This window comes from Thamnophis elegans, chromosome Z (assembly GCF_009769535.1).
Source record: "Thamnophis elegans isolate rThaEle1 chromosome Z, rThaEle1.pri, whole genome shotgun sequence".
In the NCBI taxonomy this organism is placed as follows: domain Eukaryota; kingdom Metazoa; phylum Chordata; class Lepidosauria; order Squamata; family Colubridae; genus Thamnophis; species Thamnophis elegans.
The window spans coordinates 52290699-52434877 of NC_045558.1; the positions used below are offsets into that span (position 1 = coordinate 52290699).

At 39.7% G+C, this 144179-nt stretch overlaps 1 protein-coding gene across 6 annotated transcripts; it reads right to left on the minus strand.

The window, feature by feature from the left end:
• Positions 1 to 1728: 1728 nt before the first annotated feature.
• On the minus strand, positions 1729 to 65103 carry TOPAZ1 (testis and ovary specific PAZ domain containing 1). 6 transcript variants are annotated; one of them, XM_032235238.1, is made up of 21 exons: positions 64142 to 65103; positions 59018 to 61313; positions 56541 to 56608; positions 52956 to 53038; positions 52223 to 52290; positions 51128 to 51246; positions 50508 to 50593; positions 46096 to 46212; positions 43649 to 43712; positions 42013 to 42164; positions 41455 to 41547; positions 40382 to 40488; positions 38432 to 38498; positions 30097 to 30271; positions 26771 to 26962; positions 22794 to 22894; positions 16787 to 16952; positions 14550 to 14714; positions 13445 to 13648; positions 2594 to 2777; positions 1729 to 2354 (listed from the first exon to the last, which is right to left on the minus strand). In XM_032235238.1, the coding sequence occupies exons 1-21, from the start codon at positions 64254 to 64256 to the stop codon at positions 2147 to 2149; spliced, it is 4830 nt and encodes a 1609-aa protein (XP_032091129.1). In that variant the 5' UTR covers positions 64257 to 65103; the 3' UTR covers positions 1729 to 2146. The 6 variants fall into 6 exon arrangements, 5 of the variants coding, with proteins under 5 accessions (XP_032091129.1, XP_032091126.1, XP_032091127.1 ...); XM_032235235.1 differs by having other exon boundaries at positions 62747 to 65103; XM_032235236.1 differs by lacking the exon at positions 26771 to 26962 and having other exon boundaries at positions 62747 to 65103.
• Between the last annotated feature and the right edge of the window lie 79076 nt (positions 65104 to 144179).

Here is a 144179-nt window from a genome sequence, read left to right on the forward strand (position 1 = left end):
AAGTGGCAGTGTAACTGCTTTTCCTCCTGTTGTTACAATCCTCTTTATAATCCTTATCTTCTTTATATTCCAAGCGTGAAAGAAAAAAAACCTCTTAAATGGAGATCAAAAACAACCCAATCAATCCAATCAAGCATTATAAAAAAGAAAGAAAAATTTATTTAATCCATAGGTGTAAGCAAAAGTGAAAAAAGAAGAAATATTAATCCATCCAGTTTAAAAAATAGGGAGTCTTTGCACAAATTCCATCCATGAAAAAAAACCAGGATAACACACTAAGTTTAATGTAGATTAATTTTGCCGCTTACAGTCTTCTATCTTCAATTTTAATTTAACTTAATTTTTTGGGGGTAGTCTCTTTTTCTAATAATAAAATTTTCTCACCAATTCGACACACTTTCTCTTTGCTTTCTTCCCGTTCTGGAGCTGTCCCAACCTCAGCAGCTTCATTAGCTGCATTTCTGTCGCCAGAAAAAAAGCTGTTCCTGGATCTTTCAGGGACTTTGCGGTGTCCCTGAGATCAGCAGGAGGTGCCCTCCCTCAATCACCATCTCTGCAGGATGATTTAGATCCAAATGGACCGTCCAGCGGCAGAAATATCGACTGCAATTTCGGAGTACCAAGATCGCACGTTGTGCCGTTGCAACATCAGCCCCTATCCCATGTCAATTATTTTTTTATGTACAAGTACTAAATAGATTTATAATTGATAAAATGATTTTCGGTTTTGAACATTGTAATACAGAATTTGAAACAGAATTATGTAGGGATTAGGAACATGTTACTGCTAACATCTATAATTATTTACTAAAATTTGAAATGGAAGAGCAAGTGAAAAAGTATATGATAAAATGGGCTTGACATTAACTACAATAGAATAGATAGTGAAGATGGAAGTGGCCAAGACTGCAAAAATAATAGCTTTGATTGGAGAAGACATTGAGTAAATTTTAATACTTACTGAAAGACATTTATGGACTTTTTGTGGGAAACAGAAAAAAAAATGAAATTATAATATATGGGTTTCATTATTAGGAACAATAATTCAGTAGTAATATAAAAATGCACGTTATGTTGTAACCTTACACTGGCAAATTTATATTAATATGTTGTAAAATAAAATCAGAAATCATTTCTTTGTATTTCACTTTTTTCCAGCATTTGGGCTTTGGTTTTTTTTTTTACTCTTTTCTCTCAAATATTAGCATACTTTTCAGACTATAATACACACTTTTTTTCCTCAATAAAGAGGCTGAAATCTGGATTCATCTTATACACTGAATACAGCATTTTGCCTCCCGAAACTGTGTCCCCTTCACCAAAATGGCTGTGCATAGGCTTTAAGAGTGCTCCCGGGTGCTGAGGAGAGTAGAAATGAGCAAAAAACAGGCTATTTCTTGCTCAATTCCCCCCCTCCCCAAGTCCCTAGGACAACTCTTTAAGCCTCCTAAAGGCTATTCATGCCCTTTTTGGGGACAAAAATGGGCCCATTTTTGTGAAAAACAGGGCATTTTTTGGAAGTCTGCAGAATGCATTTTTTTTAAATTTGCCTATTCAAAATCTTGGGTATGTCTTATACTCCAAAAAATACAGTAATTTGTTTTTTTAGTTTAAAAGTTCCTTTTAAAAAAAGATTGGTCTTTCTGTATGATCACATTAGAAAGCAAATTTTTGTATTATTTTCTTTTATTAGAAACTAACATTGAACAAAGTAAATAGGAGTCTGAATACAACAGAAACAAACTTTATTGATTCATTTTAAACAATGATTACTGTAACGAAAGTCTTCATTGACTAAAAAAGCCAACTGTTTTAGTACGCAAGTATTTCCCAAACTATAAAATTTTATTATATACTGTCTTCAGAACTATAAACTTATTTGCATGGCAACAACCTTGTTTTTGAAAGACGGTAAAGATTATGAAACCTCTAATTCTAACCCTGAACTGTGAGCATATTTAGACACAGAAAAAAAAGGTAAATGATCAAGAACAGGCCCTTCTGAATAACCATGCCTAGGAAAATATATTCTGAATGGTTTTTTTAATGTTAAAAACCAAAATATCAAATTATTAAGAGTCTAAAAACAACATAAACAATCTTCATTTATTTATTTTAAGCAATGATTACTGTAACCAAATCTTGACTAAAAAAGCCAGGCTTTTCCTGCCCATTTCATATTCTCTTTCAACCATTTAAGTACGGAAGTATGCTCCAAACTATAAATTTGGTCCTTATTAACATTGACTGTCAAATGGTTTATGAAAAGCTTTGGATTAGATATCTGAGCAGCCTGAAATAGTCTCTCTGTAGCATTCTGATATTCTTCACAGTTTTGAATATTACCTTCACATCTGGAAAAAAAAATGCAAAATCACAAGAGTTATGATTAACATTCTTTTGTTCCGGAAGATTTTCAGTAGCAACATTTCTATGACTGGAAATGACAGCAAGAGTTTATGTCAATTTTATTAGTCTATTGTTTGTCAAAAAATATCTAAATAATAAAATAATACATATTTTGCAGGAGATAAATCAATACATGAGCAAATTTTTTCAGCTGATTAGATATGCATCTGGAATACATACTAACCTTTTTAATACTATTTGAAGCATTTGACTGGAAGCTCCAGGACTCTGAATACTACTGGCATTTGAAACCAAAAAAATTTCAATTGCTAATAGCATTTCAACTTCACTCATATAAGAAGGAATTAATAAAAGTTTACGATAAAGATTTCCCTCTAGTGGTGGATAGCAACCCAATGCTAAAGCACCTAAAATGACAAAAAAAGAAACAAAGAAGGATTAATATTAGCTAAACATGTATATCTTGTTTCGGTAATTTATTATAAATTTTAAGGTTACTTTACTACATAGACAATTCTGAACTTTCTCCATTTTCATACTGTTGATTCCTCAGGATATTTTGATAAGTGAAAAGAGAAGAAAAGAAGAATTAGCAATTCTCATGACTTATTTAGAATGCTCAAAGATTTTAGATATGCCAGTACAACTAGGAAGCTGTAAAATATTTTTAACATTCTTCCAGAGATTATTAAATAATCTAGGACTTGGCTAGGGTTATTTTCCTTTCTTAGAAAAAAAGCGAAGTTATATTGCTGCAGTATTTTTTTTCTGCCATAAACTATTCTAAACCCAATTTGTGAATTAAAAAAAAAATGGGTCTACCTGAAAATATATGTATCACATCTTAAAGCATAACAAATAGACAATATCTAAATGTTAATAATTATTGGTAGAATGACTGTTGACTTATCTGAACGGTCCTTCTATGTGTGCAGCGAGGGGAATCCAATCATGGGTTAACTTTGTCCATTAGCCTAGAGACTGAGTATGCAAATCTTGACCACGCCTCCTCTGACTGGACCGGATCAGTTTTGCGTGAAGTCAGCCGTTGAAAGATACATGCCAATGTCACTCATGGCCATAGCCAAACAGGTATCAAGTCACGTCCAGAGAAAGTCCAGTCAGGGAAAAGATGCAAGGTTAGTCATAAGTCATAATCAAGGTGAAGCCCTGGCCAGCCGAAACTGCGGGCGGGTTTGGATTCCCCTCGCAGCACACATAGAAGGACCGTTCAGGTAAGTCAATGGTCGTTCTCCTGTGTGCTGCTTGGGGAATCCAATCATGGGACATGCCAAAGCAATTAAGTGCCAGGGCGGGAGCTAGGCTGGTCAGGGTCCTCCGCAGAAGAAAGAACCCTTTGCACCACTCTCCACCCAAAGGACACCTTAGCCGAGGCGTATACGTCAACCTTGTAGTGTCTAATAAATGGCGAGGGCGACGACCAAGTAGCCGCCCTGCAGATCTCTTCCACCAAGGCTTGTGTAGCCTAGGCTGCCGTGGTAACCGCACTTCTGGTAGAATGAGGAGTAATATGTCTGGGAACTGGCCGGGAATGACTGTCGTACACCAAAGCGATGCACGCCTTCAACCATTGGTCGATGGTGTGGGAGGACACTTTCTGTCCCATGGACGACGGCTGGAAGGAAACAAATAGAGCCTCCGATCTTCTGAACGAGGCCGTGCACTTCACATAACGTCGGAGGGTCCTGCAAACATCCAAATGATGCCACTGGAGGATGGGAAGGATGCGGACAAAAGTCTGGAAGGATGAGCTCCTGAGCCCTGTGGAACAACGTGTTGACCTTCGGGAGGAAGGGTCCAAACGGAGGACTACTCTGTTAGGATGGAATATGCAGAGATCCGCACGAACCGATAGCACTGCCAACTCCGAAACCCTCCTGGCCGATGTAATGGCCACCAGGAACACTGTCTTAAGCATCAGTAGCCGAAGGCTGATGGAGTGGATGGGCTCAAATGGAGCAGACGTGAGTGCCCTGAGCACCAAGGTCAAGTCCCAGGTAGGATAACGGTGGACTGTCGGAGGCCTCAAATTTGTCGCACCTTTCAGGAAGGCCTCGACCCGTGAGTGCTGGGACAAGGAACGGCTCTGACTGCCTTCAACTACCATGGATAATGCTGTGACTTGCCGACGGAGCATGTTGGGCGCGAGGCCTTTATTAAATCCCGATTGTAAAAAGTCCAAGACTTGAGGCACCGAAGCCGTGATGGGATCAGCCCTGGCTCAACGGCACCACCTACAGAAGGTCTGCCAGGTGGCCTCGTATATACGTATAATGGATGGATGTCGGGCCGCCTGGATAGTGTCGATCACTTGACTCGAATAGTGAAGGGAGGTCAGAATAGTCCGCTCACATGCCACACGGCTAACTGCAGGAGCTGGGGGTTCGGATGGATGAGAGCCCCCTGGTTGAGTTGGATCTGGTCGTCCGGAATCCTCCACAGCCGTGATACCGACAGGTAGACGAGGTCTGTGTACCAGGGACATCTGGACGACATTGGGGCAACCAACAGCACCTCTGCCTGTTCCATTAGGATCTTCTGGATGACCGACAGAAGAATTGGGAGAGGGGGAAAGGCATAAAGAAGGCCGTCCGGCCAGGGACTGCGTAGAGCATCCACCCTCTCCGCTCTGGGGGCCTGGCGTAGAACCTCGGAAGTTGCGTGTTGTGCGGTTGCGCAAACAGATCCACCTCGGGACAGCCGAACCGGCGAGAGAGTTCCTGGAAGAGGTCGGGGTGGAGTTGCCACTCCGCTTGATCCACAGTGGCCCTGCTCAGCCAGTCTGCTTGTGTATTGGCCACACCCGAGATGTGCTCCGCCCGGATTGACAAAAGCTTGGTCTCCGCCCAGCAATGTAACTTCTCCGCCTTCAGCATCAGGGCCCTGGAGTGGGTGCCCCCTTGGTGGTTGACATGGGCCTTGGAGGAAACGTTGTCGGTCAAGACCAACACGTGATTGTGTGACACAATGTCCTGAAACTCCAGAAGGGCTAGACGAATGGCGCGGAGTTCCAGCCAGTTTATGCTGTTTGACAGTTCCTGACTCGACCAGTGTCCTTGAGTCACCTGGTCCAAGGCATGAGCCCCCCATCCAAATAGGCTGGCATCCGTCGTAATTTGGATGCGGTCTGGCTCGTTGAAGGGGCACCCCTGGAGGAGCTTGGAGGACGTCCACCAATGAAGGAATCTGAGAGGCTTGTGTGGGAGCCGAACCCTGGTCTGGGAGTGGCTGGTGTGTGCCCTCTGGAAGGGAAGCAGGAACCACTGAAGTGGGCGTGCATGGAACCTGGCCCAGGGAACCACGTTGATACAAGAAATCATCTTTCCCAGCAATTTGGACAGTGTTGCCAACGCAAGAGTCTCTGGGACAGAACTTGATTGGCCAGGTGCTGGATGCTTTGTCGCCTCTCTGGAGAGAGAGAGACTTCGCAAGACACTGAATCGATGATTGTCCCCAGGTGGAGCAGCAACGTGGTTGGCTGCAAGTGGCCCTTGGGGAGGTTGATAATGAACCCGTGACTGCGCAGCGAGTCCATCGTGACCTGCAGATCTTGTAGGGCCTGGTTCCGAGATGAGGAGAGGACCAAGATGTCGTCCAAATAACAATTCACTCGTATTGGAACCGAGCGAAGTGATGCCGCCACGACTGCCAGGAGTTTTGTGAATGTGCACGGGGCCGATGAGAGGCCAAAGGGTAAGGCCCGGTATTGAAAGTGACGGCCATTGAACTGGAAGCGTAGGAAACGCCGATGTGCTGGATGTATGGGCACGTGGAGGTACGCCTTCTTGATGTCTACCGATGTCATCATGTCGCCTTGGCGGATGGAGGCCAATAGGCTTTTGAGCGATTGCATTTTGAATTTTTGGTATTTGATGTAACGATTGAGCCTTTTCAAAGCTAGGATGGCCCGCCATCCCCCTGAGTTCTTGGGCACCAGAAACAAAATGGAGTAGAACCCTAGCCCTTCCTGGCCTCTCGGCACCTGTTCTACCGCCCTGATGGTGAGAAGGTGATGTATCTTGGCGTTCATGAGGTGCCTTTTTGTCGGGCACCTGGGAACGGGACACTGGATGAACCGCCTCGGGGGAATGGAGAGAAATTCTAGAGTGAGGCCCAGCCTCACGACCTGAAGGGCCCAGGCGTCGGACGTGATCTCCGCCAACTGATGAGCGAAGGCCAGGAGATGCCCTCCCATAGGTCCGTCCCCTTGTGAGTCACCGGTACCTCCGAAAGGACCGGTTTCCAGCTCCACGAAAGGACCTCCTCGCCTGGGGCTGCGCCTGGTTCTGCTGGCGACCCCTATCCCTGGTGCCTGCACGGTCCTGGCCACGATCCTGTGACTGGGAGAAACCCCTGTTGTAATGGGGAACATAGGGAGCAGGGGCGAATCCAGAGTCCCCGGCCCGAAAGGGCTGCCATCTCTGATAAGGTTTGGTTTATGGTTTATTAAACTTGTATGCCGCCCTATTCCCCGGGGGGACTCAAGGCGGTTAACGAACTCATAGGGGAGGGGGTAATACAAAAAACAAACAAGAGAAAACAATTACAGAAAAACAGATTAAAACTCCTCAACAGCCACGACAATTCGAGTGGGACTGGGAACTCATCAGCCCCAGGCCTGCCGGAACAGCCAGGTCTTAACGGCTTTGCGGAAAGCTTGAAGGGTGGTGAGGGTCCGAATCTCCGCGGGGAGATCGTTCCAGAGGGCCGGAGCAGCCACAGAGAAGGCCCTCCCCCGGGGGGTCGACAGTCAACACTGGCTACCTGAAGGAATCCGGAGGAGGCCTAATCTGTGGGATCTAATTGGTCGCAGGGAGGTAATTGGCAGGAGGCGGTCTCTCAAGTACCCAGGTCCGATACCATGTAGGGCTTTAAAAGTAACGACTAGCACCTTGAAATGTATCCAGAGTCTAATAGGCAGCCAGTGCAGCTCGGGGAGGATAGGTGTAACGTGGGTATACTGAGGTGCACCCACAATCGCTCGCGCGGCCGCATTCTGGACAAGCTGAAGTCTCCGAATGCTTCAAGGGCTGCCCCATGTAGGGCTGCCCCATGGCGGACCTGGGCAAATGTCCCCCTGGTCACAGCTGACAAATGATGTTCTAAGGTCAGCTGTGGGTCCAGGAGGACCCCCAAATTGCGAACCCTGTCTGAGGGGCGTATAATTTCACCCCCCAGCCTGAGAGATGGAATACAAGGCCAATTATTGGGAGGGAAAAACACAAGCCACTCGGTCTTGTCGGGATTGAGTTGCAAGCTTGTTCACACCCATCCAGACCCTAACAGCCTCCAGGCACTGACACATCACGTCAACCGCTTCACTGAGTTGGCACGGGGCAAACAGATACAGCTGTGTATCGTCCGCATATTGGTGGTATTTTATCCCGTGCCGCCGAATAATCTCACCCAGTGGCTTCATGTAGATGTTAAACAGGAGGGGAGACAGGACCGAACCCTGCGGCACCCCATACTTGAGGGGCCTAGGGGTCGACCTCTGCCCTCCAACTAACACCGACTGTGACCTGTGCAAGAGGTAGGAGGAGAACCGAAGAACAGTGCCTCCCACTCCCACCTCCCGCAACCGCCGCAGAAGGATACCATGGTCGATGGTATCGAAGGCCACTGAGAGGTCAAGGAGCACTAGGACGGAGGCATGACCCCCGCCCCTGGCTCTCCAGAGATCATCAATCAGTGTGACCAAAGCAGTTTCCGTGCTGTAGCCAGGCCTGAATCCCGACTGAAAGGAGTCTAGATAATCGGTTTCATCCAAGGACTGCCAGAGCTGAGAGGCCGCCACTTTCTCAACAACCTTCCCAACGAAGGGGAGGTTGGAGATTGGACAGTAGTTACTTAGAATGGCCGGATCCAAAGACGGCTTCTTCAGGAGGGGTCTCACCACCGCCACCTTTAGGAGGGGTGGGAAGGACCCCTCCCGAAGAGAGGCGGTAACTATCGTCTGGATCCAGCTCCGTGTCACCTCCCTGCTGCTTGCGACCAGCCAGGAGGGACACAGGTCCAGTACGCAAGTGGAGGTCTGTCCGAAGCCGAACAACTTTATCCGCGAGAAATTGGACAATTTCCTCAGCTCTACCTTGTAGAGGATTATCCGCATCCCTCCCTTTCAAGAGGGAGCGGGCTATTCTGAACAAGGCGGCTGGGCGGGACTCAGTGGACACAATCAGAGCGGCAAAATATGTATTTTTTGAGGGCTGAATTGCCAGGAGATAGGCTCTGATGCAGGCTTTCAACAGTGCTCGGTCTGACTCGGACTTACTGGACCTCCAGCGGTGCTCTAGGCGACTCTTTTGGCGTTTCATCTCCCGGAGTTCCTCAGTGAACCAAGGAGCCCTCCTGGATCCACTACCTCGGAGAGGCCGTAAAGGTGCAATCCGGTTTAGGGCCTCCACCGCCACTAAGTTCCAAGCAGCGACCAAGGCCTCCACCAGACTGTGGTCGAGAGTATCAGGTATAGCACCAAGCGCCGTCTGAAAGCCCGGAGGGTCCATAAGGCGCCTGGGGTGGAACCACCTAATCGGTTCCTCCTCCCAACAGTGGGGGATTGGCCTCCGAAAATCAAGTCTCAGTAGGAAGTGGTCCAACCATGACAAGGGCAAGGTCTCAATACCTCTCAAACCAAGATCACAACTCCACTGCTCCGAGAGAAATACGAGGTCGAGTGTGTGACCCGTTGAGTGGGTCAGACCCCGGATTACTTGGGTCAAGCCCATGGCTGTCATGGAAGCCATGAACTCCTGCGCTCCATCAGAGTGCTCGCTGAGCGAAGACAGATTGAAATCCCCCAGCACCATAAGTCTGGGGAACTCAACTGCCAGCTCGGCTACTGACTCGAGGAGCGAGGGGAGGGCTGTTGTAACACTGTTGGGAGGCAGGTACGTTAACAACAAGCCCACTTGACCTCTAAGGTCCAACTTCACCAGCAAGGACTCACACCCAACAAGCTCCGGAGCAGGGATCCTACGAGGAACTAGAGTCCCTCGGATAACGATAGCCACTCCCCCACCCCTTCTCTGGGGTCGCGGCTGATGAAGCACCTGAAAACCCTCTGGGCACATCTCAGTGAGGGGCACACCTCCCTCCGGGCCCAGCCAGGTTTCAGTAATACATGCCAGGTCTAAAATTAGGTCCCGGACGAGGGGAGCCTTGTGTACCACAGACCTGGCATTTAGCAACAGCAGCCTGAGACCAGGGCCCTGATTACTCACGCCATCTGGCCTTGGAGTGGAACTAGTAGGGCCGGAAGGAGGGATTCTCTGAGACGTAGCGATCCCTCCTTCCCCGGTAATGGCTAGCCCTAAAGTTCCCGCCATATCTGCCCCTCCCTGTTATGACCATAATGTTCCGGCCCACTCCCCGGTCCGTGGTCCCCCCATCGTTCCATCTGGCTACCGCATTCTTCGGCAGGCCCTTTGAATCAAACATCCTAGGCTGGGAGGGGGAAGGGGAAGTAGGGGTAGAGGGGAATGTTGGAGGGAAGATGGAAAGTTGGAGGGGGGGCGAAAGAAAGGATGTATGGAGGGTCGAAGAGGTACATTGGGTTTCTATTTTTGGGGGTATTGTTGACAAGAGGAATGGCTGTGTTTATTGTTTTAATGTTATATGGCCCCGGTTATGCACAGTATATATGTGACTGTACAAAATGAAAATGGAAAATAAAAACACATTTACATTGAAAAAAAAACATTCTAGGCTGGGATTAGGTCTGGCCCCTGACACTTCTGCAGTGTACTCAGTGCAGAGGGTACCCGGTTGTGGTCCCAGCCTACTCAGACATACAACACATCCATTCACCCAAGCAATCCCCATGTAGCAGTTAAAAACACAAAAATACAACAATAATGGATTAATAAAAAAGTGGGCTCATTCATGCAATCATACAATCACACCCATATCACATGCACTCCCTGTACAAGTTAAAATTGCGCAGCGGTGCAAGAAGTTCATATAAAGCTTATGTTAATATGGAAGAGGGAGTCCTAATATGAGTGTGGCTAGGTTGCTGTCTCCTATTGGCCCGGCCACTGGTAGAAGGGAGAACCTTACGCTTATCTCTGGTCTCCATGAGGATGGGATCTAGAACCGATCCAAACAAGGACGTGGATGCAAGACGCCATTTGGACTTGACATCAGCTTGCCAATGGCGGAGCCACAGTAGGCGTCGGGGTGCTATGTTAGAGACTACTGCCCGAGAAGCGAATTTTGCTGCACTAAGAGTGGCATCCACAGAAAATTCCAAGGCTGCCATCAACTTGGTAATGTCCTGGTGAAGGCGCATTTCTCTGGGGCAAGCCTACTCTGCAATTGCTTAAGTCAGACCAAGGAAGTCCTATTAAAGAAGGACGCTGCTATAGCCGAGCGTAAGGCCCAGGCCGCAGTCTGATGGGTCTTGCGGATGACTGTCTCGGCCTTACGATCCTCTGCCTTCAAACCTTCTGAAATTTCTGATGGAATTAATGCCGGAGAGGCGAGGGCAGCAATGGGAGCATCTACAGTGGGAAACTGGAGAAGACTTTCCAACTCCGGGGTAGAAGTGTACACTTTCCTATCCCCATTGCTGGGGGGTTAACCGCGGTCGGTTGATCCCACTGCTTCTGAATCAGATCCAGAAAGAGCTTGGGCGAGGGAATAACATCCTGCAAGGCCACTTGCTCAGCAAAGAGGCACTCAGTCGCATCTAATCCCACAGCTGTGCTATCCTTAGAGGCCGCCTCCCCCATGTGGGTGGTGGTCTTAGCCTTATACAGCAATGATTTAAAGAGAGAGTGGCGGAACAGACCCGGTGTAGTAGGTTGATCCAGTGGAAGCCCTTCATCATCGGAAAATTCCCTATCTATGACCTCACCTTCCTCCACCAAGGCCGATCCTCACTGTAGACTGAAGGTTGAGACGAGGGAGGCTCTGTTAGAGGAATAGAAGAATCCCCTTGCACTGTCTGGAAATCAAGACCCGTCCGGGTCACAGTGGCCCTGGGAGCCTGGGCCCTACGGAGTAGTTCCGCATCCACCACTTTAGAAATAGCAGTAGAAATCATTTGGTACCAATCAGGGGGAAGGCCCAAATCCTGGCCCTCCAGTGGCCTGAGGCCTGCAGCAGTAGGAGTGAAAGTTGCAGAAGGCCCCGCATGTGGGGGCGAGCGGGCCGAAGCCACACTCATTTCAGAAATGGGAGGGGGGAGTGGGGCCCCAACCCCCCCTCTGCTGCCATAGGAGCCTGGGGCAGCTGAATATCAGGGGACCAACCCTGCTCCGTAGGGTGCGCTGGGGAAGCCCGTTGCGGAATCAGAACCGAGGGTGAGCTGCTGGGAGCCCCAGAGGCCTTAGCAGCTTTGGATTTATCCTTATGTTTATGGGACTTGTCCTTAACGGCGGATGAGGCCTGGGGCCTATGACTAGTGGGCCTTGGGCTAGCCCCCCTCCTCGCCAGGGGAGCGGGGCTCACAAGAGGGCTCCACAGCACCTTTGGGCACAGACGGATCAGCCATTGCAAAGATAGAAAAATATTTGGAAAGGCTCAACCTCGTTTATGAGTGAATTGCCATGAATTTCTCCTCCGCACAAAGCGCCACGTGAAAGCAGCAGCCGATTGGAAAAACAACCTCCTCAGTGACTCAGCTCTCCGCAAGTGAGGGAAAAAAGAGGGCCGTCTGGGCGGCGCCGATGCCTGGCGTGAAATTACGTGCCCCGCCACCTTCGGCCGATTCCAGCGCATGCGCAGGGCTGGATCCAAAATGGTGGCCACCTTGGAGGGCGCGAAGATTCAAACCGCTGCAGAACGCTGGCTCCCCGGCGAAAACGCCACCGCTGCGACTAAGGAAACGCCACGAGGCAATGGAAACGCCTAGGTTGAACCACGCCGCGCAGGCGGGAAGTTCCCGGCTTGAAATGGCACAGGGCAGCGCACCAGCCCAGGACGCGCCAAACACAAGGCGAAGAGAGCAACGCCAATCTCCGCTTGAAAATACCGCTGCCGTCTGGCACTGCGAGCCGATGGACTTCGCAGCCTCCGATCTCAGGCAAGAGAGAGAGAGCGAGAGAGTGGTGGTGAGGGTCTGGGCTGGCAGCGAACTGTCGCCTCCACCTCTAAACACATATAGCAAGTTAAAGTCGCAATCTGAGCTGCTGAATCCAAGGAAAAAGGTGAAATTTGTCGATTAGTCTAGAGAAAATTGAGATGCGTCTCGTTAGGCTGGACTGAGTAAAAAAACTGATCCGGTCCAGTCAGAGGAGGCGTGGTCAAGATTTGCATACTCAGTCTCTAAGCTAATGGACTAAGTTAACTCATGATTGGATTCCCCAAGCAGCACACAGGAGAAAGTATGTTTTGTTATGAGCCCAAGTTACCATTATGTTCTAGAAGTTTTGTTGAACTGTTTCAGATTGGCTGGGAGTTCAATATAAATACAATCTGGAATGTAACAGTTGTTCTGGGGGTTTATCAACAAAAAATCTAGAAGAATCTCCAAGTAATTTTATAGGAAAGCTAGATTTATTACTAATGTATGTGACCTCATTCTTTGTAGGGCTCGCATGCTGGCTTGCTTGCTACCAGATCTTCCCTATGCCCTGCTCTACCATCAACATTATCTATACATGTGCTCCCCAAGAAAGTTCCAGCCTTGCTTTTCCTGCTCTTTACCCTATTCAAACCATTCCAGTCCAGAACAAATGTTTTAGTTTGTATCTAGAATATGAGATCCATTCTTCCCAGAAACAGACCAAAACATTCAAAATGTATTTTAATTTGGGTATGATGCACCCCACCCCCAAAAAACCCCTATTCCATTCACAGAATGGTTAATTTAGACATGTCTTATACAATGCTTTTAATAATCTCAAATCATTTTACAGTTTGCTTCTCATGCTACAACAGATTTTGCATAGTTGTTTCATAAATTGAAAATGACATACAAGTACAAGTTCCCCAAATTATTCTGGAGAGTGTTCAATATTAATGTAACCATAATAATTTTTAGAGCAAACATTTCAATAAGAAGTTGGTCTAATATAAAAAATGATGTGTCTTTAAGAAAGCTTACTTTTATAATGTTTCCTGGCCTTAAGCCACAAACAGCTTCTTCCTAGTGCTGTGATTAATGCTCGAAGTAAATTAAATTCAACATGGATATTTCTTGCAAGCATGAATGCCACTACAGTAGATGATGTTTCAATGTTCCTGTTTTCTGAACAAACTCTTAGCAGATTATTAAACAAAAGGCCATACTGGGATACATCCAGAGAGTCTGTAAGAGAAAATTTGGGAATATTTTTCAGCTATGGAGCATACTACTTTTTCCATCAGTGAAATGATGCACTGTACTATATAAACTATATAAAACATTTTTCTTATTTTTAGTTTTTATATTGATGCCAAGAACAATTGAGAAACTTATTTTCTCCCCTTCAATTTCATACAGAAACTTCTTAAATAAGAACCAGGCACGCTGCAAAATTGTTACATATATATTATATTAAGAAGCCAAATAAAAGGGCTATAATCAATCAATCAATCAATCAAACATACATACATACATCGGTACTAAATCTCCCCTGTCAGTTTTTACAATCAGCCAAAATAGTGCAAAACAGGGCAACAATTTTTGAATCAAGATATCTCAAATAGCCTATTTTAAGAATGCATTAAAAATCTGGGACCAATTACTCAAATACAATTGAAATTTCAAGGATATTCAGACCAATTGTATTGGAAAAGTTGTGGTCACTGCAGCACCACTGCCAAGTCATCATGAATTCTGATGCCCTCTGCCAGATTCTCACAAAGTCAAACCGTAAGCCAGCAAGAAATTGGAAATCACTCCCACTCCTACTGTTTTTTGTGTAATGGCCATTTTTAAAATCATTTTTGATAAGTAAATATTGACAAAGGATGATCATCTGGATCTCAGGCCTTTTCTAAGGATAGATCCTGTGGCAGAGAAGGAACAGAATCTCTGTGAATAAGTAGAACTATCTATATTAGGAAACCTGATTTATTAAGTGACTGAAAGCAGAAATATTTGCTTAAGATTTTATTTATACATTCCCAAATCACAGCACCTCTAGGTAATGAAAATTCTAATGATGCAGATTCAAACTAAAATTCTGTTGTTTTAAGTAATAAGTAACAAGTAACTAACAACTTACCACAAGTATTCTGAAAACCTGGAAGATTTTTTAAGACTTCAAATGTTTCATCATACCGGTTTTTTGTCATTAATTCAGATGCTACAGCACACAGCAGATTATGTCGATTTAGGACATCCATTTTTTCACAAGGCCATGCTGCTGTATTTATTATCCATTCTGACCCTATGGGAAGTTTAATATTAATGTTTTAAAATTGTTAGAACATACAGCAAAATACAAAATTATAGGACAAATCTCAAATAATACTAGGCTTTCTAAGTGATCTTTAGCAGAAATTTAGATTCCTAATATTCTTTGAGCTACATTACAATATTATTATATTCTTTGAGGGACTGTAATAGTATTCTTACAAAGACAGCAAGTCCTAATATTCGATCGTAGGAACAATTGCTAAAAAATTTCCGTAAGCATTACTAAAAGCAACACATCACAGGGCAAGGATACAAAACAAAGGGCATGCCTGAGTATAAATTGTTATGTAATATTTTTGAGGAGCAAGTCCATTATACAGGATGTGTTAGAAACTATGAAAAGCTATTCAATTAAAATAGAACTAAAATAACAGTTATCTATGAAGTAACAAAGTTAGGTGCCAAATTTTAGATGTCTGAAGTTGTACACAAAAGTTCAGGAAAGATGTAATATTCAATTTTACACAGGTAAAGGTTTTCTTAACTTTTGTTCACTTGAGGATTCATGGAAATATACAATGTCATGAGAGAGGATGGTGTCTCAATGTTTGCATGCACTATATTTCTTCTTTATTTTGAGACTCTTTCAATAATGAAAAACATAATTGAAAAATAAGTCTTATCTCTTAATAATCCTTCTGAAATTTGTCTTTTAGATTTTAAGTTTCTATTCTAAATATATTCAAAAACTAGGAACTAAACATATCCTTTCGTGCCCTTGTGACCTCTAGGCTGGAATACTGCAACGTGCTCTACATGGGGCTGCCCTTGAAGAGCATCCGGCGACTTCAGCTAGTTCAGAATGCGGCCGCGCGAGTGATCGTGGGCGCACCTCGGTTCGCCCACATAACACCTATCCTCCGCGAGCTGCACTGGCTACCTGTTGATCTCCGGGTGCGCTTCAAGGTGCTTCTTACTACCTATAAAGCCCTTCATGGTAGTGGATCTGCGTACTTGAGAGACCGCCTCCTGCCAATTACCTCCTCTCGACCCATCAGATCTCACAGATTAGGCCTCCTCCGAGTGCCATCTGCCAGCCAGTGCCGGCTGGCAACTACGCAGAGGAGAGCCTTTTCTGTAGCAGCTCCGACCCTCTGGAATGATGTCCCCATGGAGATTCGTACCCTCACCACCCTTCAGACCTTCCGCACAGCGCTCAAGATCTGGCTATCCCGTCAGGCCTGGGGGTAAAAAGTATAATCCGCCCCCACCCGAATGTTGAATGAATGTTGCTCGATTTTAATTATACATTGTGTTATATGTCATTGTATGTTCCCCCTCCCATATAAGTTGTTAGCCGCCCTGAGTCCCCTCAGGGAAAAGGGCGGCCTATAAATAAACTTATTCTATTCTATTCTATTCTTTCAAATATGAATTTTATTTATTTATTTTTATTTATTTATTAAGTTTGTTTCATTCGAAGGTGACTCTGGGCGGCTTATCATAAAATAAAACCATAAATATTTATATAAGGAAACCCTAAATATATATTTTCTACACATATATAAATATAGAAAGCCACAATAAAAATGCAGGTTTGTTTGTTTATTTATTACATGTATATGGACACATATCTCACAAGAAGTGACTTTGGACGGTGCATAGCAACAAAAATATAAAAACAATAATCGTGTCAATAAATATGGCACACACATGAGATTCAATCAGCAACAAAGCCACCTCAAGAACTCACTGGACCCTTAAGAACCTCAGGCCTGATGACAAAGCCAGATTTTGAAGGACTTTCAGAAAATAAGGAGGGATAGAGGGGGAGAATATTCCATAAGGTGGTGCCATGGTAGAGAAAGCCCATTTTCTCAGACTCATTAAGCGTAGCTCCCTGAAAGACAGGACCCACATTATGCCTTTCTTGCTGGATCTGATGGATGAACAGATGGAATCATGGAGCAGCAGTCTTTCAAACAACTTGCCCCATACCATGAGGGGCTTTAAAAATCAAAATCAGCACCCTGATCCAGAAGCAAACTATGAATATTTATATAAGTTTTATCAATAAATCCAATGTTGTTAATTTAAATTTACCTCTCAATACCCATAATGCTCCATCAATGTTCCTACATTTGAGAAAGATTTCTACAGCAACATTAACAACCTGACATCTTGATACCGATTGCTGTGATTCCAGAAGTCCTTTAAGAAGAGTGAAGTGTATCCTTAAAGCATGAAACATATCCAGAACTTTCTTGGCCTAATGTAAAAATGGAGAAAGCAAGAATAAAAATTTTCAAACAATTTCATGCTTTTTAACATTTGGTTACACATAATTTGGTTAGCACCTTTATTAATGCTGCTGGCATGTGAAAATAATAGTTTTGAAGTTATCAATGATTCAAATGCCAACTCAATTCTACCACTGGAAATTATTTTTGGTCTATAAATTTATTCAAGATTACAATTGGATATGCCAGAATTGCACCAACATGTTCTGCCCTCCAAAGTGGGTATGTAGAAATAAAAATGCTATACTAGTGCTTCAGCAATGTTTAATAATTACTGAAACTAACATGGATTTAAAAAAATGGATTCAATAATAATTTGGCTAAGAAGGCTCCTTTATTTCGGCAATTGATTTTGCTGGGATATTTTCAAGTTAGAAAAAGTAATGAGAATATAGCACATCATGTCGATATTTTAAAAATCTATCTTATAGAAAAATGTATGCCTAGCCTTATTGCACAATCAATATAAAACTGAAACCAATTTAAGTTTGGAATACCTTCAACTAATCTCCAGTGCATACAACAAACAACATCAAAGACAGCATGTAATTTCCTAATTTACCAAGAAAGATTCTTGAAAGAAATTGTGCACTATAATTATGGATATATGTTGCTCTTTTCTCAATTATAGATTCTGCATATAATAGGTCAATAAATTCCATTGAGAGTAGGATTTTTTTTTACTTTGGCAATATTGCTCCTTTAAGCATTTTATTACATTATTCTAAAATTCTGACATTTCTGACACTTTTATTTCAGAATAAAATGGAATTTTGAAATACTGTAAGTTCAAAGTTTGAATTGTTAATTAAGTACATACATTGATAAAATTTTTCATCTTTTAATATTATTAAGGAAATTCAAAGCACAGACCAAACTACAATTCAGCAATGTGGGAGTTATTAATTTAAATTTTTAGGTATTTTCATCGGGGCAAGGTTGGTAAAACATGTAATTGATTTAACAGAATAACAGAGTTGGAAGGGACCTTGTTGGTAATCTAATCCAACCCCTGCCCAAGCAGGAGACCCTATACTATTTCTGACAGATGGCAGTCCATTCTCTTCTTGAAAGCTTCCAGTGATGAAGCTCCCACTTCCGAAGATAAGCTGTGCCATTGGTTGATTGTTCTCACTGTCAGAAAATTTCTCCTTATTTCTAGGTAAGAGAACAGAGAAGATACCAGGAGATGTAGAATCTTTAAAATCTTTTTTGGACGAATACATAGCCAAAACTCATGAAGTCATCCAGATATTGGGAACTAACCTTGAATTAAAAACTGACACATTGGCAAAGGAAGTTCGTGAGGAGATACAAAATTTGACAGGAGATATTAAACAGATGAAGTAGATCTTACGGTGGATAAATTGGAGAAGCAAGACAAGCTAAATTTGATCAGAGAGTTCTCTTTGAACTCTCTCATTAAGCAAAGGAACTGCAATTAAGATTTAGAGCAATCTCCCGAGCAAGGCTCAGGAGAGGATATTAGGCTAAGAATGATTAAAACCTTGGCACAGTTGACTAATTGTGAGGAAAAGTTTCTCGATCTTGAAATTGACAAGGTTTATAGTGTAAACTCAAGATCTGCATGAAAACTATTAACAGATGTCTTAGTCCAATTTGTAAGAAAAATAAGGAGAGACCATGTTCCATGTTCTGGATTGCCTCTAAACTACATCTGCACTAATGGAAAATGTGGACATAATTCTTTTGAAGGAAATTCTTGTAAGAATTCTGAGAAAAAGGAAAGCTTACTCATTTCTTACTGATATTTTGAAGAAGAGAATAATTCCCTTTCGTTGGAACAAGCTTGAGGGAGTGATACATATTGTGACCACATATTTTGTTTGAATTCTATAAAGCCAAGGATTTCCTATCTAGACATAAATTAATTTCAGAGCCAGTTGAAGCGTTGGAGATAGACAAGACTTTGGAGGTAGACCAATCCCAAAAAGTTTACACTGTAGAAGAGACAGCTGAGGTTTCTATACTGGAATTTGCTATTTCACCCAAAGATAGAAAGTAAATTTATTACATGTAATATTAATGGGGCTAACGCCCTATCCAAATGTAAAAAAATATTTCACTATTTGAGAAAACTTAATGTTGACATAATTTGCCTCCAAGAAACACATATTAGGAAAAAAGATGATGATAAATATTTAATAAATAGAAATTAGAGGAGGAATTTATTTCTATTGGGTCAAAAAAGATTAATGGAGTGGTTTTATATATAAAATGCCAATTTAAACCTAAGTCACTTATACTAGATGATCATGACAGATTTATAATAGTGGAAATTGAATTTAATGGAATAAATGCAATAGTAATTGGTCTCTATGTGGGAAATGATGGAAAAATAATTTTTTGGCGTATCTTATGGACTAACTTCTGCCTTTTTTGTTTGAAAATTGGTTTATGTTGGAGGATTGGAATGGAGGGAACTCACCACTTTGGGACAGAACATCTACTAAGGGGATCACACTCTCCCAGGATAAACTACCAAAGACATTTTTTGTGATGATAGAGAACTTAGTGCTAATAGACTCATGGAGGCAAAAACAAAAACCCAGCACTGCAAGAGAATATACATTCTTTTCAGAAAGACATAAATCCTTTTCAAGGATTGTTATGATATGGACCTCTAAAAATTTAGCAGCTAGAATTTTGAAAGCTGATATCTTACCTAAATTTTTCTCTGATCATAATCTGATTGCTCTGGTATTTAGAAAAAAGAGTGAGTTATCTATGGTATAATAAAGTTAAGTAAATGTTGATTTCAACAATCATTTTGTCAGACATGCTACTTTTAGAGTTTTAAATAAATATAAAAGTTTTCCACAAAGGTGCCTCTTTGGGTTTTTCCACAGGCAGCTTTTTAAAGAAAAGAAATGGTGACAAGGCCAAACTGGTAGACCTTCTTCTAACTTAGGAGACCTACCCTAAAATGTAAGGAGGAGTTAGAATCAGAAGGTGATGTTTACATGTTTACAATTAAAAGAAAGATTTAAACTAGTTTAAAAGAATTTGTTAAAAATAAATTGGATAATTTATTATATGGTAGTGATGAACATATTATTGCTAAAATCTATAAAGTGTTATTGAATTTAAATCTGGAAAATGAACAGCATTGTATGATTCAAGGGATTTTGCATATAATGTAATGCTTGAAGAGTGGGAGAAGATGTGGAATAAAGGTTTAAAGTTTACATTAAACTATAATTTAAAAGAAAAAATATAAGATGATGAATTGTTGGTATTTTACTCCAGATAAATTGTCAAGAATAAAGGTACCTCAAACGAATGTTGGAAATGAAAAGGACTTTTTATCATTTACGGCGGACGTGTGATAAAGCAAAGAAATATTGGAGGATTCCTATCCTAATAAAGCAAATTCTTAAAGTGAATATAGAAAAAAACCCAGAAACTTTTCTTTTGGGTTTAATGGAACAAGACTTGAAAAAATTTGGAACACTGATGTTATATATGCCGACTACTCTACGCACAGAAATGGAAGGTCACCTTGACCCCCACAATGGATGAATGGCTGCAAAAACTGATGGACATAGCAGAGATGGCTAGATTGACTGTTCCGATTAAAGAAAAAAACACAAACACCTTTACTTTGGGTAGTAGGTAAAATGGGTAGTTTTTATTATTATGAATAAGTAAAAAGTTGAGGGTCTTAATGCCTTATTTTACTGCACCAAAGGAGTTGGAAGTCAATACCTTTTTTTCTTTTTCCCTTTCTTTCCCCCACTATTCCTTTCCCTTTTTCCCTTTCTAATTTCTTTAATATTTACTTTTGTATTCTCTTTGTATATTATATTATAAACTAATAAAAACTATATAACAAAAAAGGAGTACTAAATGAGTATGGTTTGCCAGCCTGTTACAAATCCATCTGATGGTGATGCTATCTATCCCACTTTTTTCTAGCTTATCAAGAAGTAGTACCTTGTTGAATGCCTTGCTGAAGTCTAAGTATACTATATCCACAGTATTTTGCTGGTCTACTAATTTAGTCACTATGTTGAAGAATGAAATAAGATTAGTTTGGCATAATCTGTTTTTATCAAACCTGTGCTGACCTAGTTATTACTTTACTCATTTCTACATGTTTAAAGATCTATTTTTTTACTAGCTTTTCCAGTATCTTTCCGGGTATTGAAGTTAGGCTGATTTGTCTGTATAGTTTCCTGGATCTGTGTTTTTCTCCATTTTTTTTTAAAGATGGGTACCATATCAGTTCTTTTCTAGTCCGCTGGTAGTTCCCCAGTGCGCCAGGATTTTCAAAAGATATGCTACAGTGTTTCTGAGATGGCATCTGCCAGCTCCTTTAGAATGCTGGGATGTAATCCATCAGATCCCGGTGATTTATATTCATCAAGATCAGACATGTTTTCTTTTTTTTGGGGGGGGGGGTATTTTAACTTTTATTTTTAGTCTGTCTTTTACAGTTATGGTTTTGGTAGGTTGGGCTGTAGTTTCTTTTTCATGCTTTGCTTTTTCTCTGCTCCCTGTTAGTTCCTTGCAATTTTCTCTTTTTAGTGGACTATTTCCTTGATTTTTTTTTTTGTTATTTATATGTTGAAAGACTTTTTTTATTATCTTTGACTTTTGTTGCAAGTTTTTGTTCATTCTGAGCCTTTGCAGATTCTGGCTATCTGCTGATATTCTGCCTTAGTTATGTTTCTTTCTCTCCATTTTTTTGTCCTTTTTATCTTTCAGCTTATCAGAGATATTTTTGTGCAGTCATACTTGTTTCTTCTTGGATTTCTTGTTTTTCTTTTTCAATGGTATTGTGCTGGATTGGGCTTTTATGATAATATTTTTCAGTGTTTCCCACGGTTCTTGGGTTGTTTTCTCCTTTAGGATTTTCATCTAAGAAATCTCTCCCAATTTCTCTCTGAGTTTGTTAAAATCAACTTTTAAAATTTAAGACTCTTGTAGCATTGTATTCTATTGCTTGTGTTTGCATTAAGTTGAATTCCAGTATGACGCAGTCACTCTCACCCAAGGTTCCTGAAGTTTCAATACCCTCTATCATTTCTTGTTAAGTCCAGTATGGCTTTCCCACTATGTTTTGGACAATAAAAATGTCAGCTAGGTTGGTCAGGAACCTATTCGATTTCTCACTTGGTACAGAATTAGTCTTCCCATTGATGTCAGGATAATTGAAGACCCCCATTATTATTGTAGTGTTTCCTACATACATGTTAATTGATTAGCAAAAAGTACATTTATTTTTTCTGCTTGGTTGGGTGGCCTGTAGTATACACCGATGGTCATTCTTTTTTCTTTTATATTGACCCATATGAATTCTAGGAAGTTTTTATTTTTTGTTTTGTGCATTTCTGTAGCAATATAGTGGTCTTTTACATATAGTGCAATACCACCTTCTCTTTTATGGGGTCTGTTTTTTTTTAACAGTTAGAATCCTTCTTTCAGTATAAATTTCTTTATTCCTACATTCAAAATATAAATCTGTAAGAAATTATCCAACATTTTCACACCTATTGGTACCAAAGGAGAGAAATATTTAAAGTATCTTAACTTTAAACTTTATTTTATACAAATATCTCAATCTCCCTTGCACAAAGAAAAATGCCTTAATTCATCCCACCATATACTTGAAAATATGAAGAGTAATTTATTTTCTGTTCAACTACTGATATTGTGGTTGATGGGTATTCAATTGGAAAACATGTATGGGCTTGCAAACATGTAGCAATATATAAGATGTATCTATTGTACACCCCTCAAATTAAAAAAAATCACATAATAACCATTATGACTTTATAAGTTACCTTTGACCACTGTTGCACTTTGTAATATGAAAACATGACACTAATCCCAATCCGTCCTAATGAAGAAATGTTTCTTTCATCACGATCAGCACCAACATTAACTAAAAAAATAATGATAGTTAACTTAGATAATTAGCATTGTTTTTACATGGTGCAAAGGAAATACAATTTTTGAAACAAGTATAGATAAGTATGATGTTGGAAGCAATGTACAAAAGTTGTATTTCCTCAAGAAGAAAATTATTTATTCCATTTTTTTCTTACCAAAAAAATCAAAGTAGAATATATTGAAATTTCCCTTAATTTCATCCATGCAATCCTGTAAAATTGGCTGGTGTACCAAGAAATTAAAATTCATTATTTTGTTAAGGGGGCTGAATGAAAGTGCATTCTGGAAGTTCTGCCAACTATTTATAGTTCTGAAAACATAAAACCCTGAACATATTGATTTTTTCAAAGTTTCAACTAAAACATCATCTGCAGGAATTCTGAAATTAGTTTGTGGGATAAGATGGCAAGACTAGTGTATGTTGCACCTCTCTTGTTCACCCTTCACATTGCTGTCTCCTTCCCAAAGTTTTCCCTTCTCATCTTGCTCTCAGCTACTCCTTCTGCCAATGGTGTATCTCATTGGTTTGCCTGCTCCTAGTGCTTTTCCCCCCCTCTCCTGCCTAACCAAATATATTATTGTTAGAGAAAGCCCTCAACTTTGCATTTTTCTCCCACTTTTTTCTCCCTAACCAGCCCGGAACCATGTTTTCCATTCAATGTAGAGTTCAGAACTTCTCAAACATGCATTTTCAATTGAAGAGCAGACTATTTAATCCATGTTCAGAATGTTTACATATCCTAATTATCAGATGCATGAACATTTATGTTCTGACCAGGCAGATTTTAAAAGCTTATAAATGGTTTTATTTATTTGCATATTGCTCATTTCCTAAAATTTCAGGCAATTCTTAAAGATTCAATGCAAAACACATCCCATAAAATACAGAACATAAATTGTACCCAGAAAGCCAATAGAAATCATGCTGTTGCTCTAAATTTATTTATCAAGAAGTATGGTAGCATAAACTATGATGAGAGGAACATATTATCTTTGTCACGACTTTCCTGATCCACAAAGAGTAACAAATGGCATACTAATCTAAGCTGTGTCTCCACCTGCTATTCCAGCAGGAACCACAAGTCCTTTGGAACCCCAGGTCATTGAACCATTCCTATAGAAAAAGTGTGACTCCATCCAAGCCAATCATCAAAGATGAATAAAGTTGGTATATTTCTGGACAAACAGTATCTATTTTGCTAGGACTCAATTTAAGCTTATTTCAACCCATCCAATTTATTATAACCTTCCACCACTGGATTAAGACTTCCACAGTTTATCTGCATGACCTCTCTCCATAGTTTCATAGAGATATTAAATGGTGAGAAAAGTCCTGTGGCAATCCACATTAGAACAAACATGTGTTTGATGGGTTCCTCCCCACAATTAATTGAAATAGTGTACTTAGAAAGAAACAGAATCCTCTTAGAATGGAACCTTACTCTAATGCAGTTGGTTGAAAAGGATTATGTACAGTATTTGTTGATATAAAATTAGACACTGAGACATCTGAAATACTAGGACGACACTTTCTCTCTAACCAGTTCCCAAAGAAATTTACACCATTGACCAATGCTTATATATTATACCCAAGTCTAAACCTTGACTTGAAATGATTTACACAATCATCTGACTTACAGTATCTTCTTCAAAGCTACTTTCATTTGGATCACCAACAGCAAGTCCATTAGATTAATTTATAGAGCTGGGTAGTAATGGATCTACTAGACAAGGCACTAGGAAGTTGAGAACACAAACTCATCACATTACACTTCATAGAGTTGTAGCTGCTCAGTTTTCAAGCAAAAGGTTGGAACTGGAGCCACTCAAACCACCTGGATCCAGATTCAGGAATGATCTTTATAGTATGTTTGTGAAAAATGGAAAAGTTAATGGAGTACCGATGGGTTACTGCTTCAGAGCTGAAAATACAGGTTCTTCTGGGCCAACAGAGAACCAACAAGGTTACTACTACAAGTTCTCAAAGCAACAACAAGAAGAAACCTTGTTTGTATATAACTCTAGCAATAAGATTGCTATAAGAATTAAAATCAATTAATAAAGAAAGCAGCTACTGAGTTTTCTCTCAACAATGGAAATCAAGAAATAAAAAACAAATACACCTTCAGACTGATAGAAAAGAGGGTGTTTAATCTGCTGAAAAGTTCCTCGTATTTGTGTACCTTCAAAATGTACTGTAAAATGAAAGAAGGTACTTTTGTACTATCTGGTGACCTCTCTCATGAAAAAACAAAACTTCACAACCTCCCAGCAGATGATTTGCTTAAGTTGCTTGGTTGATTATAACAATTTATCTACTGTAATTCTAGATCAGAGCTTAAAATGGTGGCTTCATCATTTTAACTCCATGAAGCTGATTGGTGCTTTATTTCTGATTCTCATTTGTTGTCACACCCATAATGCAGTATTGCAGGTCACTATGTCCACAGCCTGCAGTTCAATCCTGATGGGTTAAAGATTGATTCATCCTTTCAACTTTCCAAGATCAGTAAAATGAGGATCCAGATTGTTGGGGACAATATGCTGATGTTATAAACTGCCCAGAGTGCTGTAAAAGAATATGGGGCAGTATATAAATCTAAGTGCTATTGCTAAAAGAGTTTCACATAGATTTTCCCTTCTCGGTGTTGATGACAATATCAGTGTTACTGCAAGGGAACTGACCCTAAATTGTGGCATTTTAAAGCAATCTAATATTTATAAAACCAATGGTTACCAAATTGATACTAATTAGTACTTATAGTTTAACTAGTTCCATCACCGTCTTAATAAGATTCTGTAGTGGATCCTTCTAATGTTTGTATGAAAATTTTATTTTTCTGGGAACAGAACCTACCCCTATTTTGTTTTTAGAGATAACAAAATATGTTTCTAGCTTTTGTCTCAGGTTGACCTGCAATCTGCACACTGATTAATATTATAGTTCATTAAATACTGCTTGAGCCATAAACAAAATAATATAAATTGGGATGTTTGTCAGGCCATGTTTTCATGTACTAATATCACTGTCATCTTGATAAGATACATTATGTCTTATCCTGCCCTCTGGTGCTGTGGAGCATAAGTCCATGTGCTCTTTTCAGTGACAGGCCCTCAGGTACAGGAAGACAGTTATGTCCCTCCAAATCCTTCTCTTTGACAGGCTACTTAGCTCCTTCAACTATTCATTGTATGCTTTAGCTTCTAGAACAGGGGTTTCCCAACTGGAGGTGCAAGACAATAATTCCAAAGGGTGCGAAAACATGGGTTTGGAAGTTTCAAAATTATAATATATATATACATAATTGTATGCATATAATTATTTACTTTTTATGGAGTGCAAGAATATATCAGAAGTGTTCTAGGGGTGCATTGTATAGAAAAGATTGGGAACCCCTGCTCTAGACCCTTTATCATCTTTGTTGAACTTCTCTGCACACTTTCTATGGTTCAGAGTCTTTTTTTGTGTCATGGTGACCAGAACTGTATGCAGTGTTCTATGTGAAGCCTCACTAGTGGTATATAAAACAGCATTATCATTTCTTGTGATCTTGAGGTTATTCTTTTATTGATGCAGTCCAGGACTGCATTGGATTTTTTGGCAACTGCAGCACATTACTGGTTCATACTTAAATTATCACTGGAGAGCCAGGTACCATTTATTTTTGTACCTATGCATTCTGTTTTTCCTACCTAATTGCAGGATCTTACTTTTCTCACCACTAAACATCAAATTTCCTAGATATAGACCGGGAAGATAACACCATGAATAGAAAGGATAAACACATAGATTCCCATATATCAAAATTATGTTTAGGGTTATTTGCTCCTTAGAATGAGGAAAAAACTCAGGTAACTGTCCACTGACATTTTGTAATCCAAGTTCCTGTTTTGGATTGCGGAGCAGATGCCCTTGGTGTGAGGGGCATCTGAGATGTGATCACTGCCTCTTTAACAGCAGTAATGTTGTTGAATGATTTGACAAGGATGATGGTGATCCATCTCCAATCGGAAAAGGTCCTCCATTGTAGCAGCATTGAACTGGAGATACAGCTGGAGGCTGTGAGATTTGAAAGGGAGAAACAAACTGAACCCAAGCAAGCCCAAGCAAGCCCAGAAACATCTAACCCGCTACACTGGAAGGAACTTTTAAGCAGGATGTTTTATCAGATAAAAAATATGTAGGGAATCTCCTATACTCACAACTATTACAAGAGAGACATAGGGGAGGCACAGTTAGAGGAACCTTCACCAGTGGTGGGATTCAAATAATTTAACAACCAGTTCTCTGCCCTAATGACCAGCTGGGTGGTCATGTGACTGGATGGGCATGGCCAACTTGATCTCACTCTTAGGAAATTTCTCCTTAGTCCAACTCATAATAAAATAGTTCAATAAAATAGCATTGTTCCAATATTTAGAATAGAATAACAAAGTGGGAGGTCTTCTAATGCAACCCCCTGCTTAGCAGAAAACCCTACAACACTTCAGACAAATGATTATCTAACATCTTCTTAAATGCACTGTTGGAGCATTTACAACTTCTGGAGACAAGTTGTTTCACTGATTGTTCTGTCAAGAAATTTGAAGGGCTCCTACAAAAATGAGAGGGGTCAATCTATTTTCCAAAGCACCAAAAGGCAAGACAAGAAACAATGGATGGAAACTAAGCAAAGAGAGAAGCAACTTAGAACTAAGAAGAAATTTCCTAAGGGTGAGACCAATCAACCAATAGCTTGCCTTTAGAAGTTGTGGGTGCTCCATCACACACAAGCAACACAGTTACAAGATAATTTAAAATCTTTACAATCTAATACTGTAAACTAATTCTTAAATGCTGAAAATGTAGGATCAAAATACATAAACATAGAGACATCATTGCAAACCTATTCCAAATTAATAATATCAATTCTGCTAATTAGAACATGTATTTAAAAAGACATAAGAACTCTGGCAGGAAACTCCTGCTCTGTATTAACATTTAAAAACACCTTCCCTTGTCTAATCCTATCAAGAACAAGGAAAGATTCAACCTAGAAATCAGGAGGAATTTTCTGACAGTGGGAACAAGCAGCCAATGGAACAGCTTGCCTTCTGAAGTTATAGGAGCTTCATCACTGGAGGCTTCCACAAAGAGATTGGACTGCCATTTGTCAGAAATGGTATACTCTCCTGCTTGGGCAGGGGGTTGGACTAGATGGACTACAAGGCAGTGGTGCGATTCAATTTTTTTTACTACCGGTTCTGTGGACGTGGCTTGGTGGCCATGGTGTGGCTTGATGACCGTGGCAGGGAAAGGATACTATAAAATCTCCATTCCCTTCCCACTCCAGAGGAATGTTACTGCAAAATCCCCAATCCCTCCTGATCAGCTGGGACTCGGGAGGCAGAGAATAGATGGGGGCAGGCCAGTCAGAGGTGGTATTTACCAGTTCTCAAAACTACTCAAAATTTTCGTTACCAGTTCTCCAGAACTGGTCAAAATCTGATGAATACCACCTCTGCTACAAGGTCCTTTCCAACTCTGTTAATCTGTAAGTTTCTAATGTTTCTGTGCTGACTGCATTCCTGCGGTTTTGTTATTGCAACTAACTATTCTCCTGTTAAATGGTTCTTGGCTGTCTGCCCAGAACTATTAACTGAAGGGAGAAAAAAGAAAAAAAAACACCTCTCTTTCACTTTACCCATCCCCAGCCCCCCAGGTTTTAAAGGGGTTAGAATTTTTATGCTGAGGAAATGGCTATGTGGTTATTTCTTCTCCCCTCCTCTCGGTTAATTACAAATGAGCAGGAACATCTGAGGTATGTGTGAGCTATTGGAATTGTTAGGCAGGTAGGCAGGCCATGTGGTTACTTCTTTTTCTTTTCCCTTCCTTTGGTTAATTACAAACAAGTAGGAAAGTCTGAGTCATGTGTGACCTACTGGATTTGTTAGGCAGGCAGGCAGCCTTAACTATTCAGCTAGTTAGCAGAACTCCAAAGAGTTAATAAACAGTTCTCCTGAACTGGTGCAAAACGGCTGAATCCCATCACTGCCTTTATTTAACTTCCTGGAATAAGGCATCAATAGCTCATGACATCATTATCTTTAGGACAAGCTACTGAAGTGTTTTATATGGGATTGCTCCTGAATATTACCCGGAGATTGTATATTCATTTAACATTAGTACACTGCGAGTATTTCATTAGCTGTAGTTAATGGGGACTCAAGGACTCAGTAGATCTAAAACTCTAAGTGTCAGAGTGGGGGAGGTCAACAGAATTATTAATCTGATCTACTGGCAAAATTCTGTATAAGGAACAACTCCACTAATCCTATGCCATCATCTGGTAAACTTGCAAGATTTGTTTTTCTTGCCATGTACACGTATACACCCGAACTACAATGTTGTTTCTCTGTGTCATGTAATATATGTGGGTACACGTGTAAGTAAGTATGTATGTATGTATGTATGTATGTACGTACGTACGTATGTATTTATCTTGCCATGTTTATGTTTATATTAGAGGTGGAGATCTTTTGAGAGCTGTATGCAACATAATTTAATTTTAATGTATGCCGATTAGTGTACATTCAAAGTCACAATACACTATTCTATTCTATTCTACTCCTATTCTAATTCTATTACGTTCTAATTCTATTCTATTTTTGTCACTAATATCTGAATTACTCCATCTGCAGCAGGAATTGAAATAAGCCCTTAGTAGAAGCTGCTTAGAGTTTTTGTGTGATCCTTGGGGCAGCCTCCATACCTACAGCTGCTGTTACCTTTGAATATAGCTCATGAGAGAAAAATGGTGGAGAACTTGGATCAGTGCTACTGAGTAGAAAAATGTGATCTTGATGGTCTGATTAACTCATTCATTCATCTAGTGAAAAGATTCAAGATTATTGGCCATTTTTCCTTCATGAGAGCTGCCAACAGATATTAGAGTTCTTATTTTAGATGTGCTATCAGATATTAGATAGGAACTGAATTAAAGGGCTGAGGCCTCCTACACATATATTCACCAAAAAATGTTCCTACTTTTTAAAGTCAATAGGATGATGAGCAATAAAGCAGAAGATAAATTCATAATCTCCACTGTAGAGGAGATTAAGTGATACTTTTGGGAACCCACATTCAACTTTAAAGAGAACCTGTTTTCCTTTGCATGTAACCCTTTAATATTTGATAATATTTGCTCATTTTACCTGCAGTTGCAAATTCACAAAATGGAATGCCTGGCTTTTCTTCCTTCACTGAACTGATTAGTATGCTGGCTACATGCCATGAGTATTTTTCAAGATAATCAGCATTTTTACATCCTCTTGTCACTTTAACATACAAAGTTCCCAATTTAGTCCAGTCACTTTTTTCTTTACAATCCTGTTTAAAAGTGAGAAAATATGAATAGCATTACTAACAATAATTCACATACATTATAAACTTAATAAGTAGTTTTTTAAAAAACAGAACTACATTCTTTAAGTAGGCAAAGTCTACTTAAGAATTGCTTATCAGTAACTGTATTTGGTATGTTCTACAATTTTTTATAATTTAAAGATTTTTCCTTGTAATCTATGGCTGTGAAAATATTGAGAAAATAAAAATAGTTACATTTCATTCCAAAACCTTAATAAAGTATAGATGATTTGTTGTTATTTAACAATAACTCTTCTTAAGATTGAACTACACTGCTGAAAGGCAAATACGTCTGAAGAAATGCTTTTGATGTTTTCCCCCCATTAAATACTTATATCCATTACAAATTCTCTATAGTGCTTCATGGTGGTATGTACAGTTATGAGTAAAACTGCTAAGAGTGTATGTCAAGAATATAAATACTCCCATCAGGGTACAAAAGTCATCCCAGCTGATCAACTGAAGCAAGCAGGCACCTGTATTTGACAATGATAAAGAAATGCTTGAGGCAGATTGCCACTTTAGTGACAACGAGAAAAATATCATTTTATATTGCAAAGGAAAAGACAACGGAAAATCAATTATTCTAGTTCATATAAACACTGATGCAGAAGGTTGAGGAATTTTATGGTAAAGTTCAAATTGAAATCAATAGATCATGCGAGAAATATATGCTGTTTGTTGTTAAAGATTAGAATGCCAAAGTTGGAAACAGTAAGAAGAAAAATGTAATTGGATTGTATGATCTAGAAAATATGAAGTAGTGCAACTTATATCTATTTCTAATAATCCAATTATTTGTTCATTGCTAACATATTTTTCAAATAATCCAAATATATACATAAATATCTCCAAATGGAGCCCAGAAAAAATAAATTTATTGTATTAGTGGCACCAGGATTTAGAAGAGCTCAGTTATAACATCAAAGAGTGGGCCAGGCTCTGACTTTACATCATAAATTATTAATGTGTAAGTTTCAAGTCAAACTACAGTGGAAGAACAGAGCTAACCAATGAAGAATATGCCCACTATTTTCAAGAACTTCAGGAACTTTTTTGGGATTATGAGAAACCACAGGAAACTGCAAAATGATATCATAGTAATTGTTAAAAAATGTGAAAAGAGATTCTCAAGACTTAAAAAACAAAGAAACCAAATTAGTATGAAATAGATTGTAGAAATTGCCAAGAAAAGTCAAGCAAAGACAAAAATGACAAATTCTCAGGAAGAAATTTAATAAAAATTCTTAGAACTACCATGATATTATTTAAGACATTAAATATGGAAAAAACAAAGGATGCCAAAGGATATATAGTAATAGTTTCAAGAAAGATGAAGTTGGAAAGAACAAGAGACATAACTGATGCATGATAGAAAACTGAGAAACCCAAGAATACAAAAAAGAAATCAGCATGTGTTTCATGAATAATAGAAATGTCTTTGTGTCAATCATATCAAATTATAGAGTGTGCTTAGGAAAATATGAATCCCAGAACATCTAATTGTCCTCATGTCCTGTGTATAAAACCTATACACAGATCAAGAAGTCACAATCTGAACAAGGTAAAATAGATTGGTTAGGAAAGGAGTGAAACAAGTTTGTATACTGCTTTCTTATTTCTTATTTATATTTTCAATATATATTGTGAGAGCTGGATTGGAAGAAAATGAGCAAGGTTTTTAAAAGTGGAGAAAATACGTCAACAACCAGCACCAAGTTGTTGGCACTGCTCTGATAATTGAAAATGCAAATAAGCTGTAAACTCTAGTAATGAAGAAATACAGTGAAAATACAATAGATTAAACTAATAACAACAACCACCAATCTTAAAAATGATAATGAAGTCACTGAAATAGCTTTTGTCTTTTAAGACTGATTATTAACAGTTTAAAAGAAATAGCAGTCAAGAAATATACCAGGTACTAACATTTTGGGAAAGCCTTGAAAAATATTCAAATGCTAAGATGTCTTTATACCTATTATATTCTGGATATTTTATATAAATATAAATTATCTCTCCAAGAAGCCATTAATGGTTGGAAAAATGAAAGAGATGATAAGCAACAAGACTTATAAAGCCCTTCATGGTATTGGACCTGGGTACTTGAGAGACCGCCTGCTGCCAATCACCTCCAATAGACCGATCAGATCCCACAGATTAGGCCTCCTCCGAATTCCATCTGCCGGCCAATGCCGACTGGTGACTACCCGGAGGAGAGCCTTCTCTGTGGCTGCTCCGACCCTCTGGAACGAACTCCCTGTGGAGATTCGAACCCTCACCACCCTCCAGGCCTTCCGCAAAGCCCTTAAAACCTGGCTATTACGGCAGGCCTGGGGCTAAAGAGCTTCTGCCCCCCTTCTTGAATGGTATGGTTGTTGTGTGTTTTAAATTGTGTATTGTTTGTTTGTCTTTTTATCCCCTGTTTGTACCTTCTTTCCCTGACTGAGTTGTGAGCCGCCCTGAGTCTCCTTCGGGGAAAAGGGCGGCATATAAATGAAATAAATCCTAATCCTAAAACAGATGGGAGAATCTTTCGGCGATCTGAAGGGTTAGGTGGTGGCAGATCATTCTGGGGAAGGCCAATTAGTGGTTATTGATAATGACCCGATGGCACATAATCAGTCAATTACTAAAAAAATCCCTGCATATTTTCATCACACTGAAAGTGCATGTTTATAATTTATGGAGGATCTGGTTTGGTTTCTTCAGGATAGAATTCTGTTAAGGATTTTTTTTTAAAAAGCCCTCAATAATTACCTCATTGACACAATATAGAGAATAAACAAGCTATAATGGCATGAAAACCAAAGGCACAAGAAACAAATTTCATAGGTGTTAAATATACAAACATTAAGCTGACTAAGAAGCAACTATAAGTGCCAAAACAAACAGACAATGTAAACAAGATAATGAATGTACAAAATCTTCCTATCAACAGATGACAACAAAAATTGGGATGTTCCACAATTATGTTGACTTTTTGTATCTTTATTATCCCAGCTCCTACTCTGCCCATCATAAAGTCCGTTTTCTTACTCATGAATGCTAACTAACAATCTATGCTACTACAGGTAGTACTTTTTTTAACAACTATTATTCCAGCAACTGTTCTAATTATGATGGTGCTGAATAAAGGAGTAACAAGTCACATTGTGTGCACAATTATTAGGCAAGTTGAGTATTTTAACTATATCATCATTTTTATGTATATTTTCCACTCTCAAGCTGTATAAACTTGAATGCTTAGTGGTTATAGACATATCAGATGCTATCTATCTCTGTAATAAGGGAAGGTGTGGCTTAAGGAGATCAACACCCTATATCAAGGTGTACATAATTAGGTAGCTTCCTTTTCTCAGGCAAAATGGGCTAAAATAGAGATTTAACTGATTGAAAAGTCAAACATTGTAAAAACTCTTGAAATTGTTAAGATATTGGGGCATGATCACAGAACCATCAAATGTTTTGTTTCAGTCAAAAGGTTGTTGTTAAGAAACGTGTTGGGAAAAAAAAGGCAACATTAACTTAAAAGATGTAAGAAGAATCAAACATGAAACTACCAGGAATCTATTATCCTCCAGTGCTGTCATATTCCAGAACTGCAACCTACCTGGAGTGCCCAGAAGTACAAGGTGTTCAGTGCTCAGAGACATAGCCAAGGTAAGGAAGGCTGAAACCCGACCACCACTGAAAAAAGACACGTAAGTTGAAATGGCAAGACTGGGCCAAGAAATATCTGAAGACAGATTTTTCAAAGGTTTTATGGACTGATGAGGTGGGAGTGACTCTTGATGGACCAGATAGATGAGCCCATGGATGTATCAATAATGGACACAGCACCACTTCAACTCCGATGCCAGCAAGGTGGAGGTGGGGTACTGGTATGGACTGATATTATTAAAGATGAGCTAGTTGGACTTTTTCAAGTTTAAGATGGACTCAAAAGCAACTCTCAAGCCTACTGCCAGTTTTTAGAAGACACTTTTTTCAAGCAGTGATACAGGAAAAAGTCCGCTTCTTTCAAAAAGACCATGATTTTTATGCAGGACAATGCTCCATTAAATATTCCATTGTGTGGAATATTGTGGCTAGTCAGTAAAGGCCTTAAAGATGAAAGAATAATGGCATGTCACCCTTCCTCATCCGAACTAAGCCCTATTGAGAAATGACGGGCCCTTCTTAAAAGGGAAGGAAAACAGTACACCTCTCTGAACAGTGTCTGGGAGGCTGTGGTTGCTGCTGCATAAAAAGTTGATCATCAGCAGATCAAGAAACTGACAGATTCCATGAATGAAAGGATTATGACTGTTATTAAAAAGGGTGGCTATATTGGTAACTGATTTTTTTTAAATGTCAGAAATGTTTATTTGTACATTTTGAGTTGTTTGTTTATTATTCACTTTAACAGATGCATTTAGTTGCATAATTCTGCACACTAATAGTTGCCCAATAATTGTGCACACATAGATATTCTCCTAAGAAAGCCAAAATCTCACTTTTACTTTCTTAAATATTTAGGTTTGGTTTATTAACATTTTGAATTGACCAAGAGCACTGTATTAGTCCAACTCGTAATAAAATAGTAATAGCACCTTGGGGGTCGAATGGGCCTGTTGTTAACGTACCTACCTCCCAGCTGCGTTGCAACAGCCCTGCCTGTGCTCCTGGAGTCAGTAGCTGGACTGGCGGTTGAATTTCCCAAACTTATAGTATTGGGGGATTTCAATCTGCCATCTCTCAGCAAACGCTCTGATGGGGCACAGGAGTTCATGGCTTCCATGACAACCATGGACTTGACCCAGGAAATTCAGGGCCCAACTCATACAGAGGGACACACGCTCAACCTTGTGTTTCTCTCGGAGCAGTGGAGATGTGATCTGAAATTGGAGGGCATTGAGATCTTGCCCCTGTCATGATCAGATCACTTCCTACTTACTGAGGTTGGACTTTCGGAAACTACTCCCCCACTGCAGGGAAGTGGAGCCGATTAAGTGGTTCCGCCCCAGGCACCTGATGGACCCTTTGGGATTTCAAACGGAGTTTGGGGATGTACCTGACTCCCTTGCCCGCAGCCCGACAGAGTCCTTAGTCGCTGCTTGGAATATAGCGGCGGCTGGGGCTCTTGACCGGATTGCACCTTTGCGGCCTCTCCGCGGCAGTGGATCCAGGAGGGCTCCTTGGTTCACTGAGGAACTCCGGGAGATGAAGCACCAAAAGAGATGCCTAGAGCGACGCTGGAGGGCTAGTAACTCCGAATATGACCGAGCACTGCTAAGAGCCTTTATTAGGACTTATCTCGTGGCGATACGGGCGGCAAAATGTTCGCATTTTTCCGCTCTTATTGCGTCCACAGAATCTCGCCCAGCAGCCCTGTTTAGGATTACTCACTCCCTTCTGAAGGGGAGGGATGCGGAGGAACCCTTCCAGGGAAGAACTGAGGAATTTGTTCAGTTTCTGTCGGACAAAGTCGCTCAGATTCGGACAGACTTGGACTCCACTTGGGCAGTTCCTGCCAAGATGCTGGGGGTGGGCCTTGATCGGATTTCTTGGAGCGAGTTCCAACCTGTTACTCCTGAGGAAGTGGACAAGGCCATGGGAGCGGTAAGTGCCTCCACCTGCCTACTGGACCCGTGTCCCTCCTGGCTGGTTTCCGCCAGCAAGGAGGTTACACGAGGCTGGTTCCAGAGAATTATTAACACCTCTTTACAGGAGGGATCTTTCCCGCAGCCCCTAAAGGATGCGGTGGTGAGAACCCTCCTTAAGAAACCTTCTCTGGATCCAGCTATTCTTAAAAACTATCGTCCAGTCTCCAACCTCCCCTTTGTTGAGAAGGTTGTTGAGAAGGTGGTGGCCTTTTAACTCCGAAGGTCCTTGGATGAAGCTGATTATCTTGATCCCCTCCAGTCGGGTTTCAGGCTTTACTCCACTGAAACTGCTTCCATCGCACTGACCGATGATCTCTGGCGGGCCAGGGATAGAGGACATTCCTCTATCCTGGTGCTTCTTGACCTCTCAGTGGCCTTCGATACCATCGGCCATGGTATCCTTCTGCAACTGGGGGAGGTGGGAGTGGGAGGCACCGTCCTACGGTGGTTATCCTCTTACTTCTCTGACAGGTTGCAGTCGGTGTTGGTTGGAGGACAGAGATCGACCCCTAGGCCCATCAAATATGGGGTGCCGCAGGGCTCGGTCCTGTCCCCTCTCCTATTTAACATCTATATGAAGCTGCTGGGCGAGATCATTTGTTGGCACGGGATTAAGCACCACCAATATGTGGATGATACTCAACTGTATCTGTCCGCCCCATGCCAACTCAGCGAAGCAGTGGAAGTGATGTGCCAGTGCCTGGAGGCTGTTAGGGTCTGGATGGGAGTAAACAAGCTGGCACTCAATCCAGACAAGACCGAGTGGCTATTGATGTTTCCTGCCAAGGACAGACTCTCCATCTATTAGCCTGGGGGGTGAAAGTTTGCACCCCTCAGAGAGGGCCCGCAACTTGGGTGTCCTCCTGGACCCGCAGCTGACATTAGAACACCATTTGTCGGCTGTGACCAGGGGGGCTTTTGCCCAGGTTTGCTTGGTGCACCAGTTGCGGCCCTATCTGGACCGGGAGGCACTTCAAATGGTCACTCATGTCCTCGTCACCTCAAGGCTCGATTACTGCAACGCACTCTACATGGGGCTGCCCTTGAAGAGTGTTCGGAGACTACAGTTGGTCCAGAATGCAACCCCGCGAGCGATATCGGGTGTACCTCGGTACACCCATGTTACACCTATCCTCTGCGAGCTGCACTGGCTCCCCATTGGTCTCCGGATGTGCTACAAAGTGCTGGTGATTACCTTTAAAGCCCTACATGGCATTGGACCTGGATATCTGAGAGACCGCCTCCTTCTACACACCTCCCAACGTCCGATAAGAACTCACAGGCTAGGCCTCCTCCGGGTGCCGTCTATCGGACAATGCCGGCTGGCGACCACTTGGGGGAGAGCCTTCTCTGTAGCTGCTCCGGCTCTGTGAAACAATCTACCAGCAGAGATCCGGACCCTTCGCACTCTCGTGGCCTTCCAAAAAGCCACCAAAACTTGGCTGTTTCGACAGGCCTGGGGTTGCTGATTTTTTAATTCAGGTCCAACCCCCAGTTAAGCCATATGCATGTTGTGTGTTTTTTAAACTGTGTATGTTTCTTTCCCCTATGTGTTATTTTATTTTATTTCATATTTGTAAGCTGCCCGGAGTCCTCCGGGATTGGGCGGCATATAAACTCATTAAATTGCTAATTGCGAATTGTCGTTGTTCAATAATAAAATTAATCCTCCAAAATACAACTTGCCTAATAATTGTGCACAGTGTACTACCCTCGTAGTCATATGATAAAAATTTAGATGCTTGACCAAATGAGCTGGGGCAAGTGCAGCTTTGCACTGCACTGCATCTACCCAGTATATGTGGCCTATTTTGGACCTCCCGGTCTCCGAGGCACTCCCCACAATGTTTAAGGTCACTTAACAATCTCAACAGGGATCATTACGTAAAACAGTAATATAGGTGTCACACTTAACAAATACAATGACTTATGACCAAAATACTGGGCTCAATTGTGGTCATAAGCCGAGGATTCCCTATAACATAAAATATAGGTACGGTTTAAGACAGGGATGTCCAAACTTTTTGCAAGGAGGACCAGATTAGGTGAGGTGAAAATGTGTGGGGCCGACCATTCAGCCTGACATTCTTTGAACCATTAACATTAAATGCAAATGAACTATTTTGTGAAAGACTAAACAAATAACTCTGGTGGGGAGAAGAGGCTGCGGGCTGCTCAAAATTTGAAAATGGGCCGCAATTGGACTTTGGACATGCCTTGTTTAAGAGAATAGTTCATGAAAATCAAAACTAGTGACTGTGTGATTAACTACACAGGTTTTTTTTTTTAAAAAAAATTGAAGTCTATTTTCCATATTTACTCTTTTCCCAATTTTTAAATTATTTCCTTTTCATTTTTACAATAAATAGCAAACTAATAAAAACTGAGAAACAAGAAGTTACCCTGTGAATCGTAATGTTTTACATAATAACTAATCATTAATACCAAAGTGCTAAAATAAATATATATAGGGTACCTTAAATGCTGCTATTGTTGAATCAAAATCACAAAAGATGGCCTTGTGAAAATCTCTTTCCTGAAATCTTTAAGAACAAGCTTTTATATAGTATGCCACAATTGAAAAATCTTTTTAAAAGTGTTTAGCATAAAAGGCAATAGGTCAAAGCCAAATCACTGCATAAGTGTAGCTTTTTCAAGCTAAAGATCTTATTTTATCTTTGGCGAGTATTCTAAGGAGCTACATTAAAAAATGTGGGCAGAATTCAACAAAAAAAAACCCAATTGTTGAAATTAATTCAGATTATAATTACATGATTTTATTTGTATTTTTAACAGTTTTTTTGTTCAACCCATTAACAGACAATTTTGCATCAATCTTTAGAGAACTATGGAGCTGCATCCAAATAGCCATTGTAGTTTAGGACGCTTGAACTGTTCATCTTTGTCAAACCATTAACTATTTCTCTATTTTATTAGGATTCAATAACATATACTTTGCAAAATATACTTTGATTACTCCTAACACATTTGAGCATAAGAAAGCAGACCACGAAAACTGTATCTTGTAGTACTGCATAAGACTTGAAGGTTGACTTTTTTACTCGAGTACTTTAAAGATGGGGGATGAAGATGAGGGATAGCTATGTTCTTTGAAATTATTTCAAAATCATCTCCTTATCACTGCTACCTATCAGCCAATGCCTTTAATTTTGTCTTGGCACCAGTATTTGTCCATTACTGGCATCTATATTAAGCTATCATTGGGAATTTTTAAATTTTGGGTTACAAAGTGTGAACAGACTTATTTATTTTTGTCTCATTAATAAAGCTGCATTGGTACTCTTTTCACCCTCCCCAGGCTCCTTTAAAACCTCTGGAGCCCGGAGAAGGCGAAAAATGGCTTTTAAAAAGACTGAACTCAGCTGGCCAGCGCGCACATGCACATTGGCCAGCTGACAGGGCAATGCCTCACGTGCCCTGACAAATGGCTCTGCGTGCCACCTGTGGCACGCATGCCATAGGTTCGCCATCCCTGGTTTAGAGGCATTGTTTAATCTGCTGCAATGTCTTTGGAACAGATTGACTTTGCCCTTGGGGTGCACTTGGTTCCTTCTTTGAAGTGCTCTAGGAATTTCATTAAATGGTACTGTTTCGTAGAACCTTTGATCTGTATAATCGCTACCAGGATTAGTGCCAGTGGTATTTTTAAAATTTAAACTACTTGTTTATTGCTTATCTGTGAAATAATCAGGGTCATTTTGGAGTCCAGCAGCACAGAAAACTCATGAATGAATATTCAAGGCATTATCAAATACAGCTAGTCCTCAATTTACAACAGTTTATTTAGTGACCATTCAAAGTTACAATAGCAGTGAAAAAGTGCTAATTTTCACATTTATCACCATTGCAGCATCCCATGGTCACATAATCAAAATTCAGATGCTTGGCAATTAACACAGTTGCAATGTCCCAAAGTCATATGATCACCTTTTGCGACTTTCTGATAAGTAAAGACAATGGGGAAGCCAGATTCACTTAACCACATTACTAATTTAACAACTGCAGTGATTTACTTAACAACTGTGGCAGGTCGTAAAATGTGGCAAAATTAACAAATGTCTTGCTTAGTGAGTTTTTGGAATTAATTGTAGTTGAAAGTCAAAAACTAACTTTGGATTCAACTTCTAGTATCATATTACAAAGATTATGAATATAAAACTGTATACAGCAATTTGGTAGTTAAAGATCTTTCATTTACAAGTATTTATTTTGCTACTGCATTCCCTTATATGTCTTTTGAGCAGTTCAGTACATAAATTGAGGAATAGGTATGAAGTTAAAAAATGTAAGATAATAATTCATTACTTATGAACTGGTATAGATTGATATTTTATAGTTTTATGGGCATTGATACTTCAAAATGTTATCCACTTGAAGCTTTAAAAGAATATTAAAAAGTACATACCTGGACCTAACCATAGTAATTTCCTGACTGGAATCATGTAACTGGTTTAGTAAGCTGTTGATATGTCTAATATGTTCTTGTTCAAGAACCATTCCAGTATCAATAAGCTATAGTAACAAAAATTTCTACAATTAGATTTCCACAATTAAGTGCTTGCAAAATTCTTTACAAAAATAATAAGGAAATAATAATAATAATATATGTCAAAGGCTCCTTGTACGCAATGTGTTTATGATTAGGGATATCAAGCTAACTGTTGATGACAACATTTTCATAGTTCCAAATACTGCTAAATTAGCAGCTCAGATACTGCTAAATTAATCAGGGGCTGCTCAATGGCCGCAATATAATACTATGTTGATAAGATGGTGAAAGTGTAGGTTTTTTTTTTTAAAGTCGTATCAGCCAATAGATTCAAAGCACATTTTTATATCCAACAAACAAACAATAATATCATTTAATGACATACACTTTTAGATTTTCATTATATGTACATATAAAAGTGTTAAATAGTAGTAGCAATTGCTTTCTTTCTAATATTATATAGTCTCAATATCTACCAAAGTGTAGTTAGTGGTAAATGCCAAAGCTTTAGGGGAACAACTCTTATTCAAATAATTGCTGCCAAATCTTCCATGCATTTATCATTTTAGTAAAATCAAAAAATGTTATTATTTATTATTCACTCAAATTTATTAGTTACCCAACTCCAATGGATTCTACAATATTTCTATTGTATTTCCAAAAAATTGCTCCTTTCTCATATTTTTGAGCTATAATCAACATAGTACTTTTCAAACATGGTCATTTTATTTAACCTCCTCCAACTTTTGGAATTTATTTTATAAGGGTTGCATTTTAGTTGAAAATGCCAATAAACCATTTTAAAAATAGGTATTAATCTAAAAATGTAACTCTGTTCTTGTTCTTTGGTATGAGTTACCATAAAAATAAGAAACTGTTATTTGTGAGATTATTTCCAATGTACCATGTTTTCAGAGACTGTAGAAATATGAAAATAGAGTCTCTAGAAACAAAGTTTCTAAAATGAAATTAAATAAACCAAACCATACCTTATAAAAGATGTCAGATAATTCAGGTACTGCCTCTTTGACTTTCATCAAAGTCACTTGTTCAAATATTTTGAGTAGAATATCTATATTTGGCTAAGCAAAAAGAAACCCAAACCTTAATATTTAAAATATGAAATTTACAAAAAGATAAGCAAATATAAAATACAATCCATTTAAAGATTCTCATTTCCACAACTTCAAGATTTTAGATATGCCTGATGTAATATTACCACTTGTGAAATGGTTGAATTCAAGTTCTGTGCAATTATCACAAACAGAATTTAAATATCAGACAATAGGATCCTGTAGAAAACTAACTGTATCTATCATCTCTAAATTGTTTTCAGATAATTTTTGGCATGATATCATAAGAAATTCATTGGACAACCATGGGAATTCTAAATTAAGACAACAGCTAAACAGCAATCCAAAATCCAAACAGTATGTAAATATAAAGATATTAAATAAACTAAAAATACTCCACTTATCTGAGAGTAGGTTCAGTTAAATTCATTGAAATTTATAGAAGGTTATTAAACATGTTGAAGGATCACTTACTAATATTTTAATCCTGATGCCAGTGCGCACTACATGAAAAAGTTCTTTCAGCAAGCAGAACTGAAGCAAAGATGTTAGGAGATCATGAAACATTTGCAAATCCAAGTGATATACGGGAATACTTTTTTTGCAGTAATCTGAGAATATATGTACTAAAGAAAACAGGAAATTTAAAGGTGAACACAAGCAGTATTTTAGTAATTTATTACTAAAATGATTTAGAGATAATTCTCAATTTTGTTCATTTATAATAACCTCAGAAAGGATGCTTTATGACCTATAATCAGATTGATTATCATTGCAAATCATTGCACCATCCCAGAAATAAAGTGATCTAAATTTGATCGCATGACAATTGTCTCACATTTACAACTGGTTGCAGCATCCTAAGGTCACCTGATCAACTTTGTGGCCTTTTCTCCCAATTTCCATTGGGAAACTGGATTTGCTTATTAAACACAGTCACTCACTTTACAACAATCATTAATATGGTCACAAAACTGAATCTAATAACGTGGTAACTTGTGACTGCAATGACTTAGGATGGAAATTCTGGTCCCTAGTGTGATTATAAATCAAGATTACCTGTATTGATTTTGAAAAAGTAAAATGCATGAAAAGGATACAATGGAAATTCAGTTTTAAAAAGGGATGTAGAAAGGATTTGTCTAGAGTATCATTTTTTCATACAATGTTTATAATCTTTTCTTCTTATATATCAGTATTATTCCATGAAATATTAATTAACAATGAATTATTTTTCACAATTTATATTTTTTATTTATATAAATTTTATAATCCAAAATGCTTTATGTTATGCATATAAAATATTCACTTTCTTAATTAAAACAGCTAAAACTTGAGTATTTCAAATTCCTGGCTATTTTAATATTCACTGTTTTGTCTCTTCATACGTACGAAATGGGATGAAAGAATAGTTAATAAACTATAAGCTTTAGAATTAAATGTCTAGTGTTTTAAAAATACAGTGACTTTGCCTATAGAACTTTATCTTGAAGAATGATTTTTGACTTTTTCTTTTAACTATGAACAGTCATTAAATGCATATGTATTCTCTAGAAATATTTGTTTTCAGGATTAAAATATCTATGTATTATTTTAAATATTCATGGTTGATAAAGTTTTCAATACCAGGAACTCATGCCATAACACATTTCATTTCAGCTGGAATTTTAATTCTGATGTAAAAGGATTGTCTTTGGATAACTGCTTGAAGATTTTTATATGTTTGGAATCTACATTCCTATCTGACTACCAATACTGATGACTAGGAATTTGGCAACCTATTAATTCCTAATTTCCTATTATTTGTGAACTATTATATTGTGCTAGAATAAAATTTTAAAACTATACACTGGTTTCAGCTTTATGGTTTCAGCTTTATGGATCTGAAATCCATAGCGCTCTAAACTAGATCAAATCTGACTGATTTATGTGGCACTTTTTTTTAGCTTAACTAGATCAAATTATTGTAGTCAACTTTCTACTCAGTGTTAATTATAGTAAAATATCAGGTAATTCTTGAGCTATTAATATGTATTCTATTCTTAAAATCAACAGATGTCAATCTCAAGCTCAGCTTATTGAGTATGTAGCAATGTTGAATTTTTATTACCTGCCCGTTGCAGCAAAGCTACGCCACCAATACTTATATATTTCTTAATTATTTCACTGCAAAGCTAGTAAGTAAAGTAAAATCACAAAGTTAATATTCTTTGCTAAACAAGAAAAGGTAAAAAAAACACCAGTGTAAATTTATGTATTTACTAAATAGTACCAAAACTATTTTTCAGCTAGTCAAAAGAAAACGCAAAAGAAAACACATAGTTTTCTTCTATTATTATACATTTATTGTAAACAAATTATTTTTAGAGGCTACAATTCAAAGCATATTTATATGGATATGGTCTAGTGATATTTATAATATAGGACATTGTTCCCTATAAATGTAATACAAACAGGGAAAATTCTCAAATAGGTGGATCAATTCCTGTATAGTAAAACAAAACAAAAGCAAATTTGGAAAAGTGCTATTATGTACTGATAATGTATAAATTATCTATGGTTAAGTATTCAGAAATTCTATTCCCAAACTTTGTCTGCAAAGAATTATTACGTATCCTACATCATTCTTATTTCCACCATTCCTCCTTTTCTAAAGTTCTATGGCATGTACAGAAAAGTCAAGAAACAGAGGGGCATTGCTTTTTTCAAAAGCAATACTTTAGTGCTGATACCTATTATAAAATCTCAATGAGAAGAGAAAGGACTATCACCCCTCTTTTCTCTATCAAATTTTCTGCAGACAAAGGATCCTCTTTTTCTCTTCAATATTCCATGAAGATGATTTATCTTTAACAAGATATATCTTGCACAATTCAAAAAAGAAATAATAAGGCAGACTAGTCACCATGGGAATGAAAAGAATTTGGGAAATAAATTTTCTTTTTCTTTTAAAAAGAATGGATTGTCTCACATAAAAGCAGAAAACATCATTGATATCTGCAAGTATGTCAATTGAGCAATTCACATTTTTTGATATTGGAAACAAAAGTGTTTTCTGTTTCCTTTTTGAATTGGTTTTGGCAAGAAGCACTATAATTGCCACTGTCATTTTTGGCAAAATCCCAAAATGATATACAGAATAATTGTTTATTTCCAAGAATAAGAAAAAGAAACATTAGCTTATCTTCCTAATGATAATTACAGTTGAGAAAATTCCAGAATCTGACTCCTCTTCTTTCAAACATAGAATTATACTGACTATACCAAAGTCTGATTACAGTTTATTTATTTAAATATGTGAATATTGGCATAACCCCCCCCCCCCCGCAAAATTCAGGAAATAGTTGTTTTCTGTACAAGAGATTCTGCCCAAAATTAGGAAAAATATGATAACAATATATTATAAGTAAAATAGTTAATATGCAAAACAAATCAGTATAGGTTTGGAAAGACCTCTTTCCCTTAGCAATGATGCAAAGTGCAGGAAGAGTTTAGCAGTAGCGAGCAAAAATGTAGCGACAGGAAATTTTTAAAAAATCCAATCTAGTTACACCAATGCCAATCATACCTCTCCATAATTGGAAATCATTCTTGCTTCCACCCTTTTTACACTGATTCATATATTGCCTTACCTACATTTAATGTATACAATCTCTTGCCTGAGAACTTAATATACTACCTCTTTGTAGGCACACGAACCATCACAAGCTGCTCTTCTGGTTTCCGGCGCACCCCTGTGTGCCAGCCAGCTGTTCTTTCCGGGCACTAGAGCGCCGGAAAACAACATGAAAAGAGCCTGAAAAACTGCCAAAAAACAAGCTGTTTTCCGGGCCAATTTTTGGCTGTTTTCAGGCCCGAAAATGGCCCAAAAAAGGCCCAGAAAGGAGCCTGAAAATGGTCAAAAAAACAAGAATGCGCATTTGTCAGCTGGTCTTTGGGTTTCTGGTGTTCTGGCACACACGTCCATGCACAAGCATGCACATGCATTTTGTTTGGGCACTTGGTGCCGAAAAAGTTCGCCATCATATTAAGATACATATTTACTTTCTCTTATTTTTTCCATTTTTTGTTTATAATAATTCATTTCATTTACCATGTTATAAACACAATTATCTTGCACTTTGATTTAGTGCATTTCAGATGCAAATTCTCCATAGAGTCGAACAATCTACATCCAGCTCACCTAAATAGGTACACATTTCTATGTATTTTATGTATTCAACACCATCTAACTGCTTGCAGACATTTCTCATACAGCTAATTATAAATATGTTAAATCAAAGCAACTATATTTGGTTATTTTTATTATAATGTTTTACTTTTATTGTTATGTTACACTTACTGCATGCAGCAAATATCGAACTTTATAATATTTTACTGAAATCTATTCATTTTTATCATACACTTTCTCCAAATCAACAAATATCTAATGAACTTAAAGATTTAATAGTCATATCAATGATTTATTAAAAGGTAAACATTTATGATGATTTTGATGACTGTATTTATGGTTGAAAATAAGCAAAGTATTTTATACTGAAATGGAACATGCTTTACCTTATCATCTGTTGATTCAAGAACATGCGAAAACCAGCATTTTGGATTCTCACAGCTATTCAATGAATTGAAATAGTATCTGCAGTATCCACGAGGTAAAGTCAATCCTAAATAAGTCTACAAAATTATTTAAAGAAAGATAAAGCATTTTTGTTTTCAGATTCATTTAAAACCAAAATGGAGGAAGGAGAAAGATTTCTCTGGTATATACTTTTTGGAACCAAAGCTTGTAAGTAACAAAAAAAAAATGTTAAACTTACTGTGGTACTTTTCTTTTCTATAATGGAAGCAATGTAGTAAAATGAATTGGGGAAAAAAGAAATGAAATCTACTTTCTGATTCAGGAATTTATCAATAATAAAATTTATTTCAAGAAGACATCAAGACAGTATACAAAATTATTATATCAAGGCCATCTGCCACAGGAGTTGGAGGGACTCTACAATACGCAAAATTGCTTTGTTAGGGAATGTGACTGACTGATGACACACTTTGGGGGGATGGAGAAACAGGGTCAGAGCTAGGACATGAACTAAGTAAGATCAGAGTAGGCTTTATTTCCAACTTAATGCTCTTAATAAACAACTGGATTTCTTTTAAAACTTGGCTTGTGGCTCATGATTTAATTAGGGCATCAGTCAGAACCCTGACAGACAGCTTTACTTGGAATAGCTTATATTTTGCAATAATACCTATAACACCATCAAACACCCATATCTATCTATCCCAAGTCCTTGAGAAGGATCTGACAGGCAGACAAAAATTCCAAATCCAATCTGAACATCTAGCTGACTGTACAATGAATCATAGTAATAACAACTACTACCTATACCTAGGTACCGTGTTTTCTTAAAAATAAGACCCAGTCTTATATTTTTGGGGCTCCAAAAGACTCATTAGGAATTAATATCCAGGAAACACGGTATTGGAGATTGTGAAGGACTGGGCCTGCCTGGCAGGGTGCTCTACCCCAGCACACACACAGACGGTGATGAGCACGCTGGCCCCTCAGCTGGTGCACTCTGGGGCTGCAGTCTGCGCAGCACAGGTAAGTCAGAGTGCTGTGACTGCCTGGCTTGCCCGCCAAGCAGAGCTGGGCACCAGGTGTCAGGCCTGCAGCCATGTTCCTTTTGGATCTTTAGTCTGCCACACTTTTATGCTGTTTTGATAGTGAAGAATTGGGAGGGGGAATAGTATGGAGTAGAATGTTATGTAGCCAAAATAAAATTCCTTTCTAGATTGCCAAGGCCATCCTTTGTCTTGGTATCTCTGCTCCTGACCAGAACTGGATAGTGGAACTGCCAGTATAGCAGTGGAAGATTGGATCATGTGATGGACTTGTGGGTGTGGGGGCAAGATCATGAACTTTCAACTAGGTGAGGAAAACTGAGAAGCTTCAGATTCGGGTTTTCCCAGATGTACCAGCATGGCTCTCTTAATAAATTGGAACTTTGAGCAGTACTTTGCCTTGGACTCTGATTTAATTTTGGATGCTATCTGGAACGCTGATATCAGTAAGGTTTGTGCAAGAGAAGTATGATGAAGCAGATAGCCTTGCCCTGGTGGCTGGGAACAATGGGGGTTTTTGTCCCCCACCTCAGAAGCAAGGGAAAGTGAGAGTGATCGCTCAAGGGCTGCCTCTTTGCCAGCTGATTCCTAGGCTTGCTCATGGGGACCCGCCATGGAAGGGTCTTCTTTCTTGCAGATTTGTCCCAACCCTCCTTCCTTAGAAGGTGATAGAGGGCTAATCTGGGCTAAAGCAGAAGAGAAAGAGTGGGGGAAGAAACCATGTAGCTAAAGACGAGGGGTTCGCCTGCTTCTATATGAGACCTCTCAGAAGACATGGTGTACAAATGTAAAAACTGCTCCTTTCAAATCAGCAGCAGCACCTAGGATCCTTCAGCGAACCCACTTCATTCTCTCCCCAGGAATGTCATGTGTCCCCTTGATGGCCCTTCCCTTTCACAGTTCCCAGGGAGGGAGAGGGAGCGAGAGAGAAGCGGGGAATGGGAAAGAGTTCCCACATTCACAGTGCTTTTTTTGATTCAGGTTCTGTGCTGACTTGGAAGGAGAGGCTTTTACATTTTCACGCTCTGTTTCCTGAGAGGTCTTGTAGACAGGCAGGTGAGCCACTTGTCCTTAGCTGTATAGCTTCTCTCTCTGCTCTTTCTCCTCTCTTCAGCCCAGCCTAGCCCTACATTCAGTAGCTAAGTATGAGGGTTTGCCTGTCTCTTCACAAGACCTCTCGGGAGCCACAACATGCAAATAAAAACAAAGTGCCACAAATCCGGGCACCATTCTCATTTGTTCCCTCTCCCTCTCTCCATGGAAACTGTGAAGGGGAGGGGAAAGGCTATCAAGAGGACCCTGACAAGACACTCCCAGGGAAAGGACGAAGCAAGCCCGCTGCCAGAACCCAGGGGACTGCTGCTGACTTGAAGTAGCGGCTTTTACATTTGTACACCATGTCTCCTGAGAGGTCTCGTGAAGAGCTGTGCAGCTTCTCTCCCCACTTTCTCCTCTGTTTCAGCCCAGCCTAGTCCTCTATCTCCCTCCAAAGAGAGAGCCCAGGTGTAAAAGGGGAAATTCACTTTGGGACAAATCTGCAAGGAACAGATTTCCTTCCACACTGTGTTCCCACGAGCAAGCCTCTGGAGTAGCCCGCGAAGAGGCAGCCCTCAAGTGACTGTTCTCCTTTTCCCTCCTCCTTGCTTCTGAGGGATGAAAAGTTCCCACTTGCCAGGGCGAGGTTACCTGCCTGTCCATTCTTTTGTAGCACATGCCCCCTGGGAAAAGCTTTTGGAAAAGTGTGGGAACCCTTCAGGTAACGTTGGGCTCATTTGTTTTGGGAAGCAATAGCTGTTCCATTGTCTCAAGATGGGGGAGGGGGCACACAAAAAGCAATAAATCAGAGTCCCTTTAAGATTCCATGAATGGTTGGAGCGGCTCGACTGTGGTTCGCTGGGTGCATGTGCGGTAATGCTGAGAGCTAAGTGTCAGCCTCGGGGAGAATTTACAGTAGGGTACCCTTAAATGAGCCTTGGATCTGTGGAGGTGGAAATGCACTTGGACAGAAGATCATTTGTAAGTTGGACAAAAGATCTCTTAATGGCCATATGGATCGGGTGGATCCCCGCAGAAGAAAATGAAGAGCCGCTTTGCTTATTGGCGAAGGGTGGCTTCTGTCTTGTCTGGATCCGGGGGGGGGGGAGGGAAATTGTTCCTTCTGGATGATAGCCTTTGGAAAAGGAGGTCAGGTTTAAAAGGGGGAAAACAGCATTTAGGGTAAGTACCTCCAAGCGGCATGGGGGTGGGGGGAGGCACACAATCCAGCCCACCATCTGTCTTTGCTTGTGGAGTGTGCAGCAGAGCCAGAGGACGAAGTTGGATGGCTGGGGCCATGTGTGCGTTGGCCGCAGTGTGGTGCCACCCTCACCCCAGCACCTGCCTTGCCACGTCTAGCGGTGGCAGCATCAACAGAGGCAAAGCACCAGGGTGGAAGAGACCTACTATTCAGCCTATCGGATGTGCCACGCGACTGCTTGTCCCATCATAGACATGGGCAAGCAAAGACGGACAGATGGGTGAGTGGCTGTGTGGTACGTCCGGCAGGCTGGATCACGTGCCTCCTCCATCCCTGTACCCCTGCTTCCATCTGCTGTTGGTGCTGCTGTCAAGTGTTGGGGCAGAGGTGGCATCACACCACTGCCCTTGCTCCCCGCCATCCAACTTCGTCCTCCAGCTCCGCCATACACTCCACAAGCAAAGTGGATGGATCACATGCCTCTCCCCACTCCTCTGGCTCTGCATGATACTTGGAGGGATTTATCTGTGCTGTGTGGGCTACGTAGCCCCAGTGTGCACTGACCAAGGGACCGGTGGGCTGCAGTTGCTTCCAGACATGGTCAGCCTCTGTGCACACTCTTGCTTCCTCCTGGACTGGCTACTGGCTACACCCCCTGCTGGAGGAGTTTTTGGTTTTATTGTGGAGGTAGAGCTTATATTGTGAGCAGCATGAAAAATCATGATGTGCTTATTTTCTGGGTAGATCTTATTTTCAAGGTAATTTATATAAAACATAGTAATTTATTATATGCTATTTTTTCCAGTAAGTTCAAGGACACTGGAAAGGTCTTAAATCACTTTGTGATCCTACTCTTCTTTCTTTCCAAGTATCTTTATGAGAAAAAAATCCTCTTCTTGGCCATTAAAGAAATCATATCTTTTACATTTGGAGTGGCAATCACTGTGAGATCTTTCTAGACAAACTTTTCAGAAGTTGTGGTAATAAGTTATTGCATGAATATAAATTATTTATGTTTTAGAGATATTGACAAACTGAATATATTTAAACTGATAAAACACAACTTAATTTAAGCTTACTTATAAACACATGTTGTTCTGAAACTTACCCCTGGATGTTTTTTTTCTTTCCAGGTTTTATAACTATTAGTAGATGATGAGGGCAAAGGAGGACATTTCCTTGGGAATCTGAAATCTAATGTTGAAGTTAAGGATACTGCTTATATAAAAATATATTAAATAATACTTAAATTACTTTCTTTAAATATATCTCTCTGAAATTCTCATTTTTATATTTATGACACTAACTCTTTTCAAGCATTTTGATAGAAAACAAAGAATAAAACCAACAATTAAAAATGCATATTATTATTTATTATTTTATATTAAATAAGTTCTGTTTGTTTTAAGCTGACACCATTTTTTCTCTAGATGAGAATACTGTGTGCAGTTATTTATATTTACTTCTATTATACAGGCATTTTGACAGGCATTATAGTATACCCCAAATCTATGTTATAATGGCTACAACTATTTTTCTGTCCTCTGCAAATAGTCCTATAAAATTCTAAAGCATAATTCATATCAAATAATTACCTTACTAGTTTCCTTATAGAACAATTTAAAAATGTTCAAATAACACGTTGAACTAGAAAAGGATCTGTATGTGTAGACGGAAAAGTAATGCAACAGGAAAATAATATAATACTTAAACATTATCAATTTATACCATTACTCCTTGATTTTAGTGTTGGGTCTTGCTGTTGAGGAACAATAGCTTTCGCAGTAGGAAATGACAATTCCAATTGATGATCACAGCTCAAAGGTTCAATTGTTAGGGTATTCTCACTATATTTCAGATGGGAAAATAGATATTCACAACTATTAATGTAGAAAATAAAATACTACATTATTAAATTTGCACTATTATTATCATCTGTAAATCTGTATCCCCTTCCTTTCAAAAAAGCAAAAATGTTCCTCTTAAAGGATATACATTCCTTGATTCATTGTAAAGTAGCAAATGGACTTTCGTTTTGTATTTTAAAAACTTTTTTAATGTCATATACCCAGAGCAAAAGGAAGTTTGGCAATTTATAAATTGCATCAATCATTCAATCTTACAACCTTCTTTATTGTTATGTTTCCAGGATGGTTTATTAGCTAGTTGTGTATCTTAATTTCTCAAACAACATCTGTGATAATTCCTATTATTAAGTAGCTGAAAATGATGTGACAAGTGCAATCAAAGTAAAGTGATAGCTATACAGTTGTCCATTGTCTGGTTTTTCCATATTTAGTAATTGCAATGCTTTGTACATTGAGTTTGCCTCCGAAATTAATTTAATTCCAAATGATTCAAATAACAGCTATGTCGATAACATTAAAAATGATCAACTGGAACATATTAATATAATTTATAACCCATTTCGAAGGCGTATTAGCTACAATGACATCAATAAATTAAAGGAAATCCAAAATATCTGCATCCAAGTTTCTAAATAAAAGATTTTCACATCTGAAAATTAACAGATTTTATGATAGAGTTTCAGAAGTCTTTTTTTCTGGCTGTCCTCTCAATCCATGACAGTAAAGAACATAAGAGGCTAAACTGCTTTTATTGGTGGCTCTCAATCTGGGAATGTACTTCTCAAACAGATATTTAAAGAGTTTCTGAGCAATTAGTTAATATTTGGAAACTAATTTGAATCTAATCTAATCTAATGTGAATCTTAAAACTAAAGGAAAATAAATCTGAGAAAGTTGGTTTTTTTTTTCATTCACATAATTAAGACTGATTTGAATATTACATATGAATACATACATTTTTGCAAAGTCTTGAACATTTGTTTTCTGTTCTTGCATAGCAAGCAATTTCTTTGAAAATTCATACTGTAAAATGAACATCAAAATAAAGTTATATAAAATTTATAAATTATTTTTGTTTTGTTTTAAAAGCAATTCATAATCTTAAAAAAAACCAGAGTAAGAATTCTTTTTGATTATAATCTTGTACTATAATTTTATAGTGGACATTTTTATAAAGCAATATATATATCCCTGGTAGCTCTCTAAAGGTAATTCAAAAACTTCATTATGCAGCTCATCTTATTAACAAAGCTATGTTACAATAAAAAGTATATATGTTATTCTCATTCCTTTGCTATACTTCTTATGTCAAAATAAATTTATTTAATAGCACCAACAGATTCCACACAGAAGATCAGAAACAATCTTTGGGAAAATATTTATATTTAGCAATCTAATCTTTAGTATCTAACAGTGAAACCTATACATGTCAACTCCAAGTAAACCCAATTTCTTTTAGATAATTTTCTTCCAAGTTAGTATGCCAGCCTTTACATTTTAAATCTTTGTACATTCAGCTGGAATTAGTACTATTGATCTCAGTGGGATCTATATTTGAAAAAAATATATACATACATACTTAAGTAAAAAAGTGCAACCTATTACTTGTAAAAGATAAACTTTCTCCAATGCAGCATTCATTACATATTGAATTATTATTATGCAACGAAATCAATGTACTTCTATACCTTTTCATCTGTATCAAAAACCTTGGTAAGTTTATTCAGTTCTGACAGCTGTCCATCTTCAGGGGATGATTCTGATATTCCTCCTATAGAATTTATTCCATTTAGAGCCTCTGACTTAATTTCATCAATTGGGAAAAAGAATATCATGTGTAATTCTAAACTACAGCAATATTAGAAACGGAATGCTTAACTGAAAAATGGGATATTTTCCAATATTCCTAAAGTAGTAACTCTACATTTAAAATGACACTACTATGTTGAAAAGAAACTTGTGGTACCAGATAATGTGACATTATTAATTATTTGATAAATCGTGGCCATTTATACCATTCAAAACATGAAGCTGTAATTATCATGACAATCTACCACTATGGAACTCATTTGATATCAAGCCCTAAATGCTCCAATAGAGATTAATAATATGTCAAAATTCTTAAAATAAAGATTAATACATTTTAAAAATCGAGGCTAATTAATTTGTAAATTTCACATGCACGCATACAGTATACACATATTAAAGAAGGGAAAATAATTGGCTAAACAATAACATTAACTAGAATGCAATTTAAAGTTCTTATGAATTGCTATGATTTATTGCTTCAAAAAATTCAGACAATTCAGATATGGTAAATTCTCAAGAATTAAAATAAACTATAGAATTTTTAATTCTCTAAAAACAAAGTATATAGTAATCTCATATTTTAATTAAGATGTATAGAATCATTCATTAATTATATCTGGTTATGTCTTCTGATCATAAGACTTACATATCCTGGTTCACAGGTTGAAAAATCTAATTCTAACATAGTAGCTAGCAACAAATCCAATAGGAGGAGTATGCTACTAATCTACGTGCTTCTTTTCCTTTTAGATTTAGAACACAGTGCAATACTTTATATAAATACAAAGCAAACTACAGGCAAGGGGAGAATTAAGGCATTATATATAAAATGTATGTTTGGCTTCCATGTTAATTGGACCATAACTGTTTATACAAAAAGAGTTAACAATGTTTCTCTAAAACAAGGGTTTCTTAACTTTTTCAAACTGTTGGAACCTTAGTTTTTTTTTTAAAAAAATCAGAACTACTGATCAAAAGGCAAAGCTCTAATGATAGAAAATTGGCTAAATGCATGTAACTTTATTTTTGCTTTTAGTCTGTATAAACCACATAAAATTTCTGTAGAACCCTAATTTAGGTGGCAAAAACTATTTCCTACAATATATTTTTTCTGTTAATTATTAATTAAATTAATGGCTTGAAAGATAATAAATATTGGATGCAATTGATTATCGATTGACTTGCAATAACAACTTTAAATCTGAACCTGTTTTAAAAATAAAACTCAAATCTGGAACATACCAAAAGAACAATATAACTGAATATGGTTAACTACCTCCCATATGCTAATTATTGTTAGTTCTCAATTGACATTGGCTTCTGGACAAGATATGAGATTTCTTACAGTTCTTATTTAAATTAAGGACTTCTTGAAGTAACATGCATTAGAGGACTAAAGTGAATAGTGTGATGGAAAAGCATAAAAGAAGAAACTGATATTATAATAAAACAATTTAGGCAGGGATTCTATAAGGAATCTGAACAGGCAAGGTAAAAACAGCTCTGGTAGGCAGGATCTGAGAGATCTCATTATTCTATTACCCCTAACTCCTGTCAAATTTTATATGCTTTAAACTTATTATACATTTCAGAATGTTTTGGAAAAAGAAAATGTAACCATAACTAGGGATTAAAATAACATATTTGCAAACAGAAAAGCAGGAGTACTAAATTTTAGATATCTGAAGAACTCATAATTTCAAAGTAATCCTAAGTGCAGTCATAAGTAATCACATGACTGAACCCGATTTTACAACTATTTTTACCATGGTCAAATAGCAAATCACCAATCTTTTCGTGAATCACATGGTTGGTTGTTAAGCAAATCCAACTTCTCCGAAGGATCTTTTTGGTGAAAAGCTGAAACAGGTTTGCAAATCATCATCATGATTGCAAGCTGCTGCAATGAGATGTAAATGTGAGCCAGTTGCCAAGTGCCCAAATTATAATCGCACATCTGTGAGAGAGGTATGACCGTCATAAGTGCAAGTACAGGATGTGACTGGTATCTGAAAAAAGTCCATTTGGTAATATGCAATCCTTAATTAAAAGATTTTTTCAAAAGTCTGGTGAACTGATAATAGTTGTAGAAAATATTCAGATGTCTGTAGCTCTTGATAAATTAGGTCGCGGAAAGGAATGTGATTTGAAAGCAGCTATTGGAAAGAAATATGGACTGTACAGACTTAGAACTGAGTTGATTGCATACCTCTCCCCTTCAAGCCAGCATTCTTTTATAACAGAAGCTATCTGAGCAAGGTGGCTTGATTTTTTTCCAGAAGGAATGAAGGACATTGGGGAATGGATTTATTATACTTAATTGAAAAACAATTTTATCTGGATTTTTTTTTGAAAATTGACTTTGGAGGTTCAATTTATTATGTTTAACCACTTAACTCAGGAAGAATTACTGTTAACTCTTGAAATAATTTGGGATGATAAAATGCTGTGGTAAATTTTCTACAAGTTAATTAGAATAAGAGTTTATTAACAGATGGTTTGGAAACTTTAATCTTGCCTTTTATTATTATTGTTCTTGTTAACTATTTTGTCATTAATGTAGCATATAGAAGACAGGTTAATAATTTGCAAATAAATTTAGTTTTTTTAAAAAAATTGGGGACTTATTTTGCGAGGGGAGGGAAATTAAATTGTAGAATTGATCAGTATTCAACGGAGGCATAATATGTTTCTCCTTGAGTACAGGTTTCCCACAGGGCTGTGTCTTGAGTGGGCTACTATTCCCCTTGATGATCCAAGACTGCAGTGCCAAATCTGCTACAAATCATGTGAAGTATGCAGATGACACAGAAGTGGTGGGATGACAGTGAAGATGATTATAGGGAAAAGGTGAAGGCTCTGGTGAACTGTTGCAATTAAAGTAACCTGGTTCTAAATGTTGATAAAACAAAGGAGATCAATGTAGATTTTAGAAACAGTTGGCATAGTCATACTGCACGCAGTGTCAAGGATGCAACTTTAGAGGCGGTCAACAGTATTAAGTACCTGGGGGTGCAGACAATTAACAATCTGCTTTGGTCTATCCACACATCATCCTTAGTGAAGTGTGCAAACCAGCCTCTATATTTCCTGCGTTGGATGAGGAGAGCACATCTTCTTCCTTCTGTCCACTTTTTAAGGGCATAATTGAGAGTGTTTTAACAAACTGCATCACTGTTTGATTTGGTGGTTGCAATGCCTCAGATAGAAAGTCCATACAGAGTGGTAAGGACAGCTGAGAAGATTATAGGAAGCTCGCTCCCTGTAATTCAGGATACTGCTTATAAGAGCTAAGTGTTTAGAGCTCAAAGCATACCCCCCACACCATTCCTAGATCTGTGTATTATACATATTATATATTATAAGCATCAAGTTATTTTATTACACAATTACGCAAATTAACAACATTGTCAAAAATTAAGTAAACTATTTTTTCCTCCATTTCTGAATTTTAAACTCTTTACCTTGTATCACCAAACCATCAGCATTATCATCCAATTTCAGTGTTTCATAATCTTGAAAGCGGCTTTCTCTGTAAATGAAAGATTTTATCCAATTTAAGAGATATTGTATTATCAAGCCCTTATCATCCTACTAAAACAGCACAGCATAACACCCTTTTATGTAACTCATAACTTATCCTTCCCCTTCCACATCCATCTGGCGAGCAACACCCCCCCCCTCCAATTGGAGAAATAAAGGGAATCCTACTTTTCTTTCCAAAAAATGATGAATATAATCTTGCTTTCTCTCCCTGCGCTATTTGGAAAGGATAGGAACATAACACATAGGAAGAGCTGGAAGGAATTTTCCAAGGGGGCAGATGTAGCCCACAAGCTACAGTTTGGAGACTCCTGCACTACACCAAATTCATTATATGTAATAACTACACATACAGTAATTTCATCAACTTCAATCACTATAACAAATCATGCAACTTGGTTCAGGAGTTACATGGGATCACATGCAAATACTGAATAACCGAGAAATAAACTAGTCTTACGTTTCCAACTAATTTGTTCAGAAAATGCCACATAAACAAAGAATTATCATCTGGAAGATGAAGTAACATTAAGAACAAATAAATGAGAGCAGCCTTTTAAGAATCTGAAGGAAATAATTTGGAGATGAAAGTGGATCTTGTGAGCAAGAGAGTATTCTATCACAGGTCATACAAGTAACATCTTAGTCTGAACTGTTGATGTGATGCATGCATGCAATATTTTATTATTTTGAAGACAAAGTTAATGTTTTCTAAGTTGGTTCGTTATGCTTGTTTTTCATTAAATGTTTGCACACAATAATTCTGGAGAATTGTTCCAAAGACAAACATTAAGTGTTCCTCTCTAAAATTAGGCACTCTTATTGTATAACCTTATCTCACAAGGGTCAAACCTGAAATAACGAAACTATATTGATAATTTATTACCGTTTGTACCATCTAAAATGGATGTTATTGTACTACTTGACATACCAATTTAGGCATGAAGATTTATCTAGGTCAGGGATAATAAACTCAATTTCATTGCTGGGCACATCAGTGATGTGCTTGACCTCAGGGGGGCGTAGCTGGGGGGGCATTGCCAGTTCAACGCCACTCATGTCGGGAACATCTATGGTGGCCCAAGCATGCTGCCAGCAAAAACAGGCTCCCGAGCTCTGTTTTTGGCTGCGACAGCTTCCTGCAATCATCTGTCAATGAAAACAGACTTCGAGAGGGCCTCATATGGCTCTGCTAAGCTTCATTTTTGCTGGCAGAGGCATTACGGGTTGGCTCTTTGCTGTTCCCAGAGTGGCCTTTTGGGCCAGATCTAAGCACCTCGTGGGCCGGATCTGGCCCTTGGGCCTTGAATTTGACATCCCTGATCTAAGTTTAAATGAAAAAAAAAAAGGAAAATAATTTGTATTTAAATTTTAACATTTAAGAATATAATCTATCTTGTACTTCTTCCTATCTGTAATGTATAATAAAGCCGAATGGTATGAATGTTGTGTTTTTTAATTATGTATTGTCTTATATGTTAAAAAGTTTGTCTCCCCCTCCCTCTTGGATTGTGAGCCGCCCTGAGTCCCCCCAGGGAAAAAGGCGGCATATAAATAAACTTCTATCTATCTATCTATCTATCTATCTATCTATCTATCTATCTATCTATCTATCTATCTATCTATCTACCTACCTACCTACCTACCTACCTACCTACCTACCTACCTACCTACCTAAAGTGAATATGAATCCAAATAAGTCTGAACATAAACAGCTAGATTCTTTACTACAGGTACCATTGCATATTTAAAACAAAACAATCATATAAAATCCTAATATTAGAAGACATGTTGCTTTACAATTACCGTTGACATGCTTCAAATTTCTCTGTGAACAATTTTAATATAATGTAGGAGTAAGGTATACTCTTGACTGGTTCCACCACAAAACCGCGTTCGACTAAAACTGCGCTCGACGAAACCACGTAGCTGACGTCATCAACAGGGCGACAACAGCACGGAGACAGAAGCATGCTGTAAACGCTAAACCTAAAATTAACCCCTAAACCTAAACCTAACCCCCCTAAACCTAACCCTAAACTTAAACCTTAACCTAACCCTAAATCTAACCCTTAACCTAACCCTAACCCTTAACCTAAACCTAAAGCTAACCCTTACCTTGTTGAATCGGCTTGCTTTCAAAGCGCTATTTAAAGCGCCCTTCTTTCTCTGCGCTGGCTGTTGTCGCCCTGTTGATGACGTCAGCGACGCGGTTTAGTCGAGCGCGGTTTTGACAGGTCACGCTCTTGATTATCCTCCAAATTTTAATTCATCACTTCATAGGTCTAAGATTTTGTTTTCTTAAAGGTCTTTGAATTGTACTTTAAGAAAAGCCACATCATAAGTAAGTAAACAAACAATTACACACACACACACAAATTCAAGGCAACAAGCCTACCTAATGAATTTCAAATGCTTGCTTTTTGAAAATTGAGAAGACTCCGATTTCCATTCCAGATCTTTTTCTGAAAAGTGACTGCTATAAATGTTTTTAGTATTATTAATCTTTGCAGTGTCATCTTCTTGCTTAACATTATCTCCAAACAGGTCCGGATCATCTTGAATAACATCAATTACAAGAATATCATCTTCATAAGCCTTAAGAATATCTGGACAAATGTCATCGCTCTCCTGCGCCAACTTATTGTTGACATTAACTTTATCAATAATTTCTGAGGCCAAAGCAGAATTTAGCATTTGTTCCTCTATATTTCCAGTATTCAAAGAGAAAGGAGTATCATTCAAAGTTGGTGATTTTAGTTTATTCTTATGTGAAGTATTCTCAAAAGTATTACAAATTCTTCTCTTTTTAGAAACATTTTCAGAAATATCACTGTTGAATTGATGCATGTATTTTTCCAGTGCAGACGTATAATTCTCCTGTTCTGATTGGATTTGTGAGCTAAATTTTTTGTCAGATGAAGCCATTTTAATTCTAGCTTCTTTTGGAGAAAGAACATTCTCTAAAATATTTGAAGAATTGCCAGTATCCTTTTCGGATGATGTTTCAGTTTCTAATTTTCTAAAATTACCTTTACCTTCAAGTAAAGGAATTTTGAAATTTGACAAAGTTCCTGATGTCAAATTTTTCAACACAGTTTTTTGTTTGGTAACTGATGGATTATCTGTCCTATTTTTCCTAATGCTTGCAAATGAGTCATTCTGAATATTTATACTTTTTCCTTTTTCTTTTAATAAATTCAAAACCACTTTTGATTCTACAATTTCAGTACTTTGTTTAGATCTTTCCATATCATCATAAGAAAACCTATTCTCAGTAATTGGTGAAAATATCTTGCCCATATGCAATATGCAGTCTGAAAATGGACTTTCAACAGCACATTCCATTGTATTTAGAGATATTTTACAACTATCTACCAATGGTTTATGGACCTCCAATTTGCTCCATTTTGTTACTGAATCAGTATCTTCTAAATATCCTCTATGTGAATCCAATGCATGATTTTTACAAATCGACAAGGATGTCCTTGCGCATGATTCACGAGGCCATGTATTTTTACCACTAATTGGGATTGCCCTTTGACAGCTATACAGACACGGTTTCCTACCAGTTTTTTTTGTTTTTATGTTACATGTCCTTTTTCTTTTCATGTAGGGAGTAGCATTACTATTACAGACCATATTTTTTTCAATATCCACTGTCTCCGCTATGGATTTATTTTCATCCATTTTACTGAAGTCAATAAATGGCTCTATTTCTTTTGATTCATTCTTGTCTGTTTTGAGAACTACTGGTTTCTCAAAAATACTGTAACCGTATGCAATGAAGTGCTCTTGGTCTGCTGTTTCATTGCTAGACATGGTGGCAACTTGATTTTGAGAAGGCAGCTCTAGACTAAAATCAGGTATACAATCAAGTAAAGAAAAGATACTTGTTTCATTATAATCTAGTTTTTCTGAAATTACTGCAGAATCTATGGCAACAGTATTTTCTTCTATTGGTATGTCATGTTCAGCAGAAATATCTTCATTTATGAGAACTTTCATGACCGATGATTCTTCTAAGTCCTCTGGCATTTTTAGTTTTTTGCATGGCTTTTTAAAATCCATAGACAATTTATTTTCCTTGATTCGCTTTGCATTTTGACTTTTAGTATGCTGGGACATTTCTCTTGAAACCAAAATGTCTTTTTGTGTGATTAATTTTATATTATGTATTACATTAGGGATACTACTAAGTTCATTCTGTCCCATACCCTTAGAAGTTAGGGATTTTCCTTGATCAAACGCAGTATGCAGAGATCTACAATTAATTATATAGCTTTGAGCCTCAATACCTGTAGGTTGTAATGTCTTAATGTAATAACAATCAAATGATTTTACTACTAGACTCTTTTTGCAGGGAGGAACATTATACATAGAAAGCCATTCAAATCTTTCATTCCGATACTTCACCAATGCGCTTTTTTCAATTTTCTTTTCAAGTATTCGTATGTCAAAATTTTCTAGACATGCAGTATTTGTGATAGAAAAAGTAGTGTTACAATATTTCTTAGTCTGCTTCCAAAAGCAAAGTTTAACAGAATTGTTGTTCTTGGGCACATTTGCCTCAGTTATCAGTAGACATGCAGACTGTTCTAATGCTGTCTCTATGTTGCAGTTCTTTAATATATTCAGAATTGTATATGGCAGCCTTCCATATTGTCTACTTAAAATGTCAAGGGTATCTTCTCCTGATTAAAAAAACAAATAATCATTAATATATTTAATATATTCTCAAGTATAACATACTTCACTATAAAAAGATATTTAAAAATGCATATTCTATGAAACACTATTAGAAACAGAAACTTATCTTGCATCATCTACATTTATTCTAGGCCCTATTTTAATTAGTACAGATAGTCTTCAACGTATAATTGTAATTAAGTCTAGAATTACAATTGTAAATCAAGACATCACATGTCTAGATTTGAAGATACGAGCAATTTTTATAATGGCCACTAAGTGAATGCAGTCTTTTTTTTAAGTATCTATTTTCCCTATGAGTGTTTTTTGCTGGAAACTGATAAAAAAGTAACAAATTGTGGCTATATGACCAGACAATGCTGCAATTAACTGTAAAGATGATTTGGTTGCCAAGCATCCAAACTACAATCATGTGACCATAAGGAGAATAGCATGTGGCTGCTGTAACTCCAAAAATAGATTATAAATATCTCTAGGAATGTCTGTCATAATATTAAACAATTAAGCAACAGATAGTAAGTCAAGGATTATCTGTACAGTAATATGGTTATTATTACATGTGTATTTAATAAAATAATTTAAACAATAAAATAAATATTTATGCAAGGAAATTGTAATTGTAATGTAGCATTAATTTAGTAAAAAATACAGACGACCACAAAAAAAAAGTATACCTTTAAGAAAATTAAAAAAATATATTGAAGTTTCAGTTCTAACTACACTCCTTTTAATGGTAATATTTTCAGTCAAATCAAATTTATTATTTTAGGAACTGTTGCAGTTCCTAAGGTCATTTTATTACTATAGTTTTCAGACGGTTTTGTATTTTCCAGCCAAAATATAAAAGAAGCAACTTTATTCAAACTGTACAAGTGTTCCCAGTATAAGTGTGTCCAGATGTGATTATTCATTGTATATAAAGAATTAGTGTCCAGCTAGGCAGATGCCCTATGATCTTGAAAAAGCTAAACCAGGTCAGACCTAATTACAGTAGTAGTTTGGTGAAAGACCATCATGAAATACTAAAGCAGTTGGCTAAATTGAGAAATGTTTTTAAAAATCCATCCAAACAGAAATCATTCTCAAATTTTAAGAAACAGCATGGACATAGATATTAATTAACAGGAATCAGATCAACCTGAAGGAGACTCAGTTTCAAATGCCTGCTTTCAAACACGGAGCTTTGACTAACATCTCTTGGTGAAAGTTTAAAATTGTAAAATGTTTTAACTTCAATTGCAAATGTCACCAAACTTATTTTTTTACTAGTTATATTATTATTCCAATTTTAATTTTAAAGTCATTTTAAATTTTTTAAATTTAGATTTAAGCAGGCAGTAATAGACCTGAAAAACAGAAATTCAACTCTAAAGTCATAAAACCTATATTCAGATGAAAAGGGAATAAGCATCCTTACTAAATGTTTTGATTTCTTTTTTAAGATCAGTTGAAGAAACAATTTCATCCTTTCCATTTGTCTCTTCCTTACTAGTTCCCTCTGTTTTGGTAACCAACAGATTCTCTTTAGGTAAACAATCCATTTGTTCTTTAGTTACTTTCTTCTTTAAAATCCATTGGCTGTATTCCACAATCTCTGCAACACTTCTTTCTGATTTCCAACTTTGTTTTTCACCATCACTTGTATAGATTTTTGATTTTGAAAACATTTGTGTTACCATCCTATTTATTCCTTCTTTTACATTACTTTTGCATCTATTTTCTTCAAAGTCTACTATAGAATCCAATAAATCTTGCCTAAGTCCATTTGAAACTTTTATATTCTTTTGCAATTTTGAGACAGTCAGTTCTTTTTGTTTTACAAAATTCACCATTGCGTTTTTCATTAGACACTCTATTCCTTCTATACAGTTACTTGAAAAATGTGTCACAGCAGCTGAGCTCACACTAATTGGGTACTTTACATATATCTGCGATTTTGGGAAATTTTCTCTATATTTTAATACACTTATGTTCTGTATGATACAATCTAACTTACATATACTTCTCTTTATTCTCTGACTTTTGTGCTGCTTTTGATCTGGCCAAGCTGGTTTAATCCTCTCCCTAAAATTCCATGTTTTCTGCTGAAGACTCAATTGTGAGACTACGCAGCTACAGCTTTTCTGCAGGTTTTCTGGTGCTTTTTCAGTCCCTAAATCTATCATTACTGAATTACCATGCTTCTCAGTTATGTTTCTCTTTACTTTTTGAATTCTATTCTGCTTTGGCCAAATTGGTTTAATTCGCTTCCTAAAATTCCATCTTTTATGCTGAAGTTTTGATTCTGAGGCTAAGTGACTGTGGCTTTTCTGCAGGTTTCCTGATACATTTTCAGAGCCTAAATTAATTATTACTGAAGTCCCATCCTTTTCAGTTACAGTTCCCATCTCGTGTAATCTTCTCATTATCAAAGAATTTTTCTTTAAATTCTTTGCATTTTTTGTGGAACTTTGGGTTTTTTCTTCATGTTCTAGTAAAGAACTAGTATATATTTTTTCTATGACAATGTCTCCTTGAGATCCCACTTCCAATGAAGAACTCTTACGCCTTTTTTTCCTACTCTCTGATTGCAATGTATTTTGCAAAGCAACATCATGTTCCCTTTTCATCACACTTGATACTCTGTTCTGTGACTCTCTTCCTTTTATCAAAACCTTATCTTCCAATTTAATGTTTAAAATGTAGTCACAGCTGACTGGCATGATGTCTGTATTATGGCAACTTCTCTTCTCTCTTTCCTCAGAGACAAAATTCCTGTTCTGCTGATCCTTATCTTTTATGACTGTTTCAGAAGTAGGAATGTATTGCTTACTTAAGTTATGAGATTTCACTGGAAATGGCAAAGAGAACAATTGGTCACTGTCCCCACTCTCATTTTTTTTAGAGTTTTTTATCACAGATGTTGTCTGTCCAATTTGGGTTTCCATTCCAACTTCTAGTAACAAACAAAATTAAATGCACTACGGATTAATTTTCTAATGTTTGCAAATTAATTTTAGGCAACAGAATAGGCAAAATGTGCTGGTAAAAGCTTAGAAACAAATGAGCTTTTCAGGAAGCCAATTGTGAGCTTCTGAGAAACTCACATTCAACTATGGCTCACCAAAACTAGACATAAATTCTTCTTTGGTCAACATAATTACAATATAAGAATTGCTAGTGGTTTTGTTACCAAACAAGCTCAATCTTAATTGTTTTAGTTCGTTTTTGTAAAAGAAGAACTAAGCATTTAAAGACAGTGTTAAGAAAGCCATTCAAGTAAAGGCACTATACATTAACCCAAAGTTTCTTCTTCGGAGATGTTATAACTGAAAGGTTAATTAGGAGAAAACGAGATAAATATGTTGTCTTCAAAAACCAGAGCCTGCTTCTATCGTCTTAATTTTTGAGATACTGAAGGCTTTAAGCCAACGGGAGGATGTCTGTCCAGATGCTGAAAAGTAGCCGAGTTTGCGTAGACTCTTCTCCAGAAGAAAGCGGAGACGGCACTTGTCTACCGCCTACGCAGATTCCCCAGTTCGCAACTTTTGCACATCGCGTCGGCAATAAATCCGAAGGAACATTATTCGAATTACTGTAAAGCGAACAATGCAAAAAGCTGTATTGAGAAGACCCCCTAACCATAGGAATCATAGATAATTTCCTTCTACCCCCACCCCCCAAACTCAATTATCGCATTAAAAACCAAACCAGGTTGCCTTAATTAAACGCTCTCTTTCCGGGCCACCCAAAGCTGCCGCCGCCACCTCCACATCTGCGTTGGTGCGCTTGCTCTTGGAGAAAGGCGGACCTAAATTGTCGCGGCGAGACGCAGCTTTGGGCGTTGCACGCAGGCGCTTCAGGAGGGAAAGAGTAAGGGGACGAGAAAATTAGTGGGTTTTTTTCCCCTCATACGAGAATTTGGGCGCCCTTGGAAGAATTAGACTGCGTATCTGGGGAGGGTGGGGTGGGTCGGTTGTGTGTTATTACCTTTGTATGTCTACTATGACATTCAAAAGAGTGAATACAAAACGTTTCGCTTCCTTGTGTGACAGCAGCCATGAACAGAAGGACGCGAGATTTGCGCTTAAAATGGCGCGCGGGGATATCGGGCCGTTCACTTTCCTCGTGTCCGCGCTAGCCTGCTCTTGGCGTACAGCAGAACCTATAAAGAAAAAAGCAGGGGAAGCTCTGCCAACTTATTCCTCCTTTTCTTGCCCGTTTGTTATTAAAGAACTGGAACGTACCTGATCTCTTGGAAACTGGCTTTAGTAGGACGAGAAGAGATGTGTGTCTTTAGTAGAGTTGTTAACGGGGTTTCATTAGAAAACCTATTTCACGCTCACATAAACCCAATTCTACACAAAGAACCAATTTTAAAAACCCAACTTTGGTAATGCTGGTCTTTAATACTCGCGAATATAAGAGCAAGGCCTGAACTTAGCTTTATCAATATAGATAGTCAGTAGTCCATACTGGTCTGGACTACCGACAATTTCGACTCCTATCATCCTCCAAGGTAATGGCCCGCAGATCAACGGTAGGCTACAATACATGTCCCTTGTTAGATTTAAAGTGCTACAGCTCTCACTGATTGGGTTCCGGATGAAGATAAACCCATCAGATTGGACATTAATTATACATTCAGTGTACAATTTTATTGCCATAGGAGTTTTTTGAATGACTGTGCCCAGTGGATCTGACAGGGCTGTTCTGGGAATATATGCAGAACTGCACACACTATACCAACTAGGCTCATTGTTACGAGTTTGGGGAAGGCATATATTTTTTTAAAATAAAAAATGTTACATTGAATTCCTGGATAAAAGGTGGGATATAACTCAAATGAGGTATAATAATTAACTATAATTTATTCAGTTCATTGTGTTGAATCTGAATGGTGGCCTGTCTCTGATGTATCAAATGACTATGTATCATTAAAAATTTGAATACTACTGATGTGAGAAAAGGAGAACTATCCCTTTTGTCCATGTTATGAATAATTAAATAGGTTTATAGTTTATCCCTATGATGTCAAATCTGTGGCACATGGAGCTATATCTGCCAGCACACCAGCACTCATGCGTACCAGCAGCTGATTTTCAGCCTTCCTGAGGCCCCCGGGGAGGCTGTTTTCACTCTCCCCAGGCATCAGGAAAGTCTCCGGAGCCTGGGGAGGGCAAAAAACAGGCCCAATGGGGCAACTGGAAGTTTGGAAACGATCCATTTCTGGCTTCTGGAGGACCTCCAGGGGGGCGGGGGAGGCCATTTTTGCCCTCCGCAGGCTTTCCTGGAGCATGGGGAGGGCAAAAATGGCCTTCCCCAGCCACCTGGAGATCTTCTGGAAGCCGGAAATGGAACATTTCTGAACTTCCAGTAGGCCCATTGGTCCCTTTTTTTGTCCTCTGCGGGCTCCGGAGACTTTACTGGAGCCTGGGAAGCATGAAAAACAGTCTCAACGTCCCCCTGTAGGAAATACCAACGTCAGCTTGGAGGTGAGTGCAGTGCGCATGGGTGGGAAGCGCAAGTGGGTTGTATGTGCATTATGGGAGCTGGTACATGTGCAGGCTATTGCGCACGGACCGTCACATTTTTGGCACCCAAAAACAAAAAGGATAACCATCACTGGTTTATTCTATCTTTGTGCTATGAAGCAGCCTTGTATTTTAGAGAAATAGCACATCATGTATCTGTTAAAATTATATCCTGTAACTCCACAATGAAGCATGGTATTTGAACTGATAAAGCAGCAGATTTTCTTTGTGCCTCTATGTGTGTGTATGCCAGGGGTGAAATTCAGCAGGTTCTGACAAGTTCTGGCGAACCGCTAGCGGACATTTTAAATAGTTCGGAAAACGGGGACATACCACCTCTGGCTTGTCTCAGAGTGGGGTGGGAATGGAGATTTTGCAATATCCTTCTCCTGCCACACCCACCAAGCCACGGCCATAGAACCGGTAGTAAAAATTTTGAATTTCATCACTAATGTATGCCTGTATATAATTATATCTATATATCTTTATTAATTCCCTCAGAGTTGAGTGGTTAGTTTATAGTAAGGATGCAACTGCTTTTAAATAATGAAAAGTTAGACAAGGTTTTATAATGTCTGATGAGCATTAAACTAAGCATAATATAGCTGCAACCAACATACACTGTACTCCTAGTTTATGAGGCAGATTAGTAGCAGTCTCCTTATACTTTCCTAAATATAGTACATGTTATTGCCCCATGGATAGGAATAAGGGAAGGAATTATACATAAATGCAGAGAATTCAATGATTCTATAATCCTTCAAGGATCTTGCCAGCATTGTTTGCTTTCTTTGAGGAACTCTTAATATGTCTGCCACTAGTTCAGTGATGGGCAACCTTTTTGGCGTGGTGTGTCAAAAATCGGCAAAAAATCGAGCATAACTCGCGTTGTGTGTCACTTCGACAAAAACATAATTTTGCGCAATTTATAGTTTAAACTACAAAAATATATAATTGCAATATAATTGTATTTAATAAACCAAAAACAAATTATTTAACATACCTGCTTAGTAACTTCTTTGTTCATAAATATCAAGAATATTATAATCTATCGTAAAGGCCCAAAACAGTCTATGCTGCGCCCTGATTGGCTGGACTGCCTGCCAGCCGGCCTGCAAAGCCTCGCTGCCTCCCGAAGAGCTGTCTGCCACCGCTGCCTGCCTTCTGCGAAGCCTGCCTGCCTCCCAACTAGAAGCCCGAGGAGCCCGGGAATGCCGCCCGCCACGGCCTCCGCCGGCTGCTACCTGCGTTTCCGCCTGTTTCAAGTGCAGCCCGAGGAGCCCGGGAAGGCCGCCTTCGATGCCTCGCTCCCGACGCTGTCTGCATCTACCCGCCGCCTGCCACAACGACCCCGCAGGCTTCCGAAGTTTATGGGCCGCCTGAACTTTTCTATGGGCCTTTTCCCTGCAAGCGGACTCACTGACACTCTGCCCACCGAGCCCTGTTACAGTTAGAAGAGCCTGAGCCTCTCACTCAGCTCCTGGCTTGCAAGGCTGGGCCGCCCCACGCTCACCTGGACCTCCCGACGAGGAGAGCCCTTCCCTCACGACCGTGCGGGCTGGACTCGGACGATGACACAGAGAGCCTAGCCCAGGCCGCGCTCCACTCCCGGCCGTCCTGACCATATACGCCGTTTGTCTCTCCGTTTCATGCCGCCGCGGCCTCCGGCTCCCCTGCCAGCTCTTTTCCGCCGCCTCTGCCAGCTCTTTCCCCCTGCCTGACCTCCGTGCTGCCCTGCCAGCTCTTTTCCGCCGCCTCTGCCAGCTCTTTCCCCCCGCCTGACCTCCGCGCTGCCCTGCCAGCTCTTTTCCGCCGCCTGACAGCCGCGAGAGCCTTCCGACGTGACCACCGTGCGCTCTAGGGGGCGAAGTTCAGCCGCCGGGACTCTCCGGGGGTTTGTTTCCTCCAGGCATACTCACCAGCACTTCCAACGAATAGGCCTGGTCCGAGGTCGTCTGCGCATGCGCAGAACTGGGGGGATGAATCGCATGAAATCCTGTGTGTGTCACCCCAAATGGCTACGCGTGTCAGCACTGACACGCGTGTCATAGGTTCGCCATCACTGCACTAGTTGGTGCTGCATAGATGTGATATTTAAGGAAAATGTGTTAATGAATTTCATTGTAATAACTCAAAATTTGAAAGAAATGAGAATGAACTGTGAAAAGTAATGTACCTTAATAAAATGTAGAAACAGTCCTGAAGACAACTTGATGGTTACATATTCACATATAACTTTGCTTATTTAAGATTGACACTGAAAAGTGATTACTAGTCCATCATGTCTAAACATCAATGAACTAAGTATCTTATCATATTGAGTAATTTACAGTCAGTCATCAATATTTTATTCTTGGAAAAGATGGTGGAATCCAGCTTCAAATCAGCAAGATGTGGATTCAATTTTGCTTATGGGATACTCTAGTTCAGGGGTGTCAAACTGGTGGCCAGATGAATCACACATAGGCCACGCCCACCCCAGCTCTGCAAAGGGGGAAATATCACAATATGTCATGTGACATCAATGTGATGCTATAAGTTTAATACCTGTGCTAGTTTAATAACAGGACAAACGTGAAATCAAAATGAAGATTATTTAACATGTTATTCTTATCTTGAAAACTCAGTTTTACTATATTTCTAGTTGCAATCTATGATTTGAAAAAAAATTTCTGGTGACTAGAAATTATTTTTTCCAGTTACAGTAATGCACTCTATGCACTCATTTTTTACAGATATCTAGAGAGATCTGTATAGACTCATTAGTTATATCCTATTTGGATTAAGTTTACTACTTTTAGCATCCATTCTTGAATAATGGGCATTTCTTCCTTCTTTCAGCAAACTTGCTGCCGTTATTAAATTCAAAATCAAATTAGTCTCTATAACTGTACAGTCTGTAATTATACCTAGCAAAAACAACTGAGGAGTGGACTTTATCCTCTTTTTAGGAATATTTTGAGTAATCCACCATATTTTTGTCCAAAATGCTTAAATTTTTTACAAATCCACCATACATGATAATACATAGTATCAACACAATCACATCTCCAATTATAAATTCAGATACATACAAACTAACTTTTTAGGATCTAATTACCATCTATAAAACATCTTATAAAAATTCTCTCTCAAGTTTAAAGCTTGCCTAAATTTTACATTTCTTACCCAAATCTTTTCCCATGTTTCCATCATTATTAAACAAAGTTATTAATACCTTTCTACCATTCTTCCAAATTTGCATCTTTTTAAAATATTTGTATCATTTGAAAAAAAAACTTAAGCAAAACGTTCATTTTTACTACTGTTATCCTTCCCAGCAAAGACAATTGTAATTTTTCCCATTTATTCATCTCTGTCTGTATTTTGTGCCATAATGATTCATAATTATACTTATATAATTTCCCATTTGAAATTATAATATAAACTCATAAATATATAACATTTTTTACTATCTCACATCGTGTTAGTCTTTCTGATTCTTCTTTTGGATTTATCCTAGAGATGGAGGGTATCCAGCCTTTAGTACTTTACTGTAAAAATCTTTTGCCTTCCAAACTGAATTAAGACAATATCTTTCTCCTAAGTAATTCACCACCAATCCGGCTGGAACCTCCAATCTATACTATATCTGGCAATTTCTAAGTTCATAAATTAGGAATGCATAGTCCTTTCTGGATCTCAACATTTTAGGTGGAATTTTCTTCAGTACTGCCACCTCCTGTCCTGCCACCTGTAGCTTGTTTTTGTAAGTCGCTTGTAATATTCCATTCCTTGTTTTCCTGGTGACAAAATAGATTACAATATCTCTTGGTAGTTGTCTCTGTCTAGCAATCCATGAATTAACACGATAATTTTTATCAATTTGCCAATCATATTCTGCCTTTGGTTCGCCAATTAACTGAGCAAAAGCTTCTGCAAAAATCTCTTTCAAATTTTCTTGGTTATTTTCTTTCAGGCCTCTTATTCTCAAAGCAAATTCCATTGCTTTGTATTGTATCATTGTAACTTCTGCCTCTGATTTTTCGATCTTGATTTGAGCCTCATCAACTTTGTTCTCCAAATTCACATTAGACTGATTAATTTCTTCCACTCTATCCTCCAGTGATGTTACATAACCAAACAAATCCTTGAATGCATCCACTATATCCTCTCTTATTTGTTGATTGTGGTTTGGATTAAGTCCTTAATTTCAGACATTTCGTCAGACACATCTTTAAGGGCAGTTGTAATTTTTTCTTGCAAAACAGAGGCTTTTGCCTTTAAAGTGCCTTGGAGGGCTTCTGTTTGTGTATCCGCTGAGGGTAATAAAAACTGCAATTTAGGTGGTTGGGCTGGGAGACGTCCAGCACTCTTAGAAGCACTTATTTTTGTTTGTTTTGAAGCCACTTCCAGTTATTCAAATCACACTTTCCAGAAGCCAAATTATTGAGTCCAAAAAGTCCACTTAATCCCTCAATTTGTTAGATCTTATAGTTTATTAGTAAACAAATACTCTTTCCTTTAATCTTGAGCTCGGTTCTTTTAACAACGTTAACAAGCACTTAACAAATACTTTCCTTTTAAGTTTCACTTTCACCACACCCTTTGACTTTGAGACGCCATCTTCATTAGCCTTTTGTTCCCCTCAATCTTCACAGAAGGAAGTAATACTGCATCAGAGTTAAAGTTTGTACTTGCAATTATAATCACTCCTGTCTTTGCTCTGCCTGCTTCTTATTTAAATGTAGATTAAAACATTGATTGCAGGGATGGTTGTGGCATTTTGTTCTGCTACAGCAGCAGTGTCCCGGATGCGGAGCTCTGTCGGGCTGCTGGGGGGCTCTCACCCTTTGAGCCCCAGAATTGCTCCTGGGGGTCTATGGGGAGCTCTACCCTTGGCCGGCTGCTCACCTCCCCTTTTCCCGAGGGGAGAGTTTTCAAGCCGCTAGACAGCTGATTTACGCTGTTCTAGCAGCTTAGACGCGATCACGGGGCTGCCGTTCCCACAGGAACGTTCTTCAATGCCTACGGTGCCACTGGAAGTCCGCGGCGATCGGCACTTCTATTGACTGCACTGCCTTCCTGCCGCTCCGAAATTGCCCGAGCAGGCTTTAGTATCTAATTGTGGATTGTGAGTCGCGGCAGTTAAAAGACAAGCTGCAGCGACTGATCTGTCCCAGAGAGAAAAGGCATCACAAACTGGCAGGGCCCCAGTGGATCATCACAGACAGCACCACGCTAGGCCCCCCTCCCCTTCCATAGTCAGTGAAGGTTCCATTTTGGGGAGGAGACTCATCAAGACATGGGGTTTTCGGAGGATGAGGACTCAGTCCCTCCTGACCCTCCAGCTTTTCCTGGCCTTTTTCCACGAGTCATGTTCAAGATACTTTTACACAAGGCAAGGAAGAACACTAAGATTGGAATCGGGGACCCCACATTCCCTCAACCTAGGGATCCAAATCTGGCAATGTTTTCTAACACCGCCACAAACAAGGAGATTCCTGCCCCTCCCTTATTTCTAGAGTTGGTAAAGAACCAGTGGGCCCGTCCTTTCACCTTTTCCAATCCTGGTAGCAGCAATCACCGCTTCTACAATGTGGAGCAGGCCTTTGCCCAAACTCTACAATTACCAACAATTGACATCCCAGTAGCAGCCCTGTCTTTTCCTCCTCCGTAGTCTCAGGGGACGCAGCTGATAAGATGAAGCCGGAGGACAAGCGTGCAGAACTTACCTTGCGTAAGAACTTTAACACTTCCACCTGGGCAATCAAATCTGCCGTGGTGGCTTCTTACTTTAACCGCACAACAGTCATGTGGCTACATCAACTACAGGATTGTATTCCAGTCCAGGATAAGTGGCTTCATCAAGATATCACTAAAATCATAGCCGCCTCTCAATTCTCTGCCGATGCGACTCTAGATTCCATAAAATATGCTTCTAGGGCTCTTGCCATGTCGGTAACTTCCAGACGGTTACTGTGGTTGTGCAGTTGGCAGATGGACAACAAGGCCAAATGGAATCTGGCGGCTGCCCCTTACACGGGCACTAATCTATTTGGGGAGGCACTAGATCCTATTCTAATAGAGAACAAGGATAAGAAAAAGGTACTTCCTTCCAACGCCAAGAAGACAGACTCTCACCAGCCCTATTCCGTAGACCCTCTTAGAGGGCACCAGAGACTGACACCAGCAGAGGTACCATTCTTATAGGTCTGACAGGCAATTCCAATGTCCCTTTTACCAGGATCAAAACAGATACCAGGGTCAATCCAGGTGGCTCTTTCGAAGGGGAGGTGGCCGTCCCTTCCGCAAGGGGAAATGATGCCAATCCAGATCTCCCCATAGGCAGTTGCCTGGCGCACTTTGCAGATCAGTGGGACCTGATCACCACAGCCTGGGTCAGGTCCACCGTCAGGAACGGCCTGTGGCTGGAGTTCCTCTCCACCACCACCCCGACGCTCTTCAGGGTGCTCCCTCCCTCACGGAATGACGACGCCTGATGGATCTAGCTATAAATCATCTACTTGACATTCAGGCGGTGGAGATTGTTCTGTTGGCGGAACGCGGGTTGGGCCATTACTCCCACCTATCCCTGGTACTGAAGAGCTCGGGGGATTGGAGGGCGATTCTGGATCTCAAGCGTCTGAACCAATATCTAGTCTACAGATGCTTCAAAATGTCATCCTTCAGGTCCATTCTTCAGGAGATCCATCAGGTTTTTTTTTTGGCCTCGGTGGCCCTAACAGAGGCCTACCTTCATATCCCAATCCTGCCAGCCCACTGCAGGTACTTGAGGTGCTCACACGGGAACCTCCATTATAAATCCCGCACCCTTCCTTTCGGCCTGGCTTCCGCTCCTCGTACCTTCACGAAGGTCCTGGCGGCATTGGCGGCTCACCTATGCACCATCCTGGTGGGATTCCAATGTTACTTGGATGACATGTTAGTTCAGGCTGGGTCCCACTCTTAGGCAGTCATTGACCTCCGTCTTACCATCCGGTCCCTTCAGTCCCTGGGGTTCTCCGTCAACTTTCCCAAAAGTCATCTCTTCCCCTCCATGGGAATACTACACCTGGGGACAGTGATCAATTCAGTAGTGGGGGTAGTCCATCTATCTCAAGACTGCCTGGTCAACCTCCAAAAGCTTGCAATCAGGGTTCGCAGAAGTCAGTCAGTTTCCATCCTAACCTTATCTCAATTGCTTGGCAAGATGGTGTTGTGTATAGGGATGGTGCCCTGGGCCCATCTGCACTCACGATCCCTCCAGTGGACTCTCATCCCCTTCCAGAGGAAGCGAATGAGCAACTCCCTATGATCTATTCGTCTCCCGGTGGACGTACGGCTGTCCCTCCAGTGGTGACTTTCCCCGACTCTGAGACAGGGTTGTACATTCTGGGAGCCGGACCGAGTAACAGTAACTACCGACACGCATTTTTTCGGTTGGGGGGCCTCGATGGACTCTAAGCTGGCGCAGGTTCATTTGACTGCCTCGGTCCTGCGCCACAACATCAACTGGCCGGAGCTGAAGGTGGCTCGTCTGGCCCTCCGACACTTTAAACACTCGATCATAGGACATCACATACTTCTCCTGACAGACAACGTAGCCACGAAAGCCTACATAAACCGTCAGGGGGTACCCACTCTCGGAGTCTCTGGCTGGAGGCCCTGAAACTTGGTTCCTGGGTGGAGAGACACTTGATATCACTGGTGTCGGCATACATCTCGGGCACATCCAACCGTCAGGCCGACTGGCTGAGCCAGGCAACACTCGACAATGGCGAGTGGCAACTCCTTCCTGAGTTGTTCCAGAAGATCTGCCTGCAGTTCAGCACCCCACTAGTGGACTTATTTGCCACCTGGGCGAACTCCCAACTGCCGAGATTCTTCTCCCACTTCCAGACCCGAACCACGGAGGGCATGGACGCCCTCAGGAGCAGATGGCCCCCAGGCCTCCTTTACACTTTCCCCCTATTGCCCTTATCCTGTGTGTCGGACCCTGAGGAAGGTAATGACAGAGAGGGCAGACATCATCCTGCTGGCCCCATATTGGCCCACGCAGCCCTATTTTACAGATTTCATCCAACTATACATCTTTCCCCTATGGAGGATACCTCGGGAGGAGATCACCTTGTGCCAGGGGGTCCTGATCCACCCAGAGCCCCAGTGGCCCCACTTGATTGCCTGGCACTTGAGCGGCACCTCCTGAGGAATGCTAACCTGTCCTCCAGGGTCATAGCAACCATTGAGGTCTTGAGGCGCCGTCGACCACTTGAATCTACAATTCCAAGTGTTTTAAAAAAACCTCTTAAAATGTGCCCTCTGCAGGAGGAGACGAGAGAACCACGTGCCTCCTTTGCATAAGGAATTTTTCGCCTTTTAACCCTTGCTTAACTCTGCTCAAGTGATCATAAAGATAGAATAAAGGAGGCACATGGTTCTCTCGCCTCCTCCTGCAGTTAAGCACTACCAGAGTCATCCACTGTGACTCTGGCAGCAACTATCTCAGCCTTTTTCCTTTTAAATTTGTTTTTCTTTTTCATGATGACAGTGGTGAGGCCCTGTATCCCCTGCCTCCCTTAATGCATGTCACTGCTTCCTAGGTAGCTAGTTAATTATGACATTTGTATCTTCCCTTGTTATTGCACCGAGTCTTCATCTCCATGGTTCTTGTATCATAGCAAGGAAAAAAAAGAGGCAGGCATCACAGCTGTTTGTTAAAACAGAAGGCAGACCCTTTAATCACACTTCTCTTGGGAAATAAAGAGCCTCCCTCATTTATTTATATTTTCAATTGCATCTCTTGTTTTTATCATAGCCATGCTGCCGAAAGCACCATTGTGTGCTTAGACGACATTATATCCGCCAGCTGAAGGTTCATATAGGGAAATGGAAATAATGGGCTGTCTCTGTCTTGTGGTGACTTCAGTTACACATTCTTCTTTTCCTTGCCTGTCAGATATTGTGCATTTATTATCATGTAACACACTTGTCTTCTAATATCAGAGATTGTTTGGCTTCTTTTGTTTTCAGCTATCTGATCCAAACAACTCACCGAATTTGCCATAGTTATTGAAATCATAGAGAGCATGAATGCATGCTCTCTATGAAAGCATGAACTTTTTAATATACATTCAGCTTTTTGCCCAAAGGAGCAAAACACCAAGGGAAAATCAGCCTCACTAAAGTGCCTGTTAGATATCCTTGAACTGAATTCCAGTCTTTGGCCATGCTGATTGGGAATTCTAGAAGTTGCTGTCCTAACACATCTGGTAGTCAAAAGGTTGAAGCAGGTCAGATAAAAGGATTTCGAGCCTTAAAGCCGTGGTTAGTTTCAAATATAGATTACAAAAAGTTCCCTTGGCCAAAGGTTGATTACAATTTTATTTTTGGCTTTGCTAATATTTTGGAATTTCCTTTTATTTTAGACTCCAAAAATTGTTGCATTTAAGCTAAACTACTTGTCCAGCATCTTGCATTGTCTCATGTTTCCACCAGGACTTTTCGAGCAATAACTTCTTACATCTATTTCCTTTTTAAAAAAACTGGTGGTGCCAGGAACTAAATTTGGCATCAACATGTTGATAAATGGAGATATAATTCAATACAAATAGAAGGCACCAGGTTGGAAAAGTCTAGTATGAATTTCTAAATCTGGAATGATATATAGAATAATGTGAAACATAAAATACTGTAGATAATGAATCCAATAAAGTTGTTTCTAAATATGATCACAATTGGCTCTAATTTTAGGGAATGAAAACCAGTTGTTACAAAGAAAGCAGTTCACATTTCCTCCAGGGGCAAGTACAGTGCAACTGCAATTCATTCCACAACCTTGGTTGCAAACTGATTTGGTTGTGACCCGAATTTAATTTTCCCATTGGATTGTATGTAAATATGATCAATCCGTTCCAGACCCCTAAGAACTATGTTTGTAGAATTTTAAAAGAATTCTAGAGACGAGGTTCGGGGTAGAAAAATAAAGTTCCTTTTTTTATTATCCAAATATCAGAGTTAATTTGAAAACGGTTTGCAAAGCGTTGGTGGGTCTCACCCTGACTTCACCTGAGTCACAAAGGAGAGCCACACCAAATTCGAAAGTGAAACAGTAGTTATACCCTCCCTAACTCCTCCTACTCCTGGTCAGCTAGCCTGACGAGGGTGGTTACAGACCAATCAGAGACAATAATTACCCTATCTTTTACCTTATTTGGAAATACAATTTTTAACCAATTAGCCCTTGGCATCCTTCTGGCCAATCAAGCAATCACATTTTTCCCGCTCAATTCATAGCCACTCCTTTTACAATTCATTGTTCTCCTCTCAAGCATTTACATATTCTTTCCCTCCGCCATTACCACGTGGTATAGCTCCCCCTAGTGGGCTATTTCAGTAAAATATAAACACTTTATATTATTTTATTACTCCAATTCCCCCATTTCTTATTTGGTGATTTGTTTAATATTTTCTTTTATTTCTTTCAATCTTTCTTTCTCAGTTTCAGTATTTTTCATAGGGTGTAGAGTGTCCATACTTTCCAACAGGTGTATTTGGTTACCAATTTCCTTTAGTACCATCATTGTTTTCTCTGTTTGTTGGGCCTGCATAATACTTTTCACAGTTGTGATTACTAAGTTTCTTATTACCGGGATTAGACATGGCAACAACATTAATCCAATAAAAATTACACCAACCATAAATAAGGCTTGCTTCCAGTTTCTGAAAATGTCCCCTATGAACCCTCCTTCATCTAACAGGCCAGTCCAGGTTTGTGAACCACATTTTCGGAAGGCTATCATATCCATTGCTCTACATACATCTAATGAAAGCTCCCATTTTTCTTCTTTGGTGACCACCGTATGATTAAGATATTTTAGTAATGCTGCCCCAGGTTGTCCACTAATAATTCCCAGTCCAACCCACAGGGTCACATTATACCTTGTGAGTAGGCCTGGGTTATGGCAAGTAATGCTCTGTTCTTTCTTTTTCCATGGGGGTTTAAGGGATAGGCTGGTTGATGACTCCGAGCAGGTTCCCACAATACTTTACACAACCCCTTCCTGGTTGTAAATACTGACTCCTAGTATTATCACATAGAAAGTGGAGATTCTCAGTGCCTTCCCCTTCCGTGCCACAACCACTGAACCACAAGGCCTTCCCTATCCAATAGCACCTTGAGTCTCCCCTGGTTGCATTTTCACACATCTGGGTGATTCCACTCATCCACTCTCTACTTTGATTTTTACAAGTCCAAGCTGGATCTCTCTGAGTTTGCCTTGGTGTTACCTCCAGAGTCAGATTACATCCATATTGGGCAGTTTTCCAGTATTGGAACTCTCCCTTTCGATGTCCCCCACTTTTCGAACAGATCACCATACCAACGGCTCTATTCTTTCTCCGCAGGGAGCGTCTCCTAATAGCCGAAGCAGTCAGCATCCACGAGGGGATAGGAGGAAATTCGAAAGAACTTGGGGAGACCACTAAAGAGCTTGTGTTTAAATAGTCTTTCTCCTCCCACATTGTACAAGTATATCTTCCTACAGTCTCTCGGTTTATTTGCAAATATAGAGTGGTTTGACACTTACCCCCTCTCTTTTGTGTTACCACTATCCAACTTTCCTCCTGACCTACTTGTTGCCAGTTTGGTTGTAACTTAGATTCATACCACCAAATTTTGGGTTCAAAGATCCAATTCATGGGAAAACACTCACTCTCCTTGTCATTATAACACCAAATTTGTGTCCAAGTTCCATCAGGTTCAAAGATTCTAGGCGGTTCAATCCATAATTCTCCCCCAACCGCCACTAGGGTTATATTCAAAAGGATATAAGTCACTGTTTTTTTTTTTTTTAAAACACCAGTTTCAATGGTTCTTTTTGAAAGGCTTTCCATGTTTCCGACTCCTCCAAGTTGGCTCTCTTCGCTCTGGTGTAGCGGGTCCAGCCTTTTTCTTTCGTCCGGATGGCAGTGTCTGTGGTCAGCAACACCAGGAATGGTCCATCCCACTTTGGCTTTAGGGAATCGTCCTTCCAAGTCTTTATCCACACCTGGTCTCCCACTTCAATGGAATGTACTTTGAAGCTCAATGGAGGAGTCTGTATTAAATAGCCCGCTTTTCTGAAAGAATCAAAAGTCTGGGACAGTATTTGCAAGTATTGTATCAACCTTTTGTCTTTACTAGGTAAATTCCCTATTCGTATCCCAGCATGCCTTAATGGCATCCCAAATAACATTTCATAAGGTGAAACTCCCACATCCCTCCTGGGTTGTGTTCTTATTCTAAATAAAGCTATCGGCAAAGCTTTTGTCCAATTCATCCCTGTCTCCAAATACAATTTCGTCAGCATTGTTTTAATCTTTCCATTCATATTTTCCACCTTCCCACTAGGGGGTGGATGCCATGGACTATGTAGGTCCCATTTTATTCCCAACACATTAGCCATCCCTTGAGTAATTCTTCCCGTGAAATGTCTTCCCTGATCAATATCAATTCTCTGAACTATCCCATACCTTGGTATAATATGCTCTAAGATTAATCTGACAACAGTTCTAGCAGTTTCATCAAAACATGGGTAGGCTTCCACCCACCCCGTTAAATGATCTATAATAACCAACAAATATTTATATCTTCCCACCTGTGGCATTTCAGTAAAGTCTATTTGTATATTTTGAAAAGGATAAAGCGCTAAAGGCCTCCCTCCTCTTTGTTTTTCCCTTAATTGGTTTTGATTTACCCTCTGACAAATTATACATTTTTGGGTCACTTGTTGCGCGGCAGTATAAACTTTTATTCCTGCATACTTCTTTAGTACTTCATCAATCAAAGCCTGAGTTCCCCAATGGCTCCCCTCATGTAATCTCTCAAAGATTTGTCTCATTAGGGGGTAATTGAGGATTTGTCTCCCATCTGGTAACCACCACCTCCCCTCTTCATCCTTCTTTCCCCCCATTTGTTTAATTTTATTCTCCTCCTTCTCATTAAAAATTGGTATTTCTTTCACTTCATACACATGGGGAATCATAATTTTGATTTGTTCAACAACTTCATTCATACCAGCTTCTTTAGCTTCCTGGTCTGCCAACCTGTTTCCCTTCTTCTCAACCTCATCTCCCTTTTCTGCAATTTCTTGGCGATGTCTGGCCACGCCTTAGTTACAAACTGAATTTTAACTATCTGCACATCTCATTCTTCCTCTAAACCCAACACTTCCTCTTCCTCTCTTCTCTCTCTGTTTCTCTCATCCTCTATCTCTTTGTTTCTGTTCACTTTCTTTTTCTTTCTTTTCCATTCTTCTCTCTCATCTAGGCTGTGATGAGTTCTCAGATACCTTGTGGTCAGTTGAGTAATATCCCTTCCCCCTACAGCTGCAGTGAGGAGAAGTCTTATTATGTAAAGTGAGCTAGCCGGGCCATCTTAATGGCCCATTAGCTGGGGGTGGGCAGAAAGCTATAGGCAACAATTCTGTCCTCTATCTCTTTCTGTCTCTTTCACTCTTTTTCTTTCTCCCTCTCTCCCACTCTTTTATCACTTTCTCGTTACTCTCTACTGTCCAACCTGTCCCCATACTTATCTTTGATTAGTCATGTTTGCAATAACTCACCTACTTCCCTAAATAGGGGCAATTCCCTCATTTGTTCACCCAAACACATACATACACTCTCTCCCCACCTCTCCTGTTTTCCTCCAAAGAATGACTCAGGGGGAAAAGAGGGGGGGATTCACGCAGGTGATCACAGGTCTTTGGATCTCTTCAGTTATCACTTTCGGGGACATATACATTCATACTGTAATCATGCTTGCTCATGCCAACCAATCATTATAATTATTTCGGGAAGCTTTTTCACAAGCCACCAAGCTTCATTTTATTTATTAGAGGATCTCACCCTCCTTTCAGGTTTGGAAATGATAACACACAAGCATACATGCATATACCATTAAACAATCTTGCAGCTTACTGTTTCTTTATAGTACATTCATATCAACTTTTACCATGACATACATTTGCACTGCAATCAGGCTGCTTGTTTAGATTAATTTCACATACAAAAATATCCCATTTCATTCTTCTTTCATACAAAGCAATTATTATAATTATTTCAGGGAGCTGTACATAAGCCAATGAGCTCCATTTTCTATTATTAAGAAATCTCAACTTCCCTCCAGGTCTGAAAATGATTACACACACACATGCACACATACCATGAAACAACACTTTCAGGCCTGGGGGAGGTCCTGTCACTTTAAATCTTCAAATTTCTTTCCTTGGAGAACTTATGGCTCATTCTCCAAGCAGCTGAGAAACTCAGAGAGAGCAGTTTAAATCCTAACTACTCTCCCTTCCCCCATAGCTTCAAGCCCAAGCTGATAAGCTTATTTATTCTGCTAGCTTGGTTAAACATATCACAATCAATTCAACGCCATTCAATTCTACATGTTATTAGTATAGATGCACGCCTAATAATTTTTTTTTTTTAACAGACATTACATCAAATTAATCAAGTCCAATTACCTAGGTCTTCCCATTCAGTCAGGCTTTACCTTATTATCTGCTAACTTTCTTACTTTTGCTCGAAGTTACACTCATTGTTCTATCTCTTTAAGCACTAAATTGTTAATACCTGTCTCTGCCCTGGGGTGTTCCATTTCTATCTTGATCTCCCAGCAACGCTGGCATAATTTTAAAGGTCCAGATTTATAGAGACAATGTATAGGGATGTTTGTCCACACATTGCTTGGCCAGGGTTCTAGATTGGACCTCCCAGCTGAGCGCTGGCATAGTTTTAAAGAGCAAGATATATAGATATTTTATTAACACATCATTTGCATCTGGGCGGGGCTCGAGCTCTGCTTTACTTTTAAAAGACAACTATTAACAGCTTTCTAACATGTCCCTGTGGACTTCTTAATCGCTTTGGGGAAGAAACTCAGGTAGAACTTCTCTTCAGTTCACCTGATGGTGGCCAGTTCCTGAGTTTGTTACAACTTGATGGACTAAGCTTATAACCCTAGGATCCAGAGTTCCCTCTGGGGGCCATCCTACACCAAAAGTGGGCCATTCTGACTCACAAAATATTTTTAAATTAGCCTGGGTTGCTGGGGGGTCCCCATAATCCCCATTATATGCCTTCTTAAAATTCTTCAACATACACTGGAGGGGTGTTCTCAGGACACTACCTCCTCCTCCCTGTTTACATAAACCTTTTGTGCTTCTCTTAACAGAACCTTCATAGCTTCTGTGGTCCAATTCTCTCTCTTTTGTAACTTCTTAGCAATATCCGGCCAGGCTTTGGTAACAAACTGGATTTTCACCAATTGGATATTTAGAGCATTGTCCGGATCCACCCCAGCATATTTACGCATTCCGTCCTTAAGACGCTGCAAATATGTTGCCGGGTCCTCATCCTTCCCTTTATTTATATTTACTGCTTTGGTCATGTTTTGTGCTTGTGGAATAGCTTCTTTCATTCCTTTTATGATTATTGATCTCAAATCCATCATATTCTGTCTTCCCTCTGCATCATTATTATTCCAATTTGGTCTCACCAATGGGTATTTAATGTCCCCTCTGATTTGATTTCCTTGTACTCCCGGATTCTCCCTTTCCCAAATTGCCATTGCAGCTGTCCTAATTAAATTTCTTTCCTCTGGGCTAAACAAAGTTCTCATTATATTTTGCATTTCATCCCAGGTGTAAACGTTAGGTCCTAATAGGGCATCCAACTGATCGCTTACGGTCAGGGGATCTTCAACAAAACTTTTCATTTCTTTCTTAAATGCCCGTACTTCGGATGATCGCAAGGGTTCATGTACATATGTTATGATCGGAATCCCATTGGGATCATTTCCGTTCGGGGTTTCCCTTAAAGGGAATTGCTTAATTTGTTCTCCTTCTTGTGTGGAATCCAAAGGAGGCTGTCTAATTAGTTCCTCTTCCTCCATCTGCCTTGTTAAATCTTTCCTCACGTTTGCTAGCTCATTTCCCCTACAAACCTCCCTTTTGTTTCACGTAATCATACAGATTACAGCATTGAAAGTAATTTTACAGCGCCATCTTGTGGCCACTCAACATTATTATCTTTCCACTATATAAAACAACATAAATTAACCATATCTTCTTTGTTCAACCCCAACCTCAAAATCTCCCGGTTATAGGGCGGGGATCCCCATCCAGCCAATATTCTGCCCAAAGGGCCATTCGGGTTGATTTTCAGTTTGGGGTTTTTCTGGATCCTTTTAACACACTTTTTCCCTGACTCAGTCGACTTTGTATTACCCCCCATCTCTCTTATGGGTAGGTAGCCTTCCCTTGAGTATGTGCTCCAGTGTCCCTCTCAACAACCCTTCCAAACTCACACGTCACCGTCCCCGGACATTCAACAATATCCCCTTCACTCACTCCGTCCTGCAGGTCCCCCAGGACCCCTCAAAAGGACTTCTTCCCAGCCCCCGTTGTTGATTCTCACCACACAACTCTAACCGTGACCGCCCTGGGTCGTGTTCTGGTGCCTTTTACCAGGTACTCACTCAGGGTTCTGTGCACAGATGTTTCCCGGTCGATCTCCAAGCCGTCTTTTCCTCTTTATTCAACCTCTTTCCCTTTATTCAACTCCCCCTACTACTCGTCTATCGCACAATTTTTACGGGCTTCCAAGAGCTCCGCAGTTCTCTAGGTAGTTCCCCCTCCTCTCAAATTCGGAGAGGGGTGCACCCAAGGGAGACCCCCTAGAGCCCAGCAAGAGATTGAATCCCGGACGAGCCCCCAATTTGTTTGTAGAATTTTAAAAGAATTCTAGAGACGAGGTTCGGGGTAGAAAAATAAAGTTCCTTTTTTTATTATCCAAATATCAGAGTTAATTTGAAAATGGTTTGCAAAGCGTTGGTGGGTCTCACCCTGACTTCACCTGAGTCACAAAGGAGAGCCACACCAAATTCGAAAGTGAAACAGTAGTTATACCCTCCCTAACTCCTCCTACTCCTGGTCAGCTAGCCTGACGAGGGTGGTTACAGACCAATCAGAGACAATAATTACCCTATCTTTTACCTTATTTGGAAATACAATTTTTAACCAATTAGCCCTTGGCATCCTTCTGGCCAATCAAGCAATCACATTTTTCCCGCTCAATTCATAGCCACTCCTTTTACAATTCATTGTTCTCCTCTCAAGCATTTACATATTCTTTCCCTCCGCCATTACCACGTGGTATAGCTCCCCCTAGTGGGCTATTTCAGTAAAATATAAACACTTTATATTATTTTATTACTCCAACTATATATAATTTTTTAAAAAAAATAAGCACAAAAATGGTTAATTATGCCATAGAACTCACAGTGTAATAGTAAAATGTAAAATCCTTTAATAACCCTGATAGCTCCTCCTCTTGGCCGCCTTAGGGGCCCGGCTCTCCCACAATCTGGGTAGGAGGACTGCAGGGCTTGGGCTGGGCTGGCTGGCTTCTGCCATGCTCCTCCTGCCTTCCTCTCTACAAGGAAGCCCCGGTGAGAAGAAGCAGCCCAACACACACCCTCCTTCCATGCTCCAAAGCTGAGCGCTGGAGCCTTTCTGTAGCTGGCCTGTTGAGGCAGAGAGCTGTTGCTCTCTGCAGTTCCCGGAGGACTGAGAGGAGGGGAGGCGGGGGGGGGGAAGAGATCATGGATTCCAAGATGCTGGAATTTCCAACTGCAGAGTTTGCTTGTCTCTGTTCCCAACCCTCGCCACGCATGGAAAACAACACTAACAAAAAAGCTGCGATCAAGGCTTCTGTGGCGTATGGGTCTCCCGGGGAGGTAGGAAAGGGAAAGAGACGCTGCTTGGCTGAGGAGAAAGTTACGAGAACAAGATTAAAGGGTAACTTTAACACGTGGAATAGCAGACAAGTTTCTTCAGCAGATCAGGACTTTCTCTAAGGTAGGGAAGCGGAAATCAGCTGCAGCTGTGTTTGATCGTCACCTGAGCATGTGTTTGCGACCACATATAAAGTGTGTGTGTGTTTGTGTGTGTAATACATGCACACACAAACACGTGTTTCAGAGGTGGGTTGCTCCCGGTTTTACTACCGGTTCGCTTGTGCCCACTTCGAGTAGAGATTAGCCATGCTCACCCAAGGAATCTGAAAGATGGAGATTCTTGCACGAGAACTACTATCTCAGACTGGTACAATGAAAGGTTTAGTGGCTAGGAACAATCAGGGCAGCTGAGATAGCTATTCTCCAGGTTTCCATTACTATCGATCAGCCTTTCCTTGTTATAAATATGAGGTCCTCTGCCCATTTCAGTGACATTAGGCAATGGAATTATTCCAGTGAACTAGCATATCAGTCAACAATAGCAAGCATGTTGGTGAAGCAAGAATATTAGAAAAGCTTACATTCATGACTCTGTTACAATATATTATATGCCAACAGAGAAATATCTGCAACAAAAATGTCAGTGCAGGCTATATGGTAATTTGGATTCAAAGCCAAAAAGATTTATGCAAGTCTGAACATTGTTTAGTTGTGCAGGTTAGGAACTGTGGATAGCCCAATGTGCTTAGCTCAGGACATGAAGAATGAATGAATGAATGAATATATGTGCCTTTGTATCTGAAATGCTGCTACAGATGATGAAAACATTCTTTTCAAAGACCTGTAGAGTTAGCTTTGTTTTTAATTACAGATGAAGAAGACTTCTTCATAAAATGAGATCCATGCAGCTTTACTCTTTTGCTTTGCATGCAGCAATTTCTTTTTTCCTTTTCCTGATGAATTCCATGTGCAGTAGTCTGTGGTACAGAGCAACCCTGGTGTTGTGAAGTAGCCGTTCTCTAATGGGTGACGGCCTGATTCACAACACCAGCTGCTACACTGAACCAGAAGCTTTGGGTAACACACTGGATGTTCTTGGAACTATGATGCACTGCATCCATACCTATAAAATCAACAACACTCAAATAATTAAAAACTGATTAGTTTTTTTGTGATTGCTCTTTCAGCCTTTATACAGTAAAAAGAACATTTTCCCAGATAAAAACAACTCATGCTGTTTTAACATTCAGGTCTAAATAAATGTAGTAAGCCAATCATTAGATATTAAAATCTCATTGGTTATCCAATTTCCTGTTACTTTGAAAATCCGAAATAGTATCACTAGTTTTTCAAAGAATATCTGTGCGATTTTTGTAACACAAGCAAATAGTAAGGAACACTGAATATTGTATGACCTTTATGAAATAATTCCACCATTAGAGCCATTAGCTAGCAAAGTAGCACAAATTATATATATTGCATAGCTAAATAATGACAAGGCCATTAAATGCAAAAGGTAATGATTAGCTCAAACATTTCTATACAAAGCTCAAGTATATACCATACTTCAGAACAGACTGATTCACAATAGCAATTATTGATCATTCTATATCTTTGGATGTAAGAAGCAATCTTTGACTCTCAGTGATGTCTTTCAGTAAATAAATGAAATGTGTGGATGCAATTTGGCTTAACAATCTCATGCTGATCTTTTTTACTTTGCCCTCTTTTAGATAAAGTAGATGCTAAGCTATAGTTAGTTAAATGATGGCTTCTTAAAATAGCTAAGTTCATACATCTCCCTTAGGCACAAATATATAATGAGTGAGTCTGGTCAGTGTTATCTTAGAGATAGAACATGTTTAAGTCCATGAAGTAATAAACACATCATGTACTTTTTTTTTCATTGCATGCAAAGTATTCCTTATTGAAAATTTCAAAAATGGCTTCTGCTGGCATTTCTTGTGGTGGTACCTTTGGAATTAATTGAGCTGAAATCTCTACCACTCCCACCTCAGCTTTCCTAATATATCCATATAGACAAATTGATAGGAGGAAGAGGAAGCTTTATTGCTTCCCTTCCTTTCCAAGAAGGGAGATGCTTTCCAAAGTGATTACACCCTACTAACTCTGACCCTCATGTGAAAAACTTGTCCACTGATGGCCTTATTGTGCATCAAGACAGGTGATGCTATTGCATGGCAGAACTTTGTGGAATACCATTTAAATATCTATTGCCTACAACCATGTGCTGGGAATGTAATTTTTGATATGGTAGTATACTGAAGCCCAAAGCCATATATTCTATATTTTCATGTGGTCTCAACATTCATTGTCTTGAAATGACTCTAGTCTGTGGCAAGTACTGGTGTTGTATGTATTATCTATGCTAGGCAATGTTCCCTCTAATTTTTTTCAGTGTGTGCGGAAAAGTATAGTGTTTGAGCGGCACATTTTCATATCTGACCACCTGAATTTTTTTCACAGATGTTTCACAGAGCAATTGATTTATAGGATCTGAATTGGAATGGAGAAAAATCGTTTTGTGCATGAGTGTGTGTGTGTGTGTGTTTGAGTGAGCGAGGGATCTGGTAAAGGAACTGTGCCTATTTAGAAAAGAAGGTAAATTATTGCAAACATGATCAGTTGAAGATAAGTATGAGGACAGGTTGGGCGGTAGAGAGAAAGGGATAAAAGAGTAGGAGAGAGGAAGAGAGGAAGAAAAAAGAAGGAAGAGAGACAGAAAGAGACAGAGAAGGAGAGAGAAAGTGACAGAAGAGTGGGAAAGAAGGAGAGAGAAAGAGAGACAAAGAGAAAGGATGAGACAGAAAGAGACAAAGAGGAGAGAGAAGGGAGAAGGAGAGAAAAAGTGACAGAAGAATGGAAAAGAAAGAGAGAAAGAAAAGAGAGACAAAGAGAAAGAGGATGAGAGAGACAGAGAGAGAAGAGAGGAAGAGGAAAGAGGAAGAGATAACATCTCATTTTAACCCTGAGGTGCAAATATTCTCTTTGATTGGTAATTTTATTTGTCCATTTACTATCCAATACTCTCATTCCTCCTTAAGTTCATCAAGAATTTCCTTTTTATTGAATTTATCACAATACCTTGAGAACAACTTTTTCAGCATAGCTTTACAGCTATTTAAAATATATAGAAATTTAGGTCACATTTTCAGAACATTAGTTACTATTTATAAGTCACTAAGTCAAAGAAACAGAATTCAGAAAGTTGGCTTCCCTTTTTGTAATTGCCTATTGCCTGCTTAACTTTTTACCTACATTTTTGATAATTGATATTCACTGTTGACCCAAGAAGCCCATCGTAGAAAGAAACCCTCCATATAAACTTTGTTTGGTTTCCATGAAATGAAGTTGGTCTTTTTCTCAACCATACAGTAGCATATTCTTTCTAAGGAGGATATGATCAAGATAGTCCATAATTGCCTACCAATCTAACAGTATAGCAATTGACAATCTCTTTATATTTCAACTCTAACTCTTTCAGTCTCAAAGGTTTGGTGAGGAGAAATCCAAAAATTCTTTTAAAGAGGAAAAAAAATGCTTGCACAATTGCATCCATGGAGACATGTATATATTATGCACAACACACAGAGAAACAAACTTAACAAAGTGCTAAGTCTGCCCACCAAGTGTGTGTGTGTGTGTGTACATACATACATATATATATATATATATATATATATATATATATATATATATATATATATATATATATATATATATATATATAATATCTCCCTCCCTCCCTCTCTGGCAAATCTGAGCAGCCGCTGCTTGGAGCCCGTCCCATGCCTTCTCCCAACGCCCACACCCCTTCTCTGAGCTATTTACTTTCTGCCTTGTGGATCTAGAAATGATTGCTGTCTCCAGGCTGGCTGTCCTCTCCTATTATGGTGGAAGGCGTCTCACAAAAACCACTGCACGGCAGTTGGAAACTTTAGCTTAGCACTAAATTATGAATTGAGATGAATTTACCCAGGAAGCTAAGGAAGAAAAAGCAATCTAAGGTTTACACTAACCAAGCTTCACAGTCCAGTTTGCAAATGCAGTTGATGGTGTCATTAAATTATCTGACCCTGGGAATCAAAATGGCCATTTCAAAGTACCGTGGAACAAAACCAGATGTTTTTATGGCATCATGTTTGTGATTCTGCAGCAGAATTAAATATAAATTTTCTTTCCTAAGATAAAACCATAAAATTTTAACATACCACAATTGGCATCTATTAAAAATTATTCCCATTTTAAGAAATGTAGGATAAGGATAACAAAGAATGGATAATGAATAAGGATGGAATCACAGGAGAAAAGGCTGACTGTGATTCATATGTGAGTATTAGCTCCTTTAGATAGCAAGTCTCCAACAGGATGTGAAATCTGCAGCTTTCCAAATGTTGACTGGAACTGAGGAGGATTATTTAACAGCCTTATAACTTTTAGGGCTGTAAAGGCAATAATTAACTCTTAAATATATATTTATCTCAGGAGGTAACTAAAAATGGGGCTGTCTATTATATGAACATACTAGGTTACAATGAATTAGTTAAATTATTTGAGCTTTTTAGCTCATTTTTAGAAAACAGCAAGGTAAGATTTCCAGTGTTCAGACCTCTTACAACACTTGACTTTTTCTGGAAGTTCAAGAACCATGGCATATGAGGACACTGATGCAAATAAAGACAGAGTATAAATTTAATAATAAACTGACATATCCTGCATGTCAGCAGGGACACAATTTGTATGTGAGTGTGTGTAATTTGTAAAGAAGAGATTGGGTGAGTCATTTGTGAAACTATGATAGTTTCAGCATATGGGGGCAGGTAACCAACTTTATCTGGACATCAAAGCTAAGCAAGATCTGGTTTGGCTATATTTACAAGGGTATAAAACTGACTAGAAAGTTGAAAAACATCAAGGAAGGCAATTGCAAACAATTTTTGTATTGTTAAGGAAACTGCATGATCCTATCCCTAAAGAACTGAATGTCATGCAAGGATACTTTTTTTATCCAAATCTGTTACAGGACATATAAAATTGTTCATTGCATATAAACAGTTGCCTATTCAAACTCTGCCACTCTATTTCTAATGCTATTTTTAGTACACACACAAAATCAAACATGGTTTGGGGAGCATAAAAGTGTGTTAGAAGTTACAAGTTGCTTCTTCGTTTTTTGCATCATAATTAAAAAACACAGTATACATATAAACACATTCATACTTGTTTTTCTTTAAAAAAACCAACAGAAAGTGCAGTTTGAATTGTGAAAAGACAAATGTGCATTTGTTCTGTCTATAGATCTGCCAGTTTATAAATATATATTGCTATACATATGAAGAGAACAATTTTTGTTTTGTTTTGTTCCAAGTAAAAGTCACATTTGAGTAAATATTAACTATTGGTCTTTTATATTGCAAAATCTTTTCTACAAACAGGATTAATCTGTGAATACAAAAAAAGACTGAGTTAATATATAACTGCCAAAGAAAGAAAATCTATTTTCGTGAATAGCATAATAAAAATGTGGCAGATAAATTTCATGGCATATGGATGGCAGTTGCAGCCATTTTCATCTCAGAAAATGAAAATTGCACAAGAGTAACACAGTAGCTTGTGTGCAAAAAGAACTTGGGTAAACTTCTAGCCAAAACATTTCTCATGCTTCAAATCAGAGATGCCATAATTATTTTAATTGGGAATTAATTCACTTGAACCTGAATGGTTAGACACTATGAGAGCACAGGTTGCATACAAAATGGCCAGCACATGCTGCTATTACCCTTGTCTCTTTAAGACCTCTCCCTACAGAGATCATAAAAGCTGATCAGAGAGGAGGCAGGAGCCACGTTTGTTTGTAAAGCAACCTGAAGCAGCTTAAAGCAGATAAAAAGAGATACTGTTCTCCAGCAATAGGACTCATAAGAAATAGGAGTTGGAGAAAGCAGTAAGGTAGTAGAAGTTGGAAAAAGTGGATTAGTGAGCAGAGAATACTAGCCTTGGAATACTTGTGTATATGTGTTGCCTAGCCATGTGTGTAGTTATATTGGCCCTCTTGGATTTTGGAGCCCATTGGTATATATAAATAGGCAGATACATTAAGTATACTTAAATATGCATAGATTAACTTCAAGGTCTTCATCTCTTTCCATGCTTAGGGTAGACATTGGTATACATACACATTATATATATAATGTGAACACAAGCAGAAAAGTCCAAATATATGAATTGCATAGATCTATTTTAAAGAGCAGATATCTGACAAACCCAGGTTAACTGCTATGAATAAAAAGATGCTAAGGATAAATGTAAAGCATGAAGGTATTCTCTAGGATACCATGGACAGCAAAGAAAACAAACCAATAGATCATTGCAGAAAACCAAGAATTTTCCCTTCAAGCATAATTGACCAGACTGAAACTATTCTACTTATATGAAGACCCAGCACGTTAAAAAAGGCTCTAATGTTGGAAAAAGATGAAAGTAAAGAATAGGATGACCAACAGCAAAGTGAATTGATTCAGTTGCAGAAATATGTGCACTTATCCGAAGGCCTGAAAAAGCAGATTAGAGGCAGACATTCATAAAAGTGTGTTGCTAAGTCAACACCAACTTGATGGCAAATAATCAGTCAATCATAACTCAAACATATATAAGCTTGGCTGCTGGTCTCTTGGAATGATTTGAGAATATTGGGCCAGGGATGGGCTTCAAATTTTTTAGCAAGGGGTTCTCTGCCCGGTTGCTGGGTGGGCATGGCTATGATGGGCATGGCCTAATCAGCCTCCTGCAGCATGGGGAGTTGCTTTCCCTGGACTCCAGAGGTTTTCTTTGAGCCTCTGGGAGGGCAAAAATGACCTCCTCAGGCTTTGGAGGCCAGAAACAGGCCTATTTCTGGCCTTCCTGAATTTCCAGTAGGTCTGTTTTTTGCCCTCCCCGAGCCTCCGCATGCGCCCTGCACTTACCTGCATCCAAATCGGGCCATGTGGCGACTCCTGGGAGGAGAGGGGTGGGGTGGGCAGGGCCAGTCAGGAGTGCGATTTGGGGGTTCTCCGAACTGCACAGAATCTTAACTAGAGGTTCTCCCGAACCCCTGCAAACCTCCAGCAGCCCACCTATGTATTGGACTAGATTCAAGCTTTGCTAAAGTTGATCTTATTAAGTATTAATACTGATGTATGTCCTTGTGGATGTCATTCATTTACTGAAGAATTCAGTACCCAGTAAATATCCTGTGGTGCAGACTGCAGATTTACTATTCACAAAACGACGCTTCTGTCTTATTCACACTGAGACCTATAATAGCACCTCTCCCTATTCTAGGAGTTCTTACAAAGACAAGGGCAAAATTGGAGAAGGAAATGGAGAAAGAAGCTGTGGACTGAAGCAGAAAAGACTATCTCCCTAGCACCTCAGAATTAATTTACTATAATCTGCAGGAAGCAGGAAATCCAGGAATAATCAAGACATAATATACTGTATGTTTGGGAAAATGGTTATTTCTTGAAAATGCAAAGATTGTGATTAGAGGCTGAAACCTCTAGTCACATGTCCAACCTACCAGATCAGAAGATTGCAATACAGAAATTATTAAAGTCTTGTATTAATCTTTTAATCACCTGAAAGGCAGTCCAGTTCATGAATGCCTTTTCTTTTATACATGGGGTTAAGGGGGAATATTAGGAGAAACATTCCCCTGGAACAGAGTTGGTAACACTAAGAACAATCAAGTTTCTGCCACAAAGGTAGACATGGAGGTATGTTGTGAAGCCTCATGGGCTTCTTGAATCAGAGATATGAATAACAGAATAATAGAATTGGAAAGAGCCTTGAAGGTCTTTTAGTCAAACTCCCATGCTCAGGCAGGAAACACTACACCGTTTCAGACAAATGGCTGTCCAATCTCCACTGTTGGATCACTCACAACCTCTGGAGACAAGTTGTTCCACTTGTTCTGTCAGGAAATTTCCTCTTAGTTCTAGGTATGTTCGCTCCTTGATTAGTTCCATCTTTTGCTTCAGCTTTACACCATAGAGTTATTATATTCTATTGATTTAAGTAAATCAGTTCTAGGTATGACACCTCCCTCCCGCCCCCTATAACTACAGTATAAAACTGGAAACTGCATAACACTTAAACACTCAAGAAAACATTGGGTTGGTTTTCAACTTACTGTAACTAAAGTAGACCTAATGAAAACAATTAAATTTGTTGTGGCTTCTTTGAGCCATGAAGTTGTTTATACTCACAAATAAAAATAAAGCCCTCTCATAATTCTCAATTGTCACAGCAGATGGCAGCACCTACTTTATCCTGGTTCTTGAAAGAGCTATGCAGGGTTCATCTAAATATTATTTGATCACCAGAAAATCTCAGACCTGTACCTTACATTAGACTGGATACAGTAGTAAAATATTTTTATCCCTGTCCCAAGAAAACTATATGGATATATTAATGAAGTAAGCAGAATTTGAACTAATTTGAGAAAAAAAAATTAGAATACCCACTTTGTGCTAGCTGGGAATTTTAGGAGTTATAATCTGAGTAGATATATTGGAATACTACACTTATATAAAGAACTGGGGGAATTGTCTGACATATATACATATAGTAGTATATGGTACACCACAACTATGTCTACTAAATGTAGTAAGGCTTAACTATTTATTTATATTTTCAAATAGGCAATTCTACAAAGTGCTTAATATATACTATTCAAACAACTGAAAATATAGAAAATTCAAATTTCATTATTACAGTGCACAATTAAATACCTGAGGATTTCAGCCCCTTTGATCCAACTAAAATAAAATATCCAACTAAATTAAAATGTTATTAAGTGCAATCATGGGCAGGAGTGGGTTGCAGCCGGCATTACTGCCAGCTCAGTGTGTGTGCAATTTTGCATGTATGCACTTGCTTCACTCACATCTGTGCCTCATGCACACTCTGTGCGAGTGTGCAGTTGCCCATAAATAGGTCTGTGCATGCACAGAACATTAAAAAAGGGGGGGAAAACATGCTTGTCAACTGGGGAACCGTGGCAGGCCTGGGTTGCTCCCAGTTCTGGCGACCCAGGCTGGCAAACCACTACCGGTTCAGCCAAACTGGTCCAAACCTGTAGGAACCCATCACTGGTCATGGGTACTAATGCTGGAATTGCTTAATTTTTACTATTCTTACATTTGCTCAGCTGCTAAACCAGTTTATTTATGTAATTATCAATTGAAACACACTAGCCATTTATCAAAATATTTTACTACAATTATTAATGAATCTGAAAACAGACTTTTTTTGATGTAGCCATTTACAAATTCATCTAGTTGTTTTTGATATCTTTATCATCTCTTGAGTAATACTGTCAAATGTCTTTGCTGAGTACATGTCAAAGTGAATATTATCTAACAATGCAATTGTACTAATCCCATTTTATGAGGTTCATTGAGCCATCTGCTCAATCCAATAGCAGTTAAAAATCACACAGAAGGTTTTTTCTAAGATCTTTTTATTTACATAATTCCAATTAAGCAGCCAAACATTACGACTGGACATTTGTCAGTGTTCTTCAGGCACAGAATGTTAGTATATTTAATTAAACTAACCTCGAAACTTTTTCAAATATCCCATCTTAACTGATCATCTTAAATGAACTAAGAGAGATCTCTTTTTTAAAAAACCAGGTCAAATTTCTCATGGGACATTTTCCACATAATGACCAACTGAGGTTGGTCAAGTCACAGTACGTTCACTGCCTATTATTTTAGAAAAGGGTTAAACAAACACATACAGATGAATCTCATTAACAATTCCTTTGTTGTCATGCTTAACATTTGGTGCTCTCATTAACATTAATTATTAGACAAGGAGCACATCAATGCTTTGCCAATAGGAATGCTGACAACTATTGAAACTGTCAATATTTTCCAGGCAGGACTTAAAACATTTAAAGAAATAGAACAGATGCTCAAAATATTCCATTCTTGTGCCATATTTTCTTTAGTACCCTAAGCAAACAAGTTCCATTAGAACAGCGGTTCTCAACCTGTGGGTTGCTACCCCTTTTGGGGTCGAATGACCTTTTCACAGGGGTCGCCGAAGAGCCTCCCGCGGAGAGGCTGATGAGAAGCTGGCCCAAAGGGAAGGAGCAGCTTGGGTTCCCTGCACAGCGGAAGGCGAGGTAGGTGTGTGTGGGGGGGTGGAAAGTAGGAGCCGGAATGGAGGTGAGGAGGGGGAAAAGAGAGACGTGCGCAGCACAGAGGATGCTGGGAAAGTAGCTCGCTCCGAGTGATGGAGGTTGATGGACAGAGCTATGGAAGTCAAGAGGTACCATTTCTGAGGCGTAAACCAAGGCGGGGAAAATAAAATAAAATAAAGGAACATGGGATGGGTGTATGCTGAGATTCCCTATTAAGACTGTTACCCATGCTTAGCATGGGTAACAGTCTTAATAGGCTTTGGCCCCTCTCCTGCAGCTCCCTGCTGACCCAAATCACACAATCTGCTCTCCGCCCCGAGAAGGCAGGAGCCTCTCGCCTGCTTTTGCGATTCCGCATCCTTCGCAGGCAACTCAATGTCGGGAAGAGCTCCAGCCCTTTTCTCATGCTCATCTCTTGCGCACGTGCGCACAAGGAAAATACTCTCCTGGGCCAGGATCAAGGCGGAGGGGACAACGATTCTCCTGCTGTCACCACTGTGCAATGAGGTGAGTAACTGGGTATGCAGCACAGGGCAGCCATGCTGTGCAGGAGACTCCTCAGCACCAGACTCAGGTCAGTGTGAGCCATGGTCCCCTTCGTTTTGGCTCAGGAAGGAGGGGAATGGGGAGCAGCAGCAGCAGTTGGTTGGGTGCAAGGAGAGAAGAGCTCCAGTTCTCCTGCACTGCACAGGGCTCTCTTTGCGCAGGGCTCTGGAACTCTTCCCTCTCTGCATCCAGAGACAGCTGCTCCGGCTCTTTCACGAGTCAACATGAAGGGGACCGACCTGAGTCTGGTGCTGAGGAGTCTCCTGCACAGCGCAGCCAGCTACTCACTTCTCAGTGGCGGCAGCGGAAGGAGTCACTGTCTCCACCACCGTGTTCCCAGTCCAGGAGGGTATTTTGCTTGCATATGCAAGAAAGAGATGAAAGAGAAAAAGGGAGAAAGAGAGAGAGAGAGAGAGAAATAAAAGAGAGCTGGAAGGAGAGAATGGGAGACAGGGAAAATAGACAACAAACAAATTAGAGGGAGAAGGGGGAGAGGGAGAAAGAAATGAAAGAGAGCTGAAGGGAGAGAATGAGAGAGAGCAAAGAGAGGGAAACAAATCAGGGGGGGGGAAGGAAGAGAAAAGAAAGAAAGAAAGAAAGAAACTTTCTCAGACCTATGATGAAAGCAATGGCAAGCTAGATCGCTTGCCAAGAAAACTGCAGTTTGCCAGAAGTCACAAATTGGAAGCAAGTCCATTTAAAAATAAATAACAGAGATGGCAAAAAAATGCATCTAAAAATAAGATTATTTATAATTTTGGTAACGTATTATATTGTCAAACTCAAAAGAAATCAAAATACATATTCTATTGCTTTAAGTACAATCTTGCCAGCTTTTATCAATTAGAGTTCACTATGAAAATGGTGGCAAGGTTTCTTTGAAAAATATTTCCCTGGGACTAATTTCACCATTTTAATTTGCTCAGTTCTTTGTATTAACATCTACATCATTCTGGATTGACTTGGAGTGCCTGCCTGCTGGTAAGTGAGCCGGGTTTTTTTCTTTTATTTTTGTAATGTATTTTAAAATAATATTTTATTTATTGTGCATAGGATTTTTTAAAATAATTTTATTCTGTGTGGAATCTTTTTTTAAATAGTCAGGAGTCATTGACACTGAATTTGCACTTTTAATAATCAGGAAGCACATACTGAGTTTCTTTGAAAGAAAATCCAATAATTTAAAAATCCAATAGTTTGTTTCCTAGTATAATTTGATTGCTTATTAGTAACCTATGACTATCACTAAGTGTTGTAGCTTATGATGAATGTATTCTATTTTATTTTTCTTTATGTATACTGAGAGCATATTCACCAAAGACAAATTCTTTGTGTGTCCAATCATACTTGGCTAATAAACTATTCTATTCTGTTCTGTTCTATTCTATTCTATTCTATTCTATTCTATTCTTTTCTACTCTACTCTACTCTACTCTATTCATTTCTATTTCAATTCTAATAAGGAGTTTAGCTTCTCTCTCTTGAAAATGTAAGCTAGCATAAGGCATTATAATGCAAGCTAGCCTTAGCTTTCAAACAGTTCATTTAGTGACCAAAGTTACAATGGCATTGAAAAAAGTGACTGATTACCATTTTTCACACTTAGCGACCATTTTCACACTTAGCGACCATTGCAGCATCCTCATGGGCACGTGATCAAAATTTTGATGTTTGGCAACAGATTCATATTTATGATGGTTTCAGTGTCCTGGGGTCATGTAATCACCTTGTGTGACCTTTTGACAAAATCAAATGGGGAAACCAGATTCACTTATGTTACTAACTTATCAGCTGCAGTTATTCACTTAAGAACTGTGGCAAGAAAGGTGGTATAATGGGTTTAGTGACCAAAGTTACAATGGCATTGAAAAAAGTGACTGATGGCCATTTTTCACCCTTAGCAACCATTTTCACACTTAGCGACCATTGCAGCATCCTCATGGTCACATGATCAAAATTTTGATGTTTGGCAACAATTACAATTTATATTTGTAAATTGTAGTTATGTTGAAATAAAAAAAATTACAATACTATTTTGCGTTGTATGAAAATTTTTGTTGCTCCCCACCGCCCCTGGTCAAAGGTGTTCCTCTTTACCAATCTGAAAATCTGATCACCTTACTTATGATGCTGTTGTGGTGTTGATTTGTGCTAAGAAGACAGTCATTCATCTTCACCCATTCATATTCATGACTTTAGACAATGCTTACCTGGCAGAATATAAAGATCTTTGAGCTTTGTTTAATGGATGAAATGAAGCATCAGTTTCCAACTGCATTTTCTCTTACAAGATCAATGCATCCCTGTGTTGTAATTAATCTTGCAATAGCAGAACATTTCTTGATCGATATCCGTTGGCTATGCTTCAGAAAAAAAGAGTCAAGAAAAAAGTAGAATAATTGTAAAATCATTTTAGCTGGTAACATTCAAAAAGTCTCAATATGTATAAAATATTGAAAATAGATGCAAAAGGACACTGCTGTTTCTTTGTGGTAATTTCATTTTTAAAATGACTGAGTAGGAAATAGAAATTATTTTTTTAATGAGGAGAATCTTTTTAAGAGAGGTACATTCTTCAGCTGAAAAAGAACCTTAGCTTCTTCTACCCTACAAAAATATGTGTGCTTGTGATTTCATCAGGAAATATCTTGGTTTGTTCTTATTGATCTTCAAAGAAATATTGTAATCTCTTGATAAACCTTCACTAATACGACAGCTTTTGATAACTTTTATCCCCCGCCCCCATTTCAAATTTACCATCTTGAGGGAAAATGCATAAAATGAGACAAAGAAAGATAAAAGAACATGTAAATATTATATATTTGAGCTCAATACATTATATATCTCAGTCATTTGCTTTATTTTTTCAAGGCTTCCTTTGGCCCTTCTGTTTGTGCACTGTATGTACCATTAGCTTATTTCCTAATGATATTTGGTGATGATTTAAATAGAAAAAAAACCTGTATGAAATAAAATAAAAATAGAACATTTTGAAACCTATGGAATAATGGATAATTTAACAGTGTTTTTGTTACCACAATAGATTTTGGGAAAGAAAATTTTTTTTTTCTATTTAAATAAATGCAGTCCTTCGCCAGAAGAAGCTTACAAACAAGCATTGCAAAATTGTAATACATTATCCTATAGATTAGTCTTCCCCAAAATATGTGGGATCAGTGGTATCCATAAAGGATGTTCAAAAATGTCAAGGTCTATCTGCCATCTTGCCAGTTGTAAACAATCCTTAAGGATGTCACTGTGTGGGACTTTGGATCCTATAATCAAACTACCATAATTTAATTTTCAGGGGAACAGGACAGAGATAGGTTGCTGCCGGTTTGGCCCGGATTGGCTGAACCAGTAGTAGCAGTGGCTGGAGGCTCTGCCTACTTGCCCGGATGCTTCTGTGCATGCCCAGAAGCTTCTGCGCATGCACAGAAACATTGTGTATGTGCAGCAGCGTGGCTGAACTGGTAGTAAAAAAAAATGACAACCCACCACTGGAACAGGATGTTCATAACTGTCCTATCTAAGCTGGCTGAGACTTGACTGGAGTATGCCTATATTCAAAGATTTTAACAAATAAATTAGGTTTACTATTTTAATAAAAGAACATTTTTCATTTAATAATACTAAATGCCACTCAGCTATTTTGCATTTGAAAATGATATAAAATAAAAATATTCAGAACATTAATATACATGTCATTTCCCCCTTAATTCATTTTTGACAGTTTTTTAAAAATAAAACAATAATTGGCACCAATGATTTCCACAAAACATACAGAATTATTTTGAACTATTAGTACTTTACAGATGTACACATTAGCTTTCTGTAAATCATTGCTTCTAAACCTCCAAAATATGTCTGTACTGTACTAGAACAGCATTTTACTCTAAATGCTGTCCTAGTACACTAGATTTGAAAATCATCAACATCAAGGACTGGTTAGGAAATAAAAAACCCTTGCAAATTTGGCTTGTCATTGGTTAGATAAATTTATTGGCATCAGTATATCTAATGATAAATCACAAAATAGAATGTTTATGCATCTATGTTGCCCCCTATTTTTCCAAATGAAATCCCAGTCAGAAGAGTGATGCTCCCCAGATCCAGGCAGATAATTGGACTGTACTCTCCCAGTTTAACAGCACAGTGTGATGGTTACTTTGATCTAATAAATATCATCACACATAGAACTTCAATCATTCAAATGGGATGTGTTGGTTGTCCTTTAAGAAACTGTGGGCAGACATTTCAAACTTTATTCTTTACCTATGGAAATTCATATCCTACCTGTTATGTTTGCTCTCCCTAAACATAAGTTTGCACTTACTAGGAAACTAGATCTATCAATTACAATCCAGAGTGTTTTTTCTCTTTAGACAAACATTGTTTGGTTGCTGATGAACTTAAATGCAACTCCAAAAAGTCAATATTTATGTAGAATCATTTCTCTTAATTTTAAACAAGTCACAATATCTAGCCTATATGGTGATCAACAAAAGTCTGCATCCAGCCATTTTCTACTTGGCTCCAATTCCTGGTTGAGAATTCTGGGATCTTTAGTCCCAAAACACCGAAATGGAAAACCTTGGGAAAGGCACCTGCAATCCTGTTTTTTATACATTTGGGAATAAAGAACATATAAATGTTTATTGAACATTTGAACTTGAACATATAAATAAAGTCTGTACTGTTTACTTAACATTTCCATCTAATAATGGTAAGCTAATCTTTTTTATCAAATCAAGTCTCACCAAATTTGTCTGCATTGCTTGGAAGAGGTAGCATCTGAGTAGCCTGGTGGCCTAATGGTGAACCCTCCCCTCACTCGAAAGGTTGAGAGTTTCATCATAGGTAGTGGCAGATGTTTCTCTCCTAGGGCAGAAATAAAAATATATATGCTGCAAACTCTGTGTGGTGACAGGAAGGGCATCTGGCCAGTAAACACTCAGCTCTATTCAGTCATTTAGAAAAGGCATTGATACCACTAGGAAGGTATGGCCTTTAAAGGAGCCTGCTAGGTCCATGTGGACCCGGGACCAGGGAGTGTTCGGCTGTTCCCAGTTTTGACTGGGAGCTTGGCAGCCACAGACCTAGACTCCTGATAGGGATGGCAACCTGAAACCCAGTTTGAAATGTCTTGGTCCATACCGGGCCACCAGGCATAGCTTCGGCCCAGTGACTTCATCTTGACTATGCCTGGATGTGCAACGTGCAACATGGTTAGGACAGAGTCTTGAAGGGAGGCTGGGATGACAACTCTACCGCCCCAAAGTAGGCATCCTTGCTGTGTCGAGAGCTCGTGTTGTTGGGGGGCAAATGGTTGAAGCTCCGGGCTCACAGGGCTTGCCGGCCAACCCCTTGTTATCCAGCTCAGCCTTGTTTGTCAGTGGAGGAGCTTATTGGATCACTTGCACTTTGTCAGGGGTAGGATGGATCCCCTTTACGTCCATTAAGAACCCCAGGAATTCGACCTTGGGCACTGCTACCTGGCATTTGGTTGTTTTCAGTTTTAGGCCAACGCTCTGGAACCAGCGAAGTACGGTCCGAAGATGAATCAGCAGGTCGGCTAGGGAATCTGTGGATACCAGGACATCATCGAAGTAGGGGATGACACCTGATATGCCCTGCAATAATCTCTCCATAAGATTTTGAAATAACCCTGGAGCACGCTGGCTCCAAACTGGAGCCGGTGGCATTTAAATGACCCTCTATTGGTGACAATAGTCTGGGCTTCAGCAGCTGCCTCATCCACAGGCAACTTCTGATACGCCAGAGCTAGGTCAAGCTTAGCAAAAAGGGTCCCGTGTCCCAAAGAATGCAGCAAATGCTGCACTATGGGGATACACTCTACTTTGCTGCAATACTCTATTTAATGTGCATTTATAGTCAGCGCATATGTGCACAGATCCATCGCTCTTAATTGGGGTCACAATAGGCGTCTCCCAACGGGCGTGATCAAATGGGCTCTAGCACTCCCTGCAACAACAACTTGTCTATTTCCTCATCCACCTTAGGCTTTACCACAAAAGGCACCCTGCCTGGCTTGAGGCATCTTGGAGGGACCTGGTGGTCCAAATTAAATGAAACAGGGTGCCCGAATATTTCCCCAGGCCTTCCACCCAAAACCTCAGGGAATTCCCTAGTCAAGAGTTCGAGGTAAGGGTTACAGTGGATCTGGTCAATCCCAGTCACCATTAACCCCAGGGCTTCAAACCATTCCGGTCCCAGTAAACTTGGGCGCTGTCCCTGGATGATGATTAAAGGCAATCTTCTACTGAAATGTTGAAATTGCTCTCTGCAAAGGTATTTGCCCAGCACAGGAATGGGATTTCCTTGGATGTCCCTTAATTTCAATAAACAGGGTTTCAATCTTTCCCGAACCAAATTAGGCATCAGTCTCTTAGCGGTCATCCAGGACACTATAGAGACAGCTGATCATGTGTCTACCTCCATGGGACAGGAGCTGCCCTCTAACTTCACAGTTAGAAAAAAAAATCCCCTTGCACCATAAGATGAGAGGTTGAGTGAAGTCACTAAGGCCTGAACAGACATTGGTCCAAAGGAGCACCCAATTTACCTCAGAATGGCCTCCATGAACATGTTGGCAGATTAGGTCAATTTCGGTCTCCTGCCTATCCTCATTGACAGAGAAACAAGATTCTCTTTTTTTGAGAGGAAACTCCCTAGTGAACGTGGGTGGCTTCCTGGAATATTTGGTGGGACTGGATGAATTACCTTCTAAGGCACTATTGCAAGGAACAGCTGCCCTGCAGACTTTGGCCAAGTGACCACGTTTCCCACAGCATAGGCAGACTGTGTTTTTAAAATGACAATCTGCTCTAGCGTGCTTTCCTCCACACGCAGGGCAGTTATTTATGGCAAATGGGGACTTACCCTGCTGACCTCTGGCCTGCCCCGCCTTCAACTGGTGAATATTTTCATCTTCATTAAACGTTCCCTCCGGACTGACATCCTCATAGTGCACTTCAAGCAGCTTTCCCATGAAATGCAGATTTGATGTTCTTTGAATTTCCTCTGCCGATCGTGTTGACAGTTCCATCGCTCTGGCTTTGTCTAGTGTGGTCTGCAGATTTAGTTCAGGTTTAGCAAGGAGGTGGCACTGTATTCAGAGGTCTTGAACACCACCAACGACCTCCAAAAGGACGTCATCTAAATCTCGGAAATTGTAATGCAAAACTGCGGCCTGCAATGCAGCCACATACTCATTAATTGATTCCCCCTCATCCTGGTTCCTTCTGTGAAAAGTATGTTGGTGGGCTGTTCGGGATGACATTGGGGCATAGTGATTTCTGAGCTTTTCCATCAACAACTCCCATTTACTGTGTGCATGGACTGGGGCGCCACCAGTGGTGGATTGTAGGCAGTATGCCCCAGTATGGGTACCGTTCCGATACAGTGCTCCGGAGGGCCCCACCCACTCACCCACGCTCCTTACCTGTGCTTTAAGCTTTTGCACTTCCATGCATGCGCATGGCCCGTATGGCACCTGTGTGAAGCTCCGCCAAGCAGCTGGAGCATCATGGAGGGTTGGGGAAGTGTCATTTGATGCTACAACACATGCACGCGCAATGCTCATGTGCAAGCGCACCATGCACATGGATGTGGGTGACTCTGGGGCCATTCCAACCGTATTGGTTGGAACGGAATCTGGAACCCACCACTGGGCGCTACCAACGTGCCTGCAATGTTAAACATCTGAGTGCTACACAAAATTTAAAAAACACGATTTCTTCCTGCTTTCTGACAATTCGGTGTAGTCATTGGCTTCTAAAAATATATTCAAAATGGGATATATACGAGTCCCATGTCTCTGTGGCTCCGTTAAAAGCTGCCAACATGTTCATGGAGGCCATTCTGAGGTAAATTGGGTGCTCCTTTGGACCAATGTCTGTTCAGGCCTTAGTGACTTCACTCAACCTCTCATTGAGTGAATTCCTCTGAGAGGAATTTTAGCTTTAACTTGGCTCTGTGTTAGTGATCCTTGTCTGCTCTGCCTGAGCTCTACCTCAGAATCCCACCTTTGTCGCCAATGTTCTAGCTAGGGAGAACGCCAGGTGAACAAACTGAGGCGAGCCAGGACTTTCTCAAATGCTAACAGTTTTAATAATAACAGGTTGCCAATGCAGCAATTCACAACACATGTGTCTAGCTAACCAGCAACAGCTGAGCCTCATTTGACAGCTCTTTATATACGTCGGCTGTCAAACAGGTAGCCAACAGGGAGCAAGAACAGTGCCCTCTAGGCAGACAGACTGGAGGGAGAACTATAGGACGTAGCACACTGCCTTTCAAAATACAAGTTATGCAAAGGAATCTGGTTTGAGGAGGTATGTTTACTGTCCTCTAGCAGGCATTAAGGTAAGACATGTTTGTTTGTTTATGTTAGACCAACATTTGTCCATTTCTATTTCTTTTTGAAGAATATTAAGATATTCAACAATCAGTTTCTACACTGGAAATAATTTTATAAACTCAGATATGCAACGATGTTCTTTAACAATACCCTTCTAACTAAAGCTACTATATCTGATTTTACTGTTCTCATTGATCTAATGAAATAAATTAGAACAGGGGAGATTTGCAACATCAACCTAGATGTTTATTTGGAAATAAGTCCTATATATTTCAGAATCATATGCTTCTAGAAAGAAAGCATACATTACAGCATCAGTTGGTTTCCTTCAGACAAGTTCCTGTAGCATTACATTAATAGTACAAGACTTTCAGCAAACAAAGAAAATAAATCAAGGAGTAATAAACTCCACTGGATGTCTATGGAGATTCTCAGTCATCCAGGTTGTCCCACAGCTCCTTTTTCAAGGGGCAACTGGACTTTCTGGTTTTTCTTGAAGAAGTTTTACTTCTCATCCAAGAAGTTTCTTCATCTCTGAGTGGAAAATGGGGACTGGAAAGATTTATACTCCTTGCAGACAGTTGGTCAGATGTATTCTTTTAGAGATCATTGAGGCCACCTGGAGGATTATCTGTGCCGTAAGGATCCCCTGAGTAGTGAAAATGAGTGTGGAGCCTTCTTGGAACTGCTGAAAGGACTGTGTTGTAGACTGGAGATAGATGGTATTGTATCCCTCCTATGTCAGCGTTCCAAATACCATGCAGAATTAAATCAGAGTCGAAGGCAAAACTATGCTTTAAGTTCCAACTTAATAAGACAGGCAAGTTGGCATTGTGCTGTGGGATTCCAATTCTGTAAGTTACATCAGAATCCCACCCAGTTAAAAGTTCATGATCTTGTCCCCACACCCACAATCCATGACATGGTCCAATCTTCTTCCACGCTGGCGCCTACGCCCAACTGCTTCCGGTCAGGTGTGAAAGTGCGGAGACAAAGGATGACCTTGACTTCTAGTAAAGAATGAAAATAATACATTCCACAATCCTACTCCTTCTATTCCCCCATCCCATCGACTATACTAAAGAAGCAGCATAATGAAATAAGAGAAAGTGTGGCAGGCCAAAATTCTAAAACGAATATAATTGCAGGCCTGACATCCTCCTCTGTTGAGAGAGGGCTGTTCAATGTCGACACAATGGCCTTTTTGACCCTTCTTTCAAACCAGCGATCTTCTCTTCCAAAATGTGGTCTTTGCTGTCTTCAAAAGACTGGCCTTTATCTTATAAATGCAGATGGACTGCTAAATCTTATCCTGATGGGCTTGTTTTGTTCTCCTATCTTGTGCTATGAGTTTATGAAGTGGTTGTTTTGTATTTGTCCACAGAGTTGATAATGTTTGTTGAATGCTTCCAATTCCTGTGTTTTGATTTTGACCCAAGTATTGTCCACATACCTATATCAGTTAGTGGATGGAATTCCTGTGAAGGAATCTAGGGTTTTGGTTTCTACTTCTTCCATGTAGAGATTGGCCACAATGAGGACACAGGTGAGCGCAGGTGTGCTTTTGTCCGTAGAAATCTTCACTACATTTAAAATAGTTGGTGGTCAGGAAGAGGTCCAGCATGACACATACTGTTTGTAGTCTGGGCTGAGGTTGTTTCTGTCACATAAGGTGCTGTCAACTCTGTGGACAAATACATCAAATTCACATGGGAAGATGTTAAGGAAAATAGTCTAGTCTTCCTAGACTTTGCAGTACACATTAAGGAAGAGAAAAATCTTAACAGCAGATGTGAGGCAGAAGTGCAGGGGATAGAGGCAGGCAATCTCAACGCACCACATGGGCTGCAGGCAAGCCAAGAAATGTAAAGACAAGCCTCCTGCAACCGTCTGCCTAGTCTGGTCCACCAACTCTTAGCTATCATATAGCCTGCGAGTCGCATCCAGATCACCTGCTCCCCCCACACATCTGCCTCTGTCTGACCCTTGATAGGGAATCAATTAACCTGCACTGGAAAGGTTGCGCACCCTAGTGTGCTGACCAAGGATCTGGTGGGCTGCAACTGCTGCCAGAAACTGTAGGTCTCCACATGCTTGCCACCTCTTCTGTGTGCACTGGGAAGTGGGGCACCCAGCTGGGCTGATCACCCTGAAATCATGTTTTAACAATAGCAATAGCAGTTAGACTTACATACCGCTTCATAGGGCTTTCAGCCCTCTCTAAGCGGTTTACAGAGTCAGAGTTTTCCCCAAAATAAGCCCTGGTGTTAATTTTGGAATCTCCAAATTTTTTTTTGGGGGGGGGAACACGGTATGTGCCTATTGATGGCCATTTTGTCTGAGTACCAGGCTTCTAGTAATTCTCTATGGTTTTGGGGACTTGGCTTAGTATATTATAGGATACTCACAGTTCTCCTGTTGGAACTATGGTTAAGTCTGTTAAGTCTTCTGAATGCTAATGGGTTCATGGATCTGTTCTGCTAGTCTTCTGCCTAGTTGTCCTACATAGTGCTCTTGTAGTCCCTACTGGGCTGTACACTGTATGTTGTAGATGACTCCTGTCTTTTCCTCTTGGGTTGCTGGTCTTTTGATTTATTAAGGATGTTGTGGACAGCATTAGTTGGTTTGTATGCTATGGTAATGCCATGTAGTTGTAATACTGTGTTGGTGATTTGAGATGTTCTTGATGTGTGGCAATCTTATCCTTTTCATAGCTTGTGTTGGTTGTACTATTTTGGGTTGAATAGACCACTCTCACTGACAGAGCAAGCCACTAGGATATAAAATGAGAGCAAACACCATTTCCTACTAGCACTGATGTCACCTTGTTTGATAATGAAACATGCAAGAAAACAATCAAGTTGAGAGAACATCAAGGGCGTTACAAATGTACTTTTTATGTGGGACTTAAAAGTAATCTAGGTAACATACACAATTGGAAATGTTAGTAAAGTTTCAAAAATTCACTTCTAAATGATAAATATTATTACAGAATACTGTAAATATAACATTTCTTAGAGAAAGTGGAGTTTTGCTTTCTACCCTGGTGTTTTTTTGACAGTGATTAGCAGGGCTTAAAACATAAAAGGCACAAAAGGGGGCAATTGCACTCTAGAGCCCAAGATATGGATTCACACCCTATAACTTGGTTTCTTCGGCTTTGGATCCTATGTGAATCATATCTTTATGGTTTACAAATCATACTTTACAGTGTAATGGTAGTTTGTTATCCAGTCAACTGACATATTCAATAATCTATAGTTAATACAGAGTTACGTACAGAAGGTAGTCAGAGAAGGCTGAGGTAACAAGAGGCAGAACTACAGTATAGTTATATCAAATAAAGAATAAATAAAATTCGAAAGCATTCATGAGACCAAATTCAAATGTTCCTTTGTCCATATGGGAGAAGAGAGATGGGTAAGATATAGAAATTATATTTTATGAATAATCTGTGCAAAGGTTTAAAAAAACTTAATAAACTCTTTCTCTCTCTGTGTCTGTGTGTTTGTTTGTGTGTTTGTGCATGTGCAATGTGAATTAAGCAGATGCTTGCATTATTCTCACTGACAGTAATGTGGTTAAAGTTATACAAGACCCTCTGGCAACCCATAACCAAATTAATTCTGAAAATAATTCAGAAAACCATTAAGTCATTTATTTGCTTGCTGGTTATACACAGACCTACTTACTGTGTGATGGTATTAATTATCTACATGCCCAGCAGGACTAAACTAAGACTACATTCCCTGAATGTATATTTAAGGCAAATAAAGGAAATGAGCACTATATTTATTTCCCTATTCCATTCTGCAAGCTATGTTTTTTTTAAAAAATAACTTTCCAATTCCAGCTTTTAAACTGTTGTTAAATTAAATAGGCATGCATAGTTTCTATTTTTTTTTCTTTTTAAAAATTGAGTTAGGGTACTAGGCAACAGAAGAATTCTCTTCTATTGGTTAATAGGTCTACTATATTTCACCTAATCAGTATATTTGGGCAAATTGTCCAAGGAAGCAAAAAAAGACAGAACAAATGTTTGCCTTTTAGCCACCAATTGCTTACAAACTGTTACCTGCTGTCCTTTCTTAGACACATAAATCACTTGGTGCCATTCAGTTCTCAATGTAGAGGTGTTCTTTGTGCTCTGAAACAACAATTTTCCAAAACATTACCCTCCATTAAAAATAAATAAATCAGTGATCAGTTTAACTTCTGAATGATACCACCAGAGTCCATACATAACACCAAGAAAAGATAGTATGAAGAGAGCCAACTTATGAAAAAAGTAAAAGTAGAAGAATATACTAACTTGTTATGTTCTTATAATTCTTTTCTATAATAAACAACTAAAATAATTTTATGGTAATAAAATCTGTAACACAAAAGAGCCAGATAACTTAATATGCATTTGCCTAAGAAAGATAAACAAACCAAGTAAGACTGTGGTGGGTTTCACAAATTTTCACCACTGAGTCAGTGGGTATGGCTAGGTGGGGGGGGGGCATATGATTGAGTGGGCATAGTCATTCAAGCAGATGCAGTCACATGAGCCCCCCAGGCCATGCCCATCAAACTGGTGGAGAAAATTTTTGAGACTTTTTGACATTATTTTTGGGGGGGGACCCAACTGACCTGGCTGCCCAGTTCAGCGCATCAGCCATCAGAGGCAAAAAGGGGTGCTCCTCCCACGGCCGCCCGGGCGAGCCACTCCCCACCTCCCAAAGTCAGGGCCGCAGCTTGTGCCAGACTGAGGCTGCCACCCACTCCCTTTGTCCACTCGGCTGATGGGAGCAGCGGTGGCACCAGTCAGGCTGCCGGCTCTCAAAGAGGCAGCTGAGAAGGTTTTTATGGCACCGTAAGGTGCCAAAAAGTCCTCCAGTCGCTGCCACCATCTTCGCGACCCAGAGCAAGTGGGGCAACTGATTTACATACTGCCTTTCCTCAAAGAACTCAAGATCGCTTCCAAATAGACCCACTTTCATTTTATTCCCATAATAGTAACCCTGTGAAAGGTTAGGTTGAGAAGTAAGGACTGATACAATGTCTCTTATTGAGTCTCTATGACTAAATACTGATTTAGTCCAACAATTTTGCCACCTCATAAGTTCTCATACAGGATGAAAACATTCAAGATGGCAAGGCATATCTGAAGGTCTGAAATAACAGAATTTAGAAGGAATTGCCTGAAACCAACTACTGTCTACTTGTTTTTGTAACAACTTGGTTGATGATAAGTTCTGGACATTATGAAATTAGTGCTGTGCAATATTGGCTGGTTCTAACAGAATTGTTGCCCAATCACAGATTTTGGAAATATACATGCACATTCTGACACTTGGTATGAGCAGAGTATTTATTTACATGCACAAGAGAGGCTGTTTTGGCCCCCAGCATGTTACTTCGCATTTTTTTCATGTTTACTTGTAAGCTTGGAAAAGGGACTCTACTACTTTTGAAGATCCTTGCATACTGAAACTGATGTTGGCACTTCCATTTCTACTTTACATAAATAAACATCTTGTTCTGATTTAATACAGAACTGTTCCAAAGATCCAATAATATTTTTCCAACAGTTCACTATACACCTCAATAAATACAGTTTATGAAATACCTGTACTGTCTGGAATATTATTTTAGAATTACATATGCATATGCATAGCAGTGCTGGGATTCAAATTTTTTTGCTACCGGTTCTGTGGGTGGTGGGCATGGCATGGGAAGGATACTGTAAAATCTCCATTCGCTCCCCACTCCAGAAGAAGGTTACTGCAAAATCCCCATTCCCTCCCAATCATCTGGGACTTGGGAAGCAGAGAATAGATAGGGGTGGGGCCATTCAGAGGTGGTATTTACCAGTTCTCCCAACTACTCAAAATTCCCACTACCGGTTCTCCAGAACTGGTCAGAACCTGAATACCACCGCTGATGCATAGCTATATCCAGAGAAACAAGTTAAATTTTCCATTGTCACCAGTTTACAGATTTAAATTTTATAGACCTGGCCAAGGAAACCTGAAGGAATGAGAATTGAATTGATGCCACTCATCTTTTAATATGGTTTCCGTCTCCTCAAAAAAAATCCCCAAAATTGGGGCAATGTGTAAGACAATGCATTGATTTTATACAAATGACTTAATTAAGCACTGTTCAAAAACAATCTTTAATTTTTAAAATTCCCCCACCTTCTTTAGTTTTAATGCAGGATTTGGCCCTATTATTATTTTACTCCAAAGGTTCACAGTAATTTCTTTTGAAATGCTTCTGTGAAAATATGTAGATGCTACTGGAGGCCACAGCCAAAAGTACAAAGCCATCAAAGGCAGTATCCTTCATGCTTTTATCTGTTGTAAAGGGATCAAATACTAAAAGTGGTGGGTTTCTGCTGGTCCGCACCGGTTCTGGCGAACTGGTTCGTCGGTGGGCCCGGAAGTAAGTTCCGGAATGCCTGCCCTGGCCCTGTCGCTTGCTCGCCCCTACCTGTCTAAAAGCCACTCCATTGCTCACTCCCGCTGCCCATCTGTGGTATCCTAGCCCCACCCACTGCTCACTGATTGGCTGACTCACCAATCGCCCCACCCACCTCTAAAAACCCTATCTAAACCCACTTACCTTTTTTCCTGCTTGGCTCTCTATTGCTGCCTGCCAACTCTGAGGAGGTAAGCTAGCTACAACTAAGCACAGGGCAGGGGGGGGCAGCGGCAGGCCATCTGGAGCGGCATGCCATGGCCCTGAACTATAAGTGAGTCCAGTGACCTTTTGCGGCCTTGCAAGGATCCTGGGTTCGCTTATAGCGCAAGGCTGCCAGAAAGCATGGGTGCGGGGGCGACGGCAGGAGCTTATGTGGCACGACCAGCATCTTTAACAAATTCAGGGACCTTGTAAGGTCTTTGCAAGGTCCCTGGACTTGCCCAAGATGCCTGGCCACCAAAAAGCATAGGGGCGGGAGCTTAGGCAGCGTGGCCGGCATCTTTGACAAGTTTGGGGACCTTGCAAGGCCTTTGCAAGGTCCCCAGACTTGCCCAAGATGCCTGGCCGCCCAAAAGCATGGGGGTGGTGGCTGGAGCTTACGCAGCATGGCCAGTCTCCTAGGACTTCCTAGGTGCTGGCTGCATCGCGCAAACTACTGCCCATCTCAGAAAAGCAACTCCAGGAAGGTCCTTTGGTGGCAGCAGGCATCCTAGAATCTGCCTGCTAGCAAAGAACTTACCCGGGCTTCCTTTACTAAGCATGGGGAGATGGACGGTATTTTGCGCCAGCTGCGCCACGTCCCGAAGCTCTCCCGTGCCGTGTTCTGCTGGAGCCAGACAGCAGCGGCAACAGCAGCAGGAGGAATCCAGAGCTTGTCGAGCCGCGGCGGCGAGGCATCCCCAGAGGAGCCAAAAGCCTTGAGAGAGGGTGAGTTTGAGCAAGTTCCACCTGAGGAAAGGCGAGAAGGTGTGGGGAGGGAGCTCGGGTGGCTGCCACAAGGTGTCAGACTACCATACTTTGAATGGGCAGTTGGGGGAAGGGAGGAAAAAGGACAAAAAGGAGAAAAAGAGGGAGAAAGAGGAGGTGGGGGATAGTGGGATCCTTGCTGCTTTCTGAGCTTGGTGGTTTTCTTATAGACATTTCATTACCAAACTAGGTAACATCATCAGTGCTAGAAGGGAACGGGGTTGTGGGGAAAGGAGGAGGAGGAGAAGTCAAAGGACAAAAAGGAAAAAGATAAGGAGGGAGAGGACTGTGGGATCCTTTGGTGTTCTATGAACTTGGTGGTTTTCTTGCAGGGATCTCATTACCCAACTAGGTGTCATCATCAGTGCTAGAAAAAATGGGGTATACAGAGAGGAGGAGGTGAAGGAAGAGGGCGATGACTGTGTGGTCCTTGGTGCTTTCTGAACTTGCTTGTTTTCTTGCAGATGTTTCATTACCCAAACCAGGTATTATCATCATCATCAGTGCTAGAAAGAGTGGGATATATTGAGAGGAGGAAGAGGAGTGGGGGGGGGAGGGAGATGACAGGGTTGTCCTTGGTGTTCCCTGAGCTTGGTGGTTTTCAATTTTTAGGAAAGTTTTATTTATTTATTGTTTATAGAATGTTTATTACAAGAAATATTATTCCTTTTTGCAAAAGTTTTATTTGTGATGCAATATGTTGCTTTTAAGTTTACAGGTTAATGCAAGGCAGCTTTGCCAGATTTTGTGTGTTTTTGTGTGATACCTGGTTGTTTAGATAATTGTGAGGTGGTTGCTGGTTCTGAGTTTCCTGGCACTGTCCTTTATAATTTCCCACAATGCCTTGATCCCAGTGGCTTTGTCTTTCCTGTTCTTAGGGTTAGGGGGAAAAAATTGGTTTCATCTGCAGTCTTTTGGGGGGAAATTGTTATTTTTTGGTGTGTGTGTGGGTATGTAATGTCCCGCAGTTATCTACACATTAATAATGATCAAGTACTAATAATATTTCCTTATACATTTTAGTGACCTTTCCTTACACAATTGGTGTTTTCTTTCATACTTTTAGATTTCTAATTGATAAAACAAATCCCACGTGAAAAAGTATTCAAAGCCTTCTTGATTTTAATTGTCAATTTATTCATTCCTGCACATTCTAATATTTATTCATTTTCATATCTTTGTTTTTTCCACTGCTGTGCAAACACAATTCCAATAGCTGTTAACATGTGTAAAATTAAATATGTATTTATTTCCTTTGAAACACAAGTAGTAAGCTACTTACCTTCTGTAAGTAACTCTTTTATTGTTTTGTGTACTTATTTTAATCTTATTTAAGTAGTAAGTGCACAAAATAATAAATTTCCTTTTTTATATCTTCTTTTTGTAGATCATCTATTGGAGCAAAGAATTCAGTGATATCGTCTTGGCCACTCCCATCTGGTCACATGACTGGCAAGCCACTCCCACCTGGTCACATGGCTGGCAAGCCACTCCCATCCGGTCACATGACCAGCAAGCCACTCCCACCCAGTCACATGGCTGGCAAGCCACTTCCACAAAGGAGGCCACACCCACAGAGTAGGTTCCAAAAATTTTTGAAACCCACCACTGCAGTACTACTCTTGAAATATACCTAAACCATGATTTGGATTAGGTTCTGTTCACCTCAATGCATTTGAAATGTATAATTTAATCTGCAATCTTATCAAGACCAGATTCATAATTACCCAGCCACAATTACCTTAAAAATGACTTACTATATGACAACTTATTATCTGATGATAATATATAAATCATGATTTAAAAAGTACAATAACTGCATTAATTGTGCCTAATCCACAATCAAAAAATTTATGATTATGTTAATGGTGAAGTAGAATTAACAAATAAAAATGGAAACTCTTTTAGACTTTACAACACTACTAAGAAATTTAAATGCTATCATTTATTATAAAGTTGACTGCCCCGATAAAGCTAAATTAGTCAAGATTAGTGAATTTCACAACTGGTGGACCAACACAACTCTTGGCAGATTATTTACCTTTGTTTTGAGGTGCAAGCAAGTAACTTCAGTGGAAATTCAAGGAATTGGGAACGTTTATGTCTATTTCTTGCTCTTTTTGTAATCCAGTCAAAAAGCATTTTTAATGAAATGGACTTCATGAGTAGGTTAGTTGTTTCATCTGAGAATTTATAATTTCTACTGTGATTGTCTGAGCATGTCACATTGTTACAATTCCAATGTATAGACATGCAGTTTGATTGCTGGTTGCTTTTTTTTTTTTTAGAAAAATCATTATAGGTTGATGGAATCTTGTACTAAATAATAGTACAAGCAAATCATTTCAAAGATAATTATAGAAATAAAAATGGAAGAAAATAGACAGATGTCCAGCCAAATTAGTACCAGTAACAATGGTGTATTGGAAATAAACAATCTGCACCTGAACTACTAGTTCAATAAAAACCAGTAAGGAATTGTCTGAAACTTTTTATTTTAATGATAAACTTAATAAATAATTCTCTGCTAAATTTTCTCTTACAAACAATCTTTCTCCCCATTTCTGTTCCATATATACTTTTCATCATAGTCATTTTTAAAAAGACAAGACAATTTCCCATTGTTTCAGTTCCAAGATGATTATATCTATTCAGATATAATTCAGATTATATCTATACAGAACAGCCTTTTAAGTTACAAATTACAAGAGAAATAAATAGAAATATTTCAGTGAAAGAAACTACTATAAAGCAAAATTTAATGTATATGTGAATATGATTTTTCCCTAGTTGTCCTCTATATTAGTTCTGCAACCCAACAAGAGAGACACAGACTTTAGAGGATAATTAGAACTATAGAAAAAACAATTACTACTGACCTGCCTTCCATTGAGGACACGTATACTACATGAGTCAAAAAGAGGGCTGTGAAAACATTCACAGAGCCCTGACATCCTGGACATAAATAGTTTCAACTCCTACCCTCAAAATGACACTATAGAGCACCAAACAACTAGACACAACAACACTTTTTCCTGCATGCCATCACTCTGCGACACAAATAATTCTCTCAACACTAGCTAACTATTTACTAAGTCTGCATTACTATTACTATTACTATTAATCTTCTCATCGTTTCTATCCCCCATCTCCTCCCACTTATGACTGTATACTGTAACTTTGTTGCTTATATCCTTATGGTTTATATTGATTGTTTCCTAGTATGATTTGATTGCTTATGTGTACCCTATGCCTATCATATAGTGTTATACCTTATAATTCTTGACAAATGTGTCTTGTCTTTTTATGCACACCAAAAGCATATGCACCAAAGACAAATTCCTTGTGTGTTCCTTGTGTGTCCAATCACACTTGGCAAATAAAGAATTCTATTCTATTCTATTCTATTCTATTCTATTCTATACAGAGAAGCTTCTATCTTAATTTGCTCATCTCTTATTCCTTCACATGCTATGGAACAATATTTCTCTCTTACTTTGATGTCCAATTGGAACTCTGTTTAAAGTTCAAAAACAATGAATGATGGCTGGCTGGGCCAATGTGCTGACTATAGAGCAGAATCATGATGACAAATCAATCAGTATATATATATTTATCAAAGTACTATAAGCTATATCACTGATGCATCATCACAGCTAATTTGGAAGAAACATAGTCTGCTATGTTGAAGAAACTCAAACAAATACAACTCAATTGCCTTTTTCAAAAAACTGCCAAAAGCATCACAAAATACATCTGTAAATTAGTATATTATCATAAAATCTGTACAGAATTCAAATTTTTACTAGAATGAGAACCAATTCATTATCCTTTGTGAATGTCATATTTATATTACTTTCTTTCCCATTTTATTTTTTTGACGGTTATGCAGGACAGTAGTCCCACAATATTATAGGCAGCAAATCAGTTAAACAAATGAACGAACAAGCAGGCAAGCAAGCAAACGAATTTCCTACAACTATCTGCACAGGCAAAATCCTATGTATCTCATGTTTGCAAGGGATGATGGAAAAGCCATATTAACCACCACAGCTGAGACTCCAGATGATGATCATAATAGAACTTGGAATAAACTGGAAGCACCATTGAATCATGCTAATCCATCCATGCAGTATAATTTACAATGTTATAGAAGTTTGTCAAGGTATTCTTCTGGGATAATCTTAATGAGCCAAAAGCCCTTGTCAAATATTATCCAAGAACTAAGGAAGACCAATAATGCTTCGTTTCAAATGTTTGATCTATCATGAAAACCCACTCATGTTTTAACCTAAGCCAGTGTTTCACAAAGTTGGCAACTTAACACTGTGTGGAGTTCAACTCCCAGAATTCCCTAGCCAGCAATGCTGGGAATTGATGTCCACACATCATAAAGAAACACTGGCCTAAACTATTCTGCAGATAGTCCTTGCTTAATGATCCCAATAGAGATAGGGATTTTGGTCACTAAGCAAAGTGAAAAATAATGTTTCTGCACTGCTTAGCAACTAGATTTTTAATAGTTCCAGATGTGGGAAGTGTCATGATAGCACCATTGTTAGGCAAGGATCTCATGCCTCACCTGCCCTGGCATGTTTGCTGCTGCTTCAGTTTTCCCGACCTGTCCATTTCCTTATACATATCTGCCCTTCTAGCATGTTCTCTGTCACCTCTGCTGCCTAGCTTTGCTATTCAGAAGCTGCTTAAGAAGGCCCTGCATGGGGGAAAGATGTTGAAGGCAACATTGGGGATGAAAGAGTGCAGAGCAGAGGAATTGATGGGCAGAGGGCAGGAAAATGGAGTGCCAAAAAAAGACCACAGAGATAGTGGAGTGCGATATGTCCAAAAGGGAAAAAATTGGGGACAGGAGTGGGAAATGTTAAAGTCATAAATGTGGGAAGGCTGTCAAATGAATTTCAGTCATGTGACTGCAGGGTTGTTGTGCTACAACAACCACAACTCTGAGGACCTGTCATAAATGCCATTCATTCAGTATCATTGTAACTTCAAATGGTTGGTGTGCAAATTGTTATTAAGTGAGAATTACCTATACAAGGTTATGATAGACAGATCTTGTACATTGCTATCATTGCTTATCTTCTTTAAAAGATAAGAAGAAATAAATGGCACTATAGGTAGTCCTTGACTTACAACAGTTCATTTAGTGACTGTTAGAAGTTAAAACATCACTGAAAAAAGTTACCTAGGATCATTTTCCACACTTATAACCATTGCAGCATCCTTATGGTCATGTGATCAAGATTTGGATGCTTGGCAACTGATTCATAGTTATAATAATTGCAATGTCCCCAGATCAGATGTTCATGTTTTATGACCTTTTGACAAGCAAAGTCAATGGGGAAATCAGATTCACTTAACAACCAGGTTATTAAGTTAACAACTGCAATGATTCACTTAACAACTGTGGCAAGGAAAGCAACAAAATGGGGCAAAACCCAGTTAAAAACATAAATTTTGGGCTCAATTATGGTCGTAAGTTGAGGGCTACCTGTATAAAAGTAATATTGTATAAAGAGAATGTAACAGTTGATTTTCCCATGAAAGATAGGCTCATTTTTTAAAAAAGGAATTATTTAGAAATATTTCACCTATCACGGAAGCAAAATGCAGAGGAGGAACAAGGGGATTTCCCCCCCATGTGTAATGGAATGGACAGTTTATAGTGAAAAGTTAGGCACCTTTTTGACTTTGCACTTAGAATTATTTAGTATTTGTGCTGCTATAGTTTTATGCAACATAGAAAAAATAAGGAAAAGGTTGATTAGGATGCCACCAAAATTTATTTTTATCAAGGGCATATTAAAAACAATCAAGATATTACTCTACTTTATCTCTTCCACTGCATCATTTTTTGCCTAATAAAAATGCCTTCCTTAAGCAATTTTCCCAAAATCAATGCTACCTTATTTCCACCGCAATTTTTCTTCTTTCTGTTTAAACAAGTGATGAATTATATGCATGTTCTGCTTCTATATGACAATAGTGGTTAGACAGCCTTGCATAAACATAAGATATTTTCATGCCCATGATGTATATGTTATTATGTACTACATAGTAGCTACAGTAAAAGTTACTATATATTGAATAGTAAATATTGAGTGATTTGAGATAAAGAGCGAGGACTCCAGGTGGTACTAAGAGCCACATATAAAGTGGCATGGATGGATTCCTGTTTGGTATGAGTTGGTATGACTGATAAAATGGCAGGGACACCAGGGAGAGAGGTCAGGGTGGGGTAGAAGTACAACTCACAGGGTGTAGGGTAGGGCAACCAATTCAAGTGGTCACAGGTAGCAAAAAGGATGGGAGCAAAAAGGCAGGCCATTACAGGGGACATACTAATACTAGTGGTATGTTCCACCCTCCAAGCTTATGTATACACACTGGATAACAGACCCTCAGAGGCCTGAGTCTTTGGTTGATGATGATGATGAAGAACTCTAGGTTGTCCATGAGCCCCCCACCTCATTTGTGACCTTACTGGGGATACAAGTCAACTTGGCATGCATCATTAAACATGGCTCACCAGAGGAGGGTGTTCCCCTCTTGAGATATGTCCAGCTGGGTTTAGGATTATGTGCCAGACAAGGCCTCCTAACTGATCTAATAAGCCCAATTTCAGGAACAATATCTCATATCTGGAAACTTGGGATACTGGCTCCTGAAGGTCCAAAGAGATTCCTGACAACTACTTCAGCCCCTGCCCTGAGGCCTTGCAAATTTCCCCCAAAGTGCTCTCCTTATATGTAGTTGTCATAAATGTCCTCCCAAATTCACCTGTTCATAACTAGACTCCTTGGAATATAGTCCTGTACATAGAACATGTACCACAGCAAAAAGGTTCTCTTCCTGGGCTCCATCAGGAAATTCCTTAATAGACTAAGGTGACCAGATTTTCAGATTGGTAAAGAGGGGCACCATTGACCGGGGGGGGGGGACCATTGACCGGGGGGGGGAGGGTTTGATTAAAAATTTTTATATTTTGTCAAAAGGTCACAAAAGGCGATTACATGACCCCAGGACACTGAAACCATCATAAATACGAATCTGTTGCCAAACATCAAAATTTTGATCACGTGCCCATGAGGATGCTGCAACGCTAAGTGTGAAAAATGTCATCAGTCACTTTTTTCAATGCCATTGTAACTTTGGTCACTAAATGAACTGTTTGAAAGCTAAGGCTAGCTTGCGTTATAATGCCTTATGCTAGCTTACATTTTCAAGAGAGAGAAGCTAAACTCCTAAACACACAAGGAATTTGTCTTTGGTGAATATGCTCTCAGTGTACATAAAGAAAAATAAAATAGAATACATTCATGAAGAATCATAAGCTACAACACTTAGTGATAGTCACTAAAGCCTGGAGGATTGTTCCCTCTGTGCTTCTTTAAAACAGTATATGTTAGAATAGAATAACAGAGTTGGAAGGCACCTTGGAGATCTTCTAGTCCAACCCCCCGCTTAGGAAAGAATTTCAGACAAATGGTTATCCAACATCTTTTTAAAAACATCCAGTGTTGGAACATTCACAACTTCTCTCCTTGATTAGTTTCCACCCATTGCTTCTTGTTCTACCCTCACGTGCCTTGGAGAATAGTTTGACTCCCTCTTCTTTGTGGCAACCCCTGAGAACACTGCTATCATGTCTCTTCTAGTCCTTCTTTTCATTAAACTAGACATACCTAGTTCCTTGTAACCAAACAACATGCTGTATGTGATGATGGTTTTTTTTCTTTTTGTGTGTTTTTTTTTTAGTTTTATTGTTGTGTCTATTAAATATATAACAGAGAGATACGGTGTGTGTGTGTGTGTGGGAAACGTAGTTGGGATGGATTGCCACAGGTAGGGGAACAAGAAACGATACTAAATTATAATCTATTAAATGAAACAATGAATGTATAAGAATGATAAATGTTAAAACACCTGTAACCAAACGACATACTGTATGTGATGATAGGCTTTGTTTTTTTTCCCTTTGTGTGTTTTTTTCTTTTCTTTTTTTCTTTTCTTTTTCTATTGTTGTGTGTATATGTTGTCTATGTAACAAAAATTAAATATATATATATATATATATATATAAAACTAGACATACCTAGTTCCAGAAACAGTTCCTCATATGTTTTGGCCTCCAGTCCCCTAATCATCTTTGTTGCTCTTCTGACTTGTGACTGTTTTTCTCCTTTATGACCATTTCACCATCCTCATGACCACATGGTCAAAATTTACTTGGCACCTGGCATGTGTTCATGATAGTTGCAGTATCCAGGATTATGCGATCACCATTTGTCACTTTCCCAGCTGGTTTCCAACAAACAAAGTGACCGGGAAAAGCCAGACTTGCTTAATGACTGCATGGTTCACTTAACAATTGCAGTGACTCACTTAACAACTGTGGAAAGAAAGGTCATGAAATGAGGAACCGTCTTACTTCACAATGGAAATTTTAGGGTCAATTGTGGTTGTAAATCGAGGTCTAGCTGTACAGTATATGGAAATAATCCCAGTCCCTTAAAATTGAAGTGTGCTTGCCTTGCATTCTAAACAACAAAATATCCAACCATTTTTTTCTTAAATATTTTAAGCAAATCTTGTACAAAATCTCCCAATGCAATAAGCTTAACACTGTATCCTGAAGTGTTGGAATATGAAAACTGTCTTGTTCACATAGTATGTGAAAATAGCAATGAATTTAAATGTATGAATTTAAAACTAAGTTTGGAGCTATTGTTTATTAGCCAATGTTGCATTCTATTTTATACAAAATGCTTCCGTATCAGAAAACACCCATGTTCTTCTATTCCAGACACCTGTAATGACCCCAAAGGACAGCTATTTGTCTATGACCTTCTATAACAAATTCATGGCTTTATACAGAGATACAATAATATCAACACCCAACTCTGCTCACTGGGTAGTTTCAGATAACTGCTATTTGAGGAGAAGTTTTAGAAGTTACTTGCAATCTTGTGGCTAGTTTGCTGTTTAATCTGCTAGTTTTGCAAAAGGAGAAATTACAAAGCCATAAAAATAATTCCTGTTGCTCAATGCAGCTGTGCTGAACTGCTTTCCTGGCATGATTTGGAAGATATTTTGTCACAGTAGATCAAATATGGATAAGAGAGCCGGTTTGCCTAGTAGTGGTTCAGGCACCAGACAAGAAATCAGGAGTTTCTAGTCCCATTTTAGGCATGAAAACCTGCTTGGATGAAATGAGGCCAGTCACTCCTTTTTCCCCTTCTTTCCTTCCTTCCTCCATTCCTTCCTTCCTTCCTTCCTTCCTTCCTTCCTTCCTTCCTTCCTTCCTTCCTTCCTCCTTTCCTCCTTTCCTTCCTTCTTTTCCTTCCTTCCTTCCCCCTTTCTTTCCTTTCCTTCTTTCTTTCTTTCCTTCCTTCCTTAACTTTCTTCTGCCCGCTCCCTTTCTCTGTTGTGGGGAGTCGGAAGGAGCATTAGATCTGCTCACCGCCTTAAAAGTGGGATTTTTTTAAAATGGCTTTTTTAAAAAGTGATTTCAGCCGGGATGCCTTTAGTACTCGCCCCATCCATCCTCCCATCCTCCTTCCAAAAAGTTGATTTAAAAAGCCAGTGATCCGTGGCCGCTTCTCCAGCGTTCCTGATTCAGGGGCAGAGTCTGAGACAGATGCCTGGGTGCGCCCTGTTCCTCCCTCAAGGCTTCGCATTAAAGCCAAAAAGGACCTCCACAGAGATGGCGCTGGGAAGGCAGGGCAGGGACGGGACGCTGGAGAGCAGCTTTCGCCTACATCCTTGGGGGGAGGGGGGCGTTTGCAACTCTGTCCTGCTTGGCGCCCCTCGTTGCTTGAAATGGGGTACTCCATTTGGGGGGGGATGCAGGAGGTCCAAATAAGAGACGGGCTCAGCCTCCGCTGGGATGGAGCAAGCAGAAGGAAAGGCAAGAGCGGGGGGGGGGGGGGAATGGGATTTCGCTGGCGATTGCAAAGCAGCCTTCCCCCGATTGCCTTCCCCCAATGCCCCCCAACTCTTTCAAAAGCCACCCCCTATCGCCAGCCTCTCCCAACTGTATCCCCGCCTGCCTCCCCGGACCAGGTTGCTGACAGTGGCTTGCACGGCATGGCTGCAGGGAGAGCGATGCCTGAGAGAAGCGGGCAAAAAAAAAAACTTCTGATGGCTGAGCCGCTTGGCCCGGGACTGAGCCTCCTCCTCGCCGTGTTACTGCTGCCGGAAAGCCGTCGCTCTCTCTGCAGAAAAATGGCGCACGTCGGCACACACACGTGTAGGAGGGGAGGAAGGGAAACCACTGCCCTCTAAAGGCCACATCGGGAACGACACTTCAGAGAAATAAAAACTTTTTTTTTTTTAACGGCATCCTTTTTAAAATTGATTTTCTTTCTTTTGGAAAATCGGGACTTTTTGGACATGGGACAAATTATTAAAAATCGTAACTGTCCCGCCAAAAGCGGGATGTCTGGTCACCTTATAATAGACAGAAGTTACAGCATACTCCTTCTACGGTTCCTGTTGAGATGGCTCTATAAATAACCCAGTCGCAAGCCATTAACATGCTCCTTTAATTTTATTTATTCATTTTCTACAGCTGCTCAACTGAACCAAGTAACTTTGTTCATTTAAAATTATATAATTATAAAATTATTTAAATAACTTTAAAACTTTAAAACAATTGAAAACATCCACAAAAGAAATAAATACAAAAAGCAGCCATGATGATTATTGTCCTGAGATAACTGCAGCAATATCTTTGCTATGAATTATCACTTCTAAAAATTCTCGGTAATACCTCTGATGAATTCTTGGGCCATAGTTGTAATACAAGTGTAATACAAAAATTACACTTCTGTAATTTCTGGATTTTTTGGATAGCAGTTAGAATCTTCTAATGAATTTTGAAAGCTAGGTTGCAATAGCTTAGGGCTAAAATAGCACATTTCTAAAATAGCACACCTCTTAAAATTACATGCTGAATTCATAGGAGCCAGAGATATTGTTAAATAACTGGAGTGAATCCAAAATATTTTAGCTGTGAAAATTTTTAAAAATGCATAATAAGTTTTATATGTTGCAGAACCCAGCTTCCTGCTCAGGGAAGATGGCTGCCTGAACTTGCCGCTCAGGCTAGAAGAGAGACAAATTAGCTCAGATTAAGCCTCTGCCGAATGCCAGAACTCGGCTTGAGTTCAGGTCGGCTTTCTGTTTGCGGAGCGGCATTCTGCCTCGAGGGTTGGCGTTCTGCCTCGAGGGTTGGCATTTTGACTGGAGGGGCATTGCTCTGGCGGTTTTGGACTGTTTCTGGCGGTGTCGGGTGGTGATGTGCGGCCTTCGGGTGGCGCCCCCCCCTTTTCCCCGTGGACAGCAATTTTCCAATTGGCGGCATTCTCAGCTCGAACTCTGATCGCTACGGCCTGCTTCCTCATTGGCGAGACGCCGCTGAGCCCTGCTGCCACCTTGGGGGGGGGTGAGTCCAACAGCGCTGTGCTATGGGTTTGTACGACTGGCCTTCTTGCTGTCGCTCCTAACCCAAGCGCACCCTCCACCTCAACCGTTCCCACTCTCGCCTTCGCCCCTAAGACCACCATTTTGGAGAGAACTGGACTCGTGAGATCAACCGCTTGTCGCCTTTCCATCGCCATAAATTGGGTTCTGGCACGACCCCTCCCCCCTCACCTACTTCCCTCTGCTTTCTCATCCGATCCTTAATTAACAACGCGGACACGAGGGTTTTCCCCCCCCGTTATCTCGGCTGCTGCAGTTAGGCCATGGAGTCCTCAGACCTCGGTCTTTGCAAGAGTTCTGCATGCCACCATGTGTTTACAATCTTCACAGAAAGGGAAAGCGGAGGACGAAGAGGACGTGGGTATGGAGCTTGTCCCCCTCCCCTCCGACCGGCGTCAATCCCCCACTTCAAACTTTAGAGCTTTGTATTTCCTACTGGACCCCGCAGAGGAAATGTTTCTGAGCGCAAAGACTTTCCTCTCTTACATTACTACTAACTTTATTTATTTAAAAACTGCGCTTAACCGCTTGGCAGTTCCAGAACGGCGCCCATCTTGTTGCTGAGTGAAGGAGTGACTGTAGCTATGGATGGTTGAGAGAATGTTCCCACATGTTTTTAAACTTAAATTTTTAAATTTTTATTCTGTATCATTGCATATTTTAAAATTTTTATTATTAGCGGGGTATGTGTGCGAAGAATGTCTGGTCGGTATGTATGAGGGGATTGAGAGTGCGGCCCAGAGCCCCCTCCACTGAGTGCAGAAGCAGAAGTGGATGGGGGCCCAGTCCCGCCTCTCATCCCAGAGTGTATGATACGAATGGCCTGCTGGGGAGAACGGGGGCCGTGGGAGGGGAGGGGGATCTACGGCAACGGGGACAGGCCGGAGCATCCTGGTCATGGTTGGGCTAGGGATAGAGCACATTCCTCTATCCTGGTGCTTCTTGACCTCTCAGCGGCCTTCGATACCATTGACCATGGTATCCTTCTGTGACGACTGGGAGAGGTGGGAGTGGGAGGCACTGTGTTACGGTGGTTCTCAGTCGGTGTTGGTTGGAGGACAGAGGTCGACCCCTAGGCCCCTAAAATATGGGGTGCCTCAGGGCTCGGTCCTGTCCCCCATCCTATTTAACATCTACATGAAGCCGCTGGGTGAGGTCATTCGTCGGCATGGGATCAAATATCACCAATATGCGGATGATACTCAGTTGTATCTGTCCACCCCGTGCCAACTCAGCGAAGCGGTAGAAGTGATGTGCCAGTGCCTGGAGGCTGTTAGGGTCTGGATGGGAGTAAACAAGCTGGCACTCAATCCAGACAAGACTGAGTGGCTGTTGATGTTGCCCCCGCAAGAACGGACCAGATATTCCATCTCTTAACCTGGGGGGCGAAACCCTTCACCCCTCAGAAAGGGTCTGCAACTTGTGTGTCCTCCTGGATCCTCAGCTGACATTAGAATACCATCTGTCGGCTGTGACCAGGGGGGCTTTTGCCAAGGTTCGCCTGGTGCACCAGTTGCGGCCCTACCTGGACCGGGAGGCACTTGGAATGGTCATGCCCTCATCACCTCTAGGCTCGATTACTGTAATGCGCTTTACATGGGGCTGCCCTTGAAAAGTGTTCGGAGACTACAGTAGTCCAGAACGCAGCCGCTCAAGCGATTTTGGGTATACCTAGATACACCCATATTACACCTATCCTCCACGAGCTGCACTGGCTTCCGATTGGTCTCTGCACACACTTCAAGGTGCTGGTCATCACCTTTAAATCCCTACATGGCCTAGGACATGGATATCTGAGAGACTGCCTCCTGCCACATACCTCCAAGGGCCGATAAGAAGTCACAGACTGAGCCTTCTCTGGGTGCCGTCGACCGGACAATGCCGGCTGGTGGCTCCTCGGAGGAGGGCCTTCTCTGTAGCTGCTCCGACCCTGTAGAACGACCTACCCGTAGAGATCCGGACCCTCCCCACTCTCTCGGCCTTCCGAAAAGCCTCTAAAACCTGGCTATTCCGGTAGGCCTGGGGTTGTTGACTTCATGTATGAGGTCCAGCCCCACCCAGATTGAGTGTATGGTGCGTTGTTTTTAAATTGTTTTTTTTAAATTGTTTCTTTACTTTAACTCCTTATTTTAACTTGTTTTTGTAAGCTGCCTGGAGTCCTACGGGATTGGGCAGCATATAAATTTATTAAAAGTTAAAGTTAAAAAGGAATTTTTTGCCTTTTAAGAGTTAACCAAGGGTTAAAAAGCAAAAAATTCTGTATGCAAATGAGGCATGCTATTCTCCCGCCTCCTCCTGCAGAGGGCACTTTGTTTAGAGGCTATTTTAAAACATTTAAGCAGAGTCATCCACGTGGTGACTCTAGCAGCAACTAGCCTAGCCTGCCTGGCCCTGGCTAGACCAAATCTTGCATTTTTGACGCAGCTGGAAGGTATGTGGGTCAGAGGGAGGGGGCGGGGAGGAGGAATTCAATTTATTTGTAATGTAAATAATTGTAATTTGTTTTTAATATGTGTGTGTGTGTGTGTGTGTGTGTGTGTGTGTGTGTGTGTTTTAGCCGCCTATGCTGGCATGCGGGCTGGCACATCTATTTTCATTTTTCAATTTTTTTATTTTATTTTTTAAAGCCATGCCGCCTTGGCGCACCATAGAGCAAAACATGTCCTGGTTTGTGGCCGGGCGCCATGCACTTTAAAGTGCAAGCGTGCCACCCGGCCACAAACCAGATCATGTTTCGCTGAATGGCGGCCGAGCCCTGCCAGCACTCTAAAGTGCTGGCATGCCTTTAAAGTGCTGGCTTGCCTTCCACGCCGGCCGGCCCGGAAGACAAGCTGGCACTTTAGAGCTCAGCCGCCATTCAGTGAAACATGTTTCGCTGAATGGCGGCCAAGCCCTGCCGGCACTCTAAAGTGCCGGCATGCCTTTAAAGTGCTGGCTTGCCTTCCGCGCCGGCTGGCCCAGAAGGCAAGCCGGCACTTTAGAGCTCGGCCGCCATTCAGTGAAACATGTTTCGCTGAATGGCGGCCGAGCCCTACCAGCATTCTAAATACCGGCATGCCTTCCGGGCTGGCTGGCCATTCAGGGTTCGCACCCAGCGCTCGCACGCCCACAGGACGGCGCCGGGGAGGAGAGTGATAATGTAACAGAAATCCTTCTAAATATGTAACAGCCATTCTCAAGCACTGGAAGCTATCATTTTGGATCTATATACTATTGCCAATATTTTACAATAGGCACCTAAATACCATAAAATACCATAAAATAAATAGTATATTATTGTTAATTTTAATTGGGTTTTTAAAAATGTTATTGTTAATCTCAATTGGGTTTGTTTTTTTGGATACTCTATCTAATTTTTTAAAAACTTTTGTAATATGTGTTTTTTTTTAATGTTGTATGCCGCCCTGAGTCCTTGGGAGAAGAGCGGCATATAAATCTAATAAACCAAACCAAACCAAACCAATCTAAATTGTGTGAACTTTATTTCCTGGAATGTCACAGCCAGAATGACCAGAATTGAACAATATGGGAGAGAACATACACATGCTTAGAAAGGACCCAAGTTGGAGCTATTTATTCTTCCACTCTCAATTTTATTTCATCGCCTATTCAACAACCAAATGGAACTGCTAAACAACCCTTCTGTGGGTTCATATAATGTCTAAGAAGACCCTTACTGCTGACTTAATTGCCATTTCATACATTCTATATTCTTTTGATGGTGGTATCTTTTGAAAATAAGAGGAATAAGAGTCCTCCAGACTGCTTCAATTCTACATCAGCTATAGAAATCTTTCCCTCCTAGACACACATACTTACTTCGATGTTTATGCCTTTATGTTGGAGGTTGCACTCTTAGAATGCGGAATGATCCCAGTGATCTGTATTTATTGTTTTAGTTGTTCCTACTATGTTATACAAAATTACTATTTTTATATTTTATTTTGCATTAAGTGTGTAATAAGGGACATTTATCACAAAATTTATTTTATAAGCTTATATTAGGCTGGGTATATTTTTAAGATGGCTGTTTATGTCCCACACATAGTACTCATTGCCCTTCTAATATTGTCACCTTAATATAAAAGAAAAATAAGTTATTACATTACTTGGGGAATAATCATCTTAATTACTTTCAATTAATGTAATAACATTTTAATTAAGTGCAAATTAAAATTGAATGTAAGATTGATTGTTTTGTGTTTGTCCAATTTTTACTTTTATTCTTGTCTGTCTATTTTTTGAAGTAATGGCCTCCAACATGTCAATTCAAAACCATCACAGCAGAAAATTATGTACTCTGACTAGAATTTAATTTTTGCTAGGAGCCGAGGTGGCGCAGTGGTTAGGGTGCAGTACTGCAGGCCACTTCAGCTGACTGTTATCTGCAGTTCAGCGGTTCTAATCTCACCGGCTCAAGGTTGACTCAGCCTTCCATCCTTCCGAGGTGGGTGAAATGAGGACCCGGATTGTTGTTGGGGGCAATATGCTGACTCTGTAAATCGCTTAGAGAGGGCTGAAAGCCCTATGAAGTGGTATATAAGTCTAACTGCTATTGCTATTTCTGACCTATGTTATTTCTGTATTAGTATTATTATAAAAATTTAAAATGCTTTAAGCTTAATCTCAGCAAACATGGAACAAAAATATTTTAAAACATACAAAGTATAACTTGACCAGAAAATGTTTTAAAGCTGACTAGCAGAACCTTTAGTCTTGGGGCTGCACCAGTGGTGGGTTTCAATCTTGTTTACTGCCGGTTCACTCGTGCACATATTCGTGTGCGCACGCAACACTTCTGCACATGTGCAGAAGTGTTCAGGTGGGTGAGCGGAGCCTCCGGCCACCGCCACTACCGATTCCAGGAAGTGTACAATCACTGAACACTACAATATCTAGAAATAATTGTTACAGAATAATCCTGGAGGCATTGTGGCATGGTGATTAAAATGCAGTATTGCAGGCTGGCTCTGCCCTTAGCCAGGAGTTTGATTCTGACTGGCTCAAGGTTCACTCAGCCTTCCATCCTTCTGAGATTAGTAAAATGAGGACCCAGATTGTTGGGGGTAACATGGTAAAGTTGTAAAGCACTCAGAGAGTTCTGTAAAGCACTACAGAAAGCGATATAAATCTAAGTGCTATTGCTACTGCTATTAGAGAAGACTGCACAAAACAATGGCAACAGAGGTCAATGGACATTGCTTGTCAGTGGAGAGATTTTAGCCTATAGTATCTTTCTCACTTTCTTCCTTTCCGGTCATACTAGATTATTTTGATATATGAGAAGGGGGGTTCATTTCTCCTCATGCCTCTAGTAAGGTCAAAGGCAATTCCTCTCCTTTTGTATAGACACACAGAGAAACCTAAAGAGAAGTTTCTTTAAACACATCTCACAGTACATAAAGAAAATGAGAGGGAAAATCTATTTTCTTGTGCTGTAGGGATAGGAATTCAACTTCTCTCTATCCATGCTGATTTTCCAAAGAAACTGTCAGGCCTGCAGTCATATTCCTTTCTGGATCGTTGGCCTGCCACACTCTCTTTTATTTTACTATGCTGTTTCATTAGTGGGGAATTGGGAGGAGGAATAGTAAGGAGTAGAATGTGATGATGTCAAAATAAAATTCCTTTTTAGAATCCAAAATCATCTTTTGTCTCTGCACCTCTGAGCCTGACCAGAACTAGATGGGTGGAACTGCCAGCATGGCAGTGGAAGATTGGACCATGTGATGAACTTGTGGGTGTTGGGGCAAGATCATGAACTTTCAACTGGGTGGGAAAAACTGGGGAGCTTTCAGATTCGGCTTTTCACAGATGTGCCAGCATGACTCTTTTAATAAACTGGGACTTTGAGCAATACTTTGCCTTGGACTCTGATTTAATTTTGGATGTTATTTGGAACCCTAACATTAACCCGAATCTCCCTTAAAATATTTCACCAGGAACCCCTGCATGGGGGATGGGAGGAGTGCTGACTCCCATCACTGACCTGCCCTGGGTCAGCGTAAAATATCAGCAAAGATGAAGATAGAGCCTTTGACAATGGAAGCAGAGGACAAGTCACTTCTCTGTAAATCTTCCAAAGTTGCAAAGGAATTTGTGGAGGAGGAAAACTGGATACTTATAGTGTTTGGAAATATGCGGTAGCAGCAGGAGGGGGTTGAAAAGGCTATTTTAAACACATGGCTGGAGAGGACAGAAACAATCACCCAGTAGCTGACCAGATGATTGGAGCCTCCCAGACCAAATTGTGCAGCCAAATGTGAGTGAAACCTTCCCTTCCTTCCCTAGCAAAGGCTCTGCAATGGACTGGACTGGAGATTTTTACTCCTTCCATACAGTGACAAATGAAATGACCCATTATCCTGCAGCTGAGTTGCAGGCAGATCCCCCATCAACATGGGGAATTCAACCCAGCCAGACGGAAGGGGTTTGGCCAACATCTCTCACTAGTCAGCCACTGATGTTTGGGCTGCAGCCTGTGAATCAAGCATCCCCGGAATAGTTTTCCTTCTTAGGTCATGGATGGGAGAGATGTCAGTGACTGCCTGCTTGGCCACCAACATGGGAAAATTAATCCAGCCAGCAGAAAGGGGCTTGGCCCATATCTCCCCCTAGCCAGCCATCGATAGTTAAGCTGCAGCTTGTGGATCAAGCAACCCTGGAATGGGTCTTCTTCCCAGGTCATGGATGGGAGAAATGCCAGTGGCACCTCAACAGATGGCACCATGTCAGATAACTGGGCAGTGGCCAACCCAGGGATTGACCTCCCCACCAAGTCCAGTCCCACCTGCAGTGTCCCAACAGTTTCTTACCCCACCTTCTGACACAGAAATGTTCTCAACAATGGCAGAAGGGATGAATGAGGGGGAAGCTGCAGGATGGATAGTGGAACAATGTGAGGAGGCAGTTCCTAAGTTTAGAGATGCAACTGGGTTCCTTCCCTTGGGGTAAAATGCCACCGTTGCTGTCAATTTGGCCACAGAGTGTCAGAGTGCCTGGCTCCAGCCCCAATATCACAAACGTGCACATCCATCCCCAGAGTGATAAAGAGAAGGCCCCAGAAGCCACCAGAAAAGAGTCATCTGGGTCAACAACTTCAGAATCTGATCCCCAACCTAAGGTGATGAAAAGTCCAACTGATGGGGAAATCCCTTCCACCTTGGAGGAAGAGTATAGAGTGTAGACATATAAAGTGTAGATGACCTAATGGTGAGTGCACCCATCCATCCCTTTGCCTTCCAAACCAAGCTCCAAGTACCCAAAACAGGGGTGGAAGGGGAAGTTGAAGTAGTCGTGGACACCGGAAGCACCCGATGCTTAATCAGCATGTCGATTGTAAAGCAACTAGGCATAGGTACAAGACCTCTAGCCCGTCCCATTTGGGTTGAGCAGGTAGATGGAATGTTAATTGGGTGGGGGGCATCCATGCTAATGACCAAACTGGTAAAGTTACAAGTAGGCTGCCACTATGAGCTTCTCAGATTCATTGTGGCTCCAAAGATACCCGAATTAATTATCTTGGGGCTTGCATGGCTTGACAAGTGGACGCCTACGATAAAGTGGGAAGACGGTGGTAGAAAATTGATGATTGCATTTTGGCCACTACCACCAGTGGAGCCAAAGGGCTACCCAGGGACGATTGAATCCAAGAGCCCAGAACCTGCAGCACCTGCAGCAGAGACAAAATCCCTAGGTATCCAACAAGTACCAAAAAACTTGTTGGTGGATGTTTTGTTGAGAAAACCGCAGTACGACATAAGAAGGGAAAAGTTGTTCACTCTATCCTTTCTTCTTCGCACCAAAAGGCAGCCCAAGTCACCAACCAAAGCCAGGATAAGCTGATGACAGCGATGAAATTGGCGCTTCCAGCAGACCTATGGTTCAACAATAACAAGGATATCCTAATGATGAAAAATGGATTAGCCTGGAAGGGGTCCAAACTGTACCTCCCTGCGGGGTCGAGGCTGGAAGTTCTACAGCGAACCCATGAGGCAAAACTAGGAGGCCACTTTAAATTCCTAAAAATGTCGTCCCCCGTCCCCCCCCGGGCATCAATTTTGGTGGCCAAAGATGAAATCGGAAGTGGAAAATTAACCTAAAAAGCTGTGCTACTTGCGCAATGATGAAAACACAACTGGGGAAGCCCCCTGGACTACTACAATGAGTGGCCAGCCCTAACCAACCATGGGAAGAGATCGCAATGGACTTCATCGTCGAACTCCCAGACAGCAGAGGGAATAGAGTAATCTGGATAGTTATTGATTTGGTTTCCAAGCAGGCACACTTCATCGCTTGCTCAGGGTTGCTGTCTGCAAAGAAATTAGCGAAAATCTTTGTTAAACACATTTATTGCCTGCATAGGATGCCCAAGAGGATCATTTCAGACTGTGGAGTCCAGTTCACAGCCAAGTTCTGGAAAGAGTTCCTGAGGTCCATTAGGTTCACATAAGGACTGAGCTCAGCGGTTCATCCCAGCATGAACCGTGCAGCAGAAAGGGCCAATGCGATGGTGGAACAATACATCCAGTGTTATGTGGACTATCAGCAAGACAACTGGTTGGGCTTGCTACCATTTGCCAAAGTGGCATACAACAACGCGGTCCACAACAGCACTGGGTTAACTCCTTTCCAAATTACCAGTGGCATAGAATTTGTTCCCATGCCTGAGCTGCCTAGGGAACCTCCCTTCTCCATGTCTCTGACTGAATGGATGGACACACTTAAAAAGGATGGGAAAATATAAAGAAAGCTCTAACAGATGTGGTGGAAGCCTACAAGAAGAAAGCTGATAAACACTCGCTCCAACTCCACTCTCATGTAAAGGACAAAGTTTTCATATCCACCAAATACCTAAGATTAAGAATGCCTAGCAAGAAATTTGGTCCAAAATTTCTAGGTCCATTCCCAATAGTGAACATAATTAACCCAGTTACAGTTCAACTCAGTCTACCCAGAAGTCTAGGGGAAATTGACCCAGAATTTCATTGTAGCTTGTTCAAGCCAATAATTGGGTCCAGCATAAGACCATCCACCCAAGCTTTCCCTTCTCCTGTAGTGATAGAGGGGAAAACACATTGTGAGGTGGAAAAAATCGTAGACCACAGGCTGTATAGAGATCGCTTATAGTATTTAGTGCTTTAGAAGGAGTACCCTTTGTCTGAAGCTACTTGGGTGAAAAGCTGGAACCTAAAAGAGGATAAGTTAGTAAAACAATTCCATGATAAGTTCCCTGATAAGCCCAAGGGTCCCCCCTGGGGGGGGGAGGTGGTTAATTCTATTATGTTAACCTCTACATTAATCTCTTTTAGGAATCGTATCCCTTTTGAGGAGAGGCCGCCTGTCAGGCCTGCAGTCATATTCCTTTCTGGATCTTTGGCGTGCCACACTCTCTTATTTTACTATGCTGTTTCATTAGTTGGGAATTGGGAGGGGGGAATAGTAAGGAGTAGAATGTGATGTTGTCAAAATAAAATTCCTTCATAGAATCCAAGGTCATCCTTTGTTTCTGCACCTCTGCATATGACCAGAACTAGATGGGTGGAACTGCCAGTATGGCAGTGCAAGATTGGATGTAATGGACTTGTGGGTGTGGGGGCAAGATCATGAACTTTCAACTGGGTGGAAAAAAATGGGAAGCTTTCAGATTCGGGTTTTCATAGATGTGCCAACATAACTCTCTTAATAAATTGGAACTTTGAGCAATACTTTGCCTTGGATTCTGATTTAATTATGGATGTATTTGGAACCCTGACAGAAACACACCTTACAGAATTACAGAATTTTGAGACTGGTTTGTAAACTGTGGTATAAGAAATAAGAAAATCACTGGGGTATCTACAGCTTAAAAAAAGCAAGCATGACCAAGCAATCAAAGCCTCTTTCTCTTTTAACACTTCCTGAATATAGAAAGATATAGGGTGTTTGCTTGCATGTCACCTCCACCATTTTGGAGCCAATGGCTACTGCTGTGGATGCCCCTGCTGCTTGGTCTACTTTCTGCCCACTCCCACTTACCTGTAAATGAAGTGAAGTAAAAATTAAATTAGAATTCTAAGACACAAATGTAGTTTCCTACATTCTGCTGTTTTCAAAGAAAAAAATCCCCAAAACATGGACTTATTTTGGTAGGGCAAGCCAGAGATATTTTCTGCCTGAAGTGAAAAATAACTTGGTACTGCCTTACCTTTGAGGGTACAGGCTAGCTGGAAGAACAAGGACAGACTGTAAATGCATATCCTGAGCCACTTCCAAAGACCCATAGAAGCTGGTATGTTCACCAGTAATAGCCAGAAGAAACTCACACTTGTTTGATAAATCTGTAAACTGAAAACTACTGCTTCACTCTGTTTAATGGCAAAGTTGGTTACAAATAAAACTACTCCAAAATTTTCCTATGTACCTAATAATTACAGGGTTTTTGTTTCCAATTACACAAAACCAATCCTATTTATACCATATTACTGGGCAGTATAAGCATTTCTCTAAATAAAACAAATAAAAACATCACACTGACAAGCAAAGAATATGAAAGTCATAACATGACTTTGTACACCTAATGACCTAACATAGATATACTGCCATGAAATTTCATTTTATATATTTCTTGGATGAAAAGCAGGAAAGATTTTATTTCGTCAACCTTCAAAATGGATATAGAAAGCATACTCATTGTAGTCAAAACTATGAAGTGATCCAGAAAAAAACCCTGAAAATCACTACCTGAAAAATAAGTCACTGTATATATAGAAACTGAAATTTGTATAGTATGTTACAAAAATTTGTTATTTTTTAAAAACTCCCCCACCCTCAACAGAAGAGTTAATTTAAATTTGACAGTAGCAAACTTATACAGATTCTTATCTTGGTGATAATGTAGTATATTTCATTGCACTTTTTTCTACTGGAAAATTAAATATGTATGTATAGCATATACAAGGACTCAATCTTTATGGCACAAGAATGCACTGGGAAAAATTATCACAGGGCTGGTAATCCTCACCGCTGTGTAAAATTGGATTCATGCTAGAATTTTTGTATATTCCAAACCTAAATTAATGGAGATAATTAAAAACATTTTGGATCAGGTAATATTGTGAGCAGCTAATAAAAAGTTGATAAGTATTAACAAAAGAAAGCACGTCTTTCCTTTGTTTCCTGTAAAGCATAGCTTTCTAGCAATAGGTGTGTTACATACACATAAAATAAAATCACATCTTTATTTTCATTTATATTCTATTTAAAAAGTGTCCTATGACAAGACACCAGCAGGTACAATCATTACTACTCACTATACTTCAATACTAAATTTATAACATTTTCTTTAAATCTTAAGATTTGGGTATATAGTATCTGCTTTTGATTTTACACTAACTTAAATAAAAAATACCCTTATTAGAAAAATACACAGAATTTTATCCTAACTAGCAACAAAACAGAAATTACTATAAAATACAATAATAAATGTGTTAATAATTTTGATCATCTTTCAAGACCAGAGCAATCCACCAGGAATAGCCTTTACCTATCTTGATCTATCATTTCAGAGGGGTACAAAATATTAAGTTTAATTTTTTGCATCACATAAAACCAATGTTTTAAATTGCTTTAAGTGTTCTTTACTTGACACCTGAATCTTTATGGTATTAAATTGGATTTTCCAAACTGTAAAATAATTTTAGAGGCAAAGTTATAAAGATCTAATCTTTTCTATTTTCTATGAAAATGTATAGAAATGGGTAAGAAGTTTTATGTATCAGGTTATTAATAGAAATTAAGTATCTACCATCCCACAAATTCAATTTTCAATCCATAGTTTAGAGAGCATCATCAACTATAGCATACTCTTAGCATTACTTATTTTTATAAAGGTAGATTACCACTTATATCATAATATTTTCTATTGCTTTGTTGCCTAAATAGATAATTCTCATTTTTATAACTGTACTTTCATATTTAGTCTAGTGCAAGAAAGGTTTTCCAACAATAGCCAGAGGACTGATCTGATGGTTTGATATTAATTTAGCCATCACTGAAACTCAAAATAAAATGGAATTGATATAACAATTTAAAACATTGTTTAAAAATACATATTAATATGTTCTTGCTTGTTCATGTTGCTTATAGTACTCTATTTTTAAGAAGTCAGAATTGCATTTGATTTGTGTCCCAAATATTGTTTCATCTTTCTATGTCATACAAATATTCTTGACTATTATAATATTTCAGATAGAAACTGTAAAATTGTGCACAAAGTTAAAGCAGTTTAGATAGATTTTCATGCAAAAGAGAGCAAAATATTCAATGTATAAAAGAATTAAAAGATTTAAAAGAAAAAAACCTTTGACTCTGTAATAAAACAGATTTTTTAAATGCAACTATTAACTGGGAACAATTTTAACCTATGGATTCGAGAGGAAAAGGGGAGTATAGTCAGAAAAAATAGACATTATATCAACTTCTTATTCTCTGGTTACTATGCCTATAATTACAATTAGTTTTGTTAAAAAAAACACCAATAATATAATGCTAATATTTTATGCATCATCTTAATAGAAATAACTCCAGGCCATATCCGTTTCATTTTTCATTATTTGATATCCAATATATTTCCCTACAATGGCATGCAAGTACAGAGAGCTTTAAGACAAAAGAAAGATATTAATACAATAGACCTTCCTTTACACTCTATTATACTGTGCAACAGAATAAGTGTGTACAGATATTGCAATTACTCTGCTCCTTTAAAGAAGTTGCTTCCCTGAACTCTTGAACTTTCAGTATGATTTTCCTCCTGCCTGGGAGGAAATGAGTCATGGTGACAGGATCAGGATTTTTAAAATATGCCATTTGACAATGTCTCCAGGAATACATTCCATGCATTATACTGGGAAGATGTTAAACATTGCTGCAACCCAGATGTGTTCAACTATAGACATTTATATCTGCTGTTTGCCTTAAACCATGCACCCCCATTGCTGAATCATGCAAATAACTGCTATTATATGCAGTCTATTAAAAATGAGCACTAAGAACAAAAGCCTTTGTAGCTGCACACATGACTGATGCTCCTAAGAAGTGCAGATTGAATTTTAAAGAAAGCCTAGTGAAGTATCTTTTCTTTTTCATAAAATCCAGTCCTACATTATTCTTCACCCTGAAATAGTTAGAAAATGTGCTTGCACACACAATCATGCTTATATGTACATGCACACACAGAATGAGTTTGCCATGCATTGTGATCTATCTAGATCCAAATTGTAATATTGGACTTGTGGAAAGAGAGGAAAGGGTATTTTCCCTGAAGGCTTCTTTGGGCTGCCAATGTGCCAAATGAGCCAGCCTGGATAGGACCAGCTCCTTTACATTAACTGTTATCTGCAGCAATATTTCTTAGACAGAAAGAGACAGGCACTTACCTTTCTGTGACAGCAACGAAAGGAGAAACCGTTCTGTCGCCTGCCTTAGTAAACGCTTCTATAAAGAAAATGGAAAGAGTGAAAGAGTCAGTTGGAGATGCTCCAGGTGATGTTTGCACCCTTTTTCAGGCATGGGGTGCAGTACCAGCATGCCACCATCATATTGCTCTAGCATATACACCCCCACCCCCCACCGCAGGCTCACTGTAGCCAGGAGACAGAGGCACTTAAATTAGAAAATCACAGCCAGAGGAAATAAACAGGAACCACGGCGACCCCCTCGACCTCAGCAGCCATCAAATCCGGGAAGATACACTACACATCTGTTTCATGCCGTCCCTTGAGAGTACCAACTCCAGTTACTTACCCTGTCTGCATTATTAATAGATGTTAATGGCTCCATTATAACAAGGAGAAGCCTTTCCTTTTCTTATAATACAGAAATTCAGTCCTACTACCACATCTCCTTTTAATCACAAAGCAGCAATCATTTCCTTGATTCTTCTCCTGCCAGTGAAGTCATATTCTACTGCCTTGCATACCCACTTCCAGCATCCAAGCCTTCCATATGGCCATCTGATAAGCTATTTGCAGCAAACAAATGCAATATAAGAAAAAAAAGCAAAAAGGTTCATCCTACTGGAGGGTTATTTTCAAATACGTAAGATATTTGATTGGGTTTTCATAATTCCATTTTAGTCTGTAGCATACAGTATTTAACTTATTTTCTTAGAGAATCTAGGCTTAAAATAATTAGTGACATGCATAGGTTTGTTGGATGTTGCCTAAATGAAAAAAATAGTACTTTCCAGGGGAGAAATTAAAAATTATTTAGATTAGCTCAGTACCAAAACTAAGCTTTCAGGCTTTTCCATTGTGCTAATATGCAAGAGAATCAGACCTTGAAGTGTCTGTAGGGAATGTCTTCATTCCTGCCTGACTTGTCTCCTCAAGATAAATGCAGACCAAAACACTTCTGAAAGTATGCAGACTACACACAAAAATATTGACCTATTTTAAGTTGGATCTTCCTATGTGTGTTAAGAAGATACTGCAGGGAATAGAACGAATTAACAAATTTCCAAATAGCCTTTTGATAGCAATACATAAAAGAGACTGTTTTTGTTCCTTTTCACTTACCTTCATTGGGTTCAAACTCACTTTACAAGATTTCTGCCTAAAGGTAGTATCTTACTACCCAGTTCATAGTAAAAAGCCCTTCCTGATCCAAAAACAAGTTCAGTTTTAGTTGATTGCCTCCCTTTTTGAACAAAAATGTTCTATGTTTTCATGAAGTCAAAAGTCAAACATTATACAACACTCTATTCTAAATGTAAGATGCAGCTGTTTACTTACTTCTAATAAACACATGAGAAGTGCCATTCATTCTTTCAAGAAAGGTAAAGCCATTGGCTCTAAAGCCCTACATGGTATCGGACCTGGGTACTTGAGAGACCGCCTCCTGCCAATTACCTCCCTATGACTGATCAGATCCCACAGATTAGGCCGAATTCCATCTGCCAGCCAGTGCCAACTGGCAAATCCCCGGGGAAAGGCCTTCTCTGTGGCTGCTCCGGCCCTCTGGAACAATCTCCCCGTGGAGATCCTTACCCTCACCACCCTCCAGGCTTTCTGCAAAGCTACAAAGACCTGGTTGTTCCGGCAGGCCTGGGGCTGATGAATTTCCAGCCCCACTTGAAATGTTGCGACTGTTGTTGTTTTTACTTTGTCTGTCTTTTGTCCTATTTGTATCCCCTTCCCCCCTTTGGTTGTTAGCCGCCCCAAGTCCCTCGGGAGTGGGGCGGCATACAAATTAAATAAACATTCATTCAAACATTCAAACATATTGGTCTTTGGCTCTATGGATTTTAGAAAACACCATTGCAAGAATTTCACTGAAATAAATGCAGGAGAGGACAGGACATCAGATAATTTGACTATATTAGAGATAGACTCAGAACAACTTTGTGCTTCAATTATTTATTCAGATAAACTCTGCTGAAAATTTAACGCTTGACATGAGATATCAATTTATTTGAGGGGGGAAGAAGAAGGGGAGGGGAGAGAAAGAAATTATGAGCCATAGGGACTACAGTACAGGAGCCAGCGAGTCACAATATGGACCAGTTTCAGACTGAAATGAAAACATGGATGTGGTGGATTAGGATAATGAGGGAGATGCTTTATTCAATAATGTTAGAAGCAGAGATTTGGCTATTTGAAGAGGATTTAGCACAACAGAGATGAGAAATATCCCCAGCTCATTTCTGATTGTAATTATTTGTGTGTGCATTTCAATTTTATTTGTGCAAACAAAAAGAATTTATAATCCTGATTTATACAATGACTTTTCTTACAGTATTAATTCTGGTGTGAATATTTACCACTTCTGTTACTTAGACTTCTTTCATTTTCATTTCCTGAAAAAGGTGGATTTGTGAGGATGGGTGTATATGAGACAGGATATAGAGTGTGTGTTTTCTATGTGCCTAAACTTTTAATTCAACTCATTTATTTTTTGTACTGAGCTTTGACAAAAGTATGAAAAAAGTATTCATTTTCCCAATATCTTGGATTCATGTGATTTTGGCAGTGGTTTGCTCACCAAGCTTGTTTTAATTTAGTTTCTGAATGTTTTGTTACCAGACTAGATAACATCAGGAGCAGGATTTTCTTGTCCTATTCTCCTTACCTTATGTGTTAGGTGCCAGTATGGTCATTTGGTCATTTGATTGGTTGTTCATTTGGAGCAGGTATCAGTAACCCATGGCCCTAGAGCTGCTCCATGCCAACCCAGTCACATGACCTGCTATCTGACCTGAGAAGGTGTGAGTCTCTCCACAGAGCCACATGGAGGAAGTGCCCCTAGCATTTTCTCCACACAGCCCGTGACTGGCTGCTTTTTGTGATTCCGCGTCCTTCGTGGACAGCTCAGTATTAGCTGCAGTCCCCTTTGTGTCGATTCAGGAAGGAGGGGAATGGAGAGGAGAAGCAGCCTCCATCACAGGATGCAGGGAAGGAAGAGCTCTGGCTGTCTTGCTCAGCAAGGCTGTCCTGCGCAGCATGGCTCTCCTGTCATGCGCAGCACAGCCGACTATTCAATACAATACAATACAATACAATACAATACAATACAATACAATACAATACAATACAATACAATACAATAGCAGAGTTGGAAGAGACCTTGAAGGTCTTCTAGTCCAACTCCCTGCCTAGGCAGGAAACCTAATACTGTTTCAGACAAATGGCTATCCAACATCTTCTTAAAGACTTCCAGTTCACCTCACTGTGTAGTGGTGGTAGTAGGAGGAAAAGTCCTGCCACCGCCATGATCCCAGCCCAGGAGGGTATCCCACTTGTGTATGCACACGCAAGAAAGGCAAAGAGATGAGAGAGAGAAAAGGGGAGAAAGAGAAAGAAATTAGAAAATGATGGAGAGAGAATATGTGAGAGAGGAAAAGGAAAAACAATTGAGAAAGAGAGAGGGAGAGAGACATATGGGGAGAGAGAGAGATGAGAGAGAGCTGGAGAGAAAGAATGAGAGAGAGAAACAAGAGGGAAACAAATGAGAGAGAGAAGGGGAGAGAAGGAAAGAGAAAGAAATGGAAAGAAAGAAAGAACTCTCTCAGACCTATGATGAAAGCAATGGCAAGCTGGATCTCTTGCCAAGAAAACTGTAATTTGTCAGAAGGCACAAATTGGAAGCAAGTCTGGTTTTTCTTAAAGGAAATGACAGAGATGGCAAAAAATGCATCTGAAAATAAGATTATTTATGATTTTGGATAATGTATTATATTGTCAAACTCAAAAGAAATCAAAATATATATGCTATTGCTGTTAGTACAATCTTGCCAGATTCTATCAAGTTAGAGATCACTATGAGACAGAGACATACATATATGAACACAAGAATGCAGTCAGAAAAGAAGAAAAAACTTCCTCCCTTTTCCAGCACCTTAAAGCAACAGGACATGAAATTGATTTTGAAGGAACCAAATTACTCTCCAAAACTGAACACTTCAACAAGAGAATAATTATGGAAGCCATCGAAATAGAGATACACCCCCCCCAACATGAATAAACGTGATGATACCTCCCACCTACCAGATATCTGGAAACTAGCCCTAGTCAATAAACAAGTCCCAGCCACAAAAACCAACACAGGACACAGAACAACATAAGACACCATCACCAATCACCCTCACCAAACATCAATTCCATCAACCAATCAAGATGTGAAAACACAGCGAACCAATCAGTTTAAAGCAACAAAACCAACATTCCACACCCACCCACCTATATTTATAGAAAAATGGCAGCTCTGATCATGCTTTGCTTGCACAAGCATGAAGCCAAAGGCACCAGCCCGAAGATGACGAGTGTGACCTCGTCGAAACGTCACCAAGATACTGTCAATCTTACATGGAAAAGACCCAAATAGGCCATGACCTGCATACCTGTACCCATGAAAATCTACGAAAACACCCCCCCCACACACACATATGCTGGTCTTGTTGTATTCAGGTCTTTTCCTGTGTAAGATTGAGATTGTCTTGGCAATGTTTCGGTGAGGTCCCACTTGGGACCTTACATGGGAAAAGACCCAAATACAACAAGACCAGCATATCTGGTCACCTTTCACCCTGGCTTGGCTGATAAGGAGTCGAACTCTGTAGCTTAGTGGTTAACACTTCTGCCTAAGATGCAATAAGCTTAGTGGTTAACATATCTGCCTAAGATGCAATACAGCACAGGTTCGATTCCCAGTAAGGGCATGGCTAGCTGATGAGAACTAAATAGCTTGAAATAGATCTATACTAGTCTCCCTTTATTTATTTATCAGCACAAATACAACATATATATATATATATATATATATATATATATATATATATATATATATGTGTGTGTGTGTGTGTGTGTGTGTGTGTGTGTGTGTGTGTGTGTGTGTGTGTATGTATGTATGTATGTATACATACATACATACATACATACATACATACAATTATTTATTTAGACGATACCTCCCGCCTGCCAGCCATTTGGAAGCCTGCCCTTCCTGTTTGAATTCATGTGATTTGTTTTCCCACTTTGTCTCATCCTCACATTGGTTTTATACAAGGGAGACAAATGAGAAGTAATGTAAGACAAATTGTTAATATATTGAATATTTGGGAAAGAATAACCAAGTCACCGCAGCGCTTATATTTCTAGACGTAGAGAAAGCATTTGATGAAGTGAATTGGCAATTTTTAATGAAAACAATGCAAAAGATGCAAATTGGAGAGTATTTTCTACAATCAATCAATGCAATATATCAGGAACAAACAGCACAAATTATAGTCAATGGAAGTTAACAGAATCTTTTAAAATCAAGAAAGGTACAAGACAGGGTTGCCCCCTATCGCCATTATTGTTTATTATAACCTTGGAGGTATTGCTGAATAAAATACGGGGGTCAGATGATTTACAGGGAATTAAGATTAGGCATCACGAATATAGATTACGAGCATTTGTGGACGACTTGGTTATAACTTTAACCCAACCAGGGAAATCTACTAAGGTCTTAATGAACATGATTAATCAATATGGCCAAGTATCTGGGTTTAAAATAAATCTAGGGAAAACAAAGATGTTAGTTAAAAATATGAACACTAATCAAAGGGAAGAATTAGAAAGAATAACAGGATGTGAGTAAAAAAGGTTAAATATTTAGGAGTTTATATTACAACTTCAAATGGGAAACTATATAAGTATAATTATGAACCATTATGGCATAGAATACAGGTAGAGATGAAAAATTGGGAAAAACTACAATTGTCTTTATTGGGAAGGATAGCAGCAGTGAAAATGAATGTCTTGCCTAAGTTTTTATTTCTTTTTCAAATGATACCAATACTTAAAAAAGATGCAAACTTGCTTGAATGGCAGAAGGGTATTAACAAATTCGTTTGGGCAGGGAAGAAACTGAGAATAAAACTTAAAATAATACAAGACATACGTGAGAGAGGAGGCTTGAAAATGCCAAATTTAAAACTATATTATGAAGCAGTAGTATTATCAATATTTAGTGATTGGATTAATTCAACAGAGGATAATTACTGAATATCGAGGGGCATGATTTGATATACGGTTGGCATGCTTATTTGATATACGACAAGAAGGTGGATAAGACTTTCAAAAGTCATATGTTAAGTAATGCTTTATTGCGTGTCTGGAAAAAATATCAACATAAATTAAATGATAAGATACCTATGTGGGCAACTCCCAGACATGCAATAGAGAACATAAGTATAGCACAAAAACAGGATGTAACCACATATAGACAGCTTCTTACTATAGAAAGAGGTGTATTACAGCTAAAACCCTTGAATGTACTAAAAGAGGAAAAGGTAATCCAAACATGGTTTCAGAATGGACAGTTGTAGGCCAGATGGAAAAAAGATCAGAAAATTGGTATTATGCAAAATGAGAACAGTCTACTAAAACAAATTAGGGATCAAAGTCAAATGCATATAAAAAGGTTATATAATGTATTAATAGAAATGGATTCTGAAACAGAATTAGTTAAAGACTGTATGATAAAATGGGCATAAAATTTTAAAGAACCAATACTGCTGGATACATGGGAAAAGATATGGGTAAGAAATGTAAAATTCACACAAGCCCAAAACCTGAGAGAGAATTTCTACAAGATGTTTTATAGATGGCACTTAGATCCTAAAAAATTGGTTTGCATATATCCGAATTTACAACCTAAATGCTGAAGACATGATTGTGTTGATGCTACATATTACCATATATGGTGGACTTGCAAAAAGGTTAAAGCATTTTGGATAAAAATATGGTGGATTATGCAAAATATTTTTAAAAAGAGGATAAAGTTTACCCCTCAGTTATTCTTGTTAGGTATAACTACTGATTGTACTGTTATAGAGACGAATTTGATTTTGAACCTAACAACGGCAGCAAGACTGTTGGTGGCGCAATACTGGAAGAAGGAAGATTTACTTACTATTCTAAGGTGACCAGACGTCCAAATTTTGGCGGGACAGTCATGATTTATAACAATTTGTCCCATGTCCCGGAGCGTTTTTAAAAAGTCCTGATTTTCTGGCTTCATGTTGAAAGCGCAGTGGATTTGTTTAAGAAATCCTAACTGGGGCAAGACAAAAGACACTCTGTCTAAACCCTCTCTCTGTCTCAGTACTTTCATTGAAGATAGTAAAACGTTAAAGCAAGAAAACAGAAACCCCCCCGCCCCTTTTACTTTCTTTTATAAGAAAAGATGACCCAGTACCATAGAGCTCCAGGAAATACTTGGCTAGAGAAGTCACAAGTGTTCCTTCCAGGATTTTTCAGAGGGGAGGAGCCACAGAGGTTGGAGGTCAGCTCGTGTGGAAAAAATGGTGGCAAAGTTTCTTTGATAAATATTTCCCTGACTAATTTCACCATTTTAATTTGCTCAGTTCTTTGTATTAACATCTACATCATTCTGGGTTGACTTGGAGTTCCTGCCTGCTGGTAAGTGAGCTGGGTTTTTTTTCTTTTATTTTTTTAATGTATTTTAAAATAATATTTTATTTATTGTGCATAGGATTTTTTTAAATAGTTTTATTCTGTGCGGATTCTTTTTTTAAATTGTCTTAGACTATTTAAAAAAAGATTCTATCCAAAATAAATTGAAGTGAAACCATTTTTTAAAATTCTATGCACAATACTTTGAAATATATTGTGCATAGAATTTTTTAAAATAGTTTTACTTCAATTTATTCTGTGTGGAATAGTTTGAAATGTTTTACTTCAATTTATTCTGTGTGGATTCTTTTTTTAAATTATCTTAGACTATTTAAAAAAAGATTCTATCCAAAATACAAAATACCAGCTGCAGTTATTCACTTAAGAATAGTGGCAAGAAAGGTGGTATAGTGACCAAAGTTACAATGGCATTGAAAAAAGTGACTGATTACCATTTTTCACACTTAGCGACCATTTTCACACTTAGCGACTGTTGCAGCATCCTCATGGTCACAAGATCAAAATTTTGATGTTTGGCAACAGATTC

What these genes read in the sequence shown, in the direction of transcription:
- TOPAZ1 (XM_032235235.1), bottom strand. Translation starts at nt 64,256, where the DNA reads ATGGAAACCCAAATTGGACAGACAACATCTGTGATAAAAAACTCTAAA. An exon ending in GTTCAAGACTTTGCAAAAAT is followed by an intron (nt 51,247 to 52,222) that starts GTATGTATTCAT and finishes TCTGAAATATAG; the next exon opens with TGAGAATACCCTAACAATTG. An exon ending in TTGAATCAACAGATGATAAG is followed by an intron (nt 43,713 to 46,095) that starts GTAAAGCATGTT and finishes TTTACTTACTAG; the next exon opens with CTTTGCAGTGAAATAATTAA.